A 113,369-nucleotide genomic window follows, 5' to 3' on the forward strand; every position below is an offset into this window, starting at 1 on the left:
GATACAACGAGCAACAGTGATGTGAGCACTGGCAGCATCAATTCTGAAGATTCTCTTCAACCTTGGGTATATACTGAGTTAGGAAGAATGTCATATTTAGATTACGGCCCAATATGGAGACAACTTGTCTACTCCGTAACGTCAGATTAAACAATATCTAATCTTAACCAAGTCATGTTTTTATTACAACATTTATCTCTCTTGTATCTTCTTTTGCAGCATCTTCCTTTCTCAGGATCATATTAGGGACAGAGAGGGCCTGAATGAGCTCCCAGCTCAGTTTGGGAGAAGCAAATAGGAACAGGGGTCAAATGTGATATTCTGCAGGATAATCTGAGGTGATCTATAGGTTCTATAAGCTGATTTAAGGTGACTGTAGTTCACAAATGCAGCCTGCATGCTATTCTGGGATGTCTTCAGCTAACAGCTGTGAGGAAATACCTCACTAAGGGGAAAGAGAGTTATTTTTCCTTCACAATTGGGGATTAATAAACTCTTGGATTATCTTGTTAGCTGCCTTAAACAAGCTGCTAGTCTAAACAGTGCTTTGTGAACTGTTGTACAAACATGGTCTGTTCAGTTTACATTGTCAGTTTTTACAGTAGCTTGCTGTAAATAGTTTTTTGGCACCAAAAGATTTTATCGTTTCAATCACATTTTGGAAAACCAGTATTTATATTGTTACAGTGTAGGTATAGGTAATGGCTGGATGAATAGTTTATGTAAATGTCTTCATCCATGAAGAGCAAATGTTGAGTAATAAGACTAAGAATGAGGCTGTAGACCAACATTGATCTTGGGCATGTGTGATGTTTACTGCGTTCACCATCTTGGTTTAGTGTTTTTGAAAGCTGTTAACATACACACAGATGACAGTTGTTGCTTCTGGTATTTGCTCATAAAACCAAAACACTGAACAGCTTGAAACTTTGACCTCGTGCAGGATGAAAAATCAGGCAAAAGCGTCCCTGCAGACACAAGTTGGTTGTGTCACTTTTTGTACATTATGCCACATGACACGAGCCTGGGTCCATCCCCGCTTCCTTGTGGTCAGTCTACTCACATCAGAGGTCACAGAGCTAATGTCCCATTCTGATTACTGATGGGTACAGCAATGTGTGTGATTCAGCTGGAACTGGGCAGAGCACCAGCAAAGGTATGAGTCATCAACATCGCCACAAGTCTGTTTATCAACACTTCCTCTCCCCTCCCACATAAAAGGTGGCCTGCAACCACTTCACCCTGATATAACCCAATCATTTTTACATCTGTTCATGTAGCTTCCTGTTAGCGGCCTCTGCATCATGTGAAGAGGTGAGCTTGCTCCAGGGCTTCACAATGCACACAGTCTGACAGTCCTCACTTGTCTAATTCAATGAGCAAGAAGGAAAGACCAGGAACGATGCACAGAAGCATCAACAGACATACAATCTAATAAGACTATACGGCTGTGTTTATGTTAAGTGCTTGATATAGCAGCTGTTGGTCAGCTCATGAAAAGAAATGTGTCAACCTCTCTGTTGATCTGCCTGACAGTTAGTCAGACCACCGACTCCATCTATGGAGCCTCAAACTATATCTAACAAGTACAGCGGCGCTCTCTGCTGGTGAACCATCCACATCACGTCCAAATTACTTTTACCCATCACTGGGAGAGCATTAGGGCTGAATGATTTAGGGAATATATCTAATTGTGATTTTTCAGATAGATATTGTAATTGCCACTGGGTTTGTGATATGATTTTTAGTGCAGCTTTCACTATGTGATGGATTTAAAGCATGAGATGGAGCATTACCACACGAGATACCATCAACAGCGTGACTCTTACACAAAGAGGACGACATGAATTTGCAAATCCATTAACTTGACAATTTAAAAACTGGGTCAACACATTGCAAGACATTGATCTGAAATGAAATTGTGGCCTTTGGGATTTGCATTGTTTTTTCCCCCCTAGAAAGCACGCAATGACTATTAAAATAAAACGTCTTTCATTTGTGGCACTTCTTAGATATTTCTTTTAAAAATGCAAAAACAAAATCACTGTTTATAGGGGTGTGTATAGAATACGTAAATCCTTGATTACCAAAAGAGATTCCTACCAGCATGGCTCCTAGTTTAGCGAAACTTTCCCCCTTCATAACTCTGGGATCTGACAGCTGTATCACTCACAGTAACGTCAATCCTGCCTCAGTCAACGCCTCTAACTGACACTCAATGGCTTTTTGTTTTTTCATTCTCCAGCACCTGTGCTTGACTGTCACAAAGTTCAGCGTGTGACTCTGCTGACATCTGTGCAGAGGAACAACGGCTCTGTGACAAAGGTTCCCTGACGCTGCCCAGAGGAGCCCAAATGTTGATTCAGGTAGGTCCTTCTTTCAGTCAGGGTCAAAGGTTAGGCTTTAACACAGATCAGCCTTTTAGTCAAATAAACAATAGTAATGCTGTACTTTTTGTTTTTGTGTATTTATGCAGCATGTATCCATCTGTCTTTCCGGTGGTGGTGCTTCATCTATTTATAGGGCTGCAAGGACATTCGCTCAGTGCTCGTTTAGAAATGTCATGTAAGACATAAGGGCCTCGCAGCATTCATCTGTAAATGTGAAGGTCAAGAAACTGCTTCAATTTCATTCATAAAGTGGAGAAGTTGACCTTTTACTTGTATCATTTTGCGCAGTGAAAATTGAATGCTGATGAGACACTGGGGAAAAAAACAACTTTCTTCCAAGTGAAGAATACCAATAAGTTCAGCTGTAATGACATTCAGAGCTGCTGTGTCGTCTTGTTAAATCTCGTTAACAGCAGGAAAGAAAAAACATTCCATTAGTTGATCTGTCGTTTAACTGCAGTTTTGTTTAACATGTACATCTCGAAACCTCCTCAGTCATTTAGAATCTTAATTTTGAGCTCCTTCCACCTCATTTCTTCTTTTCTGTCAGGGAAGGAATGGAGGAAAGCTATGAGACATTTGAGGAGGAGTTATGGCCACAGAGAGCAGAACCTCCTCCACAGAAGCCTGTTCGACAGATCCGCAGACCAGGTGGTGGCGCACATACAAACACACGCACACTGAATCTGTAATGCCGCCGCATAGATGCCATGTATATTGTACAACTCTATAAATACCTGGGAGCTGCAGAAATCTGACTCCTGGTCATAGGCGACAGTGATGATGATGGTGAGCAATGCTGAATGGATCACTTCACTATGCAGTGGAGTGTAGTAAGATGACTCCCTCTAAACACACAAAATCCTTCTTGTGAGCTTTTAAAAGTCTAAAAATGGCCAAGTGGTAAATGTGTTCTTATTTGCCACCACTGTAGTCCAGAATGATATAGTAAAAATTCCTGCCTACCTGCTCAGTTTTAACATTTAGCTCAAAGCACCGCTGTATCAAGAGTCATTTGCATAGCTGTAGTCGTTTTTATATCCTTATCGTAAAATCTGGCAGACTTGTTTTTTTTGCGTGTAAAAGAGGGTCAATAAAATAAAACATACATTCAGCCACCATGGATTTATGAATATACATAAAATGTGGATGAATGCATTCCAGATTGCGGGCATGGTTGTTGTGGTTTTGTTTTTTCTGTTTAATGAGAACACCCGTCACTAACTCTCCATCTGTCTCTTCCAGACATGTATCCTACCAGAAAAATCAGAGAGGTTAGTTGAATAACAAATAACAAGTGCACTACTACCATCCTTATTTTCTTTTTCTCATAAGCTGCATGTTGTTCTCCAACAGGAAGCAGCCACAGTTCCACAGCAACCAAGAGCAGAACTCAAGATTTTACCCAGAGACCCCAGCATCCCTAGAGCAGGTGAGTCATTCCTCCTCAACCATTATCAGATCTGAGTACAACACACATATGTCCTCGTCACTGTTTTTGTTTAATCTTTCCTTTAGCCTCTTTGCACAAAACCTTGTCAATCCAGAACTTGACTGACATCGAGAAACCGTGGGAGAATGTGACTCTAAACCGCTGTCTGTTTGTGGCCATCACCATCCTGGTGCTCACCTCAGGCCTCCAGAGACTGAATGGCAAGTAAATTAGTCAACAAAGTTTAGATTTGAAAAAATTCACGGCCGCCTGCTGTGACTGAGTGCTCCCTTCTCCAAACAGAAACCTTACGTGGGGGTCCAGGAACAGTAGAGGAAGAGGAGGAAGAAGTTGGACTGACAATGAGATGGTCAGGGGCACTGCGACACAGAGGGCAACCATCAGAGGTTTATTTTACACTCAACCAATTATATGACAAACAGCTGATTTTTTTTCCCCCACACTTTTGATCACTATTGTCCCCTCTGTAGCCTGAGACATCTTTGTGGGAAGTCCTGTTTTGGTGGCTGCCAGACCTCGATGATGAAGACGATGAAGATGAAGAGGATGAGAATGACGGAGGGGTCAAAAAAGCAAAATCAAAGAGAGGAGCACAATCATCAAGCCGTCTCAGAAACAAGCCATTGCCAGACAAAAAACTCATGAAGCGAAGAGACGGGAAACTAAAGGACAGGAGAGCCAAGAAGGCCAGGGATGAAGAAGTCAAAGAGAGAGCTAAAAAGGAAGACCCTGAAGAAGCAGATGAAGATGAGGATGAGGATGAAGTAGAGGACACAGTTCCTAAGAAAACTAGGAAGTCAGAGGGAAAGAAAGATCAGAAAAAGACTCAAAAAGGATGAGTGGACTCTTTCTACTGAGGCTGATTTTATAGAATTCATTTTCTAAACATTCTTCAGTTGAAGTATTTTGGTAACATCTATTCAAAATCATAATTTTGTCCATCAAACTAAAAAAAAATCATGAGTCTCAGCATGTGCTTACAGCTACATGGCAGAACATAATCAGCAGCATTGTGTTGCTCTCCTGATCAGATGTGATTCATGTGTGATGGAACTTTGAATTACGTGTGAGGATAATTAGTTTAATTAAATTTAATGTGTTGACTTCTTTATTTAAAATGTTCATGTGATCATTTTTGGTGCTTAAATAGAGACAACATCAAATAAACTGTGTCCAGTCAAGCCTGGTTAAATGTCAACAGTGACATAACACTGCAAACCTAAGATCAAGACTGAGCATTATCAATATTTTGTCCAATTTAGCGTGTTTCATTGTTTAAAAGCTGCTTCAGAGAGCCTAGTTAAAGGCACATCTCTGAAGTAAAGCTTTTATCCTGATCAGCAACCTTGAGCTCAGATGGCTGGTTCAATAAATCGTTCTGTGTGATGTCTATGGAGGAGTGCAGACTCAAGGACACAAATGTTTCCTGTTTCTCGACAGTATTTAATTACAAAAACATCTTAAAGGATGAGCTACCAACCACAGCTCCATATCCAGAACCTAGATTGTAATACAAAAGAGTGTGGTCATATTTATGCTCATGCAATAACACACTGCCCTGCACATTTACATAAATCAAACAGATGTGTAAAAATCTATTAAATGTGGACTTTAAACATTTGTAGAAATAATTCAACTGAATATACCTGCAATATCCAAAGGGACCTTGACACTGTGGCTGACACGCAGGGCAGTGTGATTGCACACAATGACAGAGCGTAATCCTAAAATCCTAGTAGGGGATCAATTATTAGACATTGCAAGGCCCTCTGGAGGGGGCGGCCTCATTGGCATGGGAGGCATGGGCATCTGAGGAGGCATCTGGGGGGCACCTGGTGCACCAGGTGGGAGGGGAGGGACAGGCATCCCTCCAGGTGGGGGAGGAGGGAGACTGTCATTTGGTGGGCGAGGTCCAACACCACTCATCAGAGGAGGGGGGCGCTTCACACTGGCAGGAGGTGGTGGACCACTGGACTGGGAAACAGCTTTTTCCATTTTGAAGTGGAACTGTAGGAAGAACTGGAAGGAAAAAAAACATAAAATACAGCTTAGGACACATGTTTCCTCTTGTAAAAAAAAACTCAGGGTAGCTTTGTGATTACTAATACTCTACAGTATCAGTACCTGTTTAGTTTCTCTGTTCCAGTGGGTCCAGAAGCGGTTTTCTGCTTTATCAATTTCTCTACTGGGGACCTAAAAGAGTAAACATTTCGATATGACATTTCAGCAACACAAAACCATAATACTTTAAGGGCACAGCAAACCTACAGGTCCACTCACCTTGAAGGCTATAGTCTCGTATGGTTCAGCAGCCAACAGCAGGTACTGCCAACGACGATCAGGGGGCTCAATACGCTGTTCATAAGCAGACATGAAACGGTGTCTGGGTCCAATTCCTTCAGCAACCTCTGGATAGTCAATCTAAAGGACAGGGATACAAAAATGGGTAGTTTACAGCCAGTTCCTTTTTGATAGTAGGATGAAAGAATCACCATTAAGTCAGTCTTTAGAGTATGAGGTGGTACTTTTATCATGGTCCTATTTTAGTATACAGCTATCTTCACCATTTAAGAAACAGGTGATTAAAAATAAGTGGGATTTAAGTGTAGAATACGAAGCCAGATTTATCACCAACACCTGCTTGGCTGTGAATTACAAGCTATGCAGCATCTTATAAAGAATAGATGTCCACAGTGAAACGGTGAGTACTGGACTTTGTTAGTCTATAACCAGGCTTGGATGAGTGGTGATGGAGAAGCTGGAGAAACTACACAGCTATTTGGTTTTCGGAACATATTTATTTTTGTTTGAGTGCAACGGATTTCACACAGGAATTCTCATGGAACACACTAACCTGGAAAAGTAAAGACTGCTGTCCAGTCTCTGGATCTCTCTGTTTGGTCACTATAAAAAAAAGAAAGACATGGATTATACATTAAAATAAAATACATCTGCAGTCAAACTACTATCACCATAAACTAAATGATGATTGCACAGATACATAAAGACAAAAGTAGCCTACCTTTGTATCCTGGTCGACCAATTTTGACAAACTTCTTGACTTCAACTTTAACTTTTGCTGGTGCTGGTTGAGCAGGAGCTTCTTTTGCTTCTTTAGCTGCTCTCCGTGCTCTGAAACGCACAAATTAATATTAAGATTTTAACTAATAATAAACACAAGGGACACCAGGGCCTGTTAATAGCTACATATTCAAATAGAAAACTCCCTGCTGTTGCTGGGACAAGCATAGCCAAAGTTAGCTTAATCTGAACAAAGATTATGTAGCAACTGAATACTGTTTGCTTTGCATTACAAACGTATGGTTCAATACAGTCACTGCACACGAGTCTTTCATGTACTACGTTTAATTCAAAAATACAAGTTTCACCCAAAGATGTTATGTAAAGGCACATTTACATAACAACAAACAGTGCGTAGTTATGTTAAAAAACACCAGTAAAAGAGAACCAAAATGAAACAGAAAAAGCAACAGCGTTTGCACTTTTGTGTTTGACATGAAGTGTCAAAAAGTTGTGTACTTACAAGTTGGTCTGATGTTTCTTTCCTTGTGTGTGAGCCAGGTAGCTGCCCTGAAATGCAGAAGAGAGCAGTGAGTCATTTGTCTTTTTAAACAAGATACCCTAACAACAAAAAAATAGCACCAAGTTCAGACGACCCAATCCAGAACATTTTCCTCATGTGCCTCCTCACCTCATTGTTGTGAAGTGTCAGACAAAGTTTGCACTCGTATGATCCTAAGTGATTCTTCATAAAATAGGGGTCTTTGTTGATGTCAATGGTCTCCAGGGCCAGCTGACGTAACCGTTCTCGCCTGTCTCGGTTACTTTCAGAGGCAGATGCCACTCCACCGCTCCCTGTCTTCCCTCCAGCTCGATGCTGGAAATCCATCTTTGCAAGGTGATGGACGCGATCACGCAGACACACCTACACCTGAGTATCCAGTCAAAACTGGACAGTAACTCCAAACAGATCCTTCCTGATTATCTGAGGGGAAATAAAATACAAACAGTTGCCAAAGATGGAAAAAATGAATAGCAATTACTATTATTATGACACTGTGTACTGTAGATTGTCGCACAATCATGTATGGAGTTAGAGGACAACTTGTGTGTAATCTATGCTGCTAACTTCACTCAGTATTTGCTGAATTGATTATTTTATCACTTAAACAACAAACTAAATTCATTTCTTATGTGTATTTCTTGTATACCATCAATTTGGCATGGGACATAAAATGACAACACTATCCAAGCAGCATACATTTTGTTTGCAATTGCAAAAAGACAATTGTCCAAAAGAATGTTTCGTTTAAATCCATTCAATGCAAACCACCATGACAGCACATAAAGAAAACAAAAAATTCAGGTGCATAAACAAATCTTAAACATCATCATCCCTGGCTCATAAACAGCCAATCATATCCTTTGAAAGTGAAGGCCCCTTGCCCTCCAACACTCTTGCCCGGCATCTGGGCAGAACTCCTAAAGCGTGCTCATCCAAAGCCGTCTGGGCCTCTAGTCATGCCCGTCCACCCTTGCAGACCTCACCTGGTGGAGGCAGTGGCCAGCAGGGACATATGGATGCCCTTTCAAGATGGGCTCTGTAGTCATCCATGAACCTGTCTCCAACCACCTCCACCTAAACAGCGCATCCTCCCTTGTTGCCCTCTATGCATGTCAAAGTTTTACTTTAACGTTTTTAATGCCTATCAAGATGAGATGATCCCTTTGTCCATGCATATTTACTTTTTTCTGGGTACAATTAGTATTTTGGTAGGTTTCTCACTGTTATGTTAACATTAAAGTTGGTACATATATCTAGATGTATAGGCTTAAGTGCTGAATTCAAAATACGGTGGTGAAATTCAGCTGAAACCAGTTTTTGACTAGCTTTATTTAAAAAAAAAAAAAAGGCTAATTAAAACGATACATAATTTTCAATATCGCTTGGAATGAAACATTTTACTGCAATATATTTTTCAGCTGTATCGCCCAGCCCTAGTCTGTACACACATACATGTAATGTAATTCCTGTTTTGTTTTGTTTTTTTTAAAACAACACAACCCATCTTGACCCAAGAGTCTGTATGCTAACTTCTCTTACAAAGATTCTCTGTAAATACTAAGAAGGTAGACTAAAAAGCACATATATTTAAGCAAATACTTCTGAATTGCTTGAAATAATTCACCACGGCACAGAAGGGAACTATATCCCGCCCGTAGATTCTAATGAATGATTCCTACAACGTCCAGTTAGCTGTAGAGTTAGCATACAGTAACGTTAGCTCCGGAATGCATTGTGACTATGCTAATGCTAAGCTAAACGCGTTTCCAGCTAATAACACACAGCTTTTAATACATCCAAATGACCAAACTACAAATGAAATGAAGCAAGCTCAGTGCATGTGATACATTTCTAGTTAGTTACAAGCGAAAAAGAATAGATTAAAAAACGAGTTTGTCCAAAACACTCACCAACTCCACAACGTCAGGAACACGCAAATGTAGATACGTAATGCGCATGCGCATTTGACTTCTTCGTGTTTTTTGTTTTTGACAACCTTCTTCATGTCTGCTACTGCCACCTCCTGGACGGGCCCACGCCAACCAAACAACGGTGACATTTTCTCCTTTAGAAATTGCAATTTGTTATATTTCCAAGTTTTTGCGTCTTTGTTTTAATGATAACTCATTTTCTTCGAAATGTTTTTATTTGCTTCTCACTGCAGTGCACTTTTGACAATATCGCTCGCCTTGTTTGAGCCTCACCGACCACCGTACTATTACTCGTGAGGAGTGTCACTGTCGCCAGCCGAGAGGGGAGTGTGTGTGTCCGGTGTTTAGCATGAAGGAGGACACCGCTGTATCCACTTGAGCGCCGAAATGACCGATCACCTTCCGTCACATTTCGACGACATCAGATAACGAAGCAGCGACGTGAACTTGACGGTATAAACATCATATTTACTACATCGTGCTATCGTTAGCCAGCGCCATTGTCATGTTTAGTGTCGGGGAAACGGGTCAACCGTAGCCACAGTGTCCCCGAGTCTGTCTGCGTCCAAACGGTGTGTATCTGCGTCAGTGATGCGTTTCAACGAGAAGGAGCTGGTGTCTCTGAGCCGCCAGCCCTCAGAGATGGCAGCTGAACTGGGCATGAGAGGTCCCAAGAAAGGAGACGGTAAGGCGGTGTTATCATTTTTCTATTTCATGAATTTTGGCCCGCAGCTAATGCCAGAGTCAGCAGAAAGGTCCTGCTACTGCACTGTGCTGTGTGTGTTGTGAAGTTCTCATTTCACTTTCGTTGTCGCACAGTTGTAAAGAAGAGGCTGGTGAAACTGGTCGTCAACTTCCTCTTTTATTTCCGGACTGATGAGGAAGAGGTCAGTTGAGTCAATATTTGAACACCTGTCAATGTCACAGCTTGTGTTTAAAATGCGTCATCTTCTTCCCTGCACCTCAGGATAAAATGAAAGCACTTCTTAAAAAGAACAACAAAATGCTGATGCAAAATTAAATCATTATTTGCTTGCCAGCCAATTGGAGCTTTGCTGTTGGAGCAGTGTCGGGTGGAGAGGGAGGACAGCCAGACCTTCTCCATTGGTGAGCATCCTCACAGTTCTGTTTTACACTGGCCCTAATTGTTTTGTCTTTTTCCAGGGCTGATATCAGTACTTAGTAATCAATGAACTGAATCAATGAAGTCACATTTCGGAAGTGCTCAAATTTCAAGACAAAACTTTGCTGACAAGCCTTTGTTTATTCATGCCTTACAGACAACTTTACAGCGTTGCTCTTTCAGTGTTCATAGGCTCCTACTTGTGCTGTTTGACTAATAAAATAGTGCTGTAGGTGATCACAGAGCAGAGACTACAGAAACCTCCTTTAACACACATGCAGTGAAGCATAGCCTAGGTGTGACACACAAAACAGCGCTATACAAATACAGAGTGACATATACTCTGATTGAGGGACATTAATAATCTAGCGTACACACACATTTGTAAGTCCTGCTCCTTACATGGTTTGTGTATTGTGGCTATATGTCACACCTCTTTCATGTCACAGGTGCAAAGTTTACGATGATACATCGAGTACACAGCTGTGCATCCTTGGACATAGCTCCTCCGACGAACCTCTGCGATCCTCTCTTCTCGATATGTATTTTAGGAACTGAGACGTCCTTCGTGATGCCGGCTGTATTGATTTTCTGGTCATGGGCTGCATCAGAGCCAAAATAGCAAATTTTTTTTAATTTACTGACTTAATCAGAAATGAGTTAAGGAAGAATAGCAATAGTGATATTTGGAAAATTCAGAGCCGATTATCCATCAACCCTTACACTAACCCACACTTTCTCAGCTAATGACCGATTTCAGATAAGTGAGTTTACATGTTTGTGTCGATACTGTTCAAACTTCATTGATAAATTGTCAGTGAACTGGAAGGCAAAACTCATTTCTTATGACTTCATGTTAAAGTTTGTGTCTGTTCTTTTTTAATGCATTTCTCAGTTGCTGCTATGTGTTTGGCTTTGTAGCATTTCTGGATGAAGCAGAGAGGAAGTATCTGTTTGAGTGTGACTCTGAGGAGCAGTGTGGGGAATGGGTAGACTCCATTATCAAAGCGAGGTAGGACTGATTTGTTTTTTTCTTCCCCATTACAGCAGACATAAAAGGTTCCATTTGCTTAGAAACCTGTTAATGACCAGTTAATGAAATAAGAAAAAATAGGTCATATAAATGTTGAAAACCACTTCAGTATGTTAGCCATTTATCAAATAACAATACAAATTTTCTCAGAATATATTGCTGTTGTATGAATGTTGGTCACACCATGCAATTTAGGACATTACTGTAGATGTAAATTTGAGAGGCGGATTCATCTGTGTTTTTGACATCTTATATGTTAAATTATGTATACCTTAACACTAAAAATAATTGCAAACAAAAATGCAGTTGACTTGCATACATTTTAAAAAAAATGTAAATAAGTAAAGCACCATGCTTGTTGTGACTGCTACGTATAACCATGGTAGTGTTGTTCCCACTTAATTAGAAAGCTATGGTGAGTGTTCTCTACAGCTTAATATGTTCAGTCTGTCTATATCTGCTCTTGGGTGCTATTTGAATGCTGTGTTAAGAGCAGCTTGCCCCTGAAGTTGTGTTTTGGCCACCAATAATAGACTCACATAGGAGAAGCCAGCACAAATTATTTTGCTTGTTCCATATGTACAATGTCTGCAGTGTGAGTTCTGTTGAATGGCTTTCAGCTGATCCATCACTGCTTTTCTATGTCTTGTGTTCCAGCTTGCTTGGAAAACATAATGCTCCCAAACAGGAGATTGAATGAGGGATCTTAGTGGTTCTCATTGTGTTTTCTGATAATGTTACTGAATGCTGATGGGCTGATTTGGCTAGCATGGTTCAGCAAAGCACACCCAAAGTCAACAACCAAGTGACAGCCAAAGCTCACTGGGTGCTTTTTGGGTGGAACTAACACTTTTATTTTGCGCATATGCTGAAATGTTCTGTATTTAGACAATATTTCACTCGTAAAGGCTGGTAAAAGAAATAGGCGTACTAATACAACCCCAGTTTCAACTGGCTCCGTCTCAACTTTTACATAATCATCTGATAGTGATTATGCGAGCTGACCATGACCATTTTACATAATCATATGAATCTTTTCTATTTACCTGTATGAGGCTAGCAGAAATATGATATTACCATCAGTATTTCCACATCATTCCACAGATTGAGTTTTGAAAGGTATTCCTTTAATAGTGTCATATCCCTGTGCCCTCTTTTTCTGCCGTGGTTTAATGACACCAGAACTTAGAATTAGCTGTCCCAACAGTTAAAGCATGGTATCTTTTATAAAAATCACCAAAATTACACTATTTATCTGAGCCAGAAACTGTAAAAACAGAAAGAATCGTCACATTTCCAGCTTTCTAATGCTCTTGAAGTACTCATCTGTGATACTGTTCCATCAGGAAAATCATCAAAATCTAAGTCTAGAATCATGACAGTTTTTAAAAAATGATTTTATTCGACATGTTTCATTTTTAAAAAATGCTTTCAATATAGTGTTTGCACTAATCAGATTCCAATTTTTTTTTTTAAACTCATTACATGCAATGTAGTCACGTGCCAGAAATTTATGGACTGTTTTGCTGAACTGCAAACGGTACTTTCACAAAGCAGGAGTATACAAGTAAATCACAAGTATGGAAACAAATCAAAAATGTAAGTAGTAGAGTATATTAATTACACAGTACATTAATGAGCAATACTGGGGCTCCACAAAGAACAGTTCATTCAACAATTATAATAAACACACACACACACACACACACACACACACACACACACACACACACACACACACACACACACACACACACACACACACACACACACACACACACACACACACACACACACACACACACACACACACACACACAGACTTTGGAGTTTAGATGGTCAAACTATTATTAGGATTATACTATTATAGAAGCATAATATGAGTAGAAAAGTGCAAATAAACACAATTATTTGAATAATGTTTAATCGTCAACTAAAATTTCATGATTGTGACTGCCCTAATTTTCACTGTATTTGCTTGAACCTTATTATCCACCTAAATGCCAAATTCATTTGTGGTCTCATCTCTTGCAGTTATGAGTTCATGCGGAAGAACCTTATATTCTATCGGACTGAAATCCACAGGCTCACTGGGAAGGTGAGACCCCTAACAGCAGCATGTCAGCGCACTAAATGCCACACAGATGACGCTTCTAATCAACTTTGTCACACCATGAAAAGGGTTGCAGTGTGAATTACACCAGCACTCTCCATGCCAGGCTCTAATATCTGTAGAAGATAGAAGGAAAGGGAAATGAAAAAAGACAGTTGAAGGTTTATTGTTAGGTCTGTGCTGCTGAGATTCATGCAATCATCCCAATGAAAACATATGACAAAAAAAAGCTCAGCTAGCAGTGTGTGTTTTGTAGAAACAACTTCCTTGTTACTGAGGATGATCCACAGGCTTTCACACAGTTTTCTTTGACAATCCTCCCTAAGACCTTGAAAAAGGCGATAATAAATGTAAATATTCAAAGTAGAGTGACAACTGAAATCACATTCTGTTTATGTTAGCGTGAGGGCAGGCATTCTAAAAGTGGAGATCTCAGACTTCAACCCCGTAAAACACAGACTTTCTATATGAGTAGAATACTCTGAGGTTAAAATACTTCCTGTTTTGTGTTTTTCTTTGAGATTTTTGTGTAAAGTTTGACTCTCCTTCAATAACAGTGAATTTATGCTGTGCACTGTTTTTTGTTTTTTTTTCTTTTGGCAGTCTGTACTCACTGCCTGCTTTTCTCTACAGGATCCCTTGGAGCAATATGGTATATCAGATGAAACTCGCTTCCAGGTCAGCAATGGTCTGCAACTTATGTCGCGAGATACCTCCTCCCTGTAAGACCAGCGTCCTGCGTCCAGAAACACTTCATTTTCATTTTAGTTCAGTCTGCCATTCCTGTAATCACTCCACACTGGTTTGAAAACCACACAATTAGCATCTACACTTTGCTGTTTAGTTCTTTACTTCTCTGCAATAAATGTCTTTAGTGTTGTCTCAGACTTGAGATGTTCTAGCAAGGTTTCTGAGGCCATGCAAAGTTACAACTCAGACTATTCCTCCTGTGTTGCTGTCAGTTATCACAGGTAATGCAGGGCTTTGGACAACTCAACACTGTCTTATTTTTTGGTTCTGGGGAATTTTACATGCCATTTTCAACTTTTGCCTCAATTGTCAGTATAAACCTGTTAATCTAGTTTTCTACTGAACATGCTGTACACTTGGACAATGTTTAACAGCTTGTGATTGTACCTAAGCTGGCATGTGACTTTCATTCACTACTATGGTTTAATGATTAGGTGATAATATCTAAGTCTCATAGAGAAAGTCAAGCCTCACTTCAATATTCACTCTGTAACGCAAACATGTGAATGAGCATTACCATGAGATACCATCCACAGCATTGGTATCACACAAGTAGGATGACATGAATTTGTAAAACCATTGACACAACCATTTAGACCCTGGGTTAAATACGTTGCATAGCTTTTGTGGTAATTGTAGCCTTTGTGATTTGCAAATTACATTGTTTCAAACTGCAATTAGTGATTTGAAATCAATAATTGTTCAGCCCTATTCAGGACCATTTGTAATGTGACCACAACTGTGTTTAACAAGAGTCAGTCCAGGACATATGAACATTTGGTTTAAACCGGTGTTAATCTAATCTCAAACAGGGAGTATTTACCCTGTGTAAAGCTCACAATTAATACCCTGCCTAAATTAGAAAGCTGTTGGCAGCATTACTGTCCTGATTTGAACTACATGAGCCCTTTGATCTGCTGACTTGAACCACATATTTGCTCAGCTTTTGTGAGAAAAACATGTTTTCAGCTGTCCTGGTGTGTATTTATCATGTAGCCCATTTAAACGGTGTAGTTTAAAAACCTTTACTTTTGCACATATTTCTGGGTGTTGAGGGTTTTTTAAAAATTAGAATCACAGTAATTTACTTGAACCTACTGTACCTTTTCTTTGGCACTTTGAATCAGATTCCTGTGGCTAAGCTGTTGGACCATGTTGGAAAACCAGGCTCTTGATATGATTCTGACAATAACACACCAACATTTGCAGAGATTCAGCAAATAAATTTTACTATCAGTTATATTTCACTGTAAGGATTTGTTGTAGTCTGCAAATTGGTAAAATTATGTATGTCACAAGTCAAGAGTCTGCCTACAAAGAGCATATGTCATTGAATGTGTCTTCATTTTAATTTTTGCACATGGAATGTGTTTAGTCTATTTTTACTTAGTTATAGTACACCTGTTTCACTGGTATCTCTTTTTATACTAATAAAGCCATTTGAAAGATGCTGGAAAGTCATGCAGTGTGTCATGTGTTTACCAAAATGAAAACATCTCAGCAGAGGATGTATTTCCTACGACAGCTGAGGAGACACGGCCTGCCACAGGAGCTGTTGATCCAGTTCTACACTGCAGTCATCCGATCTGTCCTGTGCACCTCTGGATCAGCCACACAGCAGGACAGAAACAGACTACAGGAAACATCATCAGAGACCCCACTCACCCTGGACATAAACTGTCTCCCCCCTCCCCTCTGGCAGGCACTACAGATCCCTGAACACAAAAATCACCAGACACAAAAACAGATTCTTCCCCACTGCCATCACTGTAATAAACAGCTGAGCCATTCCTACACACCTGTACAATAGTCAGTATTCCAATGGACATGTACAGCATTTTTTTTCACCATGAACAGCATTCTCTGCTTTTGCAGTACTGTGTTTATAGCAATTATCATTTTGCTAATGTGTTTATTCCAGTCTAGCTGTAAATTTCTGTATATATTGTTTTATTTAATTTTGCTATTTCATTTTTCTTCCTGTTCCTCTTTCTACAGTTTATTTTTTTATTATTCTCTTCCATATTCCTAGTGTGACACCAACAGCCGAAACCAAATTCCTTGCATGTTGTGTACTTACTAAAGCTGACTCTGATCACTTTTCTGTCGTTGGTCTAGGCAAGAGGAAAAGGGGCCACAGAAAATTGGACCTTCCTAGCGTACTTGTGGAGATGCAGGCTGAGAAGGAGCGGAACCGGCACCCAGCATGATGAGAACATCTGGTTGCTTCTCAGCGAGGCAAGAGAGAATGAAGCGGCCTTGCAGTGGGAGGAGATGGCCCAGAATGCTGCCTTCAACCAGTCATTCCTGGGTGTACTGGGGCAGCTGGGGTAGCTGGGTAGGCAGTGGGCAGCCAGCGAGTCCACCTCCCAGAGACTTGAGATTTAGTTGTCTATAGTTTTACTTTTAGCCCTCCACTGTAGGAGAGGCCCACCACAGTTTGTACTTTGCACATTGTAAATAGTTTTGATTTTGCTGCTGACTAATAAACTATTTTGTGACTTATGTGATTGCATCATAACTTTTCATTTTGTCTGTTAAGACACTGGTAGGAAAAGAGTCAACAGTCTGAACCAAACAATTCTGTATTCCCTAATGTATTTATGTTTAATGGGATTTAACATGTTTTAACACAAACTCCTTTATGGTTCATAATTCCGTTGACTGAATTACACCAAAGCAATACTGATTTATCAAACTGGAATCTTCTTAAAACAGCTGTTTTAATGTTTTGGCGTTTAATTTGTCATGTAATCTTGCTAACCTTCACAAATAAAACAATAGCACAGACACATCTGCAAAAGGTACAAAAGTTTATTGTCAGAATGGCATTAAAGAAAACAATAGCGGTCCGGGGACAGAAAAACAGAAGTATAGCGAGAAGAATAACTTAACTTTTGCATGACTCGTACTGCATCAATGCATCCCGTACATCTCTGCCCTCCTCCTCTACACCTTGTGCCACTGCAGGCTCCTGTGCTGCTGCTTCAGGTAAATCCCATGAAGTCTCATAAGAGAGCCATCTGAAACACATACACAGCATACATATTTTAATACCTAATAGCGATAAACTGCAGCCATTACAGGGTCGTTCACAGGACTGATACACGATAGCTAGCGAACTAGCATTAGCTTACCCTCATATGTCGTCTAGTTCATATCCTCTTGTCTTCGGCTTGATACTGCTGCTCGTCTCCCAAACTCTCCCGTGTGTCTCCTGAGTGTTCCGACTCGCCGCTCTCAGCTTTCTCCGACTCTTCTATTACGTTGAATCTGACAGAAAGCCACAGACTGAGCAGCAGGTGAACCATCGTCTCCGTTATGTTGCGTTTGTGTCGCACGCAAATGACGTTAAGGGACTTTCAGCTCGCTGCGCTATGACGACTCCACCCACGATGAGGCTATTTGGAAAAACAACTAAACCGAGACGAGCCGAGTCAGATACAATAGTGGCGAACCATACCGCGCCGAGTAGATGCTTGTGGAATCGCGGCTTAACATACAGTCTGTGGTGCTAGCATAGTTTATGATGCTATCATACAGTCTGTGCTGCTAACATACAGTCTGTGGTGGTAACATACAGTTTATGATGCTAATATATAATCTGTGGTGCCAACATACAGTCTGTGTTGCTAACATACAGTCTGTGGTGGTAACATATATTTTATGATGCTAACATACAGTTTGTGGTGCTCGCATACAGTCTGTGCTGCTAACATATAATCTGTGGTGCTAACATACAGTATATGATGCCAACATACAGTCTGTGGTGCTAACATACAGTATATGTTGCTAACATACTGCCTGTGCTGCTAACATACAGTTTATGATGCTAACATACAGTCACAGTACTGACTGTAACAATGTTTCTAACAGCAGGGAGCAGAGGAGGCGCTGTGTGTGACAGGTTTCCGTAGCAACGCCAAATGTGTGATTCAAAAACAGTGACGTCACGTCCTTCCCGTGGTGCTTAGCGAACCCAAATTGAATGCTCGGCAAAAGAAAACATTTGTATTTTGTATGTTTTCTTTTTAAGCGTAAAAAGCATAAAACGAGATAATTCCATCGAAATTGGCGCCTCCAAGAAAACGTATTTAACAGTGCGTGAAGGGGAAGGGCTTATCGGGGGAAGGTAAGTGTTAATTCTAGTGAACATTGTGAACAAACAATGTTACCAGTGCATTAGCCGGACGGCTAGCTCATCTTACGTTAGGTCAGTCAGCTGAGCTAGCGTTAGCATTAGCATAGCTGTGTATCCTGGGTAATTGGATTATTTGGTTTTTGATTCATTTCAGTGCAACGATTACAGATCAGAGATAGCCACCAAGACTTTTTTTTGTTTCATTGACCATAGAAGTAAATTCCTTTTGTTAGATTGATTTTGTAGTTCTGAATTGCTAGTTTTCACAAAGATAATAGAAGTGCTGTTGTTAGCGTATTAGACTGAGCTCAGCCGTAGCTGATCATGTACACTGTAATGTCACTGTCAACAGATGTAATGGGACATAACTAGAGTTTAGATAGAGATCGGGGTTTTCTTTGTAATCTTTATGGAAGATTTTAAAACTGTGAACCGTGTTCCAGCTATGTTGCTTAATTTATCACCGTAAAGCGACGGTAATCTGCTTTCTCTAGGTGGCTGTTGACTTTGTCTTTTCGTTAGCATCCAGTTAAATGTGCCTTTTATAGACTGGATTACTTCTGGTTCCTCTGCCTAACAGCAAATACATGATACAGCAGGAGCTGGACTGATAAACATTGTTGGATGGATTTTAATAAGCAGGATCACTTATTTATTTTGTCATCTGAAATTGTTGTATTGCTTAAACAGTATTCGTCAGTGATCTTTACAGAGTTGACAAAAATGTTTTGATAATCTGTTTTTTTTGTTTGTTTTTTTAAATAAGTGTCTGTGGTATAATTTTATTGTTGTGTTAACCTGTTTTCAGGCATCATGGATCAGGACTATGAGTGCAGGTTGCTCAGACAGATCAATATCCAAAATGAGAATGCAAGCCCCATAGTAAGTCATCATACATGCCTTTGTTTTGTTTTTTTTGTTGTTCATTTTTGTCTGTTACATCACTGTCTTTGGATTTAGATAATTGCTCCTAAAAGAATTAACACCAGTTTGTCTAGTCAAGTTTTATTGATGTATTATTTTATTTTTATCTTTTTATTTATTTATTTATTCATTTTTGATGTATTTTGGCATTTGTTGTGGTTAGCAAAGAAAGAATTTCATAGTACAGGGAAACATGTTTCTTTACTGTGCATATGACAATAAACTGTGAACCTTGAACCTCAAGACCGTAAAGTACAGACTGTTAAGTTTTACACCTCAAGCTGAGTGACTAATATGATTAGGTTATTTTCTTGATTATTGATAGAATAATGATAGCCTCATATAAAGACAATTGGTAACTTGTTAACTAGCAAAGGACTTAAGCTGGCAGAGAGTGCGTTACTCTCCACGTCGAAAGAGAAAATGGTTTAACTTTCTGAATCCCAAGCAGTTTCTGGCCTTTCTTTACTTCTGTCAGATTTTTTTCACTCACTGTGAGCTTATTTTTCCCTGCAATATAAAGTTCTTCAACTCTGTGGAAATGGTACAACTATGGCAGTTTATTATGTAAATTTCTGGTTTTGAATAAATACAAACAGAACAGTTTCCTTTCTGGGTGTTAAGGGATTCACCTGCACAATCACTGCCAGTCAGCCATGGAATGAGTGCCACCGCTCATTCAACAAGGTTTTTTGTACATTTTAATGGAATATATAATGGAAATAATTGGGTTACACACATGATTTATGCGGTACATTGCCTATTCCTCCGATGTTCTAGAAACAAGCTTTATGTATTTTTCTCCCATAGGGTAAATTCCTCCGGATCATTCACTGGTCATGCCTCTGCAAGAGGCAGTCAAAGGGTCAGCTTCATGTTATTTGTCGCCTGCATAACAAGCCTCTTTTAATACTGGCAGAAATCTCATTTCATAAATCTCACATCGGTGTGTTTCCATAGCCTGCCAGTTTTAACTGATTTACAGGAAAGACCATGTTTTTGCCTACTCTTTATCTCCGGAGTGTTGAGAGTATTCTCGTGTGTTAGTAATACATTGACTGAATCTATGAATGAGAATCAGTAAAACACAATCATACCAGTATTTGAAACCCACACACATCTAAACATACACAAATAAATAGCGACTAGACAGATTGCATGAGTAAATGACAACAGAACTTTTCCTCCACATATTTCAGGCCAGTTCAGCCAAAAAGCCCCTGAATTTTTGTTATGAGACTGCTGGTCGCAGTTCAATGACTTTACAGCTGGGTCAAGGTGCGAAAAATTTATTGTTTTTACAGAATGTAGTAAGACCAAACAGTTTAATCTTTAGCAGTTTTTGAACTGACATGTAGAACACATTGATTTTGCTCAATTGACATGATTTTAAGCTTCTGTTTGGCTTGCAGGTTTTGGGGTTCAGAGGGTTAACAGGCAAGTCATTTGACAGTGTGATGAGTGTCGAGAGAAAACAAGACCTCACTGGCCAAATGACTGGGTTTTGTGAATGTTGCCTCCTGTCATTAACAGCTCAAACAAATGCACCATCTGCCACCTAAATTATCCTCCTGCTTTGTTATCAAGTTTTCAAATGGCTATCCAAGGCTTGGTTGTCTCTGGCTGCCAGTCAAAAAATGCTTTCTCCTCTCTTCCTTTGCGTAGAAAGCTGTAGGAGTGGTGCGATCTCTGACACCTACCAGCTCCCCACTGTCCTCCCCTAGCAAGCATGGTGATCGCTTCATTCCCTCCCGGGCTGGAGCCAACTGGAGTGTCAACTTCCACCGCATTAATGTGAGTCTGCTGCATCATATCCAGGATTCCACTGTCAGTCCTGCCAAAAGAGCAATGTTCTCAAGATGAAAGTGTTGGAAATGACTGATAAGTAAACATAATCTTTTAGATTACTTCTCTCAGGTTTTGTGCTTTTACACATTCAGTTCACATATTTGGTTGGGAAGGATCACTTACTGATTTATTTTCTGACACAGGAAATAGAAAAATCCCACAATCAAAACAGGAAAACCAAAGATGGCACCACCGACAGCAACAAAGGTAATGCATCATTCTTTGTACATAATTTTCTTTTTCCCACTGCCTGGTTGGTCCTTTTTGCCATGTTGTGCTGCACCAAACCATGGTAACATACATTTCCTCTGCAGCCTCGCAGCAGGGTGTACCTGCACAGAGCTTCATTGCTGTGGTGATACTAGGTAGCACAGCTTCTCCTGTCATCAGCACATAAACTCTCCTGGAGACAGGAGAAATCTGTCTGTAAAATGTATCTCTGTTCGTGTCTCATCATGTCTCAAGTTGGCGGTTTAGTTTCACTCCAGTGTCCCTCTTTCTACATTTGGATACCAGCCTTATATTACTGTTTATTGTGTTCAGTTACTACTGATGTAAACTGAACTTCCTGTATTATGATGCCTTAGTTGATGAATTATCATGATAGCATTGTACCTTTAGTTTTCCTGTTTCTCAGCTCCACAGATGGTCTTCTCTGTTATAGCTGTATACTTTTAGTGTGAGTCTTTTCTGTTTTTCACCTTATTTCCAGAGGTATCTGTGTCCGCTCCAGTCAAACTTTATAATTTGACCTTCTCTTGTTTGCTGAGCCTGGGCAGGCTCATGGAAACTTGACATAAGGACTAAATAAAGCTTAGTGAAAAAATTCTCCCTGATCTTTGGAGATGGGAGCAAGAGCTGAGAAACTGCAGAGGGAGCACAGCGTTTCTAACTTGTTCATTTAAACAGCCTGGGTTGATGTACCCTCTCTCTCTTCCGTTGTTTTCAGCTGATGGCCTGGCTTACTCAGCTCTGCTGAAGAACGAGCTGCTAGGAGCAGGCATTGAGAAGGTCCAGGACCCCCAGTCAGAAGATCGTCGTTTGCAGCCATCTACCCCTGCCAAGAGGAGCCTTTTTAGTGTAAAAACAGATAACATATCTGTGTAATGCACTTATTTTATGGGGGGCTTTCCTGCATTAGTAATCAGCTGTTTGTGTTTTGCAGTATTCTGTGAGCACTAAGAGGGCTCTGCCAGAGGAGGATGGAAACACAGTTTCACCATATTCTCTGTCACCTGTCAGTAGCAACAGGTAATATATTTTGCCAGCTGTTTTTCACATACTTTTTATTTATTGAGGTGAAATAAAATGAAATCCCTCAATAAATTTCATTGTGCATTGCAGCCAGAAACTGCTACGGTCTCCTAGAAAACCTACACGCAAGATTTCCAAAATTCCTTTCAAAGTTCTGGATGCTCCAGAACTTCAGGACGACTTCTACCTCAACCTAGTGGACTGGTCCTCTCTGAATGTGCTCAGTGTTGGACTGGGCACCTGTGTATACCTGTGGAGTGCCTGTACCAGCCAGGTGTGTAATGTGTTTACTACAAAAGAAAAATTAGATTCTTGATCAAACAATGTTTCTAATCGTATTAGATCTGTCAATTAATTGTCTCACTGCTCGTGTATCATACATATGTATAGGTAGGATGTGATTAAAGTGCCTCCTGGATGTCAATGTCAGTCTCTCTCTTTTTTATTGTTTCTCCTTCATCTCTTTAGGTGACACGTCTTTGTGACCTTTCTGTAGAGGGAGACTCTGTGACCTCAGTGGGCTGGTCAGAGAGGGTGGGTTTTTCATCTTTTGTCATCTTGGCCAGCAGTTGTAAGGTTAGATTAAAAAAAGAAAAAACAACACAATAAAACGGGCAGTAATTAAGCCTGCATATAAATATTTTGTTCATTTTTTGTTGTTGAGTAATCAGTTGAGTCACTCACGTTGACAATTGAAATCCACCATGGAACAGGGCTGTAACTTCATATTCAATAAAAATGCAAATGCAATTTTGATTTGCAGGCTCCGCTTTAACCTTTAAAAACTTAAATGAATCTATTTTTAGGCTTCAGCCTTGCAGCTCAGGGAACTCATAAACGGTGGCATTATAAATATCTGTTGCAGGTTTGAGCTTGTTTTATTTGTTGTTGTAAATGATTTTGTGAGCTTTTTCTGCTGTCGTGCAATTAGACACCTACATACGTCAGTGTGATATTCAAAGTGTGCTTTCCATTTTTAGGGTAACCTGGTAGCAGTAGGAACTCATAAAGGCTATGTACAGATCTGGGATGCTGCAGCAGGGAAGAAGCTCTCTGTACTAGAAGGACACACGGCCAGAGTGGGTGAGTCGAGAGTCTAGGGAGATGGAGGCGAAGAAAGTTGCCGGAGTCGAACTGTCACAAACTTCATTCATTTTTGCGCCATTGCTTAGCGACATCCCTCATTCATGGTCGATGAATCATCTCTCCTCTGATCTGCCTTTTTTTCTTCGCTGCCAGGTGCTTTGGCGTGGAATGCGGACCAGCTGTCGTCTGGAAGCCGTGATCGGGTGATCCTGCAGCGGGACATCAGAGCCCCGCCTCTCCAGTCAGAGCGCCGTCTCCAAGGACACCGACAGGAAGTCTGTGGGCTCAAGTGGAGCACAGACCACCAGCTGCTAGCCTCAGGTGGAAATGATAACAAGGTATGCAGACAGAGACTTTGACTGGTACTTCTGTCAGCTGCGCATCTGTGCCAGGATCGCTCTTTTCCCCCAAAAATGAATTATTGCTTATGTCTGTGCCTCTTATCCTCCCATTGCTTCAAATCTGCTGTCTGCAGTTACTTGTGTGGAACCACTCGAGCGTCCTGCCAGTGCAGCAGTACACAGAGCACTTGGCGGCAGTGAAGGCCATCGCCTGGTCTCCTCACCAGCACGGCCTGCTGGCGTCTGGAGGCGGCACCGCTGACCGCTGCATCCGCTTCTGGAACACTCTGACCGGCCAGCCCCTGCAGTGCACCGACACCGGTTCTCAGGTCTGCAACCTGGCCTGGTCCAAACACACCAACGAACTGGTGAGTCACAATAAGTCTTTTACTGTCTTATAGCAGTGATGTCAAATAAAATACATGTCTCTGTTTTTAAATGCGGACTAAAACTGAGGTCAAGCTTATGTGTTGGTGACTTGCTTGCTATCCAAGAAGATTCAGCATCTAAATAAAACAGTTTTGCTGTGTTGAATTGAAGGAGTATTATGTAACTTTTGATTGAGGAAAACTGCTTTCTTCCCCTGCTTCCAGTCTTTGAACTTAGCCTAAACACATCTCTCTGCACTGAAAGCAGTGGTATGGAATTACATGACATCAACTTCTCTGGTGTATTGCCAATTTAGATCTGAATATGTTAGTGGGTATGTAAATATTGTGAAACCCCTGCTTGTTTTCTGCAGGTCAGCACACATGGTTATTCCCAGAACCAGATCCTGGTGTGGAAGTATCCCTCTTTAACCCAAGTGGCCAAACTTACAGGACATTCCTACAGGGTACTTTACCTGGTCAGTATATTCTGTTTTCATCTAAATGTTTGTATGTCGAAGATTTCCTCAAGATAGCTTCAGATTTACAAGAGTAAACTAAAAGTGATGCTAAATATTAATAATTCTAATGAAAAATGAAAGATAAATGTACCATAATAGGTGGTCACTACAAGAACTGTGGGTATTGGAAGTATTTTGACTCCATGTCTTTATTTATTTGTTAAGCCGAAGGAAATAGCTGCAAGTCTACATATGATTTCCTTTCCACTGTTTTAATTATTAAGCATCAATGAGCACAAGAGGACACAAGGTGCTCATTAAAGCCACCCCTGCTGGAGTCTAACTAAAATCACTACTCATTTGTTCTCCTGATTACTCTGAAAACAAAGCATTTCAATTCTGTATTCAGTGTATAATAATGAGCTATGTGCAGGCCATGTCACCTGACGGAGAGGCCATTGTGACGGGGGCTGGAGATGAAACACTTAGGTTTTGGAACGTCTTTAGTAAGATGAGATCTACAAAGGTACTGACTCTCCCTATTTCTCACTTTATATCTCTCACATCCCCGTGAATGCACACGATCAGTTTTATTTCCTGTCCGTGATATTATTTTTACCTCCTCCTTTTAGGAATCGGTCTCAGTGCTGAATCTCTTCACCAGGATCCGATAGTCTGTTCTACAAGGGAAAAAAGAACATACCTTTGCATGTGTCAAGTTGTAAATGGGCCCGTTGAATTTTCATCTCGGTAGTCTGCAGAGGGTCCCCTCAATCGCCCTTAGTTTATTTAGCCAAGTTGTAGCTGACGGTGGGAGGAGGTGGAGAGAAGAACAGCCTGACTGTCAAGGGCAGAGGACATAAGTACAGTACATACAGTATTCCACTTCCTCCTGATTGGTGGAGCCGATGCCTCCAGTGATCCCCGATGACGAGGAGAATTTTGGGACCGTTCTCTCCCCGTGTGATTATGTTTGTTTACAAGCTGACATTGTGCAAAACTGCCAAATTTTGAGTTTGTCCTTTTGATTGTGTATTTATTTTGTTTTGTTTTTTTGTTTGTTTGTTTTTCTTTTTACATTTAAAAAAAAACATAATTCTTACTAGTGTTTTTGTTTCAAAGGCTGGTAGATTTACTTTTATGTGTGTAACTGCAGTTTTTGGTCTGATCTGTGGAGCAAGTTTGGCTTTTTTCATGTTTTCAGAAAAATCCAAGCTTGCGTTTTTGCATTTTCCCGACAGGCAATAATGTTTCACTTACACTGATAATTACATAATCAGGACTGGATGAGAGGGTCTGATCTCCTTTTTTAAATCTGAGTTTATTTTTAGTCTGATAATATTACGCAGGACTGACAAACATTGTTTCATAATCTCTCGAGAAAAGTCCTGTAAGCACATCTTAAAAGAAAGTTTCTATTTGGAAACATTGTACATTAGAGCATTAAGTTACTAAAAGAAAATTACAACATTTTAATGTGACGTGTGTGGAAATCTTTCACTTGTCTTGTTTTCCTTCTTTCTTAATTGGAAAATAAGGCAAGGGAAATTAAATGGAAACCGCTTTGGCCTATCAGTGTCATTTGTAACCGCAACTAAAGCACACAGTAAAAACACTTGGGATTAAACCAGGCAGTGAATCGACGTTCTGTGGAGAACTTCTGCTTTGTGTTATGTCTGCTAAGATAGTCAAGCTCGGGGCACTTGTCTTTTACTACTTCAGACCATTTCTGTGTTGAGCAGTCATGCTCATGTCCTGTTTTGTTTTTTAATCTGGGATAAAAAAAATAATAGATCATCTGCCACATTTTCTCCCATTCTCTTTGTTTGAATGTTTGAGTTAACTTAGTGTGCTACATTTAAATGAATGCTATTTATTTGTCTTGTGAAAGTTTATCGTACAGAGATAGCATGTTTGCTTACTGATGTTACCTGAGGGAAACTGATGGGCGGTTCACTGCTAAACTCTGGAAATTTCTTTTAATGCCACTTCAAGACAATGCTGCCAACTATAATTACAGAACGAATGTTTAAACAAAAAAAGGAAAATATTTCTGTACTAAGAGATAATCAGCAATTAAATGATCATATCTTGTAATTTATGTCATTGCTGTTTTATTGGCCAGTAAATAGACCTCACTTAGAATGGAGACATTTCAGTGGCATCTGCTGGTGGAATTCAAGGTGCAGTCAGTGATTCTCATGAAAGATGGTTGATATTTAGGTAGTCAGCATGTGTTAAATTTACCTTTTCCTCTCACTTTTACTACCCATCTCTCCTCCCATTAGCAAAATCATGCCAGGACATGCTAAGTTACTGTTGTGTGCACTGATCCAAGCCACTTCATTGCTCTTTTACAGAAGCGGGGCTGTGCACAAACACCAGGTTCTTTCAGTGCACAGAGCACAGACAGCTAGCAGACTGTAAAGATATACTACCCCAATTAAACATAATTGGATTAAAATTTCTGGCTACCCTTAATGTAAACAAATGACATGAAAATTCCATAATCAATTTGTCAGTTGTTCTCTCTGTCCGTCCCTGCTCTGTCTTTGAGACTCAACCCACAGCCTATTCAATTATACCAAATATGTATAAAAAAGGCTCACAAATATACAGTTTACAGCAGAAGTTAGTACACCCCCGTGTGATATTATTTAATTGTAAAATTATCAAATGATTCAAAATTGTATCGCCTCTCAACAGTTAAATTGCGTCGGTGCGTCTGAGTTGAACAGTAGGGTATTTGCTATTTTGTGAGATAAAAAACCAACACTAAGAACTCAAAGCAAGAAAAGTCACTTCACCTTCCAATACTGACTAATCTTTTTCACCCAAGTTTTTGATGACAGACTCAATTCTCCTGAGCACGGAGGATATCAGTGATGCACAAATGGAGATGTTTTGCTGTCTACTGACTATTTTTTCAGCTGCTCTTTGTGCTACGGTCCTCTTTAAAATACCCCAGCGGTGCTCTACTGGATTCAGGTCAAGTGACATGCTTGGCATAGTTTTCACGTTAACCTTCTTGTGTGATTTTAGCAGTGTGCTTTGGATCATGTTCATGCTGGAATATTCCTCTGCCAAGCTTCTGCAGACTGGGAGTCATGTTTTCAGTCGGTATCCGGATGTATTGACAAGCACAAACGCCTTTTGTAATCATACAGCCCAACATTATTACACTTCCACCTCCGTGATTCACTGCTGGGACCACGCATTCACTGTGGTGGTCCTAGCCAGCTTCACAGCAAACATTCTGGATCCCATCTAAACCAGAAAATGTTATTTTGGTCACATCTGACGAAAGATGTGTTCCCAGAAAGCATCAGGCTTCTTTGTGTTTTATTAGCAAGGTTGAGTCTTGCAGTTTCTTCCTAAAGGGCAAGCAATGATTTTACTGTGGGATGCTGTCCGTAGGTTCATTCAGTTCACTTCAATTTTATTTATATAGCAGCAATTGCAATTCAAATTGTCGCAAGATGCTTTACAGAGCCCCATATGCCTGAATCCCCAGAGGAAACCCAAAGGCAACAGTGGCAAGAAAAAATTCCCTTTTAACGGGAAGAAACCTTGAGTAGAACCCGGCTCTTTTATATGGGGGAGACCCATCTGCTGCAGGCTGGTGGGTTGAGAGGGACAGAAGAGGTAGAGGAGGTGGGGGACAAGAAACATATAACACACAACTGGATACATGCATGATAAGATAGATATACATACAAAATACGAGCTAACACTGAAACTGATTAATATACATTAAATATACTACAGATGTAGCTGTAGTATATTTAATGCAATACAAATCATGCCTTTGTTATTATTGTTAGCTATATTCAGCTGCGTATCGAAACATTTCTCTGGTGAATATTTACAGATGGAAGTAATTTGTAAGTCCTGTGTTAATCAGAGACAACAGTTGTTAATATGATTAAATTGTTGGTTTTGGTCTTTTTTGAAAAACATGACAGAAAAATATCGAATACCACTACACTTATCCTTTATCAGACTAGTATACATTTTTTTCTGAGGTTCTTTTTTTTTTTTTAAATGCCAAGAGATGCTTGTTTGCAGGTATTTTTTATTTCAGAAAAAGTTAAATGGAAATTATTTTCATTATATTTTATTTTAATAGCTAATCCATTTATGTGTTGGAGCTTAGAAATTCTTCTTGAGTACACCACTGTGTACAAATAGTAGTATAATGGTACTTGTGGTGCCAACCTTATGACTGGGTGGAGCTCAGTCAGACATGAGGTTTGTGTTTCTATATTTTTCCTGTATTCTTTCCCTTTACTAAGCTAAATTACCAGGCTGCTGACATGAAGAGAAAAACTGATGGCAGTGATTAACACGTTGCTCTAAGCCAAGAGAAAGTCTCTTGGGTTAATTGTGAAGGCTTTTACATTTATTTCACGCCATTAACATACCGTACAGAGCAATATGCATTAATTTAATCTTCTCAGCTCATTTATTTCAGGTTTGTCCTTTAATTTGTCACACATTTGAATGCTTTCCAGCAGATGTGTCTCTGTGTGTCGTCCAAATCCAAAGTGCACAGCAGAGGGAGCCATCCAGCACATCCTAATTCAGTGATTCAGTGCCACAGTGCTGCTACCACACCCTTACAATCCACCTTAAACATGCAACCTTAGAGGTGACGATCAGATCTGACGCTGACGGGATTAAGATCCTGACAATAGCGTTGACTGTCTTTCTTTTATCACATTATCAGCTCAGCCCACACATGCATAGTTTTGACCCAGAGCATGAAAAATAATGAATGTTCACAGCCTCCTACACCTCTGCTTGTGCCCTGTAGCTTCTCCAAACTCCCTCTTACACATTTAAACTGCAAATGGATTTGCTCGGTGTAAACAATAGCTGAAGGGTCCAAATACATGACGAATGATGGGTGATGCTGAATAATTATGCTCTACTTTAATTTAGAAATCCGAAAAGATCCTCAGCTGCATTGTTGGAATTTGACAATTAATAAGAAGGACTGAGCTGGAGAAAAAAAGTAAAATATCAGTGCTAATTGACAGATATCAAAAATTAAAGGTCTTTTTTCATGAAGTGCTTGTTTTTCGGATGAAAATCAGAGAGTGTAAGCCTAAGTGACTCAGCTTCTATCAACACCAAAGAGCCCGAGCCTTTCTCCCCTTCAGACTCCATTATAATGTCATCGAAATAACATGCATAGTCCATTATAGTGATCATATAAATCATCTGAATGGAAGACTTTCAGCACACTCTTTCAGCTCATCTGTGGCTCTCGGTGTGCAGATGTTAACATTAAGCCCTGAAAGCAGAGGGGAGAACAGAGGGGGATCACTAATATGCATAATCCTACCTCCTGATGTTTCTATCAAGAGGCACAGAGTGTGATGTTCGTTATACAACTAAAGCCTCACAACACAGCGAACAGGATCTTCCCCCAGGTTCCTCCCTAAGCCTGACTCTTGAGTTTCACTGATACCCAGGCTTCAGGGATATCAAAGGAACAAGGCTTTTGTGTTAACTAATAGCTGCAGCCACCCAGGTTTCTTTTTGGTCATTTTTGTCAGAGGAAAACAGAACAGAGAGAGGAACGGGTCACTTGTGTGCCAGTGAACAAACAGACACTCACCTTTCATAGAACAGGAGGGATGGGAAGGGTGTTTTTCCATCGGGATGATCCGTCAATTAGCTGGTGTCAGAGAGAATGCTGGGATTTAAATAGCTCACTGAAATAAAAGCTTAATGGAGCGACATAGAAACTTCAATATGATGCTGCATTCAGGAGACGTCCTTGTAATTGTGTCATAACGTCTTCCTTGGGTGGGAAATTAAAGTTGAAAGCTGAGATAACTACTCAATTAATTCACAAGGCTAACTAATATAAATTAACAGTTCTGGTCTTCAACATCTTAACCTGAGATTCTTTCTTTTTTTCTGCTTGTCACTATAAATTGAACATTTTGGAGTTTTTGGGGCACCAAACTGAAAACAGAGAATGTGTCACCATTTTGACAGTATATAGACAAAAGTGAAAATAGTTGAGAGATGAGCATGATTTTAAGAGAAGAGTTGTAGTGCTTATTTTTTAATGATTCTTCACGGACTACTTTCACAACACAAATGCTATTTAATTGTCTAATTGCAGACAAAACTTACCTACTAACAATTACTGTAGCTGTGATTTGAAATTCACGAGGGGTGTAATTCAACAATCATGTTCAAATTGTGTTCTGACTGTTGCAGTTTTTTCAAGTCCAGATATGTTGAGTGAGGAGCATGAAGTGAAACAGGACCAATGACACCTCTGCTGACTGTGACAGTGCAGCTCGATTTTACACTCACTACTGGACTGGAAATAAACCCAGCAATGTTGACTCCAGTCTCTAGTGTTTTAAACACCTCATCCAATGAAAAATACATATTTTTAACTTGATGACATGTTCAAATGGTGTTTTTTATATGCTAGAAGACATATCATGGATGTAACAAGTAGTCAATAACCTGGTTTAGTATTTCTGGCTTGAAACTGATGACAGTCTCAAAAACACAGATATCTAAAAACCTAAGGAGCCAATTCTGTCAACTTGCAGGGTTGGGCTTTCTGCATCATTATTGTTCTTCAAATATGGATGGTTGTCTGAATTGGAATATCACAGTTTGCCAATGTGCAGCGTAGAGCAGTTTTACAGTGTTTTGCAGAGTTGAAGGCGAGCTGGTGTGCTTGAGGGGAGGTGGCAAAGAGGTGGTAAGTTGTAAAATCCATGCAAATCTAAAGGAAGCAACGGTGCAAGGTAGGGCTGTCCATATTGTTATTCTTCCTCAGAATCAACTTGCCATTGTGTGGTGCTGAGTAGTTTTACAGTTTTACAGCGGAAGAAGTGGGGACTTCATAGATCTGCACATTCTGACATGAGCAACTGTGTAGAGTTCTACCTAAGCCTATTTAATTCAGGTATATGTAACTCTAATAAACAAAGATGAGCTTTTTCTGGGTTAAAACAGACTTTAGAAGAGATTTCAAATTTAAAATGATAGCTCATTTAAATCACAAAGCTTCCCTTGCGCCCCCACAAGCCCACTGCTAAACTGTCAAGGAGATCAAGAACAGTGAATAATAGTGATAATTATGTCATCTGATGGTAGCTCTAATGCAGTAATGACTTACGATGGTCATCTCCTGACCCACTGTCCAGCTTCGTGCTGCATCACAGGGATGGATTTTCTCTCAGACAGCAAAAATTTTACATTGAGGTGGGTGGGTGGTGTGTTCTCATATATGTAGACGCTGATGACCTGTTTTCGGAGACTCTACAGTTGATGGATGACTATAGATTAGTTAGTTTCTAACGGTGATACAAGAGCGAACACAGGTTGCAGGAGCATATTTTACCCAAATGCACTGTAACCTGATTCTTTTATGCACGTTACATTGCTGATTATGCTTTACCCATTGTTTTCTATCCCTGTATTTCATTTTTTACTTTCTGTTGTTGTAAATAAAACCCTATTTATCCCTGTTGTTCTCCTATGTTGCCATTGAGGCTAGGCAGTTTCCCCATCCCCCAGGTACAGTATGTAACATTTTACTCTTTTTTTTCCATGGAAAATCAATAAGATGTTTAATCCTGATCTCACAGTTCAGCTTTTAATTCAATTACATGTGCTGTTCACCAAAGCTAGGCGCAGAGGTGAAGTTTGTTGCACTCTTGGGGAAGGAGGCATGATTTCAATTAATTTTTTTCTCCCCTTTAATCAAGTGAAAATTAAATTTAAAAAAAATGACTGCGTTAGCTCTACAATGAATTTTTTTTTTTTTTTAACCTGAAATTCTAGTAGAAATATCAATATTCTTTTATGGACATATATCCTGGGCTTCTATATGTTTTATTCATATGCTTCTTTAACCTTCGTATAATGTAATTTGGCTGCTGGGTTTGGGCCGCACCCATAACAAGGTCTGGAGAGAGAGAGAAAAAATAAAAATCCACGTCAATTGGTCTCCTCCAGCAGTCGTCACTCCACATTGTCCCACCTCCTCCTTGTCTTCTCCGGGCAGCGGACGTATATAAACACACAGTACCATCTTCCTCCAGCCTACCTAGTAACATCACCATAACCATTACGTGGAGCTCGGATGGGAGGGCGCACAGGCGAAGAGATTGTGGCTGATTTCAACAGAAAAGCCCCCACAGCCACCGAGGCTCGTCCAGCTACTCATCCAGCGCAGCATTATGTCAGCATCACCTGTTGTTCCCTCCGTCGGTGAGTCCATCTATATTCTTTTTTTTTTTTTTTAAATCATCCATCCCGGTTGATCCACACGAACGCCGCATCATTTGCAGGACGTTAATGTTTGTTTCTCCTCGCTCCACCTTTTCCTTGTTTTTTTGCCCCCCCTTTTCTCGGCGCATCCGGATTGAAAGAACAAAAAAAAGAAAAAATACAACAAACGATGCAAAATCAAGTCCTAAACAAAAAGAAAAAAGAGAACAGCTGTTAGCATATCTAAGGGAGATGAAAATGACAGCGGCTTCTTCCTCCTCTTCGTGCCTTGAGGGAAAATGTTTATCGTGTCGTCATGTTGCCGTGATTTGAGGGAAGAAGAAAAATAACAGATAAGTGACCAGACTACACTTGAAGATCGGGATCAAATGTGTCAGATAATCACAGGTCTTTTGGCTTTATAACCTCCTGAGAGAAAACTTCGGTGCAGCAACAGGTGGCATGTTTTTTTTTTCTTTTTTTTCTCCGAGCCGGAATCGAGGCGAGATGCTGAGGAGGAGATGGACGTGGAAAAAAAAGAAAAAAGAAAAAAAAAGAAAGAAAAAAAAGTAGGGCGTCATTCAGCACCGAGACACTGGACAGCTCCCACGTCGAGGGCTAATCATTTCCATTTAGCTGCGATCTGGAAGGAATAACAGCCTCATTTGTGGCTCTTACAGCTTTATTCCAATCATGCTGACACATCCACTGAATATTATTAAATTCAGCTGCTGTTTGGGGACTGAATGGTTGATTTTTCTGAGTGGCAGATTCTTTGAAAGCCTCCAAGAGCAACAGCAAATGGTTTGTTTTACTGTATGAAAATGAGTTCAGTGGACATTATTGATCATGGGTCCTCCTCTTGGTATAAACAGAGTACTGTCTCCCTTCAGCACTCCTCTTTTCTCTAGTTTGCACTTAAGGACCCCATCTTCCCCCTCTTCCTTCCTTCCTTCCTTCCTTCCTTGCTTGCTTCCTTCCTTCCTTCCTTCCTCTCTCTAAACTGTCCCCATCTTCCCATCCCCCTCTTCCACTGACTCCCAGTCTTGTTGCATAGCTACCAGCTCAAAAAAAAAAAAAAAAAAAACATACTGGAGATGCAGGACAATCTGTATGTCTCTTTTCTCTCTCCCCCTTAGCATAAATGTGACTTAATTTGCAGGAGTTAAAAAAAAAATCAGAGTTTGAGGGCCACGTTTCCGCCTCCTCAGGGTTGTACACCGCTCAGGGTTTCTGCTCCCTGCATATGGTGAACAGCATTTAATCTAAGTGCTGTGGTGTGATCCTCCCTCTCTCTCTCTGTGTTCCCTCCCCCCTCCTCCTCCTCCTCCTCCTCCTCCTGTCTCCCTCTTTTGAGAGGAGCTGAAAGGTTGGCATTACAACAACAAAGGAAGGATGGAATGTCAACAGGCTTCAGAGAGAAATGGGCTGAGGGAAACACCAGAGATGGGAATTGCATGTAGCGTCTCCGACATCTAAAGTTTACAACCCATCAGCACACTACCAGCCGGTGCTCTGCAACACCTGTGACACACGCATATCCTCAAGTCCACGATGGTGACGCTGTGAGATCGATACATCATGTTTAACACCAGCACAGTGAAGGGGAAGGTTCAGACTCAATAAGGCCCTGCGGTGTTACAAGCCTGTTTCTTTCTTTCTCTTTTATTACAGATCGAAGCAGAGGATGTGGACGCGACGTGAGAAAGTGTTGGTGGTGCTGAGTGGAAGACTAGTGATTTTGTTGTGACGCTGATCAAAGAACAACAAGTCCCAGTCTACCTCTCAGCACAAGCAGTGCCCTCCGGTTTACGTCAGCTTTAACCTGCACGACTCTTCGGTTCACATTTCACTCCTGGCCTTGTTGATGGGAATTTTCTGGAGGTTTTTTTCAGTGGTGACAATTTGAAACTTGCTCTGTAAAAACCACTTAAAATGGTCTGATTCAGTCACCATGTGAATGAGTGTAGCCAAACTGTTCAGCAATGTTAATTACTGGCAATCAGAAGCATCAATTAAGCATTCATGGAACTGAATCACACACAACAAAAGCTGCTCAGGGAAATACTGCAATAATGCCATAAAGTACTTTGTACGCCACAGAATGAAATAGCTGAGTATTATTGTTCAACAGGCTTGTTCTAAACTTTCCAGTTATGCTACATATTCTTAATCCAAGTGTCTATTGTTTATCAATTATCCTCAATTGGAACAAACAGTATTTAAAGTCCTTTATTTTGGTAAAATAAAACCTGACTGTAAACCTCTTATGTGTGTTTCTGCATTTTCTCACATCAGCACCAACATTCACATTACAGAGTTGGATACTGACATTAGAGGAGAACCCAGAAAAAAAATCCTGCTTGTGTGTTCAGAGATATTATGGGATGGCCTGGAGCCAGAAAGCCATACTTAACTCTTCACTTTGTGCAACACTTAGAGGACTAAATACAAGTCATCAGTGAACAAGGGGGCTCTAAATCCCTCTGGGAATGGAACAGGCTGCCTCAGTACCTGTAATGGACAGTGTGTAACAGTTGCTTCCTGTAGCTTCTTCAGCGTGTATCAGAGTTTTAAAGAAATGGAGCAGGACTCCCAGATTTGGTAACCCGAAGTCCTCATAGTAGTGTAAGCACGCATGAATGTTTGCAGCTGATATCTAATGCACACCAAATGGTGAAATTGTCACTAAACCAGACAATCAGACATATCAAAAGTGATGTTAGAGGCTGACCTGAGACGTGAACTAAACTGATAGTGCTTAGTAGGATCAGAAATAATTATGGGATGGGTCCTGTGCACGCTGTATCCACTGCTTTTTGTCATTTATATTTATTTTTTGCCTTGTATTACACTACACTGCCTGCATTTGGTCTGTGGATGAGGTGGGTGCAGAGCTTGGCCTACTCTGAGCTTTGATTAATATCAGTAAACAGACCTGAGCAAATATAAGATACCTACTGTCACTAAGAAGACTGAGAGGCATGCTCACACAGCAGAGAAGAATCTGCTCTCTGCTCCACTGCATTTGTGTCTTCTTTCGGTTTTTTTATTTATTTATTTTTTTTACTTTGACATAGATGTAACTCATATAGAAGAGAAAATATAGCAACATACAAACAAACAATTAAAAGACTTCAAATCACTGCATCACCTAAAGAAGTTCTGTAAAATTCAGCAGAACATATGGTTACTGAATAAAAACTGAAGGAAAGAAGCACAGATAAATCTAGATGTAGGAAATTATTTGAGAAAAATATGTTCAAAAGGCCCGAGGCTGCTGACATTAACAATTTGAAAACATACCACACATACCATATTTTTTTAATCGTTACCAAGATACCTGCATGACTGGCTGGACAGAAAACACATCTATGTGATGCAAACAGAAAACTCAAATGAAAAAAGTCTCTTCATTTACATCAGATCAGGTAAAGCAAAGTGAAGATTGTTTGAAGTCCAAAGCTGACGTGAAACCAACATGCAAGTTACATTTTAACAATAATTCTTCCTCATCTCCACTGACGCTAAATGCTAAAACCAGCCATGTCACCATCGCTTGATAATCACAGAAAATGTTTTCAGCCCTTTTCACTCATAAAAGCTTGAAATGTTTTAATTAAAAATGCACCGTGGCTGGTCTCCTTCACACTGCACCCTGTAAGTCTCCAGATTGGTGGCATCCTGGTTTTTCATATATAAAAACCAGGGACTGGCTTGCGTTGCTAAGCAACACAAAAGAGTCAAGTGCGTTTGTTTATTGGCCAATAAGAATGCAGACAAAGTTTCAAGGTTTTTGTGGATGGTCCTGTAATAATGATGACAGAAAAAAAAAGTAGAGCCGAGAATTCTCTCATTCCAACCTTTCATGTATTTCAGTGCGTGCATAGACAGACGTTTCCCTCCTGCACCCTCGCACAGCTCATAAAATTGCTTTCAGCTTGTTTGGTTAAGAAGTAAAATAGTGTTGATTCAATGTTGGTTTTAGGCCCATAAAAAGCATCCAAACTATTGGCAAATCCCTTTTCTCTTGTGTGAAAGAGGCAGTGGTCAGCAGCAAAGCTGGCTGCTTTTACAACACTTTCTGGCTGTATTTCTGGTTTGATCAGCTTAGTTTGTTCTTACTGTTATATTACTGAAGAAAGGCAAAAAAAAAAAAAAAGAAAAGCACAAGGGCTACGACACATCACCTTTTACATGCTCCTGTTCATATGTTTTTAACCTTTTAGACCTCCAAAAGAACTGCCAACCAGTGGACAAGTCACACATCACAGCCATAACCCACCTGAATTAAAACTCAAAGCTCTCACACAAAGAGAGAGAAAAGGTAGAGTCACAGTCAAAGATACTTGAGAGTGTAATTACTGTGTCTGAACAGTAAAAGCTGTGAGGCCAGGCAGATGGTTTCACAAAGAAAGAAAATGGTAGAAAATAGTGATGGATGTGTAAAAGGAAGTGCACAACAGGTGACAAATTGCATCAGACACATTCTCCAGAGCACAGACCTTGTGTAATGCATGTACTCCCTCCTCGTTGTTATTACTATCTTGGCACCCAGCCTGGCGTGATGGTAAGCCAACTGTTCCCCGATGTCTGTACTGGCACCCATCACCACAGCCCTGGCACCTCTGAAAAGACTCCGGGGGAGGAAGAGGGAGTCAGCATGTGGCTACATGTGTGGTCAGGAAGATCAGGAATCAGGAGAGAACTCGTCATTAAAGCAGAGCCGACATTTGATCGGCAGACTCAGAACAGCGCCGCTATGAGACATGTGCTCCACTTCACAGCAGATTGTGCTTGGCATTAAATAATTACGAATTACCAATCAGGGTCATCTCTAATATCATTTTGCTGGTCATGAAATATTTACAAACATGAATTTTAGTTAGAAAAGGCAAGCAGTTATGAGTAATTGTATGATCTTCTGAATGTTATTTCCAAACAACTAACAGCTTGGTCAGTCTAAGTTATTTCAGATAGTGATGTTGCTGCATTGTTGAGTTAATTGTTAGCTCTGTAAAACATTTTGACTGAATTTGGAGAATTTTGTACGTTTTCAGACAAGAGAATTTTTGCATTTTCACCTTCAAAAAAGAGATCTTGTCTGGCCCATTTAGTGCATCAACTTTCCACTCATCCTGCTCCTCTTCATGCATGTCGGTGGTTAATCCCAACCACCATTTGCAAACATACAGAGCTGCGTCGTTCAAGTGGCCTCCATCAGATGCTATCTGTTGGTGCAAATACTACATGTTCTGCTGCCTACCTCAGCTCCAACTACCACAAAGAAGAGGCCACAATACAAACTCGACATTAAGACCAACAAAGACATTTTTGCAAATAAATGAAATACAAATCCATTGAGGAGTCATTTTTCTTTTGTTGCCTTTAGTGCAGCATTGATCTCCTGTTTGCTTGTCTATGCTGTGTTTCAACAAACTTGAGACTTATTGTGATGTGTGTTAAATCATCTTTTTTTCTGTTAAGTGTTTGTCACAAGTATACGTCAGAGAACATCCATCTAGGCAAAGTCAGCCTCATATGTTGTTAAATGTCAAAGCATATGCTCAAAGCAAAGCATTTGTCAAAGCAACACACACAAAAAAGGAAACTGGGCTTAGAGCACTTGCCACTTATCAGATTCTACTGATGTTAGAGGCCTCAAAAGTTAGCGAAATGCCGACCAAAGACTATTATCTGTAGGGAATATGAATACATTCATATATATTTACACTTAAAAGAACTTTCTAGGGACCCTGAACTATCCCTATTTGTACCAAATGACAAATCGTCCATCCATCCATTCATCCATCCATCATCTATAGACCGCTTAATCCTCATTAGGGTCACAGTGGGCTGGAGTCTGTCCCAACTGACTTAGGGTGAAAGCAGGGGACACCTGGACAGGTCACCAGTCTATCACAGGGCTACACATAGAGACAAACAATCACACTCGTATTCACAGCTACAGACATTTAGAATCACCAATTAACCTCAGCATGTTTTTGGACTGTGGGAAGAAGCCGGAGTACCTGGAGAAAATCCATGCATGCACAGAGAGAACTTACAAATTCCATACAGAAAGAAAGAAGGCCGGGACGTGACCCGAAGATCTTCTAGCTGCAAGATGACAGTGCTAACCACTAATCCACTGTGCAGCCCCAAATCAGTAAACACATTTCCCAAATTCTAACTGATTTGACACAAACTGACCCAAGAATGATGTAGTCAGTAAGGATTCTAACAATGTTCTGCCTGCATGGTGTCCACTGCTATAAAATAAGTAGACATTTGATTCTAATCCTAAATTACCTTTTGTATATATTAATAGATTATGTTCTGATTTCATTGGCCCTTACATAAAGAAGCTAATCAGGAGTTGGAATAAAATAGGGAACAAGATAGGTGAAGGAGCAGAACTAGAGGAAATGTCATCTACTTAGTCACTTTACCTTTTAATAGCAGTATATAGTAGTATAGTAGTGTAGTAAGTATAACACACTGACATACTTTCTATCTAAATATGCCATCATGTATTGTAGCTTCCCAGTAGCAGTGGTGGAAAAAGTATTAGTGACTCTGACGATACTTTTCCTGCTACACCAGCAGGTGAAGTTATTCAAAATATTTCAATACATCTATCAGATAGACTGTCAAAGTTTAATATGAATGTTGATGGTTCCCAGAAGATGAATCCAAATGGTTTGACTGATCTCCTGTCTCCTGGATATTCACCCAATACATTCATATTCCCCTCAGGATGAACTGTAGCATTTCATCTGAGGCTATGATCAAATCAAGATTTTATTTTGCTCTACACTGTGGTTTAAGACAAAATACTTGCATTCCTCCTTATCATGGATGATACCAGCATAGCAAGAATTTCTGTACCATTCTTCAGAGACCTTTATTTTTTTCAGTTGTTCTTTGCTGGAGGGGTTACTTGACCAGGTCAAAGTTTTCCCTTTTTTATTCTTTAGAAACTCTTGTGTGATTTTGGCAGTGTTTTGGATCATTATAATACTGGAACTTTCCTTTCCTGCCAAGCTTCTGCTGACTAGGAGTCATCTTGACAGCCAGTATTTTTGTATATCAACAGTCATTCACGGTGCTATCTGTAAGTGTTATGTTCCCAACCATTTCTTGCACTCATGCACCCCCATGTCATGACAGTCCCACCTCCACGCCTCACTGTCAGGAATATGCATTCACTGTGACAGTCATGGCCAGGCTCATGCCAAACGTGCTGGACCCCATCTGAGCTGAACAAATTTATCATGGTTTCATCCGGTCAAAGAATGTGCTCCCAGTATTCATCAGACTGTCCTTTAGCGGAGCTTCATCTAGCAGTTTTGTACCAAACAGCAAGCTGGTATGTTTCTCTTGGACACCATTCAAAGAAGTTGACTTTATGCACTGTCCTTCACACTGTCTGAGCTGTCACAGAAACTCCTTTTTCCACTGATAACCCCCGTGCCAAGTCTGAGGCACTCGCCCATCTGTTTTTCAGAGCTACATTGTGCAAGTAGTGAAGTGTTTGTGGCATCGTTTTAGGAGGAAAGCCACAGTGGCTCTTATTGCTGTTACTATGACTCGTTCTATACCAGGGGTCCTCAACCACTGGGCCCCGGACCGGTACCGGTCCGTGGATCATTTTGTACCGGGCCGCGAAGAATGATTAATCGTGATTAAAATATATATAAAAATATGTTTTTGCTTCCGGGTGTCTTATTTTGAAAGACAACCACTTCCGCCCTCGCCTAACTTCCGCGGCTCTTTGGCGCGTATTTGTCCTGCGTTAGCAATGCAAGTTTGCCCTCGCAAAATGAGCCAGAAACAGAGTTCACTGGCGAGTTTCTTTGGAAAGGGTAAACGAGACAACGATGAGACAGCAGAAGGGTCACAGACTGCCTGCAAAAACAAAGTTGCATTTCAAAGAAAATACCAAGATTCCTACCTGAGTTACGGGTTCATCGCAACAGGTGATTCACAAGCCCCACACCCACTCTGTGTAATATGCGGTGACAGACTTGCTAATGAAGCCATGAAACCATCAAAACTGCGCCGCCACCCGGAGACAAAACACCCAGTATTGAAAGAAAAGCCCTTAGAATATTTTGAAAGAAAAAAACGGGAACATGAAGGACAGAAACAATTATTGAAGGCCACTACTTCAACAAATGTGTCCGCGCTAAAAGCATCATTCCTGGTCGCGGACGGCATTGCTAAAGCTAAGAAGTCCTTTACTATTGGGGAAGAATTCATTTGGCCTGCTACAAAGGACATTTGCAGCGAACTTTTCAGAGAGGCTGCAGTAAAAAAGGTCGAAAACATCCCCCTTTCGGCGAGCACCGTAACAAGAAGAATTAAAGCTGCAAGCAGCGTTGGACGGGTCCTCGCATCCTTGCTGGTCGGCGACTCCACGCACGTCTACCAGGTGGCGCTGCGACCAAGAGTGCATGTCGGCCTATGGATGTGATGAGGGCCGGACTGTGATCACACGTGTAAAATTTCAGGCAGATTGGAGCATGTTTAGGGCAGTTACACAGCAGTTGATGTTTCATGGCGAAGCATCAAAATTCACGAGGCCGCCATGGCCACGCCCTCAGACTTAAGGTGAGCATTTTGATAACTTTTGATCACCCATGCCTGGAGTACATCCTGGTCAAATTTCAGCTCTCTCGGTGTTACCCTGTTTGAGTTGATAGCTTTTGAAAATGTACAAAAATGACCCAAAATCGTCAAAACATATGACATATAATTCAAAATGGCCGACTTCCTGTTGGGTTTTGGGCATGGGTGTCAATTACATTTTTGTGTGTCTTGACGAGTTACATATGCCTACCAAGTTTCGTAAATTTAGGTAACATGTACTGGCCGTAGTAACTGTTTGAAAATTTCCAGGTGGCGCTATAGAGCCATTTTGCCACACACATGTGCAGTTTCCCTAAAATATCAAACGGGTTGCCGATCCAGATATGTGTGGTAATTTTGGTGAGCATTGGAGCATTTTTAACCTGTCAAAAAGTACTTTGTTTATTACGGCAATGATGCGTTGCCACGGCAACAGAATTTCATCAATTGTCAAAATCTTCACACTGTGGCATCCTCAAGGGGGGACCACTGCACTGACCAATTTTCAGGATGACATGGCAAAGTTTCAGGCAATGGTAGGTGCAACTGTAATGACAATTACTTCCTGTTGCCTATAGGTGGCGCTATGAGTATTTCTAAATTTATGAGTGTGGATGTGTTCAGACCCGGACTGGTGTCCACCATATCAAGTTTGGTCCAGATTGGACGATTTCCAGCTGAGATATTAATAATTCAATTTTCATGGCGAGAAATCGAAATTCGCCGCGCCGCCACAGACACGCCCTTTGATGTCGAGCCACCATTTTCTCTGGGAATCATCATCAATGTGTTCTGCCTTATGTCACCAATTTGAGGTGAATCTGATCAACGTGCTGAGAATAGTACATCAAAGTGTGAAAAATGTCAATTTCCTGCTACCACAAGGTGGCGCTATGACTGTCAATGTATATAACCCCATGGATGTTGTCAGGGCTGGACATTGATCACACGTAAAATTTCAGGCAGATTGGAGCATGTACAGCTGAGTTAGACACCACTTCCTGTTTCATGGCGAAGGGTCCATTTTTTTGGGAGTCGCCATGGCCACGCCCTTTGAAATGAGATGAACATTTTGATAACTTTTCATCAGGTCGCGTGTTTGCATATATTGGCCAAATTTGACGTCCCTTGGACTTATCTCCGATGAGTTATTAATTTTGAAAAATTTACAGCTAATTCAAGATGGCCAACTTCCTGTTGGTGTTAGGGCGTGGCCATGATTGACTTTTTTGGGTTTCCTGATGTGCTGAATATGTAGACAAAATTTTGTAACTGTAGATGAAACGTCGTTCAAGTTGGCCTAATGACCAAATTTTCAATTTTCCAGGGGGCGCTATGGAGCCATTTTCCCACACAAATGCGCAACTCCCATAAAATATCAAATTTTTCGCCAGTCCTGATGAGCATGCCACGTTTGACGTGTTTTGGGGTATGATAAGGCCGCCAAAAAGGCAATTCAAAAGACGGTAAAATAATAATAATAATAATAATAATAATAATAATAATAATAATAATAATAATAATAATAATAATAATAATTCCTTGCATTCCAATAGGGTCTTCGCACCATTCGGTGCTCGGACCCTAATAATAAATAATTCCTTGCATTCCAATAGGGTCCTCCGCACCGTCGGTGCTCGGACCCTAATAATAATAATAAATAATTCCTTGCATTCCAATAGGGTCTTCGCACCATTCGGTGCTCGGACCCTAATTAATGAAATAGCAGAGGACGTCGAGACTGGGGAAGGAATGGATCCGGAACCCATTTGTGAACAAGCCAGGGGAATCAACTTTAACCCTACAAGAAGAGGAACAACTAGTTGAGATTGCAAATGATGGTGGCCTTCAATCCATGTTTGAAACAACTTCAAATCTCTTTGCATTCTGGAGTAAAGTCAAAGCAGAACATCCTGACATTGCCACAAAAGCACTGAAAGTCCTGCTTCCATTTTCAACCTCTTATCTTTGTGAGGTGGGGTTTTCTGCAGTGACAGCAACAAAAACAAGACTACGGAGTAGACTGGATGTAAGGAATACAATTCAAGTGTCATTGTCTCCCATCACCTCCAGATGGGACCGTCTAGTTGCAGGAAAACAAGCCCAGAGCTCCCACTGATTCTACATTTTGGTGAGTTGATATTGTAGTGTAATAGTTCATGAAAGTGCCTAATATAAAATGTAATTGTTGCATTCAGATTACATACTAAATATAATGATTAAGGTTTTTGTTATTGGAACCTTCATGCCCCTACCCGGTCTTTGAAAAAGTGTTTCTGCGTGAAACTGGTCCCTGGTACAAAAAAGGTTGGGGATCCCTGTTCTATACCTCCTGATTACTGCTGTCACTGTGTTTCCACTGACTTTTAGTTGGTCACTGATTTTGCTGTCTGCTTTTCCATGTTTGACGGCCCACAATCACATCATTTTCCTCTGGTAGTCCAAAATTAAGAAAACTTCTGGTAGTTACAAATCATTTTATAATAGTGTTCAAACAACTACACTTACTGGAAATCACAGGTGTACGCAATTAATTTTCTGCGATTACAATTTGGGCAGAGGCTTGGCAGTGAAGGAATAATTCAGTTTTGCTGCATTGAGCCTGTATTTTCAATAAAGTCTCTACAAAGTAACTGTTTTTGATTGTTTCTATGAGAAAATATACTGCTCAAAAAATTTAAGGGAATACTTAATCATCGCAGTATGACTATAATTCAATTAAACTTCTGGGATAAGTGATAAGTGAGTGTGAATGCCCCCTTCAGAAGGTTAACAATTCTGTTTTCCACTGTCCAATCATTGATATACACTGTGTAAATTATTGAGAACAAAATGACGTGAGAATGAAGCGTTCCTTTAAATCTTTTGAGCAGTGTAGTTTAGAAATTTGGAAAAATGCAATCGTTGAGGCGCTGAAGTGTTCGAATTTGAATAATTTGACATTCAATATCTTGCATCTGTTAGCGTTGTCTTTATGGGAATTTTAGCTTTGTTTGTATCAGCCTTGCCGAGCTGCTAGCAAGGCTACACGCTCCAATGTTGTGTTAATTGATTTGTTTGTTGTTGTTTTTGTGCCTGTTTGAAACTGCTTCCATCTACCATTACCATCATAGGCTTAAGTGTCAGAATTAACAGTTTAAAAGCTGTACAATATAATATAACCAAGCCAGAGGGATCCATCCATCAATCACTAAATTAATAAGCAGACAGGAAAATAGCTCAACAGCTTTGACACAGAAAACATCTTTTTTTTAAGTTATATTTTTGGCCCCCGGACGCCTCGCCGGTGAGGTGTTTCGGGCACATCCCACTGGGAGGAGGCCCCGGGGAAGACCCAGGACACGCTGGAGAGACTATGTCTCCCAGCTGGCCTGGGAACGCCTTGGGGTCCCCCGGGAGGAGCTAGATGATGTGGCCGGGGAGAGGGAGGTCTGGGCTTCCCTCCTAAAGCTGCTGCCCCCGCGACCCGACCCGGACCAGCGGTAGAAGATGGATGGATGGATGGATATATTTTTGGCCTTTTTGTGGGCTTTATTAGATAGGCGCAGTGAGAAAGAGAGACAGGGGAGAAGAGTCGGGGGAAGACATGCAGCAAAGGGCCGCGAGCGGGAATCTAACCCGGACCAGCTGCGTCAGGGACCAGCCCTGTACATGGGTCGCCTGCTCAACGCGTTGAGCTATACGGGCACCCACACAGAAAACATCTTGAAATTGTCTCACTGATAGATTTACATCCCATTCCAGACTTTTCTCGTATTTAAAACTACCTGTGTTTTTATGCTACAACTCGTATGTGTCAAGGTCTGCCTCCCTCTTGCATACAGCACCTCAACGTACACCTTCTTCACATCGGTTTGTGCAGGGAGATTGAGCTCTTCCTCAGAAACGTCAGGTGTTTTTACACTCCAGAACACAGTCACACCTCAAGTGTAATGTCCTTACATGCTCTGAAACAGTGAGCTACAGTTACAAAGGTAACGGATTTATGTTTGATGTTTAATCTGTCACATACTAAGCCATGAAATTATTTTTCTACAGTTATTTAAAGATTGCTCCTCATATAAATCAGTGTATAAGGAAGTTGGATGCAGCATCTATTGAATTTCGAAATACTCTATTTCAGTAAAATAAGTGTGAAAGTTATTTAACCAATGCAATAGATAAATAAAGAGCCACATTTCTGATAAAACATGTAAAGTATCTGCGTTCATTCAGTGTTCTGAAGTATTCACTGAATTCAGAAAAGGTCAAGGACAGCTGACTCTCAGCTCATGTAAATGTGTGAAGAGGAGCATTTCACATTCATTTAGTTAATATACAGACTGGGCCTGCATATTTCTGAAAATATTCACATTCTGATGTGATCAATTGTGCCGATGTATCAGCATAATACATAAAACTGGATAAAGTAAGGTCGAACACTTCAAAGCACATTAAAAAGCTTTTCAGTATATCATGCTTATAATAATTCTTTTTAGTTTTACTGGAAAAGCAGGAGTCAGTTTTGTACAGTTTCATAAAGTTATGTGATTAGAATGTGTTTGGTTAAATTAGTATGGATTATAATGCAACACATGTACATGAATGACGAAGATCGCAAGAAAAAAAATTGTGCAGCAATAACTGGACGAGAAAATCATTTTCAAGCAGCTTTGTTTTACGTTCATAAAAATGTCTCATATTTACAGAACAAAACATATTTAGGGTCACAATGAACAATAATTCATTCTTTTTTGGCAAATAATGAAGACTGGAGTCCAAAATACTCAACAATGTTTTAGCCAATTTCAACTACATAAATAGTGTGTAGCACAAACACCGTTTGAAACAATTTGACATCAACATCAGTATTTCTGATATAATAATGTAGAAAACATTTTATATGATGAAATAGAACAGAAATATGATACATGAGTTTTCAGATTATTCTGTGTTTTACATCCATGATGTGAGACACAGACGACTCTCAGTGGCTTAACACCTCAACGGAAATTTGAGTTCACTGTGATGGAAAAATCAGCACACTGGTCAAATGAATATTCTATATTTAACAAACTGAGGCCTACCCAGTGACACACATGAAGCACAGCAGACACGTTTTTTTGTTTTGTTACCAGCAGCACAGCCAGATATTTCAGATGAAATAAATAACCCAGGTATACAAAAGTGAAATGAAATCTTCTTAGTTTGATGTGTAGCTTACAAAAAGTTTGAATTTGGAGTTTGAGACTTGCACTATACAAGTGTGACTAAAACAAAACAAAACAAACGTCTAGCTCCATTTCATCTGCTGGGCTATACAACCGGTCACAGACCTGCTTTATTTACACTGAAAAGGACTTAAAAGTCATATATTAAGTTCAACTTAAAATTTAGAATCAAAAACCGAGATGTCTTGTAATGTTAGGATGAAAACAAACAAAAAGAAAACCCCAAAAAAGAGGCTTTTGAGTTTCGGCAGGTGGCCTTCCACTGGAGAAAAATTGAAATCTTTAACACTTTAACTGGTAACGACTGGTCAGGAAAAATATGGGCTGAAAATGAAACTGGACAGTCAGTACTAGGTGGTCTTCACCAGATCGTAGACGTGGATGTGGACATCATCGTCATATTTTATGTAGTATACTGTGGGCTTGGCTGGGACCTGGTAGATGACCAAGCCCGTCCTCTTCAGACCGTTATCTGTGACGTACTCCACCTGTTTACCCACAAGGCTCTCTGGCTCCTCACCCGGCTTCCTGTCTGCTGGCAGCAGGTGTTTGTTCTCTGGAGGACCAACAGAAAAAACACAACAAGATGAGACCAGTGTCACAGGAGCAGACCAGAGTGTGTTATGTAGCTGCTTTTTTTGGGTAAAAAAAGGTCTGCAAACTTACAGAAGGAGTGATTCTCTTCCTGAGAACACACTGCCAGAAATGCCATGTTTCAGATTTGGGCTTTTCTTCTGTTACGTATCTATGTCGTCATGTTATACATTTGCATAATACGTGCCTAGCTGCTACTTTGGAAACGCCCCCAAACAAAGACTAAGCAGTTTCCTTGCAGTGTGCCATTATTTGCGCTCTAGAGACACTACTTTCATGTTCAGGAAAAAAAAGAACAAGGCAGAGGCACTGGAGTGTTTTGTAATGCTGACTATGTAAATTTGTCCTGTTCTCTTCCTCCCACTTTTCCACGAGCATCTGAAATGTAAAACATTGACAGTTTTCTGCACACCGATGGTAAAGCTCTGGTTGTGGTACCTGACTCTGGCAGGACGCGTAGGTCTCCGTCCTTATAGTCGTCCCACAGCTGGTACATATACAGCACGGGGTCCTTCTCGTAGGTGATGTAATACCAGTGGGTCATGATGGGGGCTCGGGACAGCACCATGCCTCGCCACTCGTTTTTCTCACCGTCCTCCTTCTCGAACAGATGCTCCACTGCTCGACCCACCAGCTCCTCCGCCCCAGGAGGCACCTTGATCTTATTGTTCACTGCAGGAACGAGAAGACGCTTAGATGAGCTCGTTAATCTGAAAACCTCATAGATTCCAGATGATATATTATTATGGGACATTAAACTATAATTGTCTCATTATTTTGACAATGTTAGCTCTACATTAGCCCAAGGAAATAAGGAGTTTTCTACTATTATAAAATGTATTTTTAATCCAAATCTAATCAGTTAGAGAGTAAGTTTCCAGACAGAAAACTGCCAAAGCATCAAAAAATTATTTGCTCAAATATTTGGACAAGACACAATACCAGTAATTTGAGCATTAATACAAAAATGTGTGGCATGTTGACATGTATTGAGTAGCTAGATATTCACTGCCTCCTTCTGATGGGAGTATTTTCAATTTTGAGAGCTCATCAAGCTCTTTGAATTCTGAAATTACAGGTTTCAACTTGTTAAAATAAATGTTCTTTATCTAGTTTCATGCTTTACATGTTCTGTTTTCTTTTGGTCTGCGTTATTTTTTTGGTGTTGAGTTTTTGGTCTCTGCTTTCTATCTCTGACAGCAGAGCGATATTCTGCCATTTCCTAGTCTCTTCCTAGTCCAGACAACATTCCAATTTACTTTGGATTTTATTGTCTTCTTTGCGAAGCGCTCAATAGACTTCTTTACATAGTGTTGTAATTTAGTTTACTGTGACTGGTATTGTTGTGAGTGTGTCAGAGGGGGGCAGTTAGTCTGAGCTTCAGCTGATGTATATAACTTGGGTTTGTAGGGGTTTGGAAAGGAGACTGTGTAGGGGGCTGGAGGTGACAGAAGAAGATTAAAAAGGAGTAAGTAAAAAATGTTTAAACCCAGCAAAAATTAAGCACAAAAATTATCAAAGTGATGAGCCACAACTTTATAATCTTCTTCTTAGGTGTCTTGCGTAATCACGTTGACGACCATCTCTTTCCACTTTTCTCTGTCATACGTTGCATGTAGTACAGTGTTGGCATTCGATGCATTTGTCCAGTCTTTGATATTGTCAATATATGCCATTCTCTGTCATTCTTTTGCTTTTATTCCCTTCTATTTTGCCCGTTATCTCAAGATTCTCTGTACTATTCCTCCTCATCACGTCCTAGGAATTTAATTTTTCGCGATTTGATGGTTGCCAGCATTGTTCTTTTCGCATTTGCTCTAGTAAGCGCCTCCTCACTGGTTACTCTTTCTACCCACGATATCGTTAGCATTCTTCGTAGGAACCACACTTCCATTGCCTGGAGGCTCTTCTGCATATTGTCTGATACATTGTCTGATACAGTCCATGTTTCGCATCCATATAGCAAGACTGACCAGATGTAGCATCTGAGGATTCTTCAGCCATTGACTGCTATGCCCTGTATATCCTTTATTTCCCATAATATAATTTCGCCATACAGTGAAAACAGATCTGGTGGTAATACATCATCATGTCCTGGGCATGACGTTAAGCTCCATCCGGTAACAAGGCCCACCTGTGGGCTTTGGGGAAGATGGAACAACCCATTAATTGTCATTGTTCTCAGGTCCACTCTGACCCGGAGTGGTAGGACCTGAAAGAGTGCCAGCTATGGCTTAAATAGCTCCATCTATGGGTAAAAAGACGGCAGAAGGCAATGGCAAACCACTGCTGTACGATGCCAAGAAAAACAATGCTAGCTCAACTTGATATGTTAATTTAATACATTGTAAATCAGCATGCAGTGTCTTCCTTTGCCAAAAATATAGCCATTTGTGCTGTTTGTCTGTCAGCAACAACAGTGCTTTGTTTGTAATAAACAGAACAAAAAAACGATTAAGAGAAAAACTCCCTCTCATGCTTCAACAAAAGTCCTATGAAAAACTGTTACATAAGTATAATTGAATTTCAACCTAAAGTGCTGAGCAACAAACTACAGACCTGATCAAGTCTGTCCAGAGTTCTTAATATACTAACAAACACTTGAATACTTCGCTGTGCAACACGTCCATCCACGCAGTTACAAAGACGTCACCTCACCGACTTTTTCCGCCAAGACCTGCAGGTTGGACACACGGTTGTCTTTGAAGAGCTCGATGCCGTAGACGCAATCAAAGCCGTCATATTTCACCATGTAGAGGGAGCTGTTCACGGTTAGACGCTCCAGAACGGTGCCTTTCCACTTTGTCACATTTCCCTTCTCTCTCCAGGTGTGCTGGATCCTGCGGCCCAGGAGGTTGTCAGGGTCCGGGCTGAGGGTCGACGCCGAGCTCTCACTCAGCTCTCCACTGCTACGCTTCCTGCAGACATGAATAGAAAATTAATATTACACGACATTTCGGTGCAAGGATTACTCATTTTTCAGGTGTGTTTTGAACTTTTGAATAAATATATTGTTTAGATAATTAGTTTTAACTGAGGAGGTGTTTAACCCTCGTGTCGACCCGGTTTAAAGTTTGAAAATATGGAAAAATATATATATTTTCACAGTGAAAATTTCCACATTTTCAACATTTTTGGAAATTTTTGAACATATTTTGGTGGAAAAAAAGAGATGTTAAAGAAAACATGTTTCTTTACGAACATTCAGAAAAAAATCAACCAAAATCCAGTGAAATTCGCTGGATTTTGGTTGATTTTTTTTCCTGAATGTTCTTAAAGAAAATATTAAAAGTTTTACTGATATATATGGAATCACTTTAGATATTTTTATGATTTTTTTGGAATACTTTTATTCATTTTTAAAAAATATTTACAATTTTTATTTTTTAAATTTTTACTTCTTGCCAAATTTGGGGATTTTTAAAAAGATAAAATGTTAAAGGAAAATTTTAAGGATTTTTTTTAGAATTTTCTTCCTGAAGATTGCAAATTTTTCTAAATTTGGGGATTTTTTTTGCTGAATTTTTGGATTTTTTCAGACGAAGGAACAGTATTTTTTGCTGCCCGTAAATGAGGACAACAGGAGGGTTAAAATTTGTGCATTTCGGCTGTACATAAGAAGCCAACTGAGCAGATTGTTAATATATATCACTGTTGTCATTCACGACAGTAAAATATAGAAGTGATTCACTTTAATGGCTGGCTCACGATGAGTTAAATGAGACTTTCTGTTTGAGCCTACCTGCCCCGTTTCTTTGACATGTTTCCATAAATTCACTCAACCCTGCGAGACACAAGACAAGTCAGTTAGTGAATATAACAAAAGCAGCTGACGCCCACATTTTTCACTGACCGGACACCGTAATTCACGTCCGTTAAAACATTTTTAGCTGTCACAGTGCAAGCACACTCGGCTTAATCAGCCACAGCCATGCAAACAAACCCGCATTACCGGATGTAAACAACACAACTGCGACGAGCCCGCTGCTAACGCTAACAGAGCTAGCCTCAATGCTAATACGACTAAAGGTTACATATTTATTCAGCTAACTAAAAGGCTAATAAATGTGTAACTTCACCGAGGACGGCGGCACAAAGGTCGACGTGTCGAGTGTCGTCGGAAACGTGAAGACACACTTGGACTAAAATAGAAGCAGCCGGGTGGTTTAAATTAAGAAAACCTTTCAGTTACAGTTTACTGGAAATGCCCAACATTTCTAAGAATTTCGTTTCTGCATTTCTGCACATACGCTAGCCGAACAAAAGGAAATGCATCGCCATGTAAGCGCTGGTTTTGCACCCTGGCTGCAGCTGCTAGATTAACGGAAAAATATGGACTGACCATAAGAAATTAATTCATATTTTTCATGTGGTCGACTCGTTCAATAGGCGGGAGCCAGCAGAATTAGCTGTTTGCCCTACCTGATCAATAATTTCACATGTGTTTGTCTTTGCAGAGCAGATTCCTCCACCTAGGCTAGATACACGGAAACGAACCTGGTTTGTGGACTTCAAATACCAGGTGGACCTTGAAGCTCGCAAAGCACTCTGGGACTCGTAGTCAGGTTAATGTATTTCCTTTTGATTTAGCGCAGCCGATTATAACTTTTGACCCAGATATAACTACATTTACGCAGTTATGTCGTTTCTGTTGACGGAAATTTATATTGCTAATATTTTATTATCTTTTAAAATTGTACTGCATACGATGTTTTTCCGTAAAACTACATTCCCCATCATTCACCCAATGTTAAGTCCACATTTTCCTTAAAGTCTGCTGCTCATTTCTTCACTAAATACCAAATAAGTAAAAATTAAAGTCGCAGTGTTCGAAGTAAATCTAATCTAATGTGAAGCGTTTCTAAATGAACAAAATGCAGATGTAATTTGCTATATTTGACCCAGACATTTGATTCTTCAGTTGGAATTTTATACATGAATCTATTATTTTAGGGAATAACACGATATACAGATGATACATATTTAATTTTTTAAAATCAAATTTGACAGTAGATCATTTGAAGCTCATAGACAGCGTAGTTTAATTGTTAAAACTGAAATTTATTGTTATTACTGATCATTGCATGCGTGCGCAAAAAGAAATATAAACTGCATGCTATGCTTTAACTGATTATGTTAATTAATCTAAAAATATTATGAGCAAATATACAAAAAAAATCATGCACCTTAAAATACTTTTAGCAGTTTCTAGCAAACGCTATTGTACTTACTTGAACTATTTGCTATAATTAACTACTGAGGGATAATTGGCATTGGTCGTAGGTGAAATGCTTAATTCAACCACAAGATGTCATACTAAACATAAAATCTCTGCCACTGGCTCTTTTAACAGACTTCGATGATGGACTGAGCAGAGTGGAGAGTGGATGATGCAGTACCTCCGTGCGCCTGTCTGACAGCCCTTTCAGGGTGAAAGCTTTTGGTTTTATCTTGTGCCAAACCACCTGTATGTGTATGACTCATCTGTGATGTGGAGGTGAGTAAAAACAGTGCATGAACCTTCACCTCCTGTTAATTTTAGCCACAAATAATTTAGAAGTGACACACATGGCTCAGTTCCTTAAAAGGACCTTTATAATTTTTCTATTTAACCTTTGTTTGTTTCACATGGATTATTACTCATTTATAAGGTTGCCTGTTTTTTTTTTAATTCTCTAAATTTGCTCTAAACTGCCAGAACTTAGACATAGAAATGTCCCTTTACTAAATACAGACCGTCAGTTTGATGAAAAAATAGTTTGATTTTAAAAAACAGCAAATTAATTAATATGAACATAGATTGCAACTTAGTCCAATATTAGTCCAAATGACCTGTACTAATGTTTGCATCTATCTCGTGCAATCATGATCATCATCATGATCTTTGACAGAGTACGACTCCAAGGTGAAGCCCTTTGTATTTTTTTTTACCCATTCATTTAGGGGTTACATTTTATATTGAAAAACTTGGGTCTTTTAAATACTGATATTACTATCTTTAGAGTCAATCCATCCATTTTCTTCTGCTTATCTGGGGTCGGGTTTTAGTGGCAGTGGGCTAAGTACATTTTCAGATGCCCCTTTCCCTAGTAAAAGTTTCCAATTTTTACTAGAGGAATCCAAAGGTGTTCCCAGGCCAGATGAGATATATAAACTCTCCACAACATCTGGGTCTATCCCAGAATCTCCTTTCAGCTGAATGTGACCAGAAAACCTGCAAAGGAAGGTTTCCAGGAGGCAACTTAATCAGATGCTAGAACCAAGTTAGCGGGCTCCATCAACACAAAGGAGCAACACCTCTACTTCCAGCTCCTTACCTTATCTCTAACTGAGCCCAGCCGTTCTCAGGAGGAAACCCATTTTCCCGCTTTTATCCATGACCACATTCTTCCAGTCAATACCAGGAGCTTATGATCATAGATAAGGGTTGAAGCGTAGACCAACTGAAGAGATTTGCCTTCTGACTCAGCGCCCTCTTCACCACGACAGTTGCCTGCATTAATGCTGATTCACATCATTAACGAACAAGATCTCAAGATACTTAAACTTATTCTGTTGGAGCAGCAACTTCCTCTTCACCAAAAGGGAGAAATCCACTAGTATCTGGCAGAACAAGACTTGGAGGTGCTGATTCTCATCCTGGCTGCTCTGCATTTGGCTACAAACCACCCCAGAGCTCACTGAAGGTCACAGCCAACACAGTGTGTTTGACTTTGTGCTGGAGATACAAACACAGCTATGGAAGGACTGGATGGCCTGTAACAATGGCCCCAGTAGCCCCACAAGGTTACCTGGGGTACACAGTTGTAGGTCTTCTCCAAGTCCATAAGACACATATGGACTAGATGGTCAAGCTCCCATGTCCCCCTCTGCAACTCCACAAAGGTCCACTGTTGCGGCTCTTCCTGAATCCGAGATGAAACAGTCCTCCTTTCCAGAACTATTGGATAAAGTGTCCTGCGGTGTAACAGACAGATCCTTGGAGTCCTTGCATTTAAATTGGGACTTAAAAAAGAAAACAGAAGCTTTAGTGTCCTAAATTGTATTACTAGCATTAAGGAGGCTTGACAACACTGTAGATACATATTGTAGATCTTTACAGAAGAGGATTAGAGAGAAGAAGAGGATTGAACAAAATATTTCAGTTCTAACTTTTTTTCAATCAAGCCAAATCATTTGAAAATAATTGAGCCCCCGGTATTAGTGTCGGATCCAGACTTTCTTGTGAGAATGTAGACGATGTTGGGAGAACTTGTTGTCATAACATCAATATTTAAAATCTTGCCCACAGACTTGATCATGATTTATATATGCTGTCTTTTAAGTGTGAGGTGAATCTATTTTTGCTCAGTTTCACCTCAGCTACACTCCTTTAACCAACTTCCAATCATCACTCACAGCCCAAACTCCATTTTACAAACAGGAGCTCTCAGCTCAGTTTTTTAATGAGATAATTTTGCAGACAGAGACTATCTATTTCTATTTTCCATTAGCCACTATGGTGGTCTGAGTGATTTCAGCCTGAGCTCATTTAGTCTAATAGCAAAATTATTATTCTGGATTTAAACAGTTTGGCATATATTTTAGATCCATTTGCTACAGACAAATGTGCTGTGAGGTGTTGGTGCGCTGTAAAGCTCGGAGCATTTGTGAAAAAGCCAGTGTTGTATCGACACAAAGCTGTCCGGCATCCAAGGTTGCCTCCTCTTGTCCTTGCTGTTGTCACAGCAACAGAAAAGGCCTGGATATTGGAGAAAAGGGCCCGCTTCTTTGTTTCTTTTTTTTTCTTCTTTTTTTTAATCCAGAGTGGCTCAAAAAGGCATTTGGTTAATCAGTGGAGGTCACTCAGTTTTCAGGGCAAAACATGGGGCGAGACTGCAACTCAGCACATTCTCAAAACCGGTTGCTATATCTCTGCCGTTTGAATATGTTGATTCATGCTGAATGTTTTTCAGTTGCAAAGCCTCAAAATCTCTCTGTTTACTAGTCTGCCTGACTGACATGTTCTGCTGCTTGCGGGTTTCTCCGGCGCCATCAGAGGAGGAGAGCCCACAGCGGCCCTCTCCCCTGGGATGCCATGAGAATACTGACTCCAAAAATAGAGGTATCCTCCTCTCCTTCCACTTCATCTGCTCTTCCAGGTACAGTATCTATGTGTTGCTTCTGTTTGTTTTGCAGGCCGGAGGACACACTCAGAGAAATTATCTGCACCACACTGAGAAATGCTGTTGATGGTTGCTGTCAAGTATTGCAGGGAGATTGCACAGCAGACTCGTAAAGTCAACCCAAGGTTACTATGTGTGTGTGTGTGCGTGTCTCCATTGATTAGATATCTCTATTATTAGCACCATCTCTATGCAACCTGAACTGTGGCAGCTTTAAAGCGATGGCGTATCATGGCTGTATCATGCATGTCTGGAGCTGAATCGAATTTGACACTGTGGTGTGTGTGTGAGGGAGGGAGGGTGTTGGAGCTGCTGATGACTGTTTCCAGCAGCTTTAATTAGCTTCTGGGTTTTGTTTCTGTCTGGGTCTCAGAACACCTTTTCTCTCTGAGGCTGAAAAGGCAAACATGAACATGTTTGGGCAAATCAAGACCAAACATGATGATATAGTACCTTGAGTATTACGAGTTTCGAGAGGCTGCATGGTCACTAGATGCACGACTACATACTGTACGAACACGTGTGCATTCAGATGGCAACTGACTTCTTCTGAATTTTCTTTCATGTTTAGATAAAAGACCCAGATGGCAGGCAACATTCCCACAACATTGTCGGACATCATCTACAGGTTGGACTAATGTTTGAAAGTTTTAATCTCATTTTAGGGGTATTTGTCTTCTTAAATAATGTTCCTATGAAGTTAAACATTAACTAAGACACGATGTTTTAGCTGCAACATTCAGAGAATGTATGGAGGATTATTACTATGGAGGATTACTGCGGCCTCAGAAGACAGAAAGTTCTTTATAAAACATTGTTGTGATGTGATGTGATGTGATTTCTAGTAAGAGAAAAAAAATCACTGATGAATTCCATGTGTATAGTTGAATCTCTTGGTATTTGTGATGATGAAGTGCTGCATTGTCAGGTTGACAGTTTGAATCTCCCTGAGGTGTTTTTCTTGTCTATTCTTCAACTCATCCACAGCTAATGTGTGAGCCTACAAGATTTATTGTAGTCTGGACAGAGTAAAGATTTGAAAAACCCTCAGACCCAGGTGATTTATCTGGTTTGTGGTCAGGTCATTGTCGGAAGTTTTGCATTTCTTGTAAGCATTCGGTGTCTGTAAGGCTGAATGTAAAGAGCATCTTTGTATTTGTGTTGTATTCAGCAGTCAAGTGATGACTGATGCCACAAAATAGAGAGTGCTAACGACAGTTGTAGCATCTGTCATCCAGTACTTAACCATAACACGAGATGTTTCAATGTAATTATATTCAGTTGGTGTGATAATAAGTAAATCCTCTCATTAATTGGGTCTTAGGATTGTGTAGCTCTAGCTGTCACAGCTAATTGACCCCAAGAATGAGGTGGAGTACATCTGCCTCCATTTATGCACAACTCTAATTAACACAACCTCCAGAACCAGAAAGGGAAGCATGAGCGAGTGGATGCATCTGTGTGTGTGTGTGTGTGTGTGTGTGTGTGTGTGTGTGTGTGTGTCTGACATGAGATCTCTTGACCTCAATCAAGCAAGTTTGACCATGTGGTGAAAGAAGCATTAATGTACAGTTTTAAAATATTATATATGAACATACACACTGTGTCCCTCTGCTACAGTAATTGGCGATTTTAAAACTTTGTCCTATTTTCTCGGTAGGTTCGGTCAAGCAGTCACATAAGTTTTCCATGAAAGATCCTGCTTAAGTTAAAGGATGGAAATATTAGCAACAAAATGCAGTTTAGATCCTGCTTAAGTTAAAGGATGGAAATATTAGCAACAAAATGCAGTTTTTCACATCATATTTAAAGTACTGGTTTGGTCTCTCTGACTGATATATTAATATATATGACACCATAATATTATTAAAAGTGAAGCATCAGTGTGTCAGCCTCAGGTTACTGCTGTAGCTGCTGCAGGTGGAGCTAGTTTGAACTGCTTTGTAGCCAGTTTTGTTTTCAAAGACAGCGGATAAATGTGACAGGTCCTCATATATTTAAACAAAGAAGAAAAAACAAAGGTCTGCTTTTTCAAGTGGAGCCATGTAAAAAGTTTAGAGAGATAAAAACTATTTATAGACACCTGAAATGTGGTTTAGATGACATGCTTCTTTTTGTATAAAGCTCAAACCTTTTGGAAACAACTGGTTTATTTTACAATGTGTTGTATTTTAAAAGCTTTGGTGTATTGTTCATTAAGCAAAAGCTGTCAATAAATATAGTGGTGCACAAAGTACAGTATTTAACTGAAATGTGGTGGAGTGGTGCTACAAAGTTGCATAGAACAAGTACAATCAAAAAAATTATGCTTCAGTTTAGTACTTGAGCAAACGTTCTTAGTTACTTTACACTACTGCAGACTACTCTATTGCTTAATAGTAGCAGAAGCTGGACGTTGACCAAGACTTTTCTGTTCACTTTCGTGCTTTCATGTAATCTCAGCTCCATCTTGTTTTGTAAAACTGTTAGAGCTGTTTCAGTTCGATGGTAAACTGAAGTCTGTCAGAAAACCCTGAATCTCTGATAACTGACTTTTTGGCTGCAGCAGAAACAGACTGTGAACACAACAACAGTTTGATGTCAAATCCAGCAGTTTTGGAGCAACATTATCATCCATTAGGAGTCGTGTTACTGGACACCTGGGAAATCTAAGTATTCACTGTGTTCACTGTCCTCTGATGCTGTAGTGTTTGGTCGCTAACTCCTGAGGCTAATATTTGCCTCTTTAGCTGCTAAATGATCCACTATGTCCTGGCCTAGTTGCTGAGTCAGTGTGTCTTGCTGTTTGGTGCTGAGCAGGTAGTGTACAGAGGCTTTTAGAGCTTTTCTGTTGTTTTGACTGAACACAACTTCCTGCTGCGGCTGAAAACAACGCTGATGAGAGCGGTATAGGAGAAGCAGCACAACAGAGTTGTGGGTCAGAAAACCAAAGCAATGATACGAGTTGAGTGATAATTTTCAGTCTGTTCATCACAATGAGCGACACTGTACTCGGATACTTATGTGAGCTATTATTAACCCTGTAAAACCCAAATATCGAGCAAAATGAGCAAAAATAACACACACACTTACACACACACACTTACACACACATATATATAATAAAAACTAATAATTAAAAATAATAATTAACAATTAAATAATTAAAAAATCAAAAAATGTCATATATATATAATCTGTAAAGCCCAAATATAAAAAAAAATACAAAAATAATACGTATTATATGTAAATAACAGTAAATAGTAAGCTATATATATATATATATATATATATATATATATATATATATATATATATATATATATATATATATATATATATATATGTATATGTATAGACAGACACACACATATATGTATAGACATAATATCTGTAAAATCCACATGTAGAAGAAATTTGCAAAAAAAACCCAATACATATTTAATTAGATATAAATAATAAAAACCGAGTAATTAAAAATATGTTGTACACATATAAAATCTGTAAAACCCAAATATAGAAAAAAATAGCAAAAATAATGTAAATATATATCTATTTAGATCCAAATAATAAAAACATAATAAAAAAATAAAACATGTATTTTTGTAACTGTGGGTTTTACAGAGTTAAAATAAAAACTAATTGTAGCACACAGAATCACAGCAGTTCATAATCATGTTTATTTTTTTCCTTCCAAACAATAGCCACCCCATTCTGTACCACTACCCTCTGGTAGCTGTAGTATTTATGGTATACAAGTATACCTGGATGGGAATGACATATAAAGGATTATAGAAATTTTCCAGATCGATCTGCTTGTCACAGTGGGAAATTGTGCTTTTTCAAATTTATTTGAAAGCCCCTTTAGTTGCCATAACTGGGAGGGGTTTAGTGTCTTGCTCAAGGACACTTCGACATTATTGATGCACAGAGTAGCGGTGGAGGAGAAGCAATCTGACACTGTCTGCTTATGGGACAGCTTCATTTACCATGTGACAGCCACCTCAGAGGACACAGACCTCTGGTTGTCTGCCACTATGCGAGGATTCAAGCTTTTTGTTCCCCTCTGAGATATTAAACAGTACTAATATATTGATCGCCACTCCCTCCAGAGGTACTATTGGATCTACAGTTTATTTTGATGAGTAACTGCTCAGTGTTGCTCTCTGTAGTCTCTCCAGCAGCCTTCTGGACTCTTATGGACTCTGTGTCTGCCTGCCCACGCTTTCTCCCCCTTGTTCTTCAATCCTTTAATCTCTGCATAAACCCACTCTGACTTCATAGCCCTGAGTCATACTGTATCACTCCTGACTCCTCTCCTCTCCTCTCCTCTCCTCTCCTCTCCTCTCCTCTCCTCTCCTCTCCTCTCCTCTCCTCTCCTCTCCTCTCCTCTCCTCTCCTCTCCTCTCCTCTCCTCTCCTCTCCTCTCCTCTCCTCTCCTCTCCTCTCCTCTCCTCTCCTCTCCTCTCCTCTCCTCTCCTCTCCTGATGTGTCTTCTTCCTGTCACTGTTACATAGACAGCAGGGGGGGCTGCTCTGGTGATCGATTCCTAATGTTGCCTGCTGATTTCACAGGAGCTCCACTGATGGCCTCCCCCTTGTCTGCATGCTTCAGGCTGTATTAACGGTATATATGTGTGTGTGTACAAGTGTTGTTTCCCCAGTCAAAAAAACAAATGCTTGATAGGAGTGTGTATTTATATCGTCAGCTAATTATTTCTAATGTAATGCATAGTATATTTAGTCAGTCTACAGGATGTTAATGGATCGTGAAAATCAACAAAGAGCACATTAAAGCTGCAGGAAAAGAAGATGTATCCTGATCAATACTTCAGTAAAAATATATAATACGTTTCTAAGAAGTAAATCTGCAAAGTAGTCAGTGGTAGTATGAGTCATGGTCAAATAAATGTAAAATGAAATAGCAGGCTATATAATGTGAATGAAGTACAAGTTAATTACAATATTTGATTGAATGTCCTGAGCATGTTATCTTTAAAGAATCACCAAATTTACACAATCCATCAAAATTTGAAAGATAGGGGGAAAAGGAAAATTTTTAACTTTCCGACAGTCTTTGAGCAAATCATTTGTGCCGTGCTCTTCTGTCAGAAAAATGAACCAAATCTAAGCTTGCTTCAACCCAATTCTGTAAAAAACTGACTCGGCACAACCACAAAGCCACAACTGACCCAGCTGCCATCAACAGTCATGTGAGGAAGAATTCAAGGACTTTTCAGGTGAGCTGGGTTGAAGTGGAGGCTTTATGTAGAGCAGATAGAGGAAAAGTATAGAAACAATTTTTAAAAAGTAAAAGAGCTGCCATTACTTTCAGTGTTGTTAACACCTATGGGCACTTAAACAATCTTTATCCATGATTCTAGGTTTCTTTCCGTTATTGTAGTCCAAGAAATGTTTTAAATTTTTCTCTGATATATGGCACAATAACTGTGTGATACTAGACTGAAGACATTTCTGAGTTCTCTTTACTTCTGTCAAGGGTTGTGCTGTTTCCATAGAGCTACAGGACTTTATATTGCAGTGAAAAATGAGGCCACAGGGAGTAAAAATGTGACAGGAGAAAAAAAAAACATTCAGAAACTGCTTGAGATTCAGAAGGTTAAAACTTTCACACTTGCACCAAATGAGAACTGACTTTGGTTCTGGTTTCATTGACAGTGTCAGAGGTTCATTGACAGTCGTTTGAACTTCTACCAGCCTCGTAACATCTTTTCCAGCCTGCTGCAGTTGTTATATAGTCACTGTTGGCAAGTACAACTATAAAAATAATCCATCCTGAGCAATCATATAAATGCATTCTGCTCACTGAGCAGTGTAATAGATAGGATTATCAAGCTTTGCCAATCACCGATTTTCACACACTAATTTAAAGCTGTGGCTTTCCGGTAAGTGGAGCGTGTGAATGAATTTATATGAAGTCAGAGGTTTTGTAGCCACAGAGCAACATATGGGAAGACATGTTGATGTGGGAAAATGTCATGGCATCCTGCTCATAATGCAGAAGCAAAATGATGCATGCAATGAAAATGTGGCAAAATCCACAAAATGCCATCTGTGACCAGCGGCTGCGACTGTTAAAATGGCATTAAATCCTCAACCTGCTTTTTGCGGCGAACACTGGAACTTGCAACAATGCAAAAAGGCCATTTGGGATGTGACGTTGTGCACAAACATACCAGGAACTGATGTCAAATACACGTCATCTGACTGCAAGGCCTCCGATCTGTTGCTTTAGTTTTGAAATCAATGGCTGTTTTTCTTCACTTTGCTGTGATCCGGTTGGTTGTAATAAATCCCTATGACGACAGCACAGCCGATTCCACAGGGTAGCTGTGGAGTAACAATATGCCTCATCCTCCTTCCTCTTGGGTTGTGTGTGCGTAAGTGTGTTTTTGCAGCGGGGTGGGGACGAGCTGTGTCTCTTGGTGTGGGGCTTGTGGGTGAGGAGGAGACAGAAGGAGAAAGAGAGTCGGTCTGCAGCTTTACCCATCCAGTGACTCAGCAATTTTACAGATGATTTTTTTTTTTTGTAAATAATCCCCTCTTCTCATTTCTGCTTCCTTCACCCCTTATCCCCTTTACCCTTTTCACACTCCATCACCCCATCCTGCCGCCTCGCTTCTACTAATCATATATGTCTCATTACTTAATTGCTTTTGTACATAAAAATAGCATCTCATCATTATAATGACTCTCAATTAGACAAAAGAGGGACAGCAAATTTGAAAACTCATCATCACACATCCGTTGTTCTATTATCGCTCCTCTTCTAGAAAAGTGATTGTAGTGGGAAACATAATCTGGTAAAATTTAGAAAAAAGAAAAACAAGAAAGGACGGGGCACTATTCAAATTCTTTTGGTTTGCAGAATGATCTTCAGCTGAATACCCATCACTGACAGCCCTCATCTGTTTAGTGCAGAGAGAGACGTCAGAGGCACTTTGCTGAAAACAGAAAGATGCTGGGACAGAAATAGACCCTACTGAGATATCTGAGGAGAGCAGGAGAAGGGAGAGGCCCTGGTTATTCTGCCATCCTAGATAACACCAGCTCTCCAGCCTGGTGGGGTGGAGAATTAACTCCAGCAGAGACAATGGAAAATACAAGCGTGCAGTGGGTTGTGTTTCTTAGCCGTGGGGTGGTCTCAGCAGCAGCAGCGGTGGTCTGATAGAAGACAGAGGCAGGGGAAAGGAAATGAGCCTCCATGTCAGCTTTATTCGATTAGGAATAGAGTCTACTAGGATCATGGGAACAATAAAGTGCATTTGTAATGTGAGACTGTGTGTGTCGAGGGTGTAAAATGTAAATCCAGCAGCGATTATTGTCCTCATCAGGCCAAGATGGATCAATTACCAGCACATTGAGGTTCAAGGACTTACTTAATGTCAGCCTGATAATCAGTTAGAATCACTGTTTTATTTCTCTTGATTATTTTTCCTAATATCACATTCATGTCACCAGATTTCTGTTTGGCGTTATTATCAGTCATCACAAACGTTGGAAATTATCGAGGCAAAAAAGATCATGTTTGTTATACTGAACAAAAACATAAATGCAGCGTGTAATGTTTTATCAAATTCTATCTATTTTAACAGAAGAATGGTTGTTGTTCCAACATACAGTATCTCTACAGCAGAATGGACCTCCTGAATCAACTAAGTAAGATTATAATGGAAATAATAATAGGAAGATGGGGAGTTGAGTCATGGTCTGCAACAGTCTAACACGATGTATGAACTCTTTGTGATGTCAGCTGTGACCTGTCATGATGACACCAGTAAGACATGCTGACATGCCAGCTGCTTAGTTTAGAACTGACATGTCTACAAATCAGTGGGAACCTCACACCAAACACGTCACACTGAACAATGGGTTGTCATGACTTGTTAGACTTTTTCTTGAAGCTCAGTGTGTCATTTCCATTAGCCACCTCTAATTTAAAAAAAGGTTTGTGTTATCATATGAAAACCAGATGTGATGCAGAAGATCAATGCGTTCCACAGTGGTAGCTTGTCATGGAACAAGATGATATCCCAAAGTGGATGGACAGTATAAGAGGGCCTGTAAATGGCTGGGTGGTTTAATGAGTACTTCATTTCATACTGCACATTTAGTCCTTTCTTCAGTCAAAGGAATGGCAAGTTATTACCTGACACAGTAGAAAATTGGTTGTAATTGTCCATTTTTTTTCTGTTGTGCAGGAGAATGCTTGGATCTACTCGAAAAAAGTAGAGAAAAGTGTAGAATACTAATTCAAACCGTATAATCATTTTACATGCAAATAAATAAATATTGTTAGATGACCCTCTCAGAGGAAAATCTGGGTTTCTTTTTACCTTGTTAAGATGTCCATAAGGTGGTTTTTATATGCTGGAAGACATATTAAGTGTGAGAAGAGTAATTGACACCATGGCTTTTCATTTAACTGCAGTGTGCTGATGGTAGTCTCAAAGATAGGCTTCCAAGATTTTACATGTAACAAATGTATGGAAATAATCCTGTCAATTTGCAGACTGGGACTTTCTGTATCGTTACTCTTCTTCTCACTGTAAAAAAAAAAAATCAGAAATATTCCAAAATCTTTCTTTTTTTATTTTATTTTTTTTTCAACATTTTTGAAATACACAAAATTATCATTAAATCTACAAAAAAATAGATTGTGAATGTACATTTCTAATGTACAAAAAAAAAAGATCAAAACCTTTAATGGTCAAATGACCATAAAATGTCTATGTTTTCAAGAAAATATATTTTTTCAATGCTTTTTCAATGAAAAAAATGCTCAGCTAATTCTGTACTTCAGTGGTTTAAATAACTTGAAACATGTATTACTAATCAAAAGTGGAGATGGATGAAACTGTAGCGGCTTCCCACTTCACTCGGTTGGTAATCCATCCTTCCTCAAGACTGCATCTGTGAGTGACAACATTTTGAAATGTCACTACAAAGTGAGTCGTATCGATCTCAAAGAGAAACTTGTATTGGCAGAAGAGCTGTTCAGGGGTATGTGTAAACAAGTGGAGTGCCCAATATCTGATACTAACAAAAAGCTGAGCAAAGCTGCTTGACCACCAGCTGACTAATAACGTCCAGTCATATTCACGCAGGCTCACAGCGTGGCCTCTTAGACCTGATACGTCTCACTGTTACTCTGCTGATTCACTCATGCCTACACTGTTTGCTCCTGGCACTTCCTCCACTAACCCATCCTCCTTTTTACTTGCTAATGTTTTGTACTGCCGACTTTAATAAGATGTATTTGTTTGTTTTCTCAGCAGAATCCTTGTTGCAGGTCATAGTGTCTGAGTGTTTTTGCAGCCCCTGCCCCTGGTAAAGCTTTTAAAACTATATTCAGACAATCAGACACATTAATCGAAGCTGCTTTTATCATAATTTCAAATGTTTCTCATCTTAATTGCAGAGGCGGCTGTTGACATAAATAATTATTAGAAGGCGGCAATTGAAAAACATTAAGGCTTTTCTACACCCACACACACTGAACACACAGTACAGACACTATACTGGTTCAACATGAAAAATATAGACAAATTAAACATAAAAAACATTAATTTTGCTGATCATAGGTTATCAAACAGTTCCCATCTTCATTTGTAAATGCCTCTGTATTTGTACAGCTATGATGCATGCTAATCCAATGTTTCTAAGAATGTTTATCCATTGTGGAAGAAAATTGAAAATTTAGTTGTGTGTTTTAAGATCTTTCAAACAGAGCTGTTTCTAGCCAGTTGTTTGGCCGAGATTCATAATTGAATGTTTTCTAATTTCCTTTGGCCAAATCAAAATCAAACTAAAGCTGTGGTTGACCTAGACCTAGTCTCACAGGCCAGATCTATGTCCACAGTACTATGTTAGCACTGGAGAATGGTCTGATTACACCTCATAATCAATACACAATATCAGAAAGAAACACTTTGGCTTGTTTGTATTTCTTTAAACCAATCACCATCGTCCTGGGTGCTACTGAGCCCAGGCAGGAGTGATGGAGGTCTGACAAAATAGTGACACCAAAGTTGTTTTGATGGATCTGGGTGGTGGTTTCCATTTTCAAAAACTTTAGTTGAAAGATGAGGGCCAATTATTAGCGTATCACAGTGCTCAGCCTCCCTGGAAAAGTTTATTCCAGGATGCTGTAAGTGATTTGGAAAGGCTACAACCAACTATAGAACCAGTTGAAGCAATGCAGATCTCATCTGAAACACTTCCAACTGTGTTCCCCTGGGAAACATTATAAACAAAAAGTGTAGTGGACTGTGGAGACTCACACATTTGTAGTTGTGTGGCTGTCCAGACTTCTAAAGCTGTGCAGAGCTTCCTTGAAGTAAAGAAAGGTAAATATGTCACGTTCTAATGAGAAACAAACAAGCAGGCGATACAGCAGAGTCACATCAGACACGATGCTGGGAACAGAGGCTGGAGGACATTTTTATTGTATTTGCTTGTCTTAGCAGGACTTACCCAAGGTCTGTTTGTTCCCAGGTGAGACAGAGAAGAGGGTGCTGTTAGGACCTGGGGGGGCTCTGTGTGAAGATGATGGATGCTGTAGGGTTTCTCTATCCTCCTGACAATTAGACCATCACTGCTGAACCCCCTCCCCTCACCCAGAAACAATGTCCTGCTTGAGATGCCTCAGCACATTCATCAATCTTTACTAAGGCCACTTAAAATCACTACGAGAGATTATGTTTCTGCACAGAGGACTGGATTCTACTCGAAAATGCAAGACCCCACAGCAGTATATTAGTGATTATGGTCACATCGGCAAACACAGTGACAGAGCAGAACAGACCGGCCTCTGGGCTGATGCTCAACAACAACAACGAGAAGCCCTACACAGCCAGAATTAAACAGCTCTATTAGAGGGTCACAGCAACAAACGGTTTATCTTGTTTAGAGTTTTCTCTGTTTCCTGTCACTTGCTCGCTGCCTCCACTCATCCACATCAATACAGCGAGTGTGTAGCAGTGTCCAGACAGGAAAAATGACCTTGATAAAACAAGTTTTGCATTGCTGCTTCTTTGCCCTTACAAGCTGAATCAAGATGAAAGAAATCCTTGCTGTTGTTTGCTTTAAGCTGTTCTGTGTTTTTTATTTTATTTGCAAGGGGCAATGCAGCTATTTGATGACTTTAACCAGAGGTGGTTTAAAGCAAATTTTCATTCAGTCCTTCAAAGTTAAAGCATCTGCACAGCAACATGACAAACGTGAACAGGACCTCACACTATACAAATTTATACACTTCACCTCAGCATCAAATGTATGCCATATAAATTAGAAATATGAATATTTTGTACAACTATTGATTGAGGAATCTAGAATGAAACGGTGCCATTTTGCACTGGTCAACATCAAACAAATCATGAGCAAAAGGGGAGTCGAACTTGGAAAGCCAAAAGACACAAAGCAAAAACCTGACACAAAGGGGTGTACTACAAAGCAAGTTCAACATAACCAGGCTTTCCTTGTGTTAGCTGGTTCAACAAACCCTTAAACCTCAATGAGATGATGGGGTTTATCAGTTATAATTCTTAACCCAGGCTTTTCTTCACTTTCTGTGCACACTACCCTCAAAGTGGGAGTTTGCTGTACCATATTACTTTTCTAAATGTCAAAATGTACAAACTATGTGCTGCCTATTTCAGTCAAGAGGAACAGGTTGTTATAATGGACAGCTGTGAAGAATATGAAAGTTTAAGTGAATATAGCTATTTTACCCATCAGTGCACTCAATGCCAGTTACTTATTTCTGACATGACAGCTGCACATTGCAGCTCTTAAACTTTATACCTCATACATTTAGACATGATTCTAGACCAGGGGTAGTCAACACGGTGCCCGTGGGCGTCTGGTTGCCCGCAGAGACCATGTGAGTTGCCCGCAACACATGTTCTAAAAATAACACTAGTCACCATGAAATTCCTTATAAAAAATTATAGTTGTTATTTTAAAATCAAAAATACTTACATTAATGCAGATTTCAAATTACAATATTTATGATATTTTTTTAAAAAAAAAACAAAAATGTCTTCGGTGTAAATGAACTTTGACCTTGTCCGAGTCAAAGTTCACTGCGCATGTCCAACTATACGTCACTCTACGGAAGCGTCCGGGCGCAGACACTATGGGAAGCCAGATGTGGTTTTTACACCCAAAACATGACAGAGAAGTGAAAGAGAAAACGCTATTTTCACGACGACTGGGAGGAAGAGTTATTTTTCACGACAGTGAAAGATAAATGTAAGTGTCCTATTTTCTGGGCGACTATTGCACTTTAGCCACTACAAAGCTTCCATGCTAACTAGCCACCTGGTAGCACATAGACTGTATGCGCACTACGGACAGAAAAAGCCGGGGACTTAAAGGCAGCTTTGACATCTGCTACGCGACGAAAAGTTTCTTCGTGGAGAAAAATGTACTATTAGACATGCTTGTTTCAGTTACGACAGATGGGGCTCCTCCATGACGAGTCGCCATGCAGGCTTCATTGTACGATGCAGAGGTGATCCAGACTTCCCAGCATTCCTACATTACCACTGCATCATTCACCAGCAGGACATATGTATGTACAAAAGTGGCCGGATTTGATCATGTGATTACTCCTGTCGTGAAGATCATAAATGGCTCCAAAACCAAACAACCAGGACATTGAAGGTGCTGCTGGAGGAGCTGTCAGCTGAACATGGTGACCTGTTACTACACACAGAAACCCCATGGATCAGCAGGGGACCAGTTTTGCAGCGTTTTTTGTCACTGTTGGCATAAATCAAAGAGTTGATGCAATCCAAAGGGGAAGACACCTTGCTGCTTGAGGACACTGAGTGGATTCTTGCCCTTGTATTTTTAACGGACATCACTGGGAAACTGAACCATCTGAACTGTGAGCTGCAAAGTAAAGGTAAGACATGATAAGCTCTGCAATGCCAGGCTTCCCACTAACACACATTTACAGACAAAGAAAGAGGTAACATATGTTGTCATTCAAAACACAATGCCATTACACAAAAATGTGTAAAATAATTAGTTGAAAACATGTAATGATTTGTTGTTATGATCTGTTAAAAATGTTGTAATGCTGGTGATTAGTACTAATGTGATAGGATTCATTTCAAAAGTGAAAGAGTTAATTTTTTTTCCTACATAACGGATAATTTGTACAAACATGGGACAGAGTTCATGAATTGTTTAAAAATGTTACAAAGGTAGTGGTTTGCACAAATGAAGCATGATTTGATGACAGGTAATGATTTCCTAAAAATGTTAGAAGTGATAATTTGCACAGAAATGTAACTGATGTGATTTTGAACAAAATACTGCAAATATGCTGATTCATACAAAACTGCCAAGAAAGATATTTACAAAAGTTTCAGAGATGGGATACCTCTGACTTTTGGAACAGATTTCCATATATATATATATATATATATATATATATATGTATATGTGTGTGTGTGTGTGTGTGTGTGTGTGTGTGTGTGTGTGTGTGTGTGTGTGTGTTTTCCTACCGTCATTGTTGTGGAAATCGTCGTGAATAATTATTGTAAGGAATAATTAACATAAATGTGATCAGACAGTCTTTTTACATATTATTTTCATTATTATTATTGTTTAAAGATGATGGCACAAGTTTGCTATTGAGGAAGTTTGTATCAAACAAGGTGCCCTTCATACTACTCAGTACCCTTGAAGTTGCTCTCAGGTTCAAAAAGGTTAGTGACCCCTGTTCTAGACAAATGTATTTTTGTCTGACACTGTCCCCTAACGAAGAATACATGGGAAACACTTTAGGTTTTGGCCAAATCAAAGTGGAATTAATGTTAATGATTGAATATTCTCTGTGATAAATACCAACAGACTCATCAATTTTCTGATCTGTGTCCTATTAGTTACAACATAAGCACTGTAAGATCAATTTGTCAGCAAATCAGGACCAAGTAAAAAAGCGTGTGTGAATTTCCAGTGAAAGGCTACAGTGGCAATTCCCTCAACTGTGAATTGGTCCTTGTTGGGACCTTGAATAAGGCCTCAACCTGCTCCAGGGATGCTGGTCCATGGCTGACCCTGTGCTCTGACCTCAGCTGGGATATGCGAAAACAGAATTTCACAATAATGTAATGTATTTGTGACAATAAAGACGTATTATTATTATTGGCTGCACAGTGGGTTGGTGGTTAGCACTGTTGCCTTGCAGCTAGAAGGTCCCCAGGTACTCCAGCTTCCTCCCACAGTCCAAAAACATGCTGAGGTTAAACGATAATTCTAAATAGTCTGTAGGTGTGCGTGTGCTTGTTTGTCTCTATATGTAGCCCTTTGTTAGACTGGTGACCTGTCCAGAGTGTCCTCTGCCTTCGCCCTAAGTCAGCTGGGATAGACTCCACTAACTATCCAGGTGTATAAATAATGGATTGATGGATTATTATTATTATGAAGAATCTTGTTAGAAAAAGAATTGGTAGAAGGAGGGCAAATACCAAACTCCTAAAAGAACCTCCCCTGGAGCAGGTTAACTGTGCAACATCAGTTACCATGGTGATGTAGAAGGGTAAAAGAGACTGGCTTTTGGCTCAACGTACCTCACTAACCCATTAATCTGGCTTTGTAGTTTACTGCTCTGGCAAACAGAGAGGGCTTTGGAACCTGCTATGCCAAGGTTAAAGGCGTCTGAGAAGTGAGATAGAAGAAGCGGGAGCTGTAAACAGAAGGTGTTATCAAAAAGAAAAGACCAAGAAATTAGTTTGCTTTCATTTTGAGATTACTTTGTTTTCTCTCACATCTTTTTCCCCCTTATTTTTGCTGATCTTTTGCTCGATTACAGTAGCACAAACCAGATTCAATACAGGAACCCCCTTAAGTTAGAGCCATGTTTTTTGCAGTTGAGAGAATGCAAGGCTCTGCAGCAATAACAACATGCTGCACATGTAGCCTGTGGAATGGAGTCCTCTAAGGAGACTGTAAGTCATGCTGAGAGATGTGTAATGAAAACTATGCATCTGTAATGTCCATAGATGTCTGAATGCTTGTCCACAGGAGGGTAAAATGAAGGCTTTACACTATAATATATATTCAGATAGAATTTTTCAAGCTGCTATCTTGGTTAGAAAGCAAAGACAATTTTTTGAACATTTGAAACCTGCTTTGTTTATCAGTCTTCTTCTTCTCTGCTTTGTTCTTGGTACCACCTGTAGTGAATCCATTAGCATGATGTGTCATGCCACCCAAATGCTCATGCATGTGCAGGACAGAAAGAGAAGCAGGACTCACTGCTAAAAAACATAGTTCCAGCTGTAAAAATGATCAAAATCCCCGCAGGGCACCTTTACAATTTAGCTGACAAATTGTCTATGATGACACACTAACACACAGCGATTGGGTGGAAAGTTAATATGCAATTAGTTAATAAAAGCTTTGCACTCGGGTGGTGGATATTTTTGTCTTTCGCTGTGTGCGTGACAATGTGTGAACGTGTGAGTGTGTCTGCGCTGATGAATAGCCACAGTGTCACTGAGTACAGACCTTGACAGAGCAGAACAGATGAGATGATTCAGAAGCAAAGCATTGTCCTGGCTCTCATCGCTTCAGTTGGCGGCCCAGAGCAAATATTATTGGTGGAAGTGGATGATGGAGTGAAATTATTGAGCGGGGGCCTTCGTTTCCTGTCGCAAAACAATCACAGCTGAAAGAGCCTAAAGACCAGAGGAGATTAAATGTTTTACTAACAAAACAAAGTACTTTTGGGGGAGAAAAGGCATTAATATCTGCCTGGAGATTTTTCCTTTTTCATTTCTCTGTGAGTTCTAGAATATGCTATCTCTGCTCCCAGGCTTTAGCTTCATCCTCTATATTTCTCTCCTGTTCTTTTGGCCGGGGGCTTCATGGACATTTCTGGGTCGTCTGTAATGGGAAGTGTTTAGCGGAGCAGATGCATGGAGTGTTGCTCAGGCCAGCTGCTCCCAGAGAGCCCAGCAGACACCCTCCCAGCTCCTCTGCCTCCTCTCTCAGTTTTATGTTAAAAGCTTTTAGTACCTTTGAGCCTGGGAAGGGAGGAGTTTATGTCTTAGTTAGGACAGACAAAAGCCTTGTTTAAAGTTTAGCTTAATTGTTCTTTTGAAAACTGGAGTCTGGCACTTTTTCATAAAGAAACATTTAAACAGTCATAATGAAAAAGACAACCTTTTAGAATTATTGTTTAAGACATTGTATGTATGTGTAGTCTGTGCCCTTGTTACTGCTGTTGCCCTCCTCCCCTATCTTTTCCCCTAAGGTGAATTTTTCATTATATAATTTGCTGTTGTAAGCAAACCTACAGAATTTGATGAGAGATGCTGTTAAATACTCACACACGTGGAGTAATTTTTCTAAAGAGCTGTGCATCAATCGTCTTGATTTATATTATTCCTCAATTCAAATAAGGCATTTTGAACATCTGTCTTTGGTTGTTGCACTAAATATACAGTGTTTGGCACAATATTGCTAATAATTTAGATTTCTGTTCTAAATAAGTGACTGAAACAACCCCAGAGACAAATGCTAACATTTTAAATTAAATATTTTTTTTTAAATAGAATGACACAGCCTTTAGCAGGTCACGTGACCCTCCTCTCTTGTCGCTATCTGTGTGTTTTTCTCTTGATCATTTCAGCTTGACGCACTTCTCACTTCCTCCCCAGCCCACTGTCCAGCAAACTGTGATGTTACTGAGGCAGCCTGCGGCTGTGAGATGATTTACTGTAGCTCGCTCTGTCTTTTTCTGCTCTCTCTGTCTTGCTCACTGACTCATTCTTGGACTCAGAGTCTTGGACCAAATGCTAATCTTGGTATTCAGATTTGAGCTGTGTTTCCTCCAGATGTACCCACCAGAGCAGAGAGACATGGCCAAGGCAGCTCCAGCAGAGGGGACATGTTGGGGGCAGGAAAGGCGAAAATTTATGCATGAATGTCTTCCTTAGATTTCTGTGCACATTCACAAGAAACACTTGCAAATGTTACAGCAAACAACAAAGCGGCCCTGTTTTTGTGAATGCACGTTTTGCTTAGTGAGACGATCCGGGGGGGGGACACACAAATGATTTTTAGCCTCTAAAAATGGACAAAATAGGAGAGCGATGAAGATGGATGGGAAGGGATGAGGATACTAGTAAGGAGCTAAATAAGCAAATTGCCCTCTGGAAGTAAACAGCCAGGGGGGTTGTGCAGGAGATGCTGATATGATTAATTGAAGTAGGACAGCCAGGGACAAAGCAGAGGACCAGCACTGCAGAGGAAACGAGGTAGAGGACAATCCTCAGACATATACAGGATGAAACTATATACTCGCACTCATATAGCTTCACAACTTGGTGTAGTATCTGCCTGCAGCCACTATCAGTACATTGCTTCCTCATTGAATTACAATGAAATAGAAAGAGAGAGAGAGAACGAGTGTGTGTCGATAGAGCAAGAGAGAGGACATTATGTCACGTCAAGGTAAAAGTACGGACACGCACTGCGGATGGCCTCACCCACATTTGTACCAGCTACATGTAGATCTGAGGAGGCAACATGACTGGCTCTTGTGCCGAAATCTCACCTTGCATGTAATCTTAATCTTTCTATCTCAGTGTGTCATGCATAATCACTGAGCAGCCAGACACCAGTGTGTGTGTGTGTGTGTGTGTGTGTGTGTGTGTGTGTGTGTGTGTGTGTGTGTGTGTGTGTGTGTGTGTGTATGTGTGTGGAAAGGAAAGGATATAGACAGAGAGGGAATGGCTGGATGCTGCTCCCAGGCTGCCAGAGGAGTGTGTCCTTGGACTGCCCTCATCTGTGACGCACACACCCATCCACCCTTTCTCACACACACTCCTGCCACTGGTTCATTTACTCTCTCTCTCTCCGTTAGACAAATACAAAACTGGGGCTTGCATGTACATGCACACCCTCTTAGGTACTGGAAAAATTTCCCTTACTGCTGTGTGGTGCCATGTGTTGGTGTTCACATGCACATACACACACACACACACACACACACAAGCGGAAAGCTCTTAGGCTGAGCTCAGACATCTCATCAGAGATGCAGCAGAGCTCCTGTCTGCAGAGAGAGAAAGATCTCATCTGATGTGGGGTAGGATGTGGGTGGAGGGGTTGGCTGCTGATTAATAAGATTGACGTGTGTGTGTTTGCGTGCACGTGTGTTACCTGGTATATTTTACAGCTTCATACACACATAGCATTCGAAGCAACAGAGACGCAGACAAATAAAAGTCCACACGCAGATATAAGTATGCCAATGCGCTCATCTTTTTATTGCACAACAATGTATCGTCTGTTTACGAACGCTTAAACAACATTGCCACTGACTGACAGACCAGCTTATTGAGAGAGACCAGGGTGTGGCTCTGTGTTCTCGGCCAGCAGAGGTGGTGGACAAGACAGCCTTTTTAGACACAGGTTCAAATCAGCCCCACGCCTTTGCCACGAGCCGCACATCTCAGACAAAACATCATCCCAGGCAACCGCCCTCTTGATCCTTTCAGATTGACTTGATAGCACCGTGGCTCGGGCTGGGAGCTGAATTGTCCCCGGATTTAGAGACATCAACTTAGACAGAGCTGGAGTTCTGAAATACCTTATTGTTAAGAGCAAAAGCCGAGCACAGCCTGAGATGGTTGCAGACTGGCCTCCAAAGAGAGAGACAGAGAGAGAACACATGCTGTGTCCGATATCTGTGCTGTTGTCTACATGGTGCTGGTAAAGTGTGTCTGGATGCCCACACTGAGCTGCTCGTGCAGGCTGTGGAATGCTACTAAGTCTAGGGATGTGCTAGAGTAATTTCTAAGAGCAATACTGTGTTTGTTGTTGTGGTTTTTTTTTTTGGTGGTTTCCTTTTTTGTAGAACAAATGTAATCATGACCATTTAAGACTCTCCAGCTTGTGCTGGCATCTCTCTCAGCTTCATGTGGGTGTCAAACCCCTAAATGGCATCATATTCTCAAGTGGGACCAACATTATAGAAGGAAAGGCACAGGAACACACACACGCACACACAAACTCAAGCACACAGAGTCCTGAAGCAGAGAGAAGGCTTAGGTAAGCTAAGCAGGCTACAGTAGCTACGACACAAAATTTTAACGGTTAGACTAAATAAAATCATTGTACAGTAGCTGGTACACGACAATGTCTAGATTTGAAGGTCCCACTAAGAATCATACACAGAACTCTGCCTAGATAAGAAAAATACAAGCATGCACTCTGCTATTATCTGTCAAGGTAACTCAACCGGGGGTCAAGCTCGTGACTGCTGTGGTTCATGAGTCAAATTCAGCCTTGGAGAGAACTTTTTTTTTCTTTCTTTAATGGCAAACACCAGATCAGTGTGCAACCAGCATCAGAGTGAAAAGAACTGTGCAACAGTATAGTTTGAGAACAGTTTTCCAGCATGTGCACAGTCTACTTTTGTTACTCTATTGATATTGTGCAAACATCTCCACAGTTTTAATTATTACTTTCCATAATTTTTGGCTCTTTGCAGCAAGCAGGTCATCTAAGCTAACGTCTAGACTGCCGATATCCACCAGAAGCCTGTCAGAGCTCACCCTCTCACTGTAGAAAATGTTTCTTATACAGCAGGTTGTGGTAAAAACACAACAATGTGCCCCACATCTCTGTGTATACCATATGTACAGAACATGAAAGTACAGAGTACAGCGCGCATGGTGTTGGAAGGCTCAAACCAACAAAAATGTGCAATTTTGTGTTTCCCGTATCAGGGAAAATTATATATACTGACATTGTCATTGTAATTCAGCAATACTAGTCTTCATCTAATGGTTTTTTACATATATTGCAAGTTGAAAATAAAAACACATATTTGCATTTTTACAGGCACATACATACCACAAAAATAGACTATGTGGAAACTAGATGTACTAGGCACAAGGTATATACAGTCCGTGTGCATGGGGCACATTGTAAAAACAAATTTTAAAACAACAACCAAATGAAATATACCAATAAATCAAAGACAGTTTCACAAACAAAAATAATACCCTGATTTGCTAACATATCAACACCAAGGCATTCAGTACCCTTAATATCTGGTACAGCAAGAATGAGAGGTTTGAAACTTAGATATTCTCAATAATTGTCAGTCAGTGTCAAACATGTATGAGGGGATTTCAATCCCACTTCACAGCAAGGTCCAGAAGAAGAACCAATAAACAATCACACTTTGAACCCACCGTCATCAGGCAAACACAGCGCTATGTCACGCACACACAATTTGTCGACAGCGGCTCCAAGTCAACTGACTGAACACACTTGTGACAGACACAAAACAGATTACTGACAGAAGTATGTGCTTGGCCAGAGCTGTATCAGCATCATGGCTGCGGGTTCAAACAGAGTGGTACTGATCAAAGTGTCTGGGATGCCATCCTTTGAGTGGGAGTGAATTACACACTACATATCTTACTGGATGGATGCAATGAAACAGAGACGGTGGCTGATATTGCCTGAAACATTAGCTCTTTGACTCTCCTTCCATCTTGCTCTCATTGACTGTGGACTCATTCAAATAATATCAGCACAGTCCTGATAGCAGCTTAATAGGGCAAACTCTGGTATTAGCACAAAGGAACAGGGAAGAGGACCAATTGATTGCACTGGAACAGTATTGAAGCACACAACAGCCACTGACTCAAATGGACTTCATTCACAATCGTATTGGCATTTTGGCATGTACCTTTCCCATAGGAAAAAAGCAATACAAAGTTCCCGTGTTGCTGATGAAGCGGGTCACGGCATTGTAACCCAGGTATGACAAAGAACAGGGTTTAGTGCATGTTATTGATCAAACACAAAAGGGAAAATGTGGGTTCTCTACAGTAACGATGAGCCAAGATTTACAAGCCATATAATGAAGCCCTTGGATAAAAACAATCACCTACACCTTGTTTCAAGATTTAAACAGCTCTCAGGATTGGAGATCAAAACCAAACAGCAGAGAGTTACACTAATGACAATCTAAGTGTTATCCTCCGTGCTTTTCCGAGCCAATCAAAATTCAAGGGGAATCTTTCAGCATGGTTAAATCAACAAGTTGATTATGGGAGGATAGACAAGTCTACATAAATCAATGGAAAGCCACGCAGCGGCAATCAATACATCTCTCTGGAAAGGTAGCAAACCTGAGTGAAATGTCCATCGCATTGATTTTACAGTTTGGCTCCGGATCGATGTTCCGAGCTGAAAAAGTTGGTTGCCGTGTTTGTTTAGCACAATGAATCAGCTGCCTATTTTGTTTCCCAATTAGATTCACTTTTCATCCTTACAGTTTAACCAGATAATGGGTGCGGGAGAAGTACTGCAACCATTTTAAGAGAATAGAGCATCGATTTTCATTTTGATGACAAGGTTGTAGTGCAACACAAGGTGCTTAACTGGATGTCCTCAGTGCTCGCTTTGGACCGAGGAGTTCAAAGTGGTTCGCTCTCGCTCAACTTCAATAGATAAACGGAAAAAAAAAAGAAAAGAAATAATCCTCTCCTGTTAGATCTAGGGATTGGGTTGTAGCATACAGGTTAAATACAGCAACGTTCAACCCAGAGAAGCATCATCAAATCTAAAAAGATCACACAGACACTCAGCAACACATACAGCAATCCCACAACCCCTTTGCATCATAAAAGCCTCTTTAAATCTCTGTCCCTTTATTTACATGGCAGTTTATATCTGATTAGCTGTCTTCCTTCTCATATGGCATACATTCAGCAGGAGAAGGAGCTTAGGTTCAACAGTATCTTTAGAATAAATGTAACCAAAGCCTCAACCCAATCCCAGAATTTGAACTGAGGGATTGTTATGGATCGAAATGTTGAGACATTCACAGGAGTTTTGGGGTGAAATGGGGCACACAGAGACTTCCATATGGAGCAAATACTTTTTTTTTTTTTTTTTTTTACAAGTGAGGCGTTGGTGCCCATCCTAACCCACCCAGCCAGCCCCGTTCATCTTACAATTTGATATCTTAAAATGGGCTTTAAAGTGACGTTTTCGAGGATCTGACTTGCTGAACTCAAGCATGGACTCCTCCTGTGACTCTAAACCAGTTTGAAGCAGTTTGTCCCGTCTGTTTTAAAAGGAAAATGACACTGCATGTTCTTTCATTCCCACAAACATTTTTGGTTAAGGTAACAACATGGTCACTGGATTACAATACCTCAAGTGAAGCCACAATAGCTGCTGGATTCTTTAAGATTTCACATTGAAAAGAAAAACAAAAGGAAAAAGAAAGAAGTTCACTTTCCTGTACAGCATATGTATAGATATTTATATTCATATATATTTATATATAGGCGGGGTAGAGTATTGCAGAATTATATTGCATGTGTTAATCAATAAACCTAGACAGAAACAAGCAAGTATACAGTATGGGTTGTTCACAAATGTTTCCTTTCGATAAAGCTCAGATTATTTAACCACCTTTGCCTTCTGGGTTACAATCAGTGCGCCAAACAAACAGCTGACCGCTTTCCAGATGTTTCATGAAAGCAGGTCAGTGCCGCCGTCAGCATGTCAGACCAATCGTGCTTGACAAAGCAGTGTAGACAGTGTGAGTCCATTCTCTGAAAATGGAACCAAAACGTATCAACAAACTCACGCACACAAACTTACACCCACATATATACATACACACAAACCAAATATATGGCTTCTAACGTTGAATCAAGGCAGTTAAATAAATGGCATTTTCTTCTATGTTTCTTTTTTAGTTGATACAGACACGACCAGACTTGGTGTTCAAGCTCAACTTTGGTTTGGGTAGATACAATGAATATAATATCCTTCCGTACTTTTTTCATCAACTATTTACACATCGATGTAAGATCGACCAGCGGTCTAAAACACTATTTCCACTACTATTTTAAACAATATGAAGAGCGATGTGTTCTTTTGCTACAACAGCTTATACAGAAAAATTACACTCAAAACACTTTTGAACGCTTAAAATGTCATTGTCATTTGACCTCAAGTCCCTGATTTTCATTTTTAAGTCCAGCGCCTGCTAGATTGCATTGCATGGATTCTACACAGTATGCAATAGTTACATTAATCGTACTTTTCTTCATATCTTTACAGTAAAGACAGCGATATACAGTAGGTGTTTGGAAGCAGAGTGAAAGGGGTGATACTAAGACTAAAGGTGCTGGCACAGTAGACTAGACCAGTCCAACCTTAAGTTATACTAGTTTAATTGTATAGACTCCTCCTAGCCAAAGTGTCTCAAGACTTTGAGTAGCTCTTTTCCTTCTGCTGACACCAGCACACAGTGCATCCAGGTCGAATGACTGGTGGCGCTGGCAGCAGCTGATTGGTCATGTAGCAGGCTGATAGATCAGCTGGATTGACCTAAACCAAACAGATTCTCCTACAAAAAAGGCCTCTTTCCTGAACTCTACCAGGGTCACAAGTTGGAAGACAGCCGGGATCTGGCAGAGTCTAGCTCTGGAAGGCTGACAATTGAATCTTTCTTGGGAACTCCAGATTCTGGAGGTCCTGATCCAGCAGCTGCTGCTACTGCCCCCATTCCAGCAGGTCCACCGGGAGGAGGTGTGGAGGCAAAGGCCACCCTCTGTTGGGCACCCGCTGATCTCCCCACCCCCGAGGGCCCTGGCATACTCGGGTGAGGAGGCTGTGGGGGGCCAATGGAGGTGTTGGAGACGCGGGTGGAGGGCGGAGGACTGGGGGCTGCGGAGGCAGCTTGTGGTGTTCCCTCCTGAGGGAGTGAAGGCTGGGAGGCAGACAGGGCTCGGGTATCCTGACTCAAGCTGCCCGTATGAAGGGAGTGGGTGCTCTTGTGTGAGGCAGGCCTCTGCTGGGTCTGTGTGGGGCTGGGTGCATGGTGCTGTACTAGGGACAACTGGGACCCGGAGGGTCCTGCGCTCGCCATGTACTGGAAAGTCCGTCCTGTAGCTGCCAGCGGGACTTTGGACCGGTGGGCTCGAAATTGCAGATCCAAACGCCCCTCCGAGCGTCTGAGGGGGTTGAGACTGAAGAGGAGACATGGAAACCGGACTGGACAGGTTCTGCATAACCTGAAACCTTCGCACCATACGAGGGGACTGCAGAGTCCCTGGACCCACCAAAGGACTCGCCATCTGAGGACAGAAGCTCATGGCCACAGCTTGCTGGAGGGTGGCGATAGCAGAGCCTGTGGGCGGCTGACCAGGAGGAGCAAAGATGCCGCCGATAGAGGGGGTCATAGACATGGCCCGCGGCCGCTGCAGGTCCACCAGCTTCACCATCTCACGGTCGTACTTGACGATCTCCTGGATCATCTCATTCTCCTGGTTGTTGAAAACACCAGAGTTGAGATCATGCTGAACCTTGTGCATCAGGATGGAGTTTTTTTTACCTGCAGGGGGAAATGAAAACATGGACTAATTATTAAAGGCAAACTTAGGGAGCAGAAAAGAGAAAAGGACAAGACAGGGATAAGCTGAACAAAGTGTAAATACATGGAAATAGGAGGGTTTAAAAGAGAACAATATGAGTTACATATAGCATATGATGTCCTTCAGACAAGGTACATTCTCCAGCAGGACAAACCCTGAGGAAAGTGGATGTGTCACCCTGTACTGTCATCTACTGTTACAGTGTCCTGTGTCATTCTGAGGGAACAGTGCAGCTCATTTTACTGCCTATTTCAACATTAATATTCTGTAAACATTTCCTTTTGTTTTCTGTGCAAGAGATTCGTTTCACAGCTTTTTAATTAAAAAGGGACTCAACTGCAGAGACTTAGTTGTTGATACATAGCATACAAATGCTACATGCCTTCATACTGCTAGTCATATGTCTGACAGCATAAATGTACCCATAAGTCCAGCTCACGAAGGAACATTTCCCACGTTCCAATTTAATCTTCTTATTTCCGCTCTGCTTTGAATCTGAAATTTTGCTTTGATATTATTTGTTTTTTTGTTACCTATTCGATCTAGACGGTCAATGGCAACAGTCTCGAAGGCTCGTCTCATCATAGGATATTCTTCCAGCACCTCATTGAAGTGGTCGACAGACAGTGAGTAGAGCCGACAGTAAGTCTCTGCTCGCACGCTGGCTGTTCGCCGACCTCTCGTCAATAAACAGATCTCTGAAACAGGGAAAGAGAAAATGCAACCGCTTAAAAAAACAAAGGCAAAAACAGCATCACCAAAAAAATCGTGTAAGAGTAAAAAAAATGTATCTCCAAACCTCCAAAATAAGAGCCATCGGAGAGCTTCATTGCAAGGGTTCCCTTGGTAATGACGCTGCAGACTCCATGCTGGATGAAGTACATTTTCTTGCCAATGGTGCCTTCTCTTATAATGTAATCGTGGGGCTGGAACACCTCAAAACGTAGCTTAGTCAGCATGGCTGTTACAAAGTTTGGCTCTGCGTTGGCGAACAGTGGCATCGATGCCACCAGCTTGCGACAGTTGAAGTTGACAATTTCCTAAGAAAAGGCACAAAGTTTGGTGCAAACACAAACAGTCAAATGTGTAAATCAAGTGTTTCCTTCTGCATGCAACAAGGTAAGCGTGTAAATCTATCTTGTATCTCAGAAAGAAAATCCTTGCAACATACAGTAGTAAAATTGCACACTGAGATTAAATGTCTTATTCTTCAGTCTCACCTCTCTGAGAGGCTCGCTGAGTTCTCCCAGGATACTCTCTTCGTCAAACATCTTGCCCTGGTATCTGTGCTCGTAGTAATCATGGATTTTCTGTCGGAAGTCAGCAGGTAGCTTGTGGAAGGACATGTACTGCTCCACTTGTTTGTACTAAGAGAGAGTGGGATGGACAGGGATGATGTTCTGTTAATGCAGTGCATGTACTTATCTTGAAAACCAGGCAGAAAAAAAATGTTTTTGTCGACCCGCTGTCAGCTATTGCATTAAAAGGCCTAATCAGGATGGAATAGGGGCTGTAAATTAGCAAGATGCTTATACTGTAGTGTGCACTGTATGTCAGCATTGTTTAATTATGTTCTCTCTGTTAGAGGGTCATTTTGGTGATATTTTAAATTTATATTGTTTTTAACTTAATACCAGAAAACCACTAAAAGCAGCAAATCATTGATCCGATTAACAAGGATTAACCATATGTTAGGCCTTGTTCCTCTGTGTCAAAGACATTGTTTTCCCTAAACCAACGTGCATCAATGCAACAGGTGACATGTTCTCGTATTACAGTGCATTATAGCTTAGTCTGAGTGAATTCTAAACATACTGTCTTGGCGCTGTGAATACTCATTCAAACACCAACTTAATCTGCCACTAAAAGAGTCCCCAAAAATGTACATGCAGTCCTGTTAGGAGTAAAAAGCTAAAAACTGCAGAAGTTTGTGACCTGCTGTCAATTTTCGGTCTTTTCAAGGGATTCTTGACAGTAAGAAAAACATAGAATATGGTCAAACTCATCCTTTACATAAAGTAGGACGAAGGGCAAAATAAATAAATCACATGTAAAAAGCCACCAACCTTTTAAAAATGCATGTAGTGTTCATGCAAGTTCAGCTTGTTACGCTTGTTTGAAAGCACACGGGATCAGATCATGTGAAAAACAGTGCACAGGTCATGATACAACAGTATTGTATTCCAGCCGCATTTCTTCCACCGTGTCAACAAACACAATACAAATAGCCACACGGCTGAAATGAACACAGTCGCCCTTCGATCAGTGGTACCTAGAAGTTAATCGATGGCAGATCAATAGAAAGTGAAATGTTCAACACGGCGGTAACACAAACAATCAGCTTCTATTGTTGGGATATGCTAATCACAATCCATCCAAACTGACCGCTGAGAAACCAAAAAGTACGTGTCCGGGCTGCAGAGGAGGAAGTGATAGATGTGGCGGTAAACAGAACAGACAGTGAATGGTTGAGAGAAGAAGATTTCTCCTTGTATTTGGCTGTCAGACTGTGTGCACTTCAACCCAGCTCAAATGTAAAGCTTCATGAGAGCACAGCTCAACCCAGAACCTATAAAGCTGTCCAAAACATAATTTTGAGAAGTCAGCGGGCTGGCAGATATTGTGTAGTCACAACTTTCAGGAACTGAGGAAGTCATCATCCCACATCTGTCCCGGCGGTCCAAAAGCTCTGAAAACTGTCCACTGGCATCAGCTAACATCCCCTGACATCAGCTTCAGCAGCTTCAGAGGAGCAGGACCGGGCCCACACCTATGAGGTCCCCGGTTCACTGCTGCTGCAGACAACATCGTGTCAGCAGTTGTGCGTCCTGTCAGAGGCCCTGAGCAAAACAATGAGGGCCACCTGCTCAAACACTGTTACAAGCTCCGAATCCTCAAGAGCAGCATATAAATTCCTAAACTGAGAATTGTTTACTATCAGAAACAGACGGCACAGCTCTCTGTTGTCAAAGGAAAGGCACATTTGGCAAACAAAGATTTTAAGCCGTACACAACTGAATGCGTGTATGTACACAGGGAGAATCTCTGTCTCAGATCCTCACAGCACAGGGCAATGAAATCTGCACTTTTTTTATTTCCTGGCTTTATGACAGCAGTGCAGCAGTTGTAATATCGTACAGAAAAGCTTCCGAGTCACACACTAAGTCGAGATCTTTGGTCGGGTATGATTTCAGCGCTGTTGATTTTGTCTGTCTAAAAGCAAGATTATGCAAAAACTTCTGAGCTACATTTAGTGAACCTTAGCACAGAGGTGGAGGATGGGCAAAGGAAGACACCATTACATGCTGTGGATTCAGATTTATTTTGTTTAAAACTGCCAAATCGAGCATTAGCTTGCTGGAGGACTGCACTCGAGATGATTTTGTCTTTGAACTAGACAGACTGTGAGCACCATTTCATTCAACATTTTGGTGCATTCTTAGATCTTTGCTGCAGCAGATTGGATATGAAATGAAACAATACTTGGTAGTAAAAGGCTTAATCAGATAAACTATGGAAGAATAGCTAGAACCGAACGTAAATCTGCACAACATCTTCCTCTTTCCTACTGAGATGCTAATCTTTTGCTGTCAATGACAGGCTTTAGCGTTTGACCTGTAGGTAACAGCAGATGTCTGGCAGCTTCCTGGTGATGCTCTGCCAGGTTTTCACACAAGCCAGCTTCAGCACATTTCAGTTACTTTCTACCTTCAGTCTTAGCGAATGAAGCACATAGAATCACAAAGGAAGATTGGTGACTGAGCTGCTAGTCGAGAGCTTTTCTGTTTCTGTCCCTCTGGCTGCACATTTATTAATATTATTCAGGTGAATTGTTGAATTTAGCATTCACATTCTTGTCAGGTGGAGGCATAATAAATGCGTAATAATTTAACTAACACTAAAGATGGCCTCAGCTGTATGTGTGCTATGCTTTTAGCTAATTAGAAAATGGTAAGATACTAAGATGTTAAGTGACCATAGCAAACACTGATTCCCAAAGATCAGCATGCTAACACTGTCACTATGATAACAAACTGTACAAATAATCCTAATTTTACACAAAATAACTTTGGTCTCTTCTGTTTTTTTGTCTGTAATATGACAGATATCTGAAAATTATCATTTTTTTAATATTGTTTATACAGTGTTGTTTCTGCCGTCTAAAGCTGATAAATAATTGGTTTGTACTGTAAATTGTCACATATTGCATATACTTTTGCACTATTTTTGAATAAGAATATTGTCTTATTGTTGTTGTTATTGTCTTAATTCTTCATTTTTTTGTTTAGCTTCCATTGCTGCCAGTTATTCAACCTGTTTGATTATTTTTTGTTTTATTTTATTTTATTTTACAGTGTATTTAGCTCAAGGCCTTACAAAGCTCCTAACATTGTCTTGTTTTTGTATTTGACCATTCTGATGAAAAAAGGCATGATTATAACCCATAGAAACTTATATAATACTACAGTCTGCAAATACTCTACATAATGCCTGCATACCACATGAGCAGCAGTAGGGGATAAAAGCTCAGTCTCATGGTTCCTGTAATATTTCAAATCCACTGAGCTGGATTACTGAGCCACAACAATGAAAACTAATACTTTTGGGCAGTGTAAGTTAATGGTACCCTCTGGAGTCACACCACACTGTTTCTGCAGAAGGGAAGTTGCTTTACCAGGACAGCAGATTGTTCTGCAGAGAAGGCAGGGAAAAGCACTGTCACTTTGCCCAGAAAAGGCAATGCAAACTTCCCACTGATATCCACAGAGCATCCTTCAGGAATATAACATAAACATAAATAATCCAAACATGCAACATTTGAATTATTCAGCAACTATATAAGAAAAAGGCTGGTGGGGTGCCGCAGCTGCACAGCTCTTCTGATGGAGTTACACAACTTCCGAGTCTCACCTGCATGAGCGACTTTGCTTCCTGACATCTACAGATGGAGAGCAGCCTGAAGAAATGACCCTGTGTCACAAGTCTTTACCTGACATGCCGATGCTAACACTGCAGTTCGTGGAACAGAAGTGATGATTGTGAGGAAAGTGCAGGTGTGGGGTGATCTGTGGTTCAGCGTGAAGCTCATTCCAGCAGCTTGTGACTCAGCTAAGACTGAGCGAATGAGGCAGCTAAAGCCTATCTGATTGAACTTAGATGGTGGCATTCAGCCTAATGACTTGACTTTGAGTGCCATGTCACAGCGTGCCGTATCGATCATCACCAACCTGAAATCTTTCCAGTGTCACCGAGGAGAGGAACAAGCATTTGGCCGCTGCGTCACAGCACCCAGAGGGGACTGACAAACACCCAAATGAGAGTGAAAATGACATCCATTTTCTGTGTCACTTTGATGACAGTGTATGCGGCAACAAAATGCGCCACTGACATTTTGTCATCTAAGCTGCTGTTTGGGAGGTCTTATTTGTCATTCAGAAGAAAATTTTGTCTTTGACTTTGATTACATTTTTCCATTTTTAAGCCCATTAACTACTGACCCATCAACCTTTCCCTTCTTTCTTTTCCTTCCTCTCATATCCTCGTCTTTCAGCTTCCTTACTGCCCATTCATCCCACAATTTCTCCATTGGAAATTCTAATTCAGGTTCATCGCGAACGGCTATGTGGATGTATAATTCATTGACTTCATTCCCTGCTAAATCGCCTCATTACATTATGAAGCACATTCACCAAAGAGAGGAAGATCTGATAGCAGTAAGTCAGAGCTTGTCTTGTCTGTCTTCAATTCAGAGATGTGTACAGAGGGAGGAACAACACACTGTGGGGTCTCACACAGTACAAAGTCTCATTAAATGAAATGAAGCTTCTAAGGAAATACAGGAAATTTTATAATTCAGTCAAAGGGAGCGACAGCCACAGGAGACTGGGCGATAAGGGTTTGTTCATGAGACGCACTTTTTTTTTTTTTTTTGTTAACAAGAGCAATGAATATCATCAGGCACAACTAAAGAGACACAGTTTTTGTTGTCGCCATTAGTGTAGGAATCTCTTTGGCCACTATCGTTGCCAAGTCATCCTGCTTTTGGGTAATTAGTGATCAGTGACAAGCGGTCTGACTAGAGGAAGACAGATCACTGTTGTTCATGGTAGTAGTGGCACAAAGAGGAAGAAGAGGAGGAAGATAAAGTAAAAAAAAAAAACAACCTTGTTCACTGTCCTGGGCCACATCTAGACAGAGAGAGATCAGACTATTATCTGTTCTCTGTCTTGCTGACTCAGATTAGAGCTGATTTAATGTAAAACCCTGAGAGGCCATTAGGAGATGATAATCGATGCAAAGCGTGTACCTGTGTAGCCTTACAGTAAATGAGTATACTGTGTTCTTTTGCATGTCTCAGAGGCTCAATCCATGATCTCATTGTAAACCAAAGGAAGCTACTTCCAACAAAAAAGCAAAGTACAAAATTATAATCTGCAATTTTTCTCAAATCATTTGCAAGTTTCTCGACATACACATGTATTAAAACAAAGAAATGACTCAGAAGTATTTGTAATGCACTAAATGATTATTTTAAATCAGTAATAATTTTAATTAAAATAGTAGAATTACAGGCATTTCTCACAGTACACATAATTGATAAAATGGCTGATGGCTGAATGTCATTTAGCTGCTCCAGTTTACGGGTACTACTATTGTGTATGCTCTTGCTCTGCATCCTATGACAAGTTAAAATATGTGACTGGATAAAAGACCTTTGGAAAACATCTAAAATCTTCCCAACAAATGTAATTCAGGCTTCACAACAAACTTACAGAGATGTGACAGTTTTAGATGTGGCTTCTGAGTAACTGATCACACATCAGTACAGAGTATAGACTCTATACTTCAGACATTACAACTAGATAAGTTAGAAAATTACTTCAGATAAGACCATTGGTGTGTGCTATAGACAAAACTAAGTTATGTTACCACATATGTAGGTTTGCTTCATGGGGGCTTTTTAGCAATTCTTAACTCACAAAAGTTTCTAATTTTTGTGGCAATATAGCACTAATTCTTAGAATATGGACAGAAATCCACAAGAACATGCTGTATTTATTTTTCACAGTGACAGATGACAGAAAAGGTGAATTAGAAATTGCTTTTAGTTACTGCAGCTAATGGAGCAGACGCTAACTTCGATGTGACATCATGACTCAGCATCTCAGTGCTGCTTTTCATACAGTTCATCACAACATTTTATTACAGAGACTGGAACATGTTGTTGGAATTAAAGGAACCACATTAAGCTGATTTAAATCATTTTTATCTGATAGGTTCCAGCTCATTCATGTTCATGACTATCAGACAACGCACACACAAGAGTTAGCTATGGAGGCCCACAGGGTTGTGTGCTAGGACCAATGCTTTTCTCCTCGTACATGCTCCATTTACACTAAAGTATGAGGAAACACTACATAAACTTTTCATTGCTATGCAGATGACACTCAACTATGAAGCTGGATGAAACAAAATAGTTACTCAAACTTCAAGCATGTCTTGAAGATGGAAATTCATGGCTGACCTTGTTTTAAATCCAGACAAAACTGACATTATTGTATCTGGCTCTAAACATCTCACAAACACACTTTTCAGTCATTTAGTTAGTTGGGATGGCATTGCCTTGAACTCCAGTATTACTGTGAGGAAACTTGGAGTTATTTTTGACCAGGATATGTCCTTTAAATCACACAAAAACAAGTGTCAAGGATCTGTGCAATACTGTCAAATGAGTAACATCTTGTCTCAGAGTTATACTGAAAAACTGGTCCATGCATTTGTTATTCTTGGTTGGACTAGAAAAACAAATGGATAATGCAAAGAATATCTTACAGATATTCCAATAACTGTCTGAAAAAACCTCGAGCTGATCCAAAATGCTGCAGCCAGAGTTCAGATCATATTTCTCCCATATTAGCTTCACTTTATTGGCTCCCTGTAAAATCCAGTATCAAATTTAAACTTCTTCTCGTCATATACAAAGCCCTTATTGACCGAGCGCCAGTGTCTCTTAAAGATCTCACAGTACCAGATTATCACACCAGAGCACAGTGCAGGCTTACTTGTGGCTCTTTGAGTTTCCAAAGGCAAAACTGGAGGCAGGGCCTTCAGTTATCAGGTTTCTGTCCTGTAGAACCAGTTCCTAGTTTAGATTTAGGAGGCAGACATCCTTTCTACTCTTAAAATTAGGCTTCGGAACTTTCCTTTCGGTAGAATCTTACAGTTTGGGCCAACACAGGTGGGCCTGAACCATCACTTAGATATTTCGCTATAGGCCTATTGGCTGTTGGGGGACTAACATGATGCACTGAGCACCTCTCCTCTACTCCTGTCTCTTTCTCTCCCCATACACTTTTATGTCAAACTTTGTGTCTTCTATCTCCTGCAGTTTGTGTTTTGTCCTCTCTGCAGGTATGTCTGGCTGTGGACCAACATGTTTCTGATCCGTGGTTTCTGGTCTCACCAACCTTGTCACTGTTTATTCTTCTCTAATGCATTGTCTGTCTGTTTCTACCTTCTTTCATTCTCGTTTTTCTCTTTACTCTTTCTCCAGTCGGTTGAGGCTGATGACCACCCTCCCTGAGCCTAGAAGTTGAGTTTTAACCTACCACTGTTGCCAAAGGCTTTCCCAGGCAATCTTTGGATTTGTTGAGTTTTCTCTGTAATTTTGTAGCGATCTGATTTTGCGATGTGAAGCACCTTCAGATGAAACATGTTGTGAATTGAAAGGACTTGAAAGACTGAATGGGAGCTCATACACCATGGATTGTGCAACTCACCCCACATGTTGGTTGCACAATACACATTAGGGATGTTTTACTTTTTTTGGACACAATTCTGTTTTTATCTCTGCGATGAGTGGGCAGCATCTTTGAGCCTGGAATCCACTTTGTATAATCCATCCATGGTGTCACTCTCAAACAGAAATGACTTGAGAGGAAAGTCCAATCAGACCACATCATAACAAGTGACTGTTAAAGGCCTTGTACACGTATGCAGGAGTTTTCACTTATTCTTGCAAATTAGAACAAATTTAAGTAACCTATAACAATAATAAAAGTGTCTTGTCTCGCACTCTAACAGGTGTAAAAAAGTAGCAGCATCGAATATATATCAATCAAGAATAGCACCTAATGCCCACACAGTCCTCATGCTGCACTCATGTCATATCGTTAGACCATAATAATGAACTAGAGAACCAAAATGACCCCAAGTTGTAAGTCTGGGTAAGTCATTCCTTCTTTTGAAAAGAGCTGAAAGTGTAACTAACCGCAGCGTTGATGTGGTCTCTTCCTGACACAAAATAGATTCAGCCCAGTTAAAAGGATCTGTGCATTGTTTGTCTTTGGTTTCACTTGTTCATGAACCACCATTAATTTGTGACACCACAAAGTAGCTCATATGGCTGTTTAAATTGTGTGACTACAAGGCTTGTTAGTGCAATCCAGCAGTAATGCATCAACACTCCCAAGTTAGATTAATGGCAGTTTTTTTCTTGTTTTTTCACATTCGGCTGACCCTGTGGGAATACAGTATTAGATGAGTTTTTTTAGGCAAAATAAGTGAAAAGACCTGTTGGATGAAGAGTGTGTGGGGCTTTTAATGATGTATTTTCAAATGAATTTGCATAGTTGTACACAAAACAGGTTAACATCAGAATTACATGATATGCTTTCAAATGATCAAACAACACGTTTTTGGCATTTTGGTGCAGAGAGAACGATAAATGACACGCAATAAAGGTTCCCAGGAATTAAACTGTGGACAATGAAAATGCACACACAAGACAGTGCATCACTTATAGGGAGTTTCACATTTTTAACCTTTTTTTGCAATCCTAGTTACATTTATGACAAGCATTACAAATTGATATATAAACATTTATTAAAGATATTAGTTAAAGCAAAGGTAACTAATATATCTTGAAATGTGCTTTTGCAACCTTTGTACAACCGTTTTGTTCCAGAAAGCGTTATCAAAAGTCCTTGAGTTGCTTCAGTTTGTAATTTTAAATGGAAAACACAATGAAAAGCTCAAAAGGAACCATCCTGACATAAGCCAGGAACTCTTGCAGAGTGTGCTTTGTAAAGTAACAGCTGATGCAATATTACAACATCACCTACAAGTGTCAATCTTATCTGATGCAATCTGTAAGACATATTAAGATATACTCAGGTTATTATACAGTTTTAAGGGGCACTTTCTTGGAACGCCAGTGTGTGATATGAACAATTAGGACAGCATGGTGGTCAGATAAACCTCCATAAGCTCACAGTCAGATTTCATCATCTCTAGATCTCTAGTCATAAATTCCCAGATTCATCATTTGCATTATTTTCATTGTATTAAATCTAAATCTACAGAGGGCGGTACAAGTAAGGCAGCTACTTTTATGTATCTGCCCCTCTGCTATGTGTCACCGTGCACTGCTACTGTGTATAAATAACTCATAGGTCTCTGCTCCAAAGCCACCAAGCCGAATTCTCCCTAAATTTAACCTGTGTGGATTGTGACTCTGACATTACTTCTGGGCCGAAACGGAAAGCTCCACACAATGCGAGCTTGATTCCACACTGGGGGCTGCAGCAGACTGCCAGCACACTTGTTTTGCTAACACTCTCCAAATGATAAAAATGTCACTCACAGTCCTATCTGGAGGCGTGGCGAATTCACCCAGCAGCATCAGCATCAGCCACACTGGCATGGCTGGCACTTCTCTGCTCTGTGCATTTTTTTAATAAACACGTCTTCAGCTCAAATACTAATCCTCGCAAAGCAGCAGAAAAAAAATTTGCAAGAAAAAAAAAAATCTGACAACTGGTCAGAAAAGGGGGTGCGAGGGAAAGGCACTTTCCTGCCCTCAGCAGAAAAACTCTGTCTTCTGGGATGGGTGGAGGACATATTAGAAAATGGCTAAATAGTAGTGAATACGCACAGAACTATGAACAAATTTCTGATGTCAAAGCACGTATGTTTCTGACTTCTAAGTTTATCCTGAAACTGAATAAAAAATACAGGCTGTCTGAGGATTAGACAAATTTGTACAACTCATTGCATGCAGCTCTTAAATATGGAAGACTTCAGTTTATTGTCATTGCTCACCGATATTTAAAACTAAAAAAAAAAAGGAAAAAGATGTATGAATGTGGACAAAAACTATTTCTTCCAGATGAAACACAATAGACTTCTCTTTAGCCCTTTTAACGTCCATCACCCAGGATAAATGGTGAAAACAAGAGCTACAGTCAGCACTCAAATTGCTGAACGGTGGTCTTCTAAACCATTTATTGGACATGATTTGTACTCAAGTGTCCTGCCACATAGCAAAAACTAAATCCTAAGGGGCCTTCCACGCACACAATGCTAGCCAGACAAATAAGTCAACAAAAAACACTGCAAATGATGTGAAATATACAGTGTTCAAATATCTTGCAGTGCACCAGGACTCCGTCTCCCACAGGTTTTCCCCTCCCCCTCAGTTTGCTCCCTGTAGCAGCCTGTTAGCAGTAGCACTGCACCTTTCAAGGACACCACCAGCAGAAAGGATAGAGGAAGAGAGAGAGGGCAAGAGGAGGAAATAAGGGGAGAGAAATTTAGATCAGGAGGTGAGGACATAGAGAGAGGCGGAGATTAAGAGGGAGATAAAGCAGAAAATCAGGTGGAGATATTTAAGTGGTGGAGGGGATCAGAACTGAGGGGGGGATGAGATCATGTGAAGTGGGATAGCTAAAGATGCATAAGCGATGAAACAGAGTGCAGGTGGAGTGAGACCCAGTGAGTGAGTGAGTGAGTGATCGGGAGGGGAGAGAATAAGCGAGGGAGGCAGCCATGGTTGCTTACGTCACCTTCAGGATGACATTGGCAGGACACACAGGTCTGCTGCCTCATCAATTCTGCTGCTGCCCAAGGGGACATCATATCACACACACGCACACACACACATACGCACACATACGCCCGGCCCCTGGCAACGTGGCTCTACCTGGCCAAACACACCCGCAGCCTCTGATTGGCTGCTGAGCGCCAGCAGCACTCCCCCTGCTCCCCAGCCAGCAAGACTCTGCTTGGAAACAGAGCGGCTGTGCTGCTACCGCCACAGGCCACTGCTGCAGCACCGCTCCGATGCACATCTCTGCTGCCAAAGATGTCCGATAGTCAAACAATAATGACAGTGCATGTGGTGGTTGGTGGTGCTCGGTTGAGGTCATGATGTAAACGCTTTGGTGTTCATTGATGCCACGCTGCAGTTGCACCACATGCGTGCAGGTTTTCATTTAAAAATATACCCTCAATGTTTATAAAGCCTGCCCTGTCTGGAGATAAATAACTGATGTTAGATTACATTTACGTTTAATCAGCAGCAAATATTTAAAAATGCAAAATCAGCCGCAGCCAACAAAGCGGTGCATGTGTTAATGAGAGAATTTTTAAAATGATTACTGAAGGAGCTCTTCAGCCGCACTGTCAGGGTCACTGAGTACAACAATGCTGTGTTGCCACACATCCAACTTTATCCTTCTACATGCTGTTCACACCACAACAAACTCAACAGATCAGCAAACACAGCTCTGAGTATTGTCTGATACCAGAGAGCCCAAATTTAAAAGCTGTAAAATTCACTGTGACGAACTGAATTAAGTCATTACTCAATATATGAGGTAATGTGACACTATAATTCTGTCATTAACTATAAGCAGACCTTGGTAAGGACACAGACGCTCATACATCAACATCTTTGAGGCTTCATTAATAAGATATAGTGTCAGTCTGCATTTTCGGAGCCTTTAATCAAGCTTTGTTAAACATGTAATAACATTTATTTCATCCACACGACCTTTCAAAACACTTAAACCTAAAAATATATGTGGAGAACCTTTTGTAGTATCATTTACCAACTATGTATGACAGTTTCATACTGTCACTTTCTTAGTTAAGAATATAGGCTGGGACAGAACAGAAAAGTATACGTCTAGTTTGGCTTGTCACATGTGATCAAAATTAACTTTTGTATGTTTCATATCTATTAAATCTGTCCAAAAACTGCAGCGTAGAGATAATTAATTGAAGTTTTATTTGGGAGTCAACAGATTAAAGAAAGGATATGTGCAATATAATGTATAAACTAAAGCTCTTAGAAGGGCTTGTAGATGGATTCTGTTACCATCAGACAACACTTTGCCAGTAGGTGAATAAGTGCATTCCCAAATGTAGAATGAAATTAAGGGGAATTCTATCTCTCATATTTATAAATCCCAAAGCGCGTTGGTGAGTTTGAAACACGTCTATTATAAATTGCCAAAATTATACAGTCTGTTTAAGCCAGAAACTATTTTTTTAAAAAAAAGAAAGAAACTTAACAACAATGCTTAAAATCTCCATATTTCATTAAATTCACTTTTTTAATATAAGGAATGTAAAGAATACCTTTTGCTCTAAAGAGATTCTGTGAAAAAATAAAAAATTCTGTGTTGCTTGGTGCAGTTGTAAAGCCATTAGTGACTCAGCTGCTACCGGCAGTCATGTGACAGCACCGGGCTAAACTGCAGACTGTATGGAAACAAATTAATAATGTAAGGTGTAAAATATTTATGTTGTGTAGAGTCATTTTTTTTCTAGTAAAGGTAACACCTGTGGCACTTAGAAAACATTTGCATGTGCTTATTTCATTTTTTTCCAAATTTTTAAAAATAGATCACCAAAACACCTCAATTTTCATCATAATCTATACTTGATTTATGGCATTCTATCTTTGTCACACTGCAAAAAGCCTATTTCGAGTTCCCTGTACTTCAAACAACGGTTATGTGGTTTGCAGAGAGGTGCAGGACTTTATATTGCAGTGAAAAATGAGTCCACAGTGAGTAAAAATATGAACTGCCCAGACTCTCCTGGGGATTCAGTTAGTTAAGGAGATTTAATAGAAAAACAGCAAACAGTAAAGTGTTGAAAACATGGGACAGAGTTGTTTCCTCACCTTTTCCTGATACTGCCGTCTGGAGGAGTCCAGGGACTGGATAAGAGCTGTTGCATGGCCAATAAAAACAGCATAGCAAGTGGCTCCTACGATCATACTCAGCATGGTGAGCCAGATATCTGATAGACTCTCCGGGGCCTGACGGCCATAACCGATGCACAGCATGTGGCTCATTGCTTTGAAGACAGCAAAGGAGTAGAGCTCAGACCAGGTGTCATTCTGTGGGACGAAAAGATGGGGGAACAAACAGTTAACAACATCAATGTTACAGAAAAGATGACAGAAGGCAACTAGATGAAAAGCTTTGGGGACGGGGGGGGGTCACGGAAAAACACTTATACAAATGAGAACTCGAGGGACGGAGTTGTATTTGAAATTAAAGGGGAGGAAGTGGAAACAACATCAGGGAATCCTTCGAGGCCTAATCAGTAAAGTAGAGGTGGTTTGGAAATTATTTCCTCAGAGAGGAATGATAATGAGAGGTCATTAAATATGCCCTTTCGGAGCGGTGTGAATAGGAATCTACTACAGACGGTGACAGCCAGCCAGCGGTCACCAGGCTGTTTGTGTGGAGATTCATGAAGGGAGAAACCTTCAGCTGGAACTTGCTCAGACACCACGAGGCATTAATCTGTGACCACTTTGAGAACATGCACTGACCACTCAGCATAATTTCATTAATATAAATAAAGGCTCAGTGATATTTCGCTGTAGCTTTGTGCTGAGGAACACCTTGTCAATAAAGAGGCAGACGACTGAGCAACAAACTCAACAGGACTGATGTTTTTGTCCACCGAGCTTCCTTTATTTCTCCTCTTCCAGCAGCACTGAGTGGTGACTTCAGTGACCTCTGCCTGAACACACTGCTGATGCCATTAATTCAAGAAAAAGCCAAAAGTAGAAAAGAAACCGAGCTTTTTGGTTGTGTGTAATTTATTTTTTTTCTACCAGATAAACTCCCGCAGTTGCCTGTGTAATGAAAGTGCATTATAAAAGCTCCTGTGAATGGGAGCTAAAAACAGCATCCTAAAAATCTGCTTTCAAGAGCACAAAAAACATCATCTTCCATCACGGTTCCTGACACACTCAGACAGAGAGAAACACACCCATCAAGCTGCACTCAGATACAAAAGAATATCAGCTACATGTATCCTCTCTATAACCTACTGTAAAGAAGTGCATTAGCAGTCTGTTAGTGTATTTTTATTATTTTATAAAACATGAAACTCTTTTCCTGCTCATTTCAAATGACTACAAGAAAGATCAGTTTTGTTTTTTTTTTTTAATTTCGGGGGGGGGGGTGGGGGGGGTATTTTTCTGAAAAATTTATGAATTTAATCTGTTATTTAGCTCCAGAATTAGGTGGGTTTTGTCAACTCATGGAACATTTTCTTCATTTTATATGAAACATTTAAGAGATGCACATTGAATATATTCAGATGTGAGCAACATATACCACTGTATTGCATATTATTATTAATCAGTGTATAACCGATTGCAAGAAGGAAGTCAAGTATCAACATTTTCAGCTTCTCACATGTGAATATTGGCTGCTTTACTCTTAATTATATGATTCTGAATTAATATTTGAGGTTTTAACACCTTTGTAAGAAGTAATTTGTCACATTGGGCTCTGGAAATGTTTAATTTTGTATTGTTTATTTTTATAGTCAGACCCATAACACACTCATCAGCTATGAAAGTAATCATTAGATGTGAGAGGAAAGGATCACAGGTACAACAGAGCAGCACAAGTGTTCTGTTATCATCGAAGCAACACAAATTAAAAGGCCACATAGTGATAGGAGGACCTCTCCATATGAGCAGAGGAAAATCAAGTGTCCAAAAATAAATATAGCTCCACCAAGTGGGCTGAGGCTAAATGTTGTATGTGAAAACAGAAAGAGAAACAGTGGAGTGAAACAGATTGAATAATAGATGAACGATGAGCACTTTGATTCTGAAATAGCACAGGCAGGAGAGAAGGAGAGACTCCATATCCTCATAAGTCTCAACAGCCCTCCCCGGAGATTTCAATTTGGGAACTATCCGCTGCTTTGTTGGTAATCGGCGTCTCCATTAGCTGCAGATAGTCTTTTTGAAGTTGACTGATAACACAGGGGGCTTTAAATTTATCAAGCGGTGTCCAAAAATGCCTCTTTGTATAGGCTGCTGCAGGCTTGTTGTGCCTGAGGCCTCAGATGTACGCTGTGTGGATGCAAAGGTAAAATGTGGCCGCATGCAGGGAAGTTACGCGAGTTCAAGAAGTGAAACTGTGAAGGTGAACTGTGCTATAGCCATGAAAGCGGCGCTGCGATGACGTAATTCTTATAGTAAAGAAAATCCAATCGATAAGTAGCACTGTAGAAGAAAATTCCATTAAAAAAATTGTGAAAATCTGTCAACAAGAGTGTCAGTTACTGAATATTGTAACATTAAAAACTACAAATATCTGTAAAGCTATGATATTTTTAGCTGATTTAAATACAGCAAAACTGTGTGAAGTTACAGTCACACTTTTTCACACTTACTATTTGTAAAAATACACATACATTTTTCAGTGTAAACATTATGTACAGTTTTGGTCTTTTATTGCTAAAGTTAACATGTAAATTAATACTTTTTTCTGGGATTTCTACTAGATGTTTCTTGTAATTTAACAAAATGTGGATAATCTGTAAAAATCTCTAAAGCAGCAGTTTACAAAATTGTTTCCATATTTTTTCTTTAAAAAAAACACAAAATATTTGTTAAATAATTATATTTTTTGCTGATTTAATACAGCCAAAACAGTGGAATTTTATGTTCAAACTTTTAAGAGAACAATTTATCACTTGTAAAACTACAGATTTTTGATGTGGACATTAATTACAATTTTTACCTGTATTTTATGGTTAACATGTAAATGAATAATTTTTTTAGTTAGTAGTTACCTGTAAAATAACAAGTTGTTCCAAATATTGCAAGTAAAAACTGCTATTTTTTTTACAGAGAGGTTAATATTTAAAAGTCCTGGTGATATAGTAAATTCCAAACACTTTAAAACACATTACATGATAATGAAAGGTGAGCAGAAAGATCACTGAAGTCACTCATGAGATTATATGAAGCCACTGGTGGTGCTGGTTGAGGTAAAGCTGTGTAAATGAATAGTCTGTTTTTGTCCTGAACAATTACATTTCTAATTTTTAGAGAAGTTAAGTAGCACTAAACACATGATGAATGGTGACACATCCTGCTGGTGAGGTCAGAGGAAAACTTGACGGATGACAAAATCATTAGGATTCATCCTTTGGGATCCATGAATGCCTGCACTCACTTGAATGGCAAACCATCCAATAGCAGTAATGTCCACGGCAGACCAAAGCAGTAGACAGAGCAACACGCCAATCAACAGAAGAACGACTGACAGAGTCATTCCCAGAGCCACACTACTGGCATCGCTAGAAGGACTGTCTGGTGCAGTGATGGAAGAAATAACAGAGACACAGCCAAGCAGATAATGGAAAATGGAGTTATATCGCACTGAATAACCAATAACTATATGTGTCCGACGGCCGATAAGCTGGACAAATATCAGAAGATAATCGACACACTGGCCCTGCCACACACCCACCAGTTTAGTTTACAATGGCTTATCTGAGGGTATTGTACAGTCAGCTCAGTCTACTGCTTCCTCTCTGACTCTGTCTCTTTATTCCTTTCTTCTTGTCTGCCTCAGTGTGCGTGGTCTCTTTGTAATCTGCAGGGTGGACGTGAAATGTTTATTCTGAATGTGGGAGGCAGAGCATCCTCTCAAGACAGTTCACTGGAAGGTCAAAAGAAAAGTGGGATTCAGTCTTCCAGCCAACATGAACGCTCTGTGATGGCTGCCTGGTGGAGTGTAGATACTCTGACTGCATCAACTTTAACGCAAATTAACAATAAAACTGAAGACTTTATGCTTTATGCTCCTGTCATAGGAAACCTGCTTAGATAATTTTATTCTGAGAAGCCAGACACCAGTCTCATATCTGTGGGATAAGTAGAGACGGAAGGAGGACTTCAGCTCAGCTACGGGACTGAAAACAGGGACAAGCTGCGGCATGAATCCTCTGTAAAATCACAACGTGTCATTTTTACATTTCTGTCTGAGCAGAGATTAAACAAACAAAACATCAAATGTTAATTTGTGAACTTTAGAGTTGCTGGGCGGCTTTGTTTTATGTATTTTTAACCTTTTGTAAAGCAAGCTGTTTCCACATAGCTCCCATTTCTGTGCGAGACAAATTTAACCATCCCCTAAATATAGCTTCATTTTGACAGTACAGACATAAGTGGCATTAATCCTGTTTTTTAACTCTTCGCCAGATAGTAAATATGTGTATCTCCCTACATGTCCTGCCAATGTTGCTGTAATCCTGCACAGCACATGCAGTTACAAGTGCAGATAACAATGTTTTCAGGTGTACAAAGAGCACTTGTAAGCAATTTGTTATACTAATGTAGGATGGAGTGGTACAACTGGGAAAGACAGACGAAAAGAGACGAGGCAGATGTTGATGTAGAGGCCAACATATGCTGACTCTTTGTCCTTATTGATGCAACTTGCTAATTAATTTCATGAATATCAGACTTTAGAGATTCAGGGCTACAAAAGACATTATACTGTCTTATATACTGTTTAATTGTTAGCAGCAAACTGAGCTTCATGTGTAAAATCTGAGGGGATGATGGTGACGATGATCTGCAAATCTGCTGTTAGCAGACTGGGTTTGCTTTGAGTGTTTTCTTTATATTGTAATGTAATCTATGAGAAAATTTTCTTCCCACATTAAATGGTCACCCTTATGGAAACCATTACTGAACCGGAGACTGTTTGATAAGATTAGATGAGATTAGATAGAACTTTCTTATTCAAGAGGGAAATTCTCATGCCAAATATTACTTAGAAAACAAAATGACATAACGTGAGAATAAATACATGTCCTAATAAAAAGCAGTAAGGTGTAAGTACAACACATTACTAAAAGAAAAAAGCACTGAATAACTAAACTAAGACTAAACTAAGACTTGAATAAAAAATAAGAAGTAATACTGGCTCATATTCTTAGGCAGTAGAGAAATATTACACATGATAACGAAATATTGCCCGCAGATTTGGAGCATTGGCAGGATACATGTATTTGGGAATTAGTTACAGTCAGGATGCCAGAGTCATCCTTTTTACTGTGCCAATATGTGACAAAGTACCTGTTACTCTGCCTTCAGCACAGCCCTGCTTGAGTAGTTTTCAGCATAACTAATCTTACAGTTCGCTAGCAGCTTTTGCATGTCATCAGCACAGCGAGAACCTTTAGAATGAAAACACTTGAGTTCCTGTGGGACTGAGATAAATGCATCCTTTTCTCTCCTCACCCAGGAAACAAACACCTGTTAGTATTTACAGAGGTCAGACAGCAGCTTTTGTTTTTCATGTTCATATATTGTTTCTGTACTACTGTGTATGTTAAATCGAATCTGAAATTTCCCGCAGCAGACCTGTAATGTTGTTTGGTCAAACTAATTGCGGTGAGTAAATAAAGTGATTTGGCACCCTACATAGTGATTACTGGCGTATCGTCTCCAAGCAAGCAGACCACTGTACTGCAAAGCACCTCCTGCTGATGGCAGTGGGTGATAATGGGAAAGAGACGTCTCTGTGATGAGGCTACAGCGAGGGATGGGTGCACACACAGCTGTAATTACAGTGTTGAAACTATACACCCAGTGTCTGTTAGTTAGTGCTGCTGTCACTGTTATTACTCAGTGACACCTATACTCCAACGCAGCAAGGCTCTACCTGCACACTAGCGTGGGAATTAACTTTGTGGTTGTGTAAAGCTTCATAAAGCTAATGCCAAACATATATGAGAGAGATGGAAGTACTGCTAAAACAAACTATGTTCCCCGAGGTGGTACAAGTTCGGCCGAATCCAATTACTGGTTGGCGGATGTCATCCAGAGTTACAAAGTGTTCTCAACGCCCTCCATGGGTCCCGCCTGTGGGCCGCACACCACCAGAGCCGCTGTAGGGTGCGAGCCTTGATGGATGGCCTGGCTGCAGCACAATGGCTAATGTTACAAGTTGTCAGCCACTCAATAGGGGGGTGGTCTCAGGTGGCTGTATGCAGCCTGTACTATGCCAGAGTGGCCCTTTAGTTTGAGAGTGACGGCTCTCTGGAGACTGGCTGTCTTTGATTATACAGCGGGAGGGAGCACTGGAGGAGTCAGTGGGCTGTCAGCCCCAAACTTCATCATCCTGGACTTCCAACTCTGCGGTGTACACAGGACACGTTGTCTCCTGTGAATCATTTCAACATAGAAAATCTTCAGAAATACTCTCAAAACATCTGCATGTTTAGCTATACCTAAAACACTGTCGTTTTTTAACTGGATTTTTGTCATTCAGTGCAAACAGGCAGGAAGGAAATATAGTAGGATATTAGGAGTTAGAGCAGGGGAGTGGCGTGCAGTAATGGTCCAACCAGCCTGGAATTGACTTCGATTTCTGGACTTCGATGATTTATTTAGCTCAGTGATAGCAGCAACTGCTTCTGCCACTTTTGTCACTGTAGCACATACTTATTGTACTTTTTTCTGTGATCAAATCACCATCGCTTAATATTGATTAATATTATATGAAAGCACCATTCATCTCACCCAAAGTGTCCCCGATTATTAGTATTGACATTGTAAGTAAACACATACATATGATTTTGTCAGCATAAGCCAGCTCTGCAAAATAGCATCTGTAAAACTATGCTTTCCATTTGGCACATTAAACAAAGAGGAATCCCTTTCCTTGCATCAGTATGGCAAAGAGGATATTTACTCCCATCATCACATTAACTTGTTTTTACCAGAATTACTTTTGTACAGCAATAAAAACAGGGGTCACTGCTCTCACCCAGCAAATTCTTCAAATCTGAAATTTACAAGCAGTCGTGGCCGACCCAGACAACATCTCGGAGCGGGACCCAATCTGTTTAAAACCCCATTTGGACTTGTGCCTTGTGTCTGGGTTGCTGTGGTCTCCCCTCGCTCAGTAAAAGGCTGGGTTGACAGACAGACCTATAAACAACCAGCTTTTATCTCTCTGAGAGAGACATGGCAACAAAGAGCCCAGCTGCCTGGCCATATCCCCCCCTCCATCCCTCTGTTTTCCCCTTTTATCTTTCCTGTCATCGCCCCACCATGCAGAAGAGGAGGCACGGGGGGATCGAGAGGTGCTTAAATCTCTCTGGTCTTTTTTTACAGCTCCTTTGCTGGCAACCAGTGTTTGCTGTCTACATCTGGCACGGCTGAAGGCTGCTGTAGGAGGTGAGGAATTAGTGAATTATTTGATGTGTCTGAAAGAAATTCTCACTTTTCCTCCTGAATCACCAGAACAAAATTGCAACAAACATAAATCAGGCTCATAATGGTTTTCTAAGTAGTACAGTGTTCTGTGCTAGTATATATAGCTTCCATTGCCAACCTTGTTTGCATTTTTAATTGATCAGGATACACATTTATCATAGGTTACTCCTGAAAGAAATCCAGTCTTTAATAGGGTTTTATCTCTAAATCACTGAATCATAAACAATTCCCTGATAATTAGTATGACATCAGGATTAATACCTCTGTAACCCCGATGTCTTAGTAATTTTGTGCAAGTAATATCAAAAAAGATGATCTGACAGGGACAAATGTCTATTTTATGGCCATTTAAAGAGTATTCAAACAATCCTACAACAATGTCAGACTTACCACGGACATTTTTTATATTAAAGCCAAGAATCAACCTCTGGGGTTTAAAAACTGCAGTTCCCCAGATGGCCACATGAAGCGACTCCAAAAGTGAATCAGTCACCATAGACCACCAAGCAAAAATGTCTGGCTTCACAGCAGAAATAAACATGTTTACAGCATAATACAAAACCGGTTTGAGTCTTTATAGCTGTTTTTTGTTTTTTTTATTGTTCATGGCATCTGTACTGGGTAGAATTTTTTTATATATTTCATTTGTTTAAATTCTATTAAGGCTTAAATTGATGCATAATTAATGGCGTGGCCACATACACTACACCTATTTGTTCAATTTGCATTAGCTGGGAGTTAGGAGGAATAAGTCACTGCCAAGATGATGATACCCAGAATCACCACACTGACCTTCAAAACGGCTGTCCAAGAAACCTATTGGTGATGTCACGGCTGTCTATATATGCAGTCTTTGGTCGAAACCAGTGCAACAGAGTCAGCTATACCGTCTTTATTTTTCCACACATTCTTCCTGCTACATATTTTACCATCAATCTAAACAGTTGAGTCAAGCAGGACTCGTGTTGTATGTCGTCTGGTGGTGTCTTTGCTAGTGTGATCGTCATGGCAAAAGCCTGATTTGACTGCAGCTTGAAAACTTGAACTCTTCTTCAGTTCAACGCATGACCCCAATCAGAGTGGATGAGAAGCAAAACTGCTGAAACATGCACATGTCCTGCCTCAGAGAGTCAGGTGTGTTATGCTAATAGTGGCTGATGTAGCTTCGAGCTGTTAGTCTCAAGCAAATCTGAGGAGTCGGCAACAGATATCTGCTAACTTCAAATGGCATCACTTGACGTTTATCACAACTCACACAGTTTCCTCTGACGTGACAAAGGGGAATTAAACAAATTTCTTGTACATATTTAGTTGCACACTCAAGCATCTTTAAAGCCACATTGATGTGTAAAATAGGTTTTGTCATAATTCGCAGTTTTACTTCCTCCAGCTACCTCACTAAAGCACCGTGGTTTTTATTGCAGCACTCAATCAGAAAGAGTTCATTTGCAAAATACTGATTGGCAGTTAGCCAGTATTTTCTAACGATGGTCAGACATTTGAATCAACACTCTGTGACCACAACTGGCTCTTTCACAATCAGAATGAAAGATGCAAATCCAGCTCTGGGGTGATATGATCAACTCGGTATGCATGGACACGACTACCTCATACATACCTCCATCTTGTTGAGGGACACCCAGCAGTCTGAGGGGAAGTCCTGCAGCATGGGGACCAGGAACTGTAGGCAGCCGTCCCAGTGACACAGCAGCAGCATCATACCAATCAAGTTAAAGATCCGCATCACTGCACTGGCCAGGTCGTAGGTCATATGGAAGATCTGAAGCAAGAGAATGAGACAGGGAGAGGAGCTGAAACTGAGCGGAGACATGTGGAGACAAAAAAAAAATTGCTGCATCTGGGACTGGGCTTTTTTTTTTTTTTTTAAATACATAAGACTTTGAATTCATATCTTAGTGGCAGTACTGTCTTCCCACTCAGCTGCTTTGGACTATACCAAGTCTGGTTTATGAGTAGGGGGGTGGAGGGGCAGTTTCCCATCAAACACAGCAGGAGCAGCAAGACATTTGTTACACGGAGACACACAACATCAGTCATCACAAGTTCGGCCCAGTCACATACACAAAACACTCACGCAAGCCTGCAGGCACAAAGATACACTGTCAAGACAGACAGATGGGCCGTCACATGCACACATTCACACACACAGAGTGACGGACAGGAAGCATCATGATCCTCAACAACTGATAGTCTGTGTCGTCTCACACATCAATCATTCTCAGCCACTGGACAGTCACTTAGGCCAATCATGTATCACCTGACTGACCCTGAGAAACCACACTGTCATGCTGCTTAACAGTTAAATGCCTGCTTAAATAAAACAAGAATCTGTAAAAGGGCTAAATGAGCAGCAATTACAGCAGTCTTCATTGTAAAACATGTGGGAAGGTCTGATACTGTCTACTTTGAAGGAATAAGAAATAGGTCATTTCTTACTCAGTGCGGCTGAGGAGAGAAGTGATACTCAGTGATGGGAGTGATGAGGAATGAGACTGGACATGAATCACATGCACTGATCTTTCTAAGTGCAGCTTTAACCTTTATGAGGTTTTCACTGTCAGTTTTTATCAATCTGTAACTGACAAAATAGAGGAAGTGCTCATCATTTTTCACTGAAGTTGGATGAGAGAAGCTGCACTGGACACAGTCGTGTTGCTGCGGCTGACGCAGGGGTTGAGAAAGTTGCTGTTGGATTTTCTGGCGTTCGAACTGGGCCGTGTCTGCACGTGCCAGCACCTCATCTCCACCCTCATTCTCCATGCATTGCAAGTATCGCTTCCCATCATGCACCACTGTGTGTGTATGTGTGCATATCACTTCATATCTTCAGAAATCCAATTATCCAAAGGTCAAGTGAACAGCCGAGCCCCACTGCGCTGCTCACGACTGCAAAATGCCAACACCGGGCTGCCGATACTGGCATAAGCGAAAAGTCGAGTGATCTTGTGACATCATTGGACCTCCTGCATCCCGGACTGTTCTCCTTCAGCTTAGGAAAGACTCTGAGGAGCAGCCAAAGCAGCATCCTTCCAAAAAAAAAAAAAAAAGTGTAGCATCCCTCACAGAGTGGATAAAAGCTGAGCTGCCACGAAGGGCAGGACTGGGGACGCTGAGTTGAGTTATTCTACCTAGCAACAGCACCCATTCTTCAGCTCTAAAGTCTCTGCAGAAATACCGTCTTCCTTAAGCTTTCCACTCGCTTTAAATGAACACTTACTGACTTGTATAATCACAGTCAATGGCCTCCTAGTGCTTCATATTATCATCACGCTCTAACTCACCTGCTCTTCCTCTGGTGCCTTAATTGATTAACTATGTTTGCCCTGGTAATAGGCTGCTTATTAGATTGCCTGATGCCACCTGTGGGACTGGCAGGTCAGACAGAGGGGTGGGGGCTGTGTGACAATAACAGTAATTAGAATGCAGCGTTTGTTAAAGCTCAAACATCCTGCTGACATTATATATTTCTCACCAGGTGGCAGGTGAGAACATTAATGCCGAGCCTCCAGGTGAAGGCTACTTGGAGCTGACAGAGAGGCAGATTGTTGCTTTGGTCATGAGCCAACAGCAGCATATTGGAGGCAAATCAGTGATCTTTGATCGCTGACTACACCGGGTGGTTTCTTCCTGTGATGGGAGTTAATATAACACTGTACCTGCTCAGGGACAACCACGAAAAGTGTGTTCTTACCTCTTCCCATTGGTGAATGTAGCGTATTAATCTGGAGAGCCTCAGGAGCCTCAGAAGACTTAGGATCTTGGTAAAGCGGACGATCCTCAGGGCCCGAGCAGTCTTGTACACCTCCGAGTCGATCCCTTTCTCCACTATGAGGAATATGTAATCCACTGGAATTGAGGAGATAAAGTCTACAATGAACCAAGTTTTTAGATACTTCTTCTTAATGGTTTTAGGGTCCAAAATTATGTCCGAGTTGTCCTCAATGATGATTCCAGTGCGGAAGTTGAGCACCAGGTCCATGAGGAAGAAGGTGTCGGAGACCACGTTGAAGATGATCCAGGGCGTCGTGGTCTCGTCCTTGAAGAAGGTGATGCCCACAGGGATGATGATCAGGTTGCCCACCATAAACAGCAGCATTGTAAAATCCCAGTAGAACCTAGCAGGCATGTGTGTGATGCGTAGTTGGGTTGTGTACGTGACAGTGTGTTTACATGGGTGTGTGTGTGGAGTAAAGGAGGGAAAAGGGGGGGAAGGGAAGAAAAGACAAAAATAGAGTCAGATAAGAAACGGGAGTTGCTGTGGAAAGCCGAGAGCAACAAGAGACTTCCCAACTCAAGATGGAAAAGTGAAAACAAAGTCCTGCAGCTACATTTTGCCTGCCTGAACATGCAGAGAATAATGAGAAGAACACATTCTGCTGAATTCACTTTTTCCCCCACAAGATTGACATGTATTTTACCAGTGCTTGTGTAAATTTTTACATTTTTATAACGCAGCTAAATGAATCTAAGAGCCACTACTGGAGCGGTGCAAGTTTAATGTTTGAACTAAATTTGCTCTTTAGGCTACATTTTGAATGCTTAAGCAGTGGGTGAAAAGATAGGAGGTGCTTTCATCCTTGTTTTTTGTTGACAATGCTTCACTTAAGCGTTCTATGTGTACAAAGTCTTGATCATTTTGTTCTACTGATTTTTACCTTATGAAAACACAATACACATGACTCCAAGGCCCTTATTATTTCCAACAAAGTGTTATTCTGCCAAACTGGGCAATATTTTATGTTTCATGTGGAATGTGGTGTTGTTCGTTAAGTATTTTTGCTGTTACTTATTTTCTGAGCTATTTCTCAGCTTGGATTATTTTGTGGATTTGTATGGGTCTGTGCTGCACAGAAAATACTGTTGGCAGTTTTATGTTTTGTCTCTTATCTGCATTATGGATAAACAAACATAGCTTTAATTTATTGTTTGCCAAAAAGTCTTTCACGGATAAAGAGATGTGTTAATCTACACTGTGATGTTACTTATTTTCTGCGCTGAACTGGACCCCTGATAAAGAAACTGTTACAAAACTCCAAAAACATAAACACAAACTGCCTCATTAGGGATCTGCGAGGGACTATGCTGTGCCAAATTGTTATGTTTTTTGTATTTTATGTACTACATATAAACCAAAAAAGATCATTTAGTTTCCCAAAAGTCATTAACAGATAAAGAGATATGTTAACCTACATTGTGATGTTACTTATTCTCTGGGCTGAATCATGAAGAAACTCAAATAACATAAATGGATTATTTATGGATCTGTGACACTCTGTGCTGCACAGAAAGTACTGATAAAACTAATCTAACAAATAGAGTACAAGGACATCATGCTGTATAGCTGAGGTGTGTGAGATACCACAAAGGGAAGTATTATTTACTTGTGGATGTTCTGATCAGTTCAAAACCAGGTTTATTAATGATTCTCATAAAACCAGGAAATGTCATGAAGTATCAAGACTGCAGGAGAGCTGGTTAAGTGAGTCGGGGTCTCATACTAGGAGGACGAGGATCATCTAAAGGCCACATTTGGAGCTCTCAGTGACATTACGGTGTGCATGGGTATCAGGGAGACACTGTCTTACTGCTTACTGCCAGCAGTGATGTGACAGGTTGGCAGCTTGGATGGACGGAGTAAAAGTATTGAGGTTTGAGCCCGTCATGGATTCTCTGCAGGACAGGTGCAGCGCTGAGTCATTACACTGCGACTTATGCAACAAGCTCTGACTCCTCCACTCCACGGGAACAACAATAACCGCCCTGATCCTCAACTTTGACGGTGCATGAATCTGCATTAAGAACCAGGAGGAAGGAGCAGCTATGGCTCCACACCGTGCGGGGAGTTTGCGTGGCAAACCCCCCCCCAGAAAGGTCTCCAAAGTGACCTGTCGTCAAATTACATCTATGCTGTTGAGTGTGTGTCTCAAGTTTAGCCTTGAGTGGTCCACTGACTCGGCGTTATGTGATACAAATGGGCCAAACATGAATGGCGCTGTAGTGGAGGAGGAAGAGGAGGAGGAGGAGGGTGGGTTTGTTTAAAGGTAGCGCTCAAAACGCGCGAGTCGACTCCAAATGAGATGGGAGCTGTCCACTCCCTGTGGTGCTGAAACCGAGCCGGCAGGAAAAACCTGCTGGGTTTCTGACCCAAATACATTTCAGCAACTGATACGTGTCGAATAAAAGACCGCTCACACAGCCTCAGTCACGAGGAGCACCTCTTGGCTCGTGGATTTCACGAAATATTTGAATGAGAAAATAGCTGCTGGATGTCCAGCCGGGTTAAAGGCGCGACAAACAGATCGGATCCGTCATTAAAATGCAGGATCCGGGGAGCCGTGCAGGCGGATGTGTCTCCAGTGAGCATGCTTGAGGTTTTCGCACACTTGGCTCAAGGTGACATTCCATTACTGAGTGCATCACACACACACACACAGACACACACACACAGAGACACACACACACATAGCCTACATCCTGTCAGCACGGCTCGTGTCGCAGAGCACACTACAACAATTATTAATCGGATTCTCCAAAAAACAGAACTCTATCTCAAATAACCAAGAATCAGCGTCGGAGCGCTGTCCTCTTTGTTAAATGTGCGCGCACTGCAACGAAAAGTCGAGCTGTATTAGCAGGCCTGGCTTGTTGAGCATCCCAGACATGCTACTGTACAGACTTGTTTACAACCTTGAAAGGACACTCTTCGCTAAAGTCGATTTGCCTGACAACAGGTTGTTTGCGGGGCTGACGGCAGCTCGTTGCATGTGGATTGGTTGAAACCTCTACAGATTGGATCTTAGGGGATAGAAGGAGAAATTAGCAGCCGGTAGCTGTGAACAATAACCCCGCATGTGTTCCTAGGGAGTGCTTAGGCTACTCACTATAAAGTAAGTTATAGGTGACAATGGGGACCCTCACGGGCCCCTCATGACTTCCAACGTGCATCCAATGGCAGCTCCAGCTCTTACCTGAAATCGCTGTAAGGGTGGATAATCCAATTTCCAGCTGATTTTACCCTCTCCTGCTCCCTCTCCACTGCTTTCTGACTACCATACATGCGTAAGGAGAATTTGTTAACTCCAGGCTGCAGCATACTACTAAACTGCCGCTGCATGAAGCTGGCTTGGCTGCCCCGAGGTTCCGCATCCTCGGCGGGCACAATTGGCGGTCCATCCTCCGGCTTCTGGAAAGTGACAGAGTTCCTCGGCTGCTGGGTCTGAGTCTGAGTCGAGCCGTGCAGCGAGGACGAGGCTTTTCGGCTTGGCGCGTTAGAGAAGGACACCTTGGAGTCCTTTTTATCAGGGACACCGCTGGAGACCGGGGTAGCGCCGGGGTTTGCGCTCTCTCCACCGTGGCCCCCGGTCAGGGACCCGCCTGGCGTGATCGAGCCGTCCATGCTGGCGGTGGTCGAGTTACAGGCTCCTCGCTTGGCGCTGCCTCCGTCCTCGGCTCTCCCCGACCCCCCTGTCTGCTTCTCCTGCTTGGAGATGATTGAGCGCAGGCTCCCGGTACCAGAGTCCCTCCTGCATTCTCCGTTTTTGTTGCATTTCATGCTGGAAATTGGAGCGGCGCCGTTGCAAGCATCACCTGCTGTCGCGTTTAAAACCTCTCCCGCGACCGCTGATGCCGACGCCTCCGCCCCAGATGCTCTGCTGGTCTCGCCGCGCTGGGCAGCATCGCCCGGACAGGGTGTCTCAGTAGCTCTGGAGGCAGCAGTGGGCCGTGGGGCGGCAGGAGCGTCCTCTATGTGCGTAAGGCTGGGCTCCTTGTTGGAGTTTCTCCTGGAAGCCGAGGACGCGGCTCCCCCTCCTGGCGTAAAGTTCTTCATCCTGATACTGCCGCCGCCTCCTCCTCCTCCACCTCCGCCGCTGCCGCTCCCCCCGGCTCGGCGCAACCGCGGATGCTGAAACTTGGACTCCTCTTCTCCGTCCTCCGTCTCGTCCATCACGACGTTGCTCGTCACACCGGACTGCTTACCGCAAGGTGCGCCGGCAGAACCGGAGTCCAGACAGTTCTGTCCGCTGTTGCTCCTTGTGCATTTAGATGTGGCAGCCTTGGGTGCGCTGATGTGGCTGCATCCATTGCCGCCCACCGCCTTCTTTTTCATGGTGGCAGCAGACGCCGATGAAACCTCATTCCTGTCCATGACATTGAGCATATCAAATTTTGCCTCCAATTATGTTTGGAGAAAGCCAATCAGAAACAGAGGGGAGATGGAGAGGGGCAGAAATGGGAGGGAGAGGGGAGAGAGGAGAGATGGAGGGGTGGACGTGACTTATTTGCAAACTACACTTATATTTTCACTAGTCATCGTGTCAGAGATGCTTAAGCGTCAAACTAATTGAGGCCTTTGACTGCGTCAGATATCATTAAACTATTAGCTGATGCTGCTCTTCCAGGCTTCTTCCAGCTGAGGCCTCTCATCCAGTCCATGACCTCCAGCCTCATCTGGGTCACCTTATGGAATTCTGTCCGTATTAACACAAGGAAACACCTAACATGTTGTCAGTCACGAGCTATACTAACATAAAAACTTAAATTACCACGTGTTAATGAAAAGTCAAATGAAGTCATGTGTTTTTTAAGGTGTTTTGACAATGACAGTCTCCTTTGAGCAACCTTCCACTCAGCTGGTGTTCAGCACCCTCTAGTGGCCGCTCAGATGGAGCACTGCTGATGGGAGACAAAATGTTCAGTACTTCGTGATACTGACACAACTTCTAAGTGGCACCTGGACAGAAACAGCAAGAGATCCGCAGTGCAGGTCCGTTTCTATACAACAAGGTGCACTCATTGTCCCTGGGTGAACATACTGAAGCTCACAAAGCACATTTTCATTTCTTTCCCTGGAATCTGTTCTTCTTAGTTGCAGGTGCAGCTGATACAAATATGCACCATTAGTTTAAATGTATTTTTTTTTCAAAGGATAAAGTCCAAACAGCAAGAATTGCTGCTGCTTTGGTATTGTCGATTTTTGGCATCTTGTTTTGCATGTGCAGTGCGGTGAGAATGAGAAATCCTGGGGAGTAATCAATTACTTATTCCTGTCTTCTTTCAACTGCTGACCCACAAAACAAAAATGGTTTAACATTCAGAGCCAGAGTCAGGTGCTGCATAATCTGTGCTGATACAACCTGTGACAAGGGTCAGCAAGTGCAGCAGAGGTGTTACTTCACCTGCACAGTATGACAGCCGGTTCCACATACTGCAGTAGTAAATTAGGATCATCACGAATAGTGTGAGTGCATATGTACCGGTGGACATACAAAGCATCTTCCTCACACATTTAGGCCATGATAGCTGTCCTTTTTTCTTCGTTCTAGTTTTGGTTGAGTCTAATTTTGGTCACATTTATTTAAATGAAAAAAAGAAAAAGAAAAAAAAGCTTGTTATTAATACAAAACATAACCAGTGCTAGTCACCATTTTCAAAGATTTCTCACCTTATAGTCACTGCAGGGAAGTCATAAGCGTCATCTCTCTGTTCTTCCTCTCTGTCTCCCTCTTCCTGTCACATCCATTCACTTCATTAGTCCAACCTATTAAACTGCACTAAGATTCAGTGTCATTTCCAGGAAAGGTGATGCAGAGATGTGACGTTCCCAAGTATTTTTCAACAAATTTCACACCAAAACGACATAGTGAATCACCCAAAAACAGTGTGAAACAAACTCCCAAATGATGAATATGGCCCAGAAACATGTTAGAGTACACAGAGACAGAAACCACATCCATTAATTATATGTGTGTCAACCCATATAGTGAAGAATTACTGATGACCTTATTGTTGTGGATCAAAAGACACAAATATCTTGAAAACAACTGGGACGAAAACAAGGAATCACACCATCTTTAAGTCTTCCCCACAGTTTTATAACAAATGATTGAGGACTAAATGCCTATTCTAATATTTCTCCACCTTATAAACAAGACGCTAACATAAACGTGCTTTTTATATTTGCAGTGGGTGGCAGCACCTCATCTATTTGAACTGACAAGTCTAAGAGCTTCAGCAATAAAATTTAATTTGTTATTCCTGCTTATTTAAATATGAAAACCTCACAGGTCACTGCAGTGACTCAGCCACCACCTGCTTGTTAATTATTTCTGGGCTCAGTGTGAATATCTGACAAATACAACCTTGTTGCACTTTCACCTAAATGTAAGAATGGCACGTTGCCAGTTTTTAACAAGGTGCGTAAAGACACTTTGAGTCATTTTATCAACAATAAAGTATGTTTAGTGAGCACTACAGCCCTAAATGAAGAGTAATTATGAAAATTATGGAAGCAGACTTATAGTGGCTATCACAAGTGTTTGTTTTCTTCGGGAGATTTTATGTTTTCTGTCTTATTGTTCTCCAAGATATGCTCAGCGACTCAGTTTTTTCTTGTCCACTGTCTTGTGAGTTTGCCTTCATGGTCAAGCTTTTGCCTCAATGGTTTTTACACCACAGTTTAATAATAACTTTATGTTTATGTAACACCCTTAAGAACAGCGTTCACAAGGTGTTTTGACAGTCAAAACATGCAAACATGGAGACAATCCAGCAAGACATAAGGCATAAGGAGACAAGGCAGAGCAGTCAAAAATTTTTTTAAAAAGTAAAAATTGTAATAAGTTCAATGAATAATTAGCTACATTAGGACACATTCAAACAAAGGAACTAGGCAGTTTAAAGATTGAAGAATTATACTGAGGATTAAAAGTTAGAAATTAAAAATTAAAAAAAAAATTAAGAATTAAAGGCAACATCACACCAAAGAACTGGGCAGCTAAAATTAAAATAAAGCAAGAGAGAACATATAAAATAAACAGGTAAATAGTACATAATTACAGAATAGAACACTAAAACTGATTAAAGTTAAAAGTAGACTTCACATAAAAGCAAGTCTATAAAAGTGGATTAAAAGAAGTGATTTAAAAGAAGTTACTGACTCCGCAAGCCTCATACAGGTTGTTCCACATTCGAGGGCCACTGATGGAAAACTTTGGTCACCCTTAGATTTAAGCAACGACCAGAAGGATTCCACCTTTAGGCCTGTTGAACTCCCACAGACAATGTCCATTGCGCCTGTAACTCCTATCAACATTTGGCTGCACCAGTGATAATGAAAGCTTGCCCAATTACAGGGAATAAAGTACATTATTAAATCCACATTTATTATGCACTGATTCAATATTTCAACTAAAGTGCCCCTGCTGCGAACACGAGGCTGAGCTATAAAGACAAGAATGGCACGCTGCCTACTTTCAGGGAGGCACTTAAAGACTTAAGTAATTCAATCAGCATTAATTTGGGTTTTGTCAACACCACAGTCCCAAATGAAAAGCAATTGTGCAAATTATTACAAGCAGACTTACAAGCACAGCACACTCTCCTTGAAGGTTTTGTGTCTTTAATGTACTCTAAGAAACATTTAGTAACTTGGACTGTTCTCTTTTCATACCACAGTTTAAACCTTTCCACATATTGTCTATTGCACCTATTACATGACTTCTGATTCCAACAGTTGGAACTCAATGCGATTAAAGCCAGTACATTTTTTTTATTACCAAACTTCAAATCTGTATCATACCTGTACTTTAGATGGCAGAATTAACCCTTCTTGGCGTGGAGGATTTTTTTCATTATTCCTCAAAAAGCTTTTTCAGATTCCCCTTGCTCTACATTTCAATTTTCAATTCAATTTTATATATATAGCACCAATTACAGTCAAATTGTCTCAAGACGCTTTGTAGAACCCATATGCCTGAGCATACCCCCAGAGCACACCCTAAGGCGACAGTGGCAAGAAAAACACCCTTTTAACAGGGAAAAAAACCTTGGGCAGAACCTGGCTCTTTGTGTGAGTGGGACCCATCTGCCTGGTTGCCTGGCGGGTTGA

At 40.7% G+C, this 113,369-nt stretch overlaps 5 protein-coding genes, 2 long non-coding RNA genes and 1 pseudogene across 11 annotated transcripts; 5 read left to right on the forward strand and 3 right to left on the reverse strand.

The window, feature by feature from the left end:
- The first annotated feature begins 2,213 nt into the window (after window positions 1-2,213).
- On the forward strand, window positions 2,214-4,954 carry LOC111572337 (uncharacterized). Its single transcript, XM_023275979.3, has 7 exons — window positions 2,214-2,366; window positions 2,941-3,041; window positions 3,636-3,664; window positions 3,747-3,822; window positions 3,909-4,043; window positions 4,126-4,229; window positions 4,314-4,954. The coding sequence occupies exons 2-7, from the start codon at window positions 2,948-2,950 to the stop codon at window positions 4,680-4,682; spliced, it is 807 nt and encodes a 268-aa protein (XP_023131747.1). The 5' UTR covers window positions 2,214-2,366; window positions 2,941-2,947; the 3' UTR covers window positions 4,683-4,954.
- On the reverse strand, window positions 4,211-9,492 carry sf3a2 (splicing factor 3a, subunit 2). The gene is made up of 8 exons (XM_023275976.3): window positions 9,340-9,492; window positions 7,556-7,849; window positions 7,388-7,434; window positions 6,866-6,975; window positions 6,698-6,747; window positions 6,124-6,264; window positions 5,968-6,036; window positions 4,211-5,862 (listed from the first exon to the last, which is right to left on the reverse strand). The coding sequence occupies exons 2-8, from the start codon at window positions 7,751-7,753 to the stop codon at window positions 5,587-5,589; spliced, it is 891 nt and encodes a 296-aa protein (XP_023131744.1). The 5' UTR covers window positions 7,754-7,849; window positions 9,340-9,492; the 3' UTR covers window positions 4,211-5,586.
- Window positions 9,493-9,644: 152 nt separating this feature from the next.
- Window positions 9,645-15,829, forward strand: plekhj1 (pleckstrin homology domain containing, family J member 1). Its single transcript, XM_023275957.3, has 6 exons — window positions 9,645-10,045; window positions 10,180-10,247; window positions 10,401-10,467; window positions 11,405-11,495; window positions 13,551-13,614; window positions 14,263-15,829. Exons 1-6 carry the CDS (start codon window positions 9,952-9,954, stop codon window positions 14,353-14,355), a joined length of 477 nt encoding a protein of 158 aa, XP_023131725.1. The 5' UTR covers window positions 9,645-9,951; the 3' UTR covers window positions 14,356-15,829.
- Window positions 15,830-18,333: 2,504 nt separating this feature from the next.
- On the forward strand, window positions 18,334-26,899 carry fzr1a (fizzy/cell division cycle 20 related 1a). Its single transcript, XM_023275923.3, has 14 exons — window positions 18,334-18,511; window positions 19,329-19,402; window positions 21,110-21,238; window positions 21,436-21,499; window positions 22,242-22,372; window positions 22,458-22,543; window positions 22,637-22,820; window positions 23,015-23,080; window positions 23,527-23,629; window positions 23,786-23,970; window positions 24,108-24,341; window positions 24,716-24,820; window positions 25,236-25,328; window positions 25,435-26,899. Exons 2-14 carry the CDS (start codon window positions 19,334-19,336, stop codon window positions 25,474-25,476), a joined length of 1,491 nt encoding a protein of 496 aa, XP_023131691.1. The 5' UTR covers window positions 18,334-18,511; window positions 19,329-19,333; the 3' UTR covers window positions 25,477-26,899.
- Window positions 26,900-32,783: 5,884 nt separating this feature from the next.
- Window positions 32,784-35,329, forward strand: LOC129349764 (uncharacterized). Its single transcript, XR_008602877.1, has 2 exons — window positions 32,784-34,626; window positions 34,736-35,329. It is a non-coding gene; the product is annotated as an uncharacterized LOC129349764 (long non-coding RNA).
- Window positions 35,330-46,331: 11,002 nt separating this feature from the next.
- Window positions 46,332-52,033, reverse strand: LOC111572317 (spindlin-Z-like). 3 transcript variants are annotated; one of them, XM_023275939.3, is made up of 5 exons: window positions 51,922-52,033; window positions 51,242-51,283; window positions 50,158-50,417; window positions 47,938-48,171; window positions 46,332-47,461 (listed from the first exon to the last, which is right to left on the reverse strand). In XM_023275939.3, the coding sequence occupies exons 2-5, from the start codon at window positions 51,259-51,261 to the stop codon at window positions 47,256-47,258; spliced, it is 720 nt and encodes a 239-aa protein (XP_023131707.1). In that variant the 5' UTR covers window positions 51,262-51,283; window positions 51,922-52,033; the 3' UTR covers window positions 46,332-47,255. The 3 variants fall into 3 exon arrangements, with proteins under 3 accessions (XP_023131707.1, XP_035806704.1, XP_035806703.1); XM_035950811.2 differs by lacking the exon at window positions 51,922-52,033 and adding an exon at window positions 51,842-51,864; XM_035950810.2 differs by lacking the exon at window positions 51,922-52,033 and adding an exon at window positions 51,579-51,698.
- Window positions 51,835-58,715, forward strand: LOC118470703 (uncharacterized). 3 transcript variants are annotated; one of them, XR_004847834.2, is made up of 5 exons: window positions 51,835-52,064; window positions 52,853-52,996; window positions 55,487-55,603; window positions 55,678-55,789; window positions 56,236-58,715. It is a non-coding gene; the product is annotated as an uncharacterized LOC118470703 (long non-coding RNA). The 3 variants fall into 3 exon arrangements; XR_004847833.2 differs by having other exon boundaries at window positions 55,487-55,789; XR_008603099.1 differs by lacking the exon at window positions 55,678-55,789 and having other exon boundaries at window positions 55,487-55,640.
- Window positions 58,716-73,929: 15,214 nt separating this feature from the next.
- Window positions 73,930-109,655, reverse strand: LOC111572319 (potassium/sodium hyperpolarization-activated cyclic nucleotide-gated channel 2-like; annotated as a pseudogene).
- Between the last annotated feature and the right edge of the window lie 3,714 nt (window positions 109,656-113,369).

This window comes from Amphiprion ocellaris, chromosome 10 (genome assembly GCF_022539595.1).
Source record: "Amphiprion ocellaris isolate individual 3 ecotype Okinawa chromosome 10, ASM2253959v1, whole genome shotgun sequence".
Lineage (NCBI taxonomy): Eukaryota > Metazoa > Chordata > Actinopteri > Pomacentridae > Amphiprion > Amphiprion ocellaris.

Excerpts from the sequence above, each read along its gene's own strand:
- LOC111572337 (XM_023275979.3), top strand. The coding sequence starts at position 2,948 with ATGGAGGAAAGCTATGAGACATTTGAGGAGGAGTTATGGCCACAGAGA. Across the intron at positions 3,823-3,908 it reads CCCCAGCATCCCTAGAGCAG|CCTCTTTGCACAAAACCTTG; the intron begins GTGAGTCATTCC and ends TCTTTCCTTTAG. Across the intron at positions 4,044-4,125 it reads AGGCCTCCAGAGACTGAATG|AAACCTTACGTGGGGGTCCA; the intron begins GCAAGTAAATTA and ends TTCTCCAAACAG.
- sf3a2 (XM_023275976.3), bottom strand. The coding sequence starts at position 7,753 with ATGGATTTCCAGCATCGAGCTGGAGGGAAGACAGGGAGCGGTGGAGTG. Across the intron at positions 6,976-7,387 it reads AAGAAACATCAGACCAACTT|AGCACGGAGAGCAGCTAAAG; the intron begins GTAAGTACACAA and ends TGTGCGTTTCAG. Across the intron at positions 6,037-6,123 it reads ACGAGACTATAGCCTTCAAG|GTCCCCAGTAGAGAAATTGA; the intron begins GTGAGTGGACCT and ends TTACTCTTTTAG.
- plekhj1 (XM_023275957.3), top strand. The coding sequence starts at position 9,952 with ATGCGTTTCAACGAGAAGGAGCTGGTGTCTCTGAGCCGCCAGCCCTCA. Across the intron at positions 10,046-10,179 it reads AGGTCCCAAGAAAGGAGACG|TTGTAAAGAAGAGGCTGGTG; the intron begins GTAAGGCGGTGT and ends GTTGTCGCACAG. Across the intron at positions 10,468-11,404 it reads CAGCCAGACCTTCTCCATTG|CATTTCTGGATGAAGCAGAG; the intron begins GTGAGCATCCTC and ends TTGGCTTTGTAG.
- fzr1a (XM_023275923.3), top strand. The coding sequence starts at position 19,334 with ATGGATCAGGACTATGAGTGCAGGTTGCTCAGACAGATCAATATCCAA. Across the intron at positions 19,403-21,109 it reads ATGAGAATGCAAGCCCCATA|AAAGCTGTAGGAGTGGTGCG; the intron begins GTAAGTCATCAT and ends TCCTTTGCGTAG. Across the intron at positions 25,329-25,434 it reads GTAAGATGAGATCTACAAAG|GAATCGGTCTCAGTGCTGAA; the intron begins GTACTGACTCTC and ends TCCTCCTTTTAG.
- LOC111572317 (XM_023275939.3), bottom strand. The coding sequence starts at position 51,261 with ATGTCAAAGAAACGGGGCAG. Across the intron at positions 50,418-51,241 it reads ATGTCAAAGAAACGGGGCAG|GAAGCGTAGCAGTGGAGAGC; the intron begins GTAGGCTCAAAC and ends TCATGTCTGCAG. Across the intron at positions 48,172-50,157 it reads GGTCTTGGCGGAAAAAGTCG|TGAACAATAAGATCAAGGTG; the intron begins GTGAGGTGACGT and ends TCGTTCCTGCAG.